General features: G+C 36.1%; 2 protein-coding genes and 1 pseudogene across 3 annotated transcripts in view; 1 reads left to right on the top strand and 2 right to left on the bottom strand.

Annotated features, from left to right (window-relative positions):
- The window catches only part of ADCY3 (adenylate cyclase 3), a 107,791-nt gene extending 106,287 nt beyond the window's left edge, over positions 1-1,504 (bottom strand). For both annotated transcript variants that reach the window (XM_074288369.1, XM_074288370.1), the window contains exon 1: positions 528-1,504. The gene's annotated coding sequence lies outside the window, so the exon portion shown is untranslated. The remainder of the gene's footprint in view (positions 1-527) is intronic.
- Positions 1,505-36,057: 34,553 nt separating this feature from the next.
- Positions 36,058-91,158, bottom strand: DNAJC27 (DnaJ heat shock protein family (Hsp40) member C27). Its single transcript, XM_074288355.1, has 7 exons — positions 90,857-91,158; positions 79,566-79,648; positions 71,564-71,633; positions 66,619-66,783; positions 47,631-47,753; positions 42,953-43,113; positions 36,058-37,565 (listed from the first exon to the last, which is right to left on the bottom strand). Exons 1-7 carry the CDS (start codon positions 90,941-90,943, stop codon positions 37,433-37,435), a joined length of 822 nt encoding a protein of 273 aa, XP_074144456.1. The 5' UTR covers positions 90,944-91,158; the 3' UTR covers positions 36,058-37,432.
- On the top strand, positions 57,831-58,737 carry LOC141555314 (carboxypeptidase N catalytic chain-like; annotated as a pseudogene).
- Positions 91,159-144,179: the final 53,021 nt, after the last annotated feature.

Below are 144,179 nucleotides of genomic sequence, written 5' to 3'. Positions count from 1 at the left end.
CTGCAGAAACAAACCTTACCCACCCACACCCTTTCAGTCACACACACAGTCTCCCCTCCCTGTCTCTTCCACAGGCCTGGCAACCTCTCTCTCCACTAGCATTTCAATTCCTCTGGCCTTCAATTCAGTTAATCCATCTTAAGTGCCTAGTCTTTGTAAAGCACTGGGTATCTTTCTCTCTCTTTAAAGCTCTGCCCCTCTTTCCTTTACCTATTAAATTCACTCCAGGCCCAAACCTTAAGGATTTGAAATAAAATGTGTTTGGTGGGAAGGAGGTGAAGGGAAAAGGAGAGAAACAAGGCACCCCCTGAGAATCCCACCTTCTCCTTCTGCCCCTTGTGCCTCCTCCCAGCCCGGACTGGGAGTGAGAGGGCATAGCTACACACCCCTTTACAGCCTGCCCAGGTCAGCTCTCTGTCTCTGTCTGATTTTCCCTGCTGATCTCTAAGCCTCTCCTCCCCAGCAGGACGAGGAAGAAGGTGGGCCCTTCCACCCACCTCCTTCTGGGGTTTCTTTCCTCTATTTACCTGTGAGAGGTGAGGGGAAGAGCCCCCACAGCTCAATTCCCCACGCTGTCTCCCGTCAGGGTTGCAGGATCTGCAGGGCTGAGGGAGGAAAGCCGGGGGTCCCTAGAGCTCGGGGAGACCGCTTATCCGTACACTCCTCCGCGCCGGGCAGCCGCCTCCATCCCCGCCGGCAGCGCACCGGAGCTAGGCAGCAGATCCCACCCTACAGAGCTCGGCTGCTGGGCTCTGGCTGGAAGGAGGTCGGGACTGTCCCTCAGCATCCAGATGCGCCCAGCCGCAGGAGGAAGGAGGAAGAAGGAGGCGGTAACGGCGAAGGAGGAGGATGGAAAATCCAGGGGAAGCAGCCAAGCGCGGCAGCCGCCGCTGTCTCGCAGCGCTCGCGGGGCTGTTCGCCGGCGCTGGAGGGGAGCTCTGCCCTCCCGGAGCTGGCTTCTCACGGCGCTGGCACAGCCGCCCGGGCTCCTCCACTGCCGGACCCTGCCCGCCCGCCCGCCGCCCGCCTTCCCTCTCTAGCGGGCGCTGCGGGGCTTCCCCAGCGAGGGGCTCAGCCGGGGGCCTCCTTCCGCGGAGAGGCGTAGGAAACGCAGCCGGAGACCCGGAGGGCCGGCTAGCATCCTCGGCGGCCGCCCCCAGCCCCGGCCGGCTGGCCGCTCCCAAGCTCCCCCTGGCTCCCGAGGCAGCGGCCCCTCGCTCTTCCTGCTCCTCTCCGCGCCGCCGCTCCCGCCCCCGCACGCCTGCGGGGAGCCACCCGCATCCAGCGCCGGCGGAGACGGGGAGAGCCTCGGAGCTCGGCGCCTGGCGTGCCGGGCCCCCGGAACAACAGACAGAGTCCGGCCCCTGCTCCCCGCTCTCCCCACCCTGCTGGGGTTGTTTTCTTTCCTTTCTTTCCTCCTTCTCTCTTTCTTTCCCCTCCCTGACAGTGGTTCTTCCGTCCCTCCTCTTTTCCTTCCAAAGCTAGGAGATAGTCCCTGGGAGACTGCCGGGAGGAGGTTCTCCAGGGGCCAGGGGAGGAGCCAGTCCCCTCCCTCCTAAGAGCAAGCCACAGAGTTTGGGGCAGAGAGAAGAGAATCCGCAGACCTGGGGACCCTGGTAAGCTTGACATAAGTGGAGATGAAAGAGGAGCAAAAAGGGGGAAAGAAGAAAAGGGGAGGAGGAAGAGAAGAGCAATAAAGAAGAGGCAAGAACGAATAGGAGGAAAAAAAGAGGGAAAAAATACCAGAGAAGAAAAAAAGAGTAGGAGCGAAGAGAAAAGAATGAGAAAGAGAAGAGGAAAAGAATGTGAAGAAGAAAAAAAGAGGAAGAGCTCATACCCCAATCATGAAAACTATCTACATTATTAACATTTCCCACAAGGGGTCATCCAACCCGTTTGAAGCCCTTCAGCGACAAGAAACTTATTTCCCCTTCCTGAAAACTCGCTCTAGTTAATAATCAATAACTATTTAGTAATGGTTTAATAGACGCAAGACTCTAGGAATACAAATACAAGTAGAAAAGAATCCCTCTTCTCAAAAGTTTGTATTTTAATGGGAAAAAGATATATAAAAGGAAAGGTTGTGTTTTGATTTGGGGAGGTAGGGTGATCCCCCCCCTTTTCTGCGGAGTGGGAATCTGTCTTTATACTTCAATTCAATTCAATTCATCAAATGCCAGGTAGATACTGAAGATACTAAGACAGAAAACTAAACAGTACCTGCCCTCAAAAAAGATTAAATTCTATTGAGGAAAACTGCTCTTTCCTCCTGGTCCTATCCTCCGGATTCTCTACCTAAGCACATCTATCCCTATTTCCCATGACAATACGTTCAGTATCAATGATTTCCATCAAAACCATTTCCTGATCCTCTAGATGAAACATCTCCAGTTGTATCTACTGACCCCCCAAGGTCTCCAGTTCTCAGACTGATCACCTTCTGTATTCATATCCACCTTGCCAGCTAGTTGTTTTAGAGGAGATTTAATTTCTCTGCTCTTAGTCACCAACTTTCCCTAGTAGTCCCTTTTTTTCTGAACTTTTAACCCCTCCCCCACTTCTGAACTCAAAGGAGAAGGAGGAAGAAGGGAGAGAGGAGGATGTGAAGGCAGAGAGAAGGCTCCGTTAGGTCCTACCAAACTAGAAAGGTTTCATTCAGTTAGAATACTAGCATGAGACTAGTTGGAGAATGAACCTCCCTACATATCACAGACCCTCAAATGGATTAAGTCCATCTTGTCCTATCTATAGCTGAACAAGACATGGATGACCACCCAGCCTTTTACTTGAACATCTCTTTTTTATTTTTGATAGTATTTTATTTTTCCAAATACATATAAAGATTAATTTCAACATTCATTTTTGCAAGACATTTTTCTCCTTTCTTCCCCCAAGCCCAAGACATCAAGTAATCTGATACAGGTTAAATACATGCAATTCTTTTAAACATATTTCTACCTTTGTTCTGTTGTGCAAGAAAAATCAGACCAAAAGGGGGAAAATATGAGAAAGAAAAAACAAAAAAGTGATAATACTCTGCTTTGATTCACATTCAGTTTCCATAGTTCTTTCTCTGGATTCAAATGACATTTTCCATCCCAAGTGTATTGGAATTGTCTTGAATCACAGCACTATTGAGAAGAGCCAAGTCCATTATAGTTGATCATTACATAATCTTGTTGTTACTGTGTATAGTATCCTTTTGGTTCTGTTCACTTCACTCAGTATCAGTTAGTTTTCTGGGCTTTTCTGAAATTACCTTGCTCATCATTCTTATAGAATAATAACATTCTGTTGCACTCTTGTACCATAAATTATTCAGTCATTCCCCAACAAGTACTAAATTTCCAGTTGAAAATTTCTTGTGAATGGAATTCCACAACCCTACATATTTGGATACTTAGTAACTATTAGGAAATTTTCCCTGATATCAAGTTTAAATTTATTTCTGTAACTTTTACCTTTCACTCCTAGTTCTGCTCTCTGGGGCCAAGCAGATTAGTCTATTTGATAGCTTCTCAGAACTATCCCATTCCTCCCCATACCTATTCCACTCCTAGGCTAACCATCCATCCTCATCGGTGATCTTGAGCTTTGTCACTTTCCTGATTGCCCTTCATTGGTCATGTACCAACTTATCCATGTCCTTCCTAAAATGTAATACCTAGAACTAGATCCAATGTAGCCTGAGCAGGTCGGAGTACAATTGAATTAGGACTTCCTTAGTCTGCTTCCACCTATATGGCTCAATGTATTGGACCTGGAATCAGAAAGATCTCAGATATCCACTAGCTATGTGACACTGGGAAGGTCACTTAACCCGTTTTCCTTAATCTACTGGAGAAGGAAATGGCCAACCACGGCAGTATTTTTGCCAAGAAAATCCCATTCAGGTTCACAAACAGTGAAATCAGACCTAAATGAACTCCAATTCAGTCTTAAATGGTCCCACAACTCCCTTATCTTGCGAAATTGATTATCTGAACCCAAGTTCAAGATCTTACTTTTATACCTATCAAATTCCATCTTACCTGACTTGGCCCAATGTCTTAGTCTATCATGTATCCTGACTTTTTCATTCCTCCTAGCTAAGTCTCTGATAAAATTCAACAAGAGAGCCAGGGTGAGATCCTCATTGCACTCCCCTGGAGATTTCCTTCAAACTGACAGTGAACCATAAATAACTATTCTTTGGATCCTGGCATTCAACCACTACCAAATTGTCCAAAATAAATGACATAATGATAAGATCTTGGTAAATTATATCTATGGTATGCCATTTATCTATCAATCTAGTAATTCTGATAATAAAGAAATGCCTTGTTCTTGCTAAAGCCATACATATCTACTTGCGATCACTGTTTTCCTTTTTTAGCTATTTACCAACCATTCCTTTGCTGGCATTTAGTTGTTGGTAATAGCTTCCATGGATCTCCTGAGTCCCAGTCATCTGGCACTATCCCCTCAGAATATTTATCCTACTAGGATTAGGAAAAAAATCACAGAAGAAACCAGAGAGCCATGTGTTCACACACACATAGTAGTAACCAGGCAGGAGGCAGGACAAGTGTCCCTCCCCCAACCAGCCGCTTACAACTCTTACCTCACTTGTCAGGAAGGAAAAACACCAAATGGGCAAGGGAAAGGAATGTCCATCCTTTTGCATGACAAACTCAGTTCCCACCCCATGCTTCCCCAGTCGTTAATACTTCCATCTATTGACAGTTAAAAGGCTTTTCATTACACAGTACAAATTCCTAAATCATCATAATTAAGACTTACATCCAAAATTCCTACATGTTGGATTGGCAGCAGAAAGAGAATGCCTTCAAATGTTACGAGGACCGGACCTTCATTAGCCAGTGATATACCCTACTCCCTCTCCCCATTACAAGCATATTCAAGAATTTTCCTAGGAATGGAAGTCAATATATATAGTTTTAGTTTTCCTTCCTTATTTGAAAATCAGAACATTTTCCCCTTCCATTTCTGAAGGACCTCTTCTTTTGCTTATAGTTTTCCATACTGACAATGGACAGTAATCACATCTGCTAGTTTGGCTTTTGTTTTATTCTGTTTTTAATTTCAGTATTTTGGGTTTTAATTTAGTGAAGTCTTGTGACTTGAACTTGTCAAGAACAACTAAGTATTTTCTCACTAGCTTCCTTTTTATCTTATATATAACTTTCTTATTAGATCTCTGAAACTCAATTTGTTCAAAACTTGAACTTAAGTCTTTCCCTAAAATACTCCTTTTTTTTTTTTGGTTGTTGTTAAAACAATACGGGAAGAATTTTATGAATGGATACAGTGAGATCCAACAGAGACAGAAGAATAATTTATACCATTACATCAATATCATAAAGAGAAATAAGTTTAAAAACTTATATAAGCTGATAAAAAATGAAATTAGTAGAATCCGGAGAAAAAAATATTTACAATAAAAGCATTATAAAATATTCCTCTTCTCTTCCTAACTTCCCTGTTACTATCAAGGGTACCACTATACTTCCAGGCACTCAGGCTGGAAACCTACATGTTGTCTTTGACTCCTCACTCTCTCAACCCCATATCCGACAATTGTCAAGTTCTGTTGTTTCTACCTTCACAATATCTCTTGTATATGTCCCTTCTCTCTTCAGACACTGCTAGTATCCTGAAACATGTTCACCTCATCTGGAGACTATTATAATAGTCTAATAAATGGTTTCTCTACCTCAAATCTCCTCCTTCCAGTGCATTTTCCACTCAGTTGTCAAACTGATCTTTTCAAAGTCCAGGTCTGACCATATCACCCCATATTCATTAAATTCCACTGGCTCTCTCTTACCTCCAGGATCAAATATAAAATCCTCTATTTGAAATTTAATAATTTAATTTTATAATTTCATAACCTGGCCTCTTCCTACCTTTCTAATCTTCTTACACTTTCTTCTCCTCTAAATCCCCTCACCAACATACTCTGTGATCTAACAACACAGCCCTCATTGCTGCTGCTTGAACAAGACACTCATCTTCCAAATCTGGGCATTTTTCAACTAGGTGAGGCTGGCAGAGAAAATTGATGGAACTACTCCCTGAGGGGAGCAGGGAAGGGCACTAATAGGGATCAACCTCTGTGGAAGTTATCCAGTCAGAAATCCAAGTTATGTCACACTCTTGAGGTTAAATTTCCCCTATAAATCTGCCCAAGGTTCATGCCATCTTTGCTAAATCTCTTTGAGTTATGCTAACCTCAGCACTCTACTTCATGGTATCATTCCCCATCTTCTTCCTCACACCACAATGTGCCTCTCGTCTCATTCCCCAGCTACTCCACATCTCTATTCTTTCTCCTTCTGGTAACTAATTCTTTAGGGTGCTAAACTCCTCTATAGATTTAACCTGTCAATTAAGGACATACTCTGGCTTTATGGAGTAAATTCTTTTTCCTGCTTAATTATGAGTTCCACTAAGGAACTTGTCTTTTCCATTGATAATTATTTAAAAAAAAAAAACCCTTTTTTTTTTTTTTTTTGCTAAATTATATGCTCTCCCAACTCTATTTCCTATTTACCATTTATGGTGTCTATTATATCTCTTCATTTTGTCTATAACTTCCTCTCCTAAATAAACCTACCTTTTGCCAAAGAGAATAGCCATTGTGAGTTCTTCACATGACCTAACTCCACCATTTGGTACCTATATCCAATTCCCTATTTGGTGCTGAACTCCAAATACATTATTTGAAACTAGAAATTGCTTTCCTATATCACATCAATTTTCACTAGTTATACCCCGTACCTGGGATGTTGTCCTTCCTCCTGGTTTTCTTCAAATCTCATCTAAAGTCCCACCTTTTCTAAAAAGCCTTTATCAAGCCTCCTTGATTTTAATGTCTTCCTTCTGAGATGATCTCCAATTTATCCTCCATGTTTTGTTTATGTATTGCTGTTTGAAAGTTATCTCCTACATTAGACTGTCAACTCCAAGAGAACAGGGACTGATTGGGGGGATTAGGGGTGGGGTTACCTTTCTTATATTTCCAGCATTTAATATGTGCTCAGCACATACTAGATGATTAATAAATCCTCATTTAATATAGACAAGACCTTCCTCCAACATGTCCCAACCTTTCATATCCAACTTTATTCCCCACTATTCCTCAATAGATATCTTCCACTTACCAGACTATTGTTTTCCTACCACTGCTTAGCCCTGTAACATTGCTTCCTCTTCTCCCTCTCTCTCCCCATCTAATCTGGGTTGTTCTTTCTCATCTCCTCTGACTATTCTAATTAAATTTATATTTCAAGGTTCCATTCCTCTATTTCCTGGGCAAGTTCTTCCTCTGTCATGAAGTCTTCTCTGATAATTTTGGCCTATGCTAATCTCAAGACTGGAAACTAGATGTAGCCTCCACCAATGTTCCCTCTAAACTTGGATAGGGATGACATGGCTTGAGAAAGTTATAAAATTAGAATACTGGTGAAAAGAAGTAGTAACAGAAAATTTCCCTGGAGAAAAGAGGAAGGACAAGAAGTAATTGGAAATATTTTGATGGTAAATGAGTGTCTATCCATCAATTAACAAATATTTATTAAACACATACTATTTGCCATGTACAAAAGTAAACATTGGGATTATAAAGACAAAACAGTCTCAGCTTTCAAGGACCTCACACACACACATATGATATAAATTATGTGCAAATGCAAATTCATGAAATATTTATTAAGTCCTTACTATGTACTAGTTATACACAATACAAAGAGTTTTATTATTACACAGATCTTGACTTAAAATGTTTACAGTCTACTTAGATGTGAAGATGGATAGAATAAGATACAACATATATACAACATAAAATATATATACTATACGTATATATATATATATATATATATATATATATATATATATATATATATATATATACACATACATACAACAAATAATATAATTCAAAGTATAGTATAATGGGGACAAAGAAGAGATCCTGATGCTTTCAGATACCAACCACAATATGAATATACACATTGGCTCCATTCTCCAAGTTTTTAGAATGAAATACTTTAGTGGAAGTTGCCACTAAAATTATTATTATTCAGGAGAGTTGCTGCTTTCCTATATCCCATGATTGATACCCTGAAGATCTTAAAGAAGCAATGTCTAATTTATTCTATGTATTTGTTTGATTTTTCTAATGTCTACTTTGTAAATAAGAAGTAACTGATAGTAATGAACTTTTTCTCTCACTAGAGCGACATAGACAATCTGTTGCCACAACTTGTCATTTCTACCTTTACACTTGAGCAACCTGACTCAAATCACTTCAAATGAGCAAATAAGAAAGCATATATAAAGTATTTTCAATATTTTAGCTGTTATAATTTTCCTTAAGGCATGGAAGCCACGTCACCTGTCACTGTCTTTATTCACTCAGCACCTTTATCAAGGGCTACTATGTACAAAGCATTGTATGATGTATTGCATATATTTCCCTGAAATTAAATGATTTGCTAATGGATCAGTCAAGATTTTTAATTGTCCTAAGTTGCCTCAAAGATAACATATCTAAATGTTCACAAAATCATAAATTTAAAACTAAAAGGAACCCTCTTACTGAGTTTATTCAGTATACAGATAAGGAAACTGAGGATTTGCTTTATGAAGAGATTCAGAAACACACAAAGCCCTCAACTTATTAGATTCCTCCCTAGAAAGTAAACACTCTTTGTGGGGCTGCCAGAGAAGGAATCCATTTGTCATGCTCCTGCATGGACTTCATAAAGCAAATCCTTTGCATCTTATACATTATCTGTGGGGGTGAAATAAAAAAAAACATCTTGTACCTGATCTCTCTGCTTTTGCATGAGCTGAAGACCCTGTTCCTCACATGTACTTTACCATGAACATTTTCAGAGGATCCCATGAAATACATTAGGTAAGAGGAATACATTAGAACTGAGGAAAGAAACTGACCCTTTTATGGTCAGGTCCTCAGAATTGGCCCCAATTTATGGGAGCCCAGAGTTCTTAGAGGGGGACCCTGGTCCATAGGTTATAGTTACTCTGAGATAGGGAGGGATTCCCCAATTCTGAAAAGCATCTGGGAAATAGTCATATCTCGCCTCTATGACAGAGTTGGTATTGGAGAGCTACTGTAACTGCAGGTCATACCTTCTCATCATGTGCCTACTCTGGATCTGAGAGTACAAATAGTGGAATGACTATTTCTAACTCCTCTTGCTATGACAGACTGCCATCACTACCTTGAATTACGTGCTTCCTCCTCAAACTCCCAGGCCTCCTTCATTTGTCTCCTAATTTATTACTGCCTCATTGCATCAGACAAAGCACAGTGCTGTTTCTGTCCCTTCATTTGCCCAAAGGGGCCTCTCTGCGAAGGCATGGAAATGAGAGATGGAATGTCAAGTTTAAAGAACTTTAAAGCCTGGTTTGTTTGAAATGTAGAAGTCATGTAAGAATTGGGTAAAATAAATCTAGAAAGGTAAGTGGGAGCCAAATTTTGGGTTTTTATGTGATCCTAGAGGCAATCATCTGGAGCCCTGGATAATTTTTAAATGATTTTTTTATATTTTACACTTTTATTTCACTCACATTTCTCACTCTATCCCTCCTACCCTCCTCCCAGAGAGCTATCTTTTTCATCATAAAGAATTTCAAAAGATGAAAAAAAAATCTTTAAAACTAACCAAATATCAAAAACATCTGATATTATACACAGTATTCCATATCTATACAGACTTCTTCAAAGAAGCCAGGAGAGATGCCTTCTATATGTCTTCTTTGGAGACAAGCTTTATCCTTATAATTTTTCAGCATTCTGTTTTGATTGTTATTGTTTTTTCCATTACATTGTTATAATTACTGTAGACAGTGTTTTTCTGGTTCTTATTTCCTGTATTTATTATATTCATTGTTTCTTATAGGACAGTAATATTCTTTGTATTTATTTATCACAATTTGTTTAACCATTTCCCATTTGAAAGACATTTTTATTTCCAATTCTTTTGCTACTACAAAAGTATAGTATAGTTACAATATATGGGACTTTTTTTTTCTAATCTCTGGCCACTTTATTATAAACCAGTATACCTAAAAGTGAAATCTCTAGGTCAGAGACTGTGGACATTTTTGTCATTTTCTTTAAATAATTTCATATTGCTTTTCAGAGTTAGAGCCATTTATAGCTCAACCAACAATGTATTAGTGTGCCCATCTTTCCATAGCACCTCCAACATTGACTATTCCCATCTTTTGTCATCTTTGCCAATTTATTGGGAAGTAGAACCACTGAGTTGTTTTGATTTTCATTACAGTCAACTAGTATTTATTAAGCACCTACTATGTGCCAGACATTGTACTAAGAACAAAGAACACAAAGGTAAAAACCACACTCTTCTGTCAAGAAGTTCATAGTCTAATGAGAAAAACGACTTGCAAACAACTATGTACCAACATATACAGGATAAATTGGAAAGTCTCAGAGGGAGGACACTAAGATTAAGAAGGACTAAGAAAGGCTTCTTGCAGAATGCAAGGGTTTTAACTGAAACTTGAAGAAAACTAGGAAAGCAAAGAGATGGAAAAGAAGAGGGATAGCATTACAGGTTTGGAATTAGACAGTGGAAAGATGAAGTGTCTTAATTGAGGAATAGCAAGGAGGTCAGAGTCACTGGATTGCAGAATATGAACAGAAGAGTCAGGTATAAGAAGATTAAAATTTAAAAGGATTCAGGTTAAGAAGGGCTTTAAAAGCCAAACAAGATTTTCTATTTGATCCTGATAGCAAAAGGGAGCCACTAGAGTTTTTTCAGTAGTGGGGAGGACAGTGTGACACAGTCAGATCTATTTAATAATCAATTTTTACAGCTAAATGGAGGATGAACTGGAGTGGGGAGACACCTGAGGCAAAAAGATCCACCATCTGGCTACTACAATAGTCTAAGAATGAGACAATGAAAGTGTGTTCCAGGGTGGTGACAGATGAGAGAAGGGGGCATATACAAGGGATGTTATAAAGATAGAAATGACAAGATTTGACAAGCCATTGGATATGGATGGGGAGGAGGCAGAGAGAATGAGGATGACAAGTAGGTTACAAACCTGGATGATTGAAATAATGGTAATTTGGAGCACGCTTTTATAGCAATCATTTGCCATTCTTCTTTAAAGAGCAGTTGTTTTTTTGTTTTGTTTTTTGTTGTTGTTGTTGTTGTTGTTGTTTGTTTTCCCCTATCATATCCATTGTCCCTAAAGATGTTAGAACAATGTTGTAGAAATTATGAACAAATTTATTTTTTATGGAGGTTTGGCAAAGATACCATAGGTATGTTGGAGTGAGGAGTAAAAAAGACCACGAACTATTAAGGAAAATGCAAATGCTGAGTAATACTGATGGCTCTCAGGGAATGCAAAGTTTCCAAAAGTACTGGGATCTCCTTGGGGAAGCAACACCATAGAAATGCACACAACAAGCTCCTTGGTTATCTATTGGGGATAGGAAGAGGTTGAGAATTTGAATAACACAAGGTAACATGAAGAGATCAAGAACACAGGAAGAAGATATTTAAACTGGGATTAACTATCTCTCAGACCAGAGGGAAATTAGTTCTCTCTGTATTTGGAGAGAAGTTGAGATATAGCATACAAGATCATATGTGAAAATGTATTTTGTTGTTCAGTTTTCAGTTGTTTTCAACTCTTCCTGAACCCATTTGAGATTTTCTTGGCAGAGATAGTGGAGTGGTCTGCCATTTCCTTCTCCAACTCATTTTATAGATGAGGAAACTGAGGCAAACAGGGTTAAATGATGTACATATATTAATTATAATGTATTAAGTATATACTGATGTGTTTAATTTATATACCAATTATAATATCATAAACAAGGTCTTATATTCTTATAATTTAAAGCTGGAAAGGACTTTAGAGAATATTGAGTTCATCCCCCTTCATTTTACAGGTAAAGAATGGAGGTTCAGGGTCACACAGATAGTAGTTATTACGCAGTAAGATATGAACCCAGGAATTTGTCTTAAAAGTTCATATTCTATCCACTATGTTGTGGTGCTTCTTGTAGCAAACTGGATGAAGAGAGAAACTAGTATAGGAATCAGGTGGCAGTGTACAGGTAAATGTTTAACTATTGGCTCTCTTGGGAGGATAACGTATATGGGACACATTTTAAAATCAAATTATATTATTAACATCTTCTCCATAATTTTCTTAAATCTAAATGATCAACAAAACAATACAGGTCTTTTCCCTGATCTATAGTGTGTGCCGATTTCCAAGATACAAATGGGCACAATGAAAAATTTTAAACCAGCTCTTGGGCACCATTTTAGCTGGTCCCCAGAACACTCAAAAACCAAGATCATAATAGTTAATATCTCATATTTATTAAGTTCTTTAAGATTTGCAAACTTCTTTGTCTATATTATCTCATGTTATCTTCATAGAAACTTGTGAGAAAGATGCAATTATTACTCCAATTTTGCAAAAGAAAAAACTGGAAAGGGAAATGATTCACTAAGGTCAGTGAGTATCTGAGGATTTGAACTAAGGTTTACCCGATTCCCAGGCTGGCATAATCCATTGCACCGCCTAGCTGACTCAGATCATTATCATTCACTAGGCCAGAAGGAAATTGAAATCATTAGAAATCATTGAATCTAACTCCTTTACTTTATAGATGAGGGGTTTCAAAGAATGAGGTCATTTTTCCAAGGTCATTGACTCAGAATTTTACAATGGAAGAGAATTATGGCTGAAGTTCTTAACCTTGCTTTTGTCATGGATCCCCTGATCCATATGAGGTCATAGTCATGTAAGTCTCTCCAGGCCTTTCTGAAATCATGATAGTTTCTTATAGAACAATAATATTCCATAATATTCATATACCACAATTTGTTCAGCCATTCTCCACCTGATGGGCATCCACCCAGTAGAAAAATGTGTTTAAATTCATAAAATAAAATGCATAGAATTACAAAGGAAACCAATTATATTAAAATTAGGTATCAAAATATTAAAAAAAAAAAAGTCAATGGACCCCATGTTAAGAGCCCTTGATTATGGCAAGCTTCTCACATTGCAAATGACAAAGCTGGAAGAGAGAACCTACTCTCTGGTTGACAGGAGTCAGAATCCAAAAAGAACTTGTTAGAGTGGACAGAGCACCTAAGTTGGGTTCAAACCCTACCTTGTAGACATTGACTGTCACTTAACCTTTCTTCATCAAATGTAATAAAAGCTGAATTGAACTATGGGGTCCATTTCAGGGTACATATATTCAAAGCTCCTCTGGAAATTTCTTCAGACACTCAGGACATGGTGACTCAGCACCTAGGGGTGATGAATTTCCTGGCGGCTTCTTAGTCATGTGGTAGCGTAGTCCTGAAAAGGCTTGTCATTTTGGTATGATTCAGAAAAACCTTGAGGGCTTTCTTGGGCCTCCCCCACCCTGTAATATTGGCAGGGGGTATAGAGGGGCAGCAAACCAGTTAAGTGGAAAGGCAGCTTCTGGCTGTCTTGCTTTGACTCTCTAGATATCATCATATAACACTCCCAGGGAGACTCCCAGGCAGAGAGGTTGGAGATGAGATGACCTTTTCCTAGCAAGGTACCATGGCAACTGTTCTTACCTGGAAGTTAGAATAAGAAGACTCCATTAGGCAAGCTTACACCTGGGCCCCTAGCTGTCTTTTCTGATTGGTGTTTCCTTTCTTAAGTAAGGGGCAAAGCATCACACTTGAGGTGGATACATCCAGGTATTGTAGACAATTTTGTGAGTTTAAGGTCTAGAGTTCCTGTGTCCACTGAATAAAGCTGACTGGCAGCCAAGGAAGTTTATATGTTTATATTGGCAGACTATAGCGGCTTGGTTTCTTTTTGTAGGCAGTTACCTTCTCCAATGAAGAAACTCCCTTGGCTGCCTATATATATATTCCCCTTTCATTAGAAGCTAAGCTCCCCAGAACTGGACCTCATTTGACTAGATAGTGGGTCCAGAGAGAAGGACTCCTTAGAAGAGAAGAGATGAACCAAGATCCTTAGACCTTGCAACAGTTCCTTTTTGCTTCATGTAAAAAGATGGGATTGGTGACAGAAAAGGAAAATGACAACTGCTGGAGGGAATGGGAAAATTGGGACAGTAAAGCACTATTAGTGGAAATGTGAATTGTTCCAACCAATCTGGAGAGCAATTTGGAACTATTCTCAAAGGGCTATAAAATTGTACATACCTTTGGCCCAGTCATACCTCTACTAGGTCTGTATTGCAAAGAAATAAACAAAAAAGGGGAGAAGGGATATATTTTTTAAAAATATATTTACAGCACCATCAGTTAGGGAATGGCTGTAGTATATGATTGAAATGGAATATTATTCAGCTATAAAAAATGATGAGCAAGTGAATTTCAGAAAAACCAAAAAGATTTATATGAACTAGTGAAAAGTGAAGTGAGCAGAATCAGGAGAACATTGTACACAATAACAGCAATATTGTGCAATGATCAACTGTGAATGACTTAGCTATTTTCAGCAATATGATGATCTAAGACAATCCCAAAGGACTCATGATGAAAAATGCTATCTATCTCCAGAGTAAGAACTGATATAGTCTGAAAGCAGATTGAAACATGCTATTTCTTACTTTCTTTATTAACTTTATTTGGGGTGAGGTTGAGTTTTCTTCTATAAAATGACTAATAGAAATGTTTTGTAAGATTTCATATGTATAACACATATCAGATTGCTTAATGTTTCATGAGTTCCTCATTCCTTATTCTCATGAATAAGGGAGAGAGAGAGAGAAGGAATTTGGAACTCAAAAATTTTAAAAATTGAATGTTGAAAATTGTTATTACATATAATTTTAAAAGTGGGGTTGAACTTGATTGTTTCTATAGTCCCTTCCAAGAAGAGTAACAGCAAAGAAGAAATTTAATAGATTAAATGTAAAATCCTATACTTTGGTTTTTAAAAAATCAATTTCTTAAGTACAAGACTGGAAAAATTTGTCTAAGCAATTAATTCCTATGGGAAAAAAAAGAATTAGGGTTTTTAGTGGATCACAAATTCAATATGACAGCTAAAAAAAGCTAATGAGACTTTAGGCTTTATTAAGTGAGACATAGTATCAGCTATATGGGAGGTAATAGTTTCAATGTACTCTGTCCCCATTAGAATTTATCTCGGATATCTTGTGTTCAGTTCTGGACACCATATTTTGGGAAGAATGTTAAGTTGGATTATCATCTGAAAAAGGTGACTAGCATGATAATAAGTATCAAGTCTATGTCACAAGAGGAGCTATTAAAGAGGCTAGGTATGTTTGGTCTAGAGAAGAAGAAACTTGGGAGTTGTGGGATAGGGTGTTAATGATAGCTATATTAAAGTGTTCAAGGGGCTTTCATGTGATATCTATTGGCAGGTAGGAGATCCCAAGAAGTGAACCTAGCTTAGTCTTCAGGTAAAGAAAGATTTCCTAATTATTAGAGGTTTTCAAAAGAGGAATGAATCAACCTTTTTGGGAACTGGAGGCTTCCCTCTTATTGGAAGTCTTCAAGAAGGGACACAATGACCACTTGTTGGGTATATTATGGTGGTGATTCTTTGGATGAATGGGTTGAATTGTCTTTCATTTTCAAAGAGGAGCAGTGACATCCTGGGGTGGCCTTGACTTTTGCATGAATTGGATTTAATTAAGACAAAGTTGCATAAAATCATCATTAATTGAGCCTCTCTTCTTCTCAATGTGTCCAGTGCAATCTGGAGCATAGTTTCAGAGTCTGATGTCTCCTCATTTGAAATCCAACATAGTGGGTTTGTGAAACAATTGCTGCTGTACTTGACATCCAAAAGTGACAGAGACACTGTTAGCAGAGATATCAGAATTAAAAGGTTTTTGTTTTTGTTTTTTTGCACATGGGTCTCCATTAAAGATAGCCCAGCTAGCTCATTTGGTAGAGCATGAGACTCTTAATCTCAGGGTCGTGGGTTCAGGTGCTCATTGGGCGCCAAATTGTTGTCTCTCAGTTGTAGTCCTTCTCTGGGAGATCTCTTTTCTGTAAAATCTTTTCCTCTGTGAGCAGGTTTCTTGGGAAGCTTCTGGAGCCTCCAGCCAGAGCGAAGGTCCTGGCTCTGAATCTCCTCCAGCTCTTGTCCTTCCCCAATCCAGACTGCTCATCCAGGCCCAATGTTGTCTTCTTTTATTCTCCCAGAGAATAGGCCTGTGAGAACTCAGGGGCTTGTAGGAACTCCTTCAACCAATGAACTTGCTCCCTTTAAAGGTTGTGTAAACTCCTTTTCAGAACTCCTTTTTAAAGGTGTAAACTCCTTTAAATGTAAGGTGTAAGGTGTAAAGGTGTAAAGGTGTAAGCTCCTTTTCAGAAGTCTAAAGGTGTAAACTCCTAAAGGTGTGAACTCTGAGCTAGAGAATTGTTCAGACGAGCTGAGTTCTCACCTTGTAATCCTAACAATCAGTGGCTGCAGGGATGCTTTCTAAGTCTCAGATTTATGATTCACCTCCAGGTACACTGCTCTCTGATGAAACAGGTTTAGATTGTGGTTGTTTTTTCTAGTATGAAGAACCAACTTTGACAAGATTCATTTGGGAGTCTTTAGAAATAGAGAATAATGTATGAAGAGGGTAGAGATATGAGAGAGTTGAACACATCAGGTTAGATAAAGAACAAGAACTGGAGCAATGGGAATAGGCCCAGAGCTAAGACCATGCAAGCAAATGGTGTTTCTCCACAGCAAGCAATACATGGGACTTTGGATATTATTCACCTTGGAGCCAAGATGGCAGAGAATAGACAGGACATTGCCTGAACTCTCTCCAGCTTCCCTCAGAATCAACACTAGATCAAGCTTCTGAATGTATTTTGGAGTGACAGAGCCCACAAACATTCAGAGTGTAATAATTTTCCAGCTTAAGATATCTTGGAAGGACTTCAGGAAAGGTCTGTCTCATTGAGCAGAGGGGAGCTTGGTCCAGTGCAGGGAGGCAGGTGCAGGAAGACCTGGTCTGAGAATCTAGTGGGAGGCTCTTGGCCAAAATACAGCAGCATTGACTATTCTGATCTGGATCAATGAGACATCCAACACAACTACAGCAGGCAAATTGTGAGCCCCCCAAACTCTCCAAAGCCCAGCATAACAGGCAGGACTTGGCCAGACTCATCCAGTGAAGTGGGGAAGCCGGCAGCAAACCCAGCCCAGTAATGTCAGTGTCAGACTCCTATTCCACTGCAAAAGTGCTTGGGGCAATTTCCCCTGAGCCACAGAAACAGACCTCAACTTTTAAAAATGAGTAAAAAAAAAAGCAAAAAGAGCCCCAGTGAAAGCTACTATGGAGACAGGGAAGATCAGAACACAAACCCAGAAGTCAGCAAAGGTAAAATGCCTTTAGGTGAAGTCTTAAAGGGGATTATGAACTGGTCTCCAGCTCAAAAGGCTCTCTTGGAAGAGTTCAAAAAGGATCTTAAAAGAGAGAAGAAAAGGGGGGGGGGAATGAAAGCTATGCAGGAGAATTATGAAAGTTTGAGGAAAAGAGCCAACAGTTTGGAAAGGGAAGACTGAAGAAAAAAATTCCCTAAAAAATAAATTGGGTAAAATAGAAAAAAGGAAGTCATTCACCTCATTTCCTATAGTCTTATTTTGAATAGGCAACATGGTGTGGTGAAAAGAACACTGGGTTCAAACCCTAGCCCATCTCTTATTACCTGTGTGACCTGGGACAAATCAATTAATTTGGGGGAAAAAGTGACCTCATCTTTTTCATAAGAGGTTGGACTAAATGGGTTCTCAGATGTCTCCTTGCTCCTAAGATCCTATGATTAAAAGCACATCCAAAAACTCTTCCGGGTTTAGCATTCTATGTTTCTAAGATTCTACTGTTAGGGAGAGTCAGACTCCATTCAAAGTGTCAACTCATGGATTGAAGATGGACTTCAGGGAAGTATCTAGAGGCATCTCAGAGAATTTCCCTAATACTGAACTTTAAAAAAAATTTAACAATTTTGTCAATAACTTAGATCAAGACACACTGTGCTACGTGCTTTACAGGAAGAATCATTTGATTCTCACAACAGCCCTGAAAGGGCACCATAATTATTACCCCATTTTACAGTTGAAGAAACTGATGCAAACTAATGTTAATTCTGGGCCCAGAATCACACAGTTACTGTCTGGGATTCAATTTGAATGGAGGTCTTCCTGACTCTAGGTCCAGCGTTCTGACACTATGGCACTATAATGGTATGCTTCTTGTTTAGTGGGAATGAATTGACTTGCCATCAGTTAATAAAAAAAAGCTCTGGGGCTTTTAGTTAGCAATGTTTTAAGGTGATTCAACAATAAGTCGGAGATGCTTTTGTAATTAATGTTAGGTCACATTAATTGAATTCAAGAATTGGTCCAATAGCACCTCACACGATGCTTTGCACATAGAAATTACTTGTTGAGTTAATTATCTTCCTTGTTCAAAACACTGTGCTAGAAACTGAGTGATATAAAGCTGGATAAACCATGTGAAATGTCATGTTTCATTTCCACACAGGTAAGACCCATGTTTCTGGGTTAGTTAATCAATGTGCCATGCCCCAATAAAACCCCAGGTGGCGCCCTAGGTTTGAATTACCAGCTCAGGGAACTATGTAGGCATGAGAAGGACCTAGCTACTAAAATCCTAACTCTCTCTTCTGCATATGCATTGGATGGGGGACCTGCCTGAGTGTCACATCCCTTTTAGTGCCCGAGCCCAGGTTTCTACCTAGTCTCAGTGAAACCCGAATTCCAACTCCCAGTCTGGGTCCAGTGTTTCCCAGGAATGACCCCAACATTATTTATTGGTGGACGACTGACCCCTAAGTCTTTGGTCTAAAAGTAAAAGCCGGGGAGCAGTCTTTGTGCTTCTCACCATCTGGCCGAACACGGAGCAAACACCATTCACTGTATTCGTGGGCTGTTCAATGTCCTTCTAGTCTGTCCGTGCTCTGAATTCAAGTTACCCAACATTTATTAAGCACTTACTATGTGCCAAGCATTGGGGATACAAGAAAAGGCAAAAGACAATCTTTTGCCTCATAGGAGCTCACAATCCAATGGGGAAGTGGGGTGTGTGGGGACACAACACGCAAACAACTATGTAGAAGCAAGAGATATAGAAAATACGTTGGAGAAAATCAATAGAGAGAAGATATAAGCATTAAGAGGAATCAGGGAAGGCTTCTTGCAGAAAGTGGGATTTGAGTTAGGACTTGAAGGAAACCATGGAAGGCAGTGGAAATAATAAAGGAGGGTCCTAGTTATGGGGATCAGTCTGAAAATGCAACCACGAGATAAAAGTTCATACAGGAAGTCAGAGGACCCAGAACTTGCTGCTTCTTGTAGATCGGGCATCTTCCTCATCAAGCACAGTGCTTCTCTTTTCCAATATCCCCTTCCTAATGGGACTTTTAGACAATGTAAGGATTCTATGTCAATCCCCTGTGACTATTTTATTCTATATGGCTCATTCTTTTAGAATCCTCAATTAGAAATTTCTTTGACTATATTTGTTATAAGGGTTTTGTTTTTCTTTCTTTTAAGTAAGGGAGTGGAAGAAAAGCAAAATAGATTTTTTTGTTAATTGAAAAAACAAAGTTAATTTTTAAAAGATGTAGTGTTTTCTCCATTTAATGGGTTGGGTTGTTGATTGAGATCTTAGACTTCATGTATGGGTAGCTACTTTCAATAAGCATCCAGGTTATTGTATTTTCCTATTTCTTTTTCTCTCCCATCTTGACTACCACTTTCTGCTGCTATTGCACGCCATCATTTCTTCTTTCTTACTGCCTAGTTCAAAGCCCGGTTCTGTCTCCCCCAGGGGGAGTGCAGCTATAGAGTGAGAGAGCATTGTGGTGTTTAGTTCTGGGAGCCACATTTTAGGAGGAATATTGATAAGATGGAAACTATTTGGAGGATGGATACCAGAATTGGGGAGGAGGTGGGGAAAGGGGAGAGAGGCCAAGGGACTCAAAACAATGTGATTTGACAATCAATTAAAAGAGCTAAGAATACCTAGCCTGAAAACAAGAAATTAAAAGATGTAATTGCTGTATTCAACAACTTGAAGAGCTGTCATATAGGAACAAACAGACAGTGATATTCCAGAAGACTAAAGTAAAATCAATGCTTAGAAGTTACAAGAAGGCACATTTCAGCTCAAAAATAAAAATAATAATTTTTTGCAAGTAGAATCATACCAAAAATCAAAAGGTCTACTTTAGGAACAAATAAGTTCAGAGATGCTGATGTGGGTCTTGTACGGGATGGGAGTTTAGATTAGGTGGTTGAACCACGGATTGAATCACAAAATTTAGAGCTAGAAGGGACTTATAGAATCCATTCATTTTAACCAGTGAAACCATGGTAAAGCTATGAATTATTGGTCCAGCTATTTTGGAAAGCAATTTGCAACCATGCCTATAAAGCTAGCAAACTGTGAATACCCTTTGACTCTGCTATACCACTACTGGGCTTCTACTCCAAAAGAAATCAAAGAAGAGGAAAAGGATGTTTATACAAAAATATTTATACTACTCTTCTCATAGCAGCCACACGTTGGAAACTAAGGGGGTGGCATTTTCCATTCTAAGTCTATTGGAATTGTCTTGGATCACTGCATTGCCAAGAAAAGCCAAGTCCATCATAGATCATTTTGATTCCATTTTTTAAGATCTTGTTTTCTCTTTTCAGTGACTCTCCTTCCTAATAGTACTTTATCCTCATAGCAATGTAGTTATGACGACAAATTAAGCATGTCTGACAACACATTTCTCATCCTGAATCCTTGTACCGAGAGAGACATGCTTCACTGTCAATCACCTAAAGTCAAGATTGGTCCCTCCCATTCTTTTCCATTCTCTTTTTCTCTCCACATTCTAAAACTCCAGCTAGCTCTTAGATTCTAGGATTCTAGTTCAGGCGCATTCCCCAGCACAGCCAGTTGGGAAAAATATCTCTCTAATGTTTGATGGGGCAATAATAAGCATCAACAAGATTGACCGGCCTGTGGGGGACTATCTAAAGGTCCCATAGTCTCCATAGTAACCCTAGCTTACAGGTACCAACTATAGCGAATAAACATAGTTTATTTTTATTTAATATAATATAATAAAAAGTTATTATTTGTACTTGATCTATAGGGAAGTTAAGGAGATTTTTAATTGAGCATTTTAGTCTGTAAAGAGATTTCCTCAGCTGAGGATAAATAGAGAAAAGATCTAAAAGCCATCACTAGTTATGGTAGTCCTATCTTTGGATGTTTTGCTGTTTGTTATGTTAGTATTACAGAAAGGTCTAACCCCTAATTACCAACATAATAAAGCCTCTTGGGAAAATAAAATGGAAACCAAATTTTTATGCTTGTATTTACCAGTTAAAATCGGAGGAAAAATGCCAATGCTACCTGAACCTTGCTCCTGCAGGAGGAGCTAGTACACCACTATAGCCTGGGATGGAATCCAGCTGGGCAGAACTGTGAGCTGGCCTTAGGCTTCGATTTAACCAGCTCCGGGCAGATCCGAGATCACTGACAGGTCAGGGAATGGACTAATGTAACTATCCCACTCAAAGAGAAGTTCCAAGGAAATCAAAGAATTATTCATACATTTTTTTCCCCAGAAGTCTATTTAAAAAATGGAAATAGGAATGTTTGTTTCTCGTTCCAACAAATAGTAATGCATGTTTCCATTCAATTCAATTGCATTTTACATCTAAAAGGGGGAAGTATCAAGCAGCAGCACAGGATGAAGCCACAGAAGAGGGGTGGGATTGCACTAAATGAGCTTGACTACAGTGACCGGGAGGGTGGGGTGGGAGACAATTGCTTTGGATTTTGGGTGGTGTTACAGTAGCCAGAAACCAAGTGAGACAATTAATGTTAAGTGCTTTGCAACCTTAAATCACTACATAAATGTCACATAGAATTATAATTATATAAACACACATGTATATGTGAATGCACATATGTTTGTGCACATGCATATATACGTGTGTATTACATATGTACATGTGTGTATGTATATATCTCCCCTAAAGTCTTGAATCAGTCTCTGCTCTTTCACCAATTTGCCATACCCTTTAATCCATGCTATTAATTTGCTTAATGTAATTATTATACCTACCCTTTCTTGTCTTGTCTTGTCCTGATAACTACCTTATCCTTTTGGAGTCTGCTTCTTCAGATTTGACTCCCTGATCCTCCTTAATCCTCTTAATAGTCTTCTTGATTTTCCTTGATCCTATTTTTATTTCCCTTTTTTCCTTTTCTATTTTCTTTCATTTATTCATTCATCTATCTATTCACTAATTTATTTGATTCTACTTCTCTTTCAATCCATTAATAGAATCTGAACCAGTATTTAGGCCTAGAGAATGTTCCCTTTCAAAATTTCTCTTAAACTATGCTTTATGTCTTCTCTGAAAAGTGCACTCCAGCCCTACTTCCTTAAGCCAAATCCCTCTAAGTCACTTATATGGTTTTCTTTTTTTTCCTTATTCAGCATAAACCCTCTCTTCTACTTCTCCCACAGAACCTGGAACTGATATTGAGGAGAGAGGGGGAAGGAGTAGCAACCATATTTTATGGATGGCAGAGTAGTGTAATTGTAGAGCAAGGCCTTAAAGGAAGCAGCTTTGTGTGTTAACTGTTGAGACCCAATGTTTACACACCATACCAATTGCCCTTCCTTTGGGGGTGGAATCTGTGTCCCTTAGGAGCTCTGTATGTACTTCTGGCTCACGTGGTATGCTAGCCAAGAGCTAGAGAATGGCTGCAGTTTAGAGAGTGTGAGAGGATAAGGTGTTGATAAATAAGAGCAATCAAAGAGTAAGTTATGGCCAAAGTTATGATCCAGAGTTCAGAGTTCAGAGACCCAATACATTATCTCTAGATACTAGCTTTTTTCACCTATAAAAAAAGAAACTAGATCATCTTCAAGGAAAAATATCCTAAAAATTCTGTCTGAAAATGGAATTCGCGCTTGGGCAATAGAAGGTTCTGTCTGACTGAAGGGTCAAGGAAAAGTTAGGTGATCATTTGTTGGTAATGTTTTAGGAAGGATTCTCCTTCAGGTATGGGTTAGATGTGACTGGACCCTCCATGTTTATCTTGTTACCTTGGGCTGGTAAATCCTGGAGATGTCTTGGGATCTTATAAGACATATTTTTGTCAGTTTTTAAAACAGCCTAACTTGTAATTTTTGGATGCCATCTATTTATTTTGTTCTCCAGTTTCAACATCTAAAATTTACACAGTATCTAGATCACCATTATAAGTCTGGGCATGGTTTGGAAGAGAATTGACATTATAAAGAAGGAGTTTAAGGTGTAAATGAGGTTTTAAGCTAGTTTTACATATGCTATGCCAAGATCTTTATATAAGGTAAAACTTCCTTTAAATGAATGAATAAGGGAACAACAAAAATGATTAAATAAATTAGTCATATTTAAATTACCAAGCTCTGGACAAATTTATGAGTGGGAGTTTATAAACAAAAATCCCTAAGGGAAAGGGGGAAGAGAATTTTTCCCTCTTTTTCCTTTCACTGCCCCCATCTCATTACTTTGAAGGGGAGTTTATGGACCAGTAGGAAACACAGTTATCTAGCAGACAGCAGAAACACAGTTTGTAAAAAGAAGTGAATAAAGGGTCAGTCATTTGGCAGAGGAAGCAGCTTCAAGAAGTGTGATCCCCTTGGCAGCAGAGTCAGTCTTTGGAGAGAAGCAAGCCCTGGGAACCTAGCCGAGCAACTCTGTAGCAGAGATTTTGTATTCACAGTGACATGTGTGGTCTGTAGAAAAAGACCTTGCAGACACAGTAGTACCAGATGCTGTGAGCTGGATTTGGAACAATTCTATAGGAGTGCTTCCTTTCATTGTGCATTTGATTCCATTCTTCACATGAAGCATATGCTGTTTGTGGAAGAATGTAGCCCAAGTTTATGAGGACATTCAAATGTGCAAGTGACTTCTACCAATTCATGACTTTCATTGAAGCATCATTAGCAAATCTGTATTATTCAATATTATGTTACTATGTTTTATAAGATTATTGTTGAACAGATCTTTGCTGGATGTCCACATAATAACCAACTTTTCCTTAGCAATTGAGGACCAGCCTTGATACTGATTTTTAGATACTGGCATGAAAATAAGCAGCAGATACCCATTCTTCTTGCAGAAATGAGGGTATAGAAGGGTAGGGAAGGAGAACTATTTGTAATCTTGAGACAAAATTTGAAAATAGTGTTTCTTATGTGTTAGTAACCACAGGGGATTCTGGGTCTTTACTACAACTCAAAAAAAGAATAGACATATCATGGCATAGAGGATAGATGTTTAGCCTTACAGAGGGAATATGATGGAGTAGATAAGAGTCTAATTTTAGAAACAATAAGACCAAGATTGAACTCCTTTCTCTCACATACAGTAGGTATCAGGTCACTTTACTTTTCAGAGTTGCATGCTGCTCTCTTGATTTTGTTAGGTGAGTTGCAGATGCTGTATAGGTGGAAAGAGTTTCTAGGCTTTGAAGTCCATATGATATAGTGCAGCCCTTAGGAATAACTTCAAGGATAATTTGGCGTTGCAAACAAAGTAGTTAAAAATGATGTATTTCGTACTTTAGGTTATCATGCCCCAGTTTATATGACCAGGATGCTGGGCCCACAGATATTGTTGGCTGTCAGATAATAGCCTGTTGGTCAATGATAATAGGGTTTCTGAGACTAATAAGCAACAGTAACGAGGTGCTCAAAGTTAACGCAGGTGCAGAACAAAATTGAGTGCCCACCATTTGATCTAGTGATATTTCAGGCCTAAAAACACACTTCTGGATGGCTCTCCATGCCATGAACTCTGCCCAGGGAATAATGGATGCTACACCTACATACAAAATCAAAACCAGACCACTCCTCAACTCTACCTCTAAGCCATAAAATTAGCATATCAGTGATATTTAGTACCTGGTTTCTTTAACTTATCCCTATAAATTTACTTTCTTGTTCCTAGTACTTTGCTAACTTCTTTTAGAATTTAGCCTGCTTTGACATTATAATTGTAATAAACCTTGAGTTGGAAATGGGTCTGAGCCTGCAAATTCTTTTGAGACACGTTGTGTCTCACTTTGTTTGGAACTCCAACATTTTGGGGATCCCCCTTGAGCCCTAACACCTACACTGATTAATTCTCCCCAATACCTAATTTTTATTGGGTTCTCTGTTGTACATCCCACTTTCAATTCCCCTCCCTTTTTGGGCTATCTCCCACATGGCTGTCCATTTGACCTGTCCCTTATCCAAGCTCTCAGTGATTTGTACAAAGCAGATTGTTAATGTCTTCTGCATTAAGATCTGTTGGGCATGTGGTCTTGGATATTGTTACAAATCCTATTACATTTTACTCTGATGGGGGCTATGATCTCATGGATGTGGGTTTGTCTTGTCATGAGGCAATTCAAAATCTATGCCCTTACATCCTTTCGTAAATTCTCTCTCCCCCACCCAGGCAATTGGGGTTCAGTAACTTGCCCAGGGTCATATAGCTAGAAAGTGTTAAGTGTCTGAGACCAAATTTGAACTCAGGTCTTCCTGACTTCAGGGCTGGTGCTCTTGTAAATTCTTAATCGAGAAGTCTCCCTCTTATGCTGGGGAAGCTTCCTTGGAGCTTTTGGCATTGTATGGACATCACTGGTACACCAAGCTATGAGTTATCCAACATTCTCACCTGATGGGCCTTCATTCCTCATGAATCTTCCGATGAGAACCTTATTGTTGTCCATAAGTAAATGAGGAAAAAAAGTATACTCATTAAGCATTTTTCTTGAGGATGACTTGCTACTTTAATTCTTCAAGAATTGAAGTACTCTATACTGTAGCGAGCTGTCGTCTCCAGAAGCTGCTGGATCGCTCTCTGGGAAGAGATCTGCTGTGTCTACTCAAATCTCTCAGACAGATTCTTCTTCCTGTAACGAACCGTTGTCTCCAGGCAGTTGCTGTTAACTCTTGTCCAAAGAAGTGACTTCCCTTCCTGCAGAGAGTCCCGTCAAGCCTGATGCAATTCAGAGTCCTTCTTCTTCAATCCTGGCTCTGAATCTCCTCCAGCTCTTATCCTTCTCCAGGCCGATCTGCTGTCTGCGCCCATTGCTGTCTCTTTTTATCCTCCCAGAGAATGGGCGTGGGATAATGCAAGGGCTTCTGGGAAGAACCACCCCAGCCAATGAGCTTGCCCCCTCTATCAAGTCAACCTGAGTTCTCACCTTGTAATTGTCCAGAAAACCTGAATTCTCACCTTGTCACTGTCCAGACAACCTCAGTTCTCACTTAGTAATCCTAACATCTCCCCCTTTCTTTTGATTTAGAACATAGGACAGTCATGACCTTGAAACATAAATCCATCAATATGGGAAGTATTACAGATAATTACATAAATGACCTTGAAACATAAATCCATCAATATGGGAAGTATTACAGATAATTACATAAATTACATAAGCATATAGTAACATAACGCATGCTAGAAGTATATAACATAATCAAATAATCATAAATTGAAAATTTATAAATGTCCATAAGTCCATTGTCCATTAGTCTCATCTTGTGTGAGGAAGTCCAATGATTCCTGCTGGTTTTTAAAGTTCTTTAACAGTCTTCTTATTATCCATGCTCTTTCAGTGTCAGATGTTTCTTAGATCTTCTCCTTTATTTTGAGGTCTTTCTCTTTTTCTGTCTCTCTCTGATGGATAAGGCGAATATGACTCGTTGGCACCCATCTGATTCCTTCTCCTGCTGAAGAAATACAAGCAAACCCTCTCTCCCAGGCAGTTAACCTATCTAATTTCCTTCTATTTACCACTTTCTAAATCTCTTCTCATCATCTGACAATTACATTGGAGTTGTTTGCACTGGGCACAGCCCTGTTGGTTTAAAAGGCCTGTATTCTCCCCAAGTGTAATCCATTTTTGCAATCTGATTGCCTTTTGACTGACTTATCAGGTAATCTCTTTCTGCCATGTGATTGCTTCTCTGCTGATTGATTAAATCAGAGTCCTGGCCTTCTAAAGGTTCTTTGGGTGTAACATCAGCTGCCATCATGCCCCAAGTCTTTTTTGCCTGGGGCCCTGGACCTGGGCCCCTCATCCCATTTCCCTGAATTATTCTACATTCTGATGCCCAATGGAGTCCTCTGTTGCATTTTGGACATGGGGTTTTAGGTCTTCTTTCATCCTGTCTTCTCACTGTATCTCCATACCTACACTGAGCTCTTAGATGTCCAATTTTTCCACATTGAAAACATCGCCGAGTTTCTCTAGAAGTCCCTTGCCAGGAGGGACCCTGCCTTTCCACATTCATCATTGTCCCGGTGTAAAAAGCATTTGTTCCCACTGTAGCACAGCGTCTTATGATCTCCTCTAAAGGAGCATCTTTGTCTAATCCCCATATAATTCTTTTGCAAATCTCGTTGGCATTTTCCTTAGCCAGATGTCTGGTCATTATTTCTGTAGCTGAATTTTCTCCAATAGTTCTTTTGACAGCAGTTTGCAAACGTCCCACAAAATCTGCAAAAGGTTCATTGGGACCTTGCTGTATTTTAGTGAAAGCCTCTCCACGATCTTTCTGTCCAGGAAGGACACCCCAAGCTTTTATTGCAGCCTTAGCAATTTGTTCATATATTGTCATGGTATAATGAATCTGTTCCGAATTCTCTCCATACTGACCTTCACCAGCTAAGTGCTCAAAAGTGAATTGTGTGTTAACTCCTATTTCCAAATTGCATCTGACTTGAATTTTACATAATTCATGAAATTCCGCAAGCCATAATAAATTTTCTCCAGGTTCCAGACATGTCCTTGCTATGGATTTCCAATCATTCGGGGTTAGGACTTCATAAGACAAACCATCTAGTAACATTTTAACATAAGCTGATGTAGCCCCATAAAGGGTACAACCTTTTTTCAAATCCTTAATTTTATTCAAATCTAAAGGTGCATATCTTCTCCTTTTTTTTACCTACAGAGTCAGTATTTTCAATCACAGGATATGCATGTATAAAATCACTTATATCCTGTCCTTCTCTCTTAGCTTTAACCAATGCTTTTTCTAATCTTGTCATAGGCTTAGGCTGCTTCACAGGCAATTCTGTTTGTGTTTCTGCCTCTTCCTCTCCTCCTTCTTGCTCCACCCATGAAGGGTTAATTGAGGGAGGAGATGGGAGGTGCTCCTGTTGCTCAGAATTGTACTTAACTTCATTGTTATCTGATTCATCCTTTTCACCTAGTTTAGTTGACACTTCCCCATTTTGCTCCTTCATCTCTTCCTTTAGAATAACATTGTTTAAAGCCAATTGGATTACATTGTATATATGAATTGTATCTTTGGAAATTGAGTTTGGCCTGGAATTGTAGTGTTCACCTAATTGCTTTCCTACTAATTCCCATTCATCTGGATCCAATTCTTCTTCCAGAGAAAAAGAAGGACATATAACTTTCACAGTTCTTAAAAGTTCAGTAATCTCCTCTAAAATTATAATCAATCCTTGGCTTTTCATAACCTTGATGATGCTCTCTAAACATTTTCCTTGAACAGAAGGTGTTTGCCCCATTTCAGCTATAAGAGATTCCTGGTTTAGTCCTTAACAAGTTCCTTATTTATCTATTAGCACACTCACTTAATCTTTAACAAAGTTTCCTCGTTACTCACGGTTCTGGGTCAGAGAGACTGAGATCTGGATGGGAGGCTTTTCCACTGGAATCAGGACCGTATCTGTCCCTGTTCGGGCGCCAAATTGCGAAGGTCTGGTCTAGCTCCTCTTGTCAGGATAAGCAAAAGTCCTTGCCCCACGTTGGGCGCCAATTGTAGCGAGCTGTCGTCTCCAGAAGCTGCTGGATCGCTCTCTGGGAAGAGATCTGCTGTGTCTACTCAAATCTCTCAGACAGATTCTTCTTCCTGTAACGAACCGTTGTCTCCAGGCAGTTGCTGTTAACTCTTGTCCAAAGAAGTGACTTCCCTTCCTGCAGAGAGTCCCGTCAAGCCTGATGCAATTCAGAGTCCTTCTTCTTCAATCCTGGCTCTGAATCTCCTCCAGCTCTTATCCTTCTCCAGGCCGATCTGCTGTCTGCGCCCATTGCTGTCTCTTTTTATCCTCCCAGAGAATGGGCGTGGGATAATGCAAGGGCTTCTGGGAAGAACCACCCCAGCCAATGAGCTTGCCCCCTCTATCAAGTCAACCTGAGTTCTCACCTTGTAATTGTCCAGAAAACCTGAATTCTCACCTTGTCACTGTCCAGACAACCTCAGTTCTCACTTAGTAATCCTAACACTATACTGTGTGCACAAACTTAAAACATAAATGGCATTTTTAAAGAGCAAAGATTGGTGTCCCATTTCCCAAAGTTGTTTTCCTCCTCCTATTCAATTCTGGGTCCAATTTGTTATCCATCTGCAGTATCTCTATGGATTGACAACTAACCACAAAGAACATGGATAAAAATCACCTTTTAGTCAATTGCTTTTTTCCCCCATGTGGTTGGTGAGATCAAACCTTTTTGAATAATCTTAGATGATTCTGTTGTATTCTGAGGCTTAAACCAATCAACACAATGTTATCTACTAATGGGAGTATCTGAGGATTTTACCATCTAGAAAATTTCTCTTTAACTTATACTTTGCCCTAGATATAATATATGACAAAGGCAAATAAATACCTTTGGTAAGAATATCTTGTTTTATCAGGTTGCCCACTATCACCATTATATAATATTGTATTAGAAATGCTAGCTTTGGCAATAAGAATTGAGAAAGAGATTAAAGGAATTAGAGTAGGTAATGAGGAAACCAAATTATCACTCTTTGCTGATGATATGATGGTATACGTAGAGAACCCCAAAGATTCTACTAAAAAGCTATTAGAAATAATCCACTCCTTTAGTAAAGTTGCAGGATACAAAATAAACCCACATAAGTCATCAGCATTCTTATTTATCACTAACAAAATCCAACAATGAGAGTTACAAAGAGAAATTCCATTTAAAGTAACTTCCGATAGTATAAAATATTTAGGAATCTATCTGCCAACGGAAAATCAGGAACTAGCAAAACACAAAACACTTTCCACACAAATAAAGTCAGATCTAACCAATTGGAAAAATATTAAATGCTCTCGGATTGGGCAAGCAAATATAATAAAGATGACAATACTACCTAAACTAATTTATTTATTTAATGCTATATCAATCAGACTCCCCCAAAAAACTATTTTAATGACCTAGAAAAAATAGCAACAAAGTTCATATAGAAAAACAAAAGGTCAAGAATTTCAAGGAAACTAATGGGAAAAAAATCAAATTAAGGTGGCCTAGCTGTACCAGATCTAAAATTATATTATAAAGCAGCAGTCACCAAAACATTTGGTATTGGCTAAGAAATAGACTAGAACTAGATGATCAGTGGAATAGGCTAGGTTCAAAGGACAAAATAGTCAATAACTTTAATAATCTAGTGTTTGACATATCCAAAGACCCCAGGTTTTGGGATAAGAACTCACTTTTGACAAAAACTGCTGGGAAAATTGGAAATTAGTATGGCAAAAACTAGGAATTAACCCACACTTAACACCGTACACTAAGATAAGGTCAAAATGGGTTCATGACCTAGGCATAAAGAATGAGATTATAAATAAATTAGAAGGACATAGTTTATCCCTCGGACCTATGGAAGAGGAAGGAATTTATGTCCAAAGAAGAACTAGAGATCATTATTGATCACAAAGTAGAAAACTTTGATTATATCAAATTGAAAAGTTTTTGTACAGATGCAGATAAGATTAGAAGGGAAACAATAAACTGGAAAACATTTTTACAGTCAAAGATTCTGATAAAGGCCTCATTTCCAAAATACATAGAGAATTGACTCTAATTTATAAGAAATCAAGCCATTCTTCAATTGATAAATGGTCAAAGGATATGAACAATTCCTTAGACGAAGAAATTGAAACTATTTCTAGCCATATGAAAAGATGCTGCAAGTCATTATTAATCAGACTGGCTAGAATGATAGGGATAATGCAGAATGCTGGAGGGGATGTGGGAAAACTGGGACACCAATTCATTGTTGGTGGAATTGTAAATACATCCAGCCATTCTGGAGAGCAATCTGGAACTATGCTCAAAAAGTTATCAAACTGTGCATACCCTTTGACCCAGCAGTGTTATTACTGGGCTTATATCCCAAAGAGATCTTAAAGAAGGGCAAGCGACCCACATGTGCAAGAATGTTTGTGGCAGCCCTCTTTGTAGTGGCCAGAAACTGGAAACTGAATGGATGCCCATCAATTGGAGAATGGCTGAATAAATTGTGGCATATGAATATTATGGAATATTATTGTTCTGTAAGAAATAATCAGCAGGATGAATACAAAGAGGCTTGGAGAGACTTACATGAACTGATGTTGAATGAAATGAGCAGAACCAGGAGATCATTATATACTTCAACAACAATACTATATGATGATCAATTCTCTTCAACCATGAGATGAACCAAATCAGTTCCAATAGAACTGAACCAGCTACGCCCAGTGAAAGAACTCTGGGAGATGAGTATGAACCACTACATAGAATTTCCAATCCCTCTATTTTTGTCCGTCTGCATTTTTTTATTTCCTTCATAGGTTAATGGTACACTATTTCAAAGTCTGATTATTTTTGTACAGCAAAATAATTGTATGGACATGTATACATATATTGTATTATATATAACTTATACTTTAACATATTTAACATGTATTGGTCAACCTGGTGGGGGGAAGGAGGGGAAAAATTGGAACAAAAGGTTTTTCAAGAGTCAATGCTGAAAAATTATCTATGCATATATTTTATAAATAAAAAGCTATAAAAAAGAATATCTTGTTTTATTATTTGCTTGATATTTTTTATTTTATTTTATTTTTTATTTTTATTTTATTTTATAATTATAACATTTTTTTTGACATTACGTATGCATGGGTAATTTTTTACAACATTATCCCTTGCACTTACTTCTATTCAGATTTTTTCCCTTCCTCCCCCAACCCCCTTCCCCAGATGGCAAGCAGTCTTATATATGTTAAATATATTACAGTATATTCTAGATACAATATATGTGTGTAGAACCGAATTTTTTGTTGCACAGGAAGAATTGGATTCAGAAGGTAAAAATAACAGTTTACATTCATTTCCCAGTGTTCCTTTTCTGGATGTAGCTGGTTCTGTCCATCATTAATCAATTGGAATTGGTTTAGCTCTTCTCTATGTTGAAGAAATCCACTTCCATCAGCATACATCCTCGTACAGTATCATTGTTGAAGTGTATAATGATCTTCTGGTTCTGCTTGTTTCACTCAGCATACTTGCTTGATATTAACACTCATAAGGTCACATGTTCATAAACCTTAAATTTTAAAAATTAAATTTATTTGCTTTAGTCAACAAGTAGGGTTGGCTGAATTTTTCAGTTAATAAGTTAAATGATTTCTCTGGCTAAATAAATCAAAGAGCAGTAACTTATTAAGGGTCTATAGTGTGCCTGGTATTATGCCAAGTGCCTGGGATAAAAGAAGAGAAAAAAAAATCTGTTTTCTCTAGAACTTTACATTCTAATACAGGAGACATGTATATATATATACAGAATAAATACAAAACTATATGTTAGATACAAAGTAACTAAGGAGAACACTAATATTACCAAGAATAAGGATGATCCTGCATTAATTCAAGAATCTATTCCTCTGAACTTTCATTCAGATGTGTACAAGGGTGCCAACAAATTTTTTCCATGTTATATCTTTTTAAGCTTTAATATTTTATCAGCCATAAATCTTCACTCTAATAACCAAAGCATCAATCTCATTGTCCGAGTATTTGGAAAGAAGACTCATAAATACAAACTTCATATTCTTTAAGGCAACTTCAGGCATATAAAACAAGACTAATGAGATAAAATAGTATTTTTTCTAAATTTTGCACAGATAGAAAATAAAAAGCTTCAAAACCCATGAAAAATAAGCATTTGAAAATAAAGCTTTATTAGAAATGTAGCATTAAAGTAATCTAAATAAGCAGTTTATAAAATTATAAGCCTCAAGTTGTCTCCTAAATTACTAAAACATAAAGTTTAGGGAATTAATATATTTCTTAAAATATCACAAACCAAAACATCAATTCCTATAGGTTAAAAATAGAAATTTGGAAAGCAAAAAACCTCCAATGTATTTAAGAAGTGATAGGTAAATGAATTTTATATAAATATATAATCTTTAGGGTTGCTGCTGTGGTTTTTTTTTTTTAAATAGCTGAATCCCTTAAATTTAATGGATTAAGTGTATAACTGTAATTAATTCCCTTTGCTTATCATGGATTATACTAACCTAAGGTACACAGGTTTCTCCACAATGTTTTTGTGACTCATGATGTCATAAAAAGCTATGATGGCTATTATTAAAATAAACTCATTCCATAAACTGAATTTTGAATCCTTCTTTCCTCTTTTATTTGAAAGTTTAGATCTTTAAGTTTTCTGAATACTGACTTTCCACTGCTTTTGTAATAAACTTCCAAGTTCCCCATAGTCTTCTCTTTGTGCAGGTACCAGTTAACTAGATTATTTTACTCTGTATGTTCAATATAATCTGGACAACATATCCAACTTAAGAAAACCAATAAAAAACTGCACCTTTTGATAAGCTCAAAGCACTTTAATAAGTTTAGAATAACATAATGGAGCTGATCATTCAACAACCATTTATTAGGAAACTAACAGGTGCAAAGCAGTGATGATTATTCTCCCATCTTACAGGTGCAAAAATTGAAGCATCTTTTTTTTTTTCTTTTGTCCAAGGACATACAAGTATAACTGGTAAGTGTTGTAGTCGATGATTTAACCCATTGTATATTTTACTAGATGACACTGCATTATATACAAATGTAGAATACAGACAAAACTAGTGTGTTTGAATTTTGGCTTTACTTTATAAAAATACATAACATAAAGGCAAGTAACAGTCTCATTCAAGACATAAACACTTATTAAATTAAACATTTTTAGTCATTTCAACAAAAAAGAAAAATAGGTATACTCAACCTAAAGATTTGAAATAAGGTTATGTATGACATTCACATTTCAAGAGGGAACAATACCAGAAGGGTGTCATCACAGAAAATGTTATGACTTATTGGAACATGTCCATTTTCCAAAAGAAATAATTTTTATCAATATGGCCTTTATTTGCATGGCTTGAAATTGCAGTTTGGTTTGCTGGAAACAATATGATTCATGAAACATCAGAAACATGACTTCTTTTCATATCTAAAGTGAGCATCTCTAAATTGTTTCAAAACATTACATTTCTATAACCTATAAAATTAAAAAAAAAAAGTTCTATGACCTATGCTTTCAAATTCCTCTATTTTTCCTTTTCAGAAAACTGGTAATGAAAGGCATCTTGCTGGATCCTATCTGGCTGAAAGTTCAACATATGATATATATATATTCTGCTTGACAAGTTTGACAATGGTACTAAAATTGAAAAAATAGAATTACAGTCTGAATAGTGAATCAAAAAGAATGTAAATGTTAAGGTATTTAGGTATGTTGTTAGATTAATGCTTGAGCTTTGTAAACAACTGCTAAAATGTCATATCTTAAGGAATTATTTGTTTTCCAATTAAGAATGGCATTAAACTATTATTTTTATCCTTATTCTCTATGAAAGACATTAAGTCCTCTGAAAGAAACCCAACTGGCTCAAGAACTCTTACAAGATTGAACTAATGTATGCATATTTTCAGCAGGAGGTTGTTAGAGTTATACTTTGAGGTCTGCAGGTTTTCTTAACAGAAATCTGGCTTAACAGCCAGTACTTGCCAAACTATAATTTCCTAGTAAAACATGCTCTCTTGTACCTTCAAATCCTGTTCAAGGACCATAATAGTAACTCCCAGGATCCTGAGCTTAAAAACTAAACAAAACAAAAACTTCTCTAAAACATAAAGGGCCTAGAATCTTAGTATGTAGCAGCTATATTTCTGAAGTTGCTAATTCTGGAAATCATAGACTTAAAAGACCTATGGATCAAGACTGAGCTTTAAATCTTAATGAATCATATTTGCATTAAAAAGATAACAGCTGAGATGCTCACTGGAATTCTATTTGCCATATTAACCATTCATGCACTGAAGCTGGGCTAAAGCAACCCACCTATTATGGTATCAAAAATGGGTAGTAATTTTACTCTTTATATTGTGCCAAAGAATTCAGGATGCTCTATGTACATGGCAATTGGCAAATGATGGTACGAGAAGACTCCCTTATTCAGCTGATCTTTTTACAAATTCCAACACTATATTTATTTAAATATGATAAAGACACATAAAGCACATGCCAGGCCCATAAGAACTCTAATTTGGCTAAGGACTTGTTATACAAGTATATACTATGTAGGCAACCAATCTATGTAGTTCAGTGATCTGAGGCTAGCTATAGAGCCAAAGGAAAACCTCACACAAGAAAATTTATTAAAGTTATTTAAAAAGTGCTGAGACTCTCAAACTGGGACCAAGGACCCTGTAATAAATCCTAGTTACCTGAAAACATATCCAATCATATCAGACCCATAATTAAGAGGAGGGGAGCAAAAATAATCTTTAAAGCATCACTAAATAATGACAGCAGAGATTGGGAGTGATGCTTTGGATTAACTAAAACCAGAGCAAAATGTAGCCTGATTCTAGCAGCATGAAAATATGGCAGCTTTAAGACAGATAATACCACTAGGTTCTAAAAACTTGGTCTGTCTTTCCTTGTAGATTGTAAAGTAAATTCTTGCCAAGTCTAAAGGTCCAACTCTTCAAGCTTTTTGTACAATAAATGTATCTACAGACCTCAAAGGCCCAGTTAAACCATTTTTTTTTTAGCAGCCAAAGAATATGAGGCATACTCATAAAGTAGTCAGATGTCTTACATAAAATTACATTTGAAGATTTTTATTACTTTGTAGTCATGAGACTTTTGTGTGATGAGAAGGGATGCTATGGTGGTGAACATGATGGTATTTCTCTAGAGAAAATTAATGTTTATTGTTTTTGAATAAATATTGCTATATAAAAACTTGGCAGTCCAAGAAAAAAAGTATCAGAAAACACTTTCCTCTTCTCTTCCAACAGGACACAGAATCTTTTTTCCATTACCATCCCGACATTCCCTACCAGATCTTTCAGACTGGTTAAATTAGTTTGGGTAGCATGTCTAAACTAGAGGATGGAGAATATATTAATTAAAAGTATAGGGAAGAGAGAGAGAGAATGAGGGTGGTAGGTAAAGAGGAAATCTGTCTTGGGAAGAGGAGGGGAGTGGTAGAGGGAGAATCATTTCCATTTCCACCCATTTGTGAAGAGAAAACTTTCAGGCTCAGTAGGGTGTTTCTCCCAAAGGGTCAGAGGATATGCACTGGGCAAGGCTGGTCTCTCCTATCTAGAGATATGCTGCTACAAGAATTTATATCCAATGCTCCAGCACTGACACCAAACCTTACTCTATGTGCATGTCCTCCTATTATCTCTGGCCCTTAGCTTGATCTCTGAACAGCCAATCCCATGATTCTCTCTATTTGTATTAACTAACATTGATCAAAAAATGACAGCAATGGAAGAAGTAGCCATTAGCATTCCCAGACTTCAACCTGTCCTGGGAGACTAGGATTTACTCTCCTGGTGTAAGATACTGAACTATATCCTTCTGGAGATACTGTTGAGTGATGCTCATGAGAAGGAACTTAATTTAGAGCAATTCAGCCCATTTCACTGAAGTCAAAGAGATATATGGAATTAATTCTAAAATGGTGATTAAAATACCACTCCAAATTCCTAAACATTCTCCTTTTATTTTGAGAGTAAAAACAAAGAAATTCTTTCATGATGTCATATTATGGGAGAATGTTCTATTCCCTGCTTTCATTCTTGATTTATCACTCAAGTGATGAACCAAAGTAAAATATAATTGAGAGGTGATTCTCACCCCATGGAAGCCATATGCCCTCACCTGAATAAAGTATCTATGAAATGATACTACCACCATGTTTATAAATAAAGAGAAGAGAGTTATCAGACTGTAAAAATGGGCAAATAAAAAATGAATGATATGAATCACAGCTCTTCACAACTGAAAACAATAGCACTTTTTTTTCCCTTCAAAAATTTCCAAAAAATAGTGATAAGAATCTGAAATTGTGTATACACAAATGGACAGAGCAACAATCCTGGGTGAGGTCTCAATTCTTTTTCTTTCTGGGAAATAGAATTATCTAGTGGAGATAAATACTTGTCTGTTTCCTGCTGCATTTTAGGTTATTTGATATTTTTTAGGAGGGCTGTCCGGGCATTCACAACAGCCTTGAAAGCATCTTCACTGCCTGGAGCCATACACTTGTCAGGATGGAGAAGTACTGCAAGTTTCCGATAAGCTTTGTTCACCTCATCCCTAAAGAAAAAGACAATAGTTATTTGTTATTAACATGGTGAGCTTTTAACCATTTTATTTTGACTTCTAATAATATTTCTTTCAGTTATGTTATTTAATTTAAATAATTGAAATTATGTAATTTAAGTGAAAATAATTGAAAAGACAAAAATAGGCAACACATAGTAACACAAAAATAAGTTTATATTAATTGTGATGCAGAGCAAGGCAGAATAGGATAGCGGAAATAACAAAGAACTAGGAGTAAGAAGATTTTTGTTTAAGACCTGGATTGTCCACAAACTCTCTTTGTGATTCTGAGAGATATACTTAATCTTCTAGAGCATTAGTTCACTTGTATAAAAAAAAAAAATAAGAAGTAGTATTTCTAGAAGTATATGATTAAATAATTAGAGTGGGAGTTGATCAGGAAAGGCTTCATGGAACAGGTTTCTGATGGATTAGCAAAATGAGGATTTTGCATTTCACTTGAGTTAACAGCAAGTACAAATGTACAGAGGCCAAAATGAATAGAATGTAGGCTAGGTCCTACAAGTCTGTTGGAAGCAATGAGAAGTAATGTTGCTCTGCAGAGACATAACTAGGGGTGGGCAAAGTAGACTGCAACCCATGGTACAACATGCCGGATTGCATAGTGAGAAACTTTTCTGAAAAGGATTTTGTACAACTAAGCACATTTCTAATGCCTGACTTTATTCTCTATACAGAGGTTGTTTGTGGGAGATTAAGCCACATGCTGCAGAGAAGGCCTGAATCCAGAGTCTGATGACTGCAACTGCAAGATGAAGACAGAGTAGATACTGCTCTGAACTACCTGGGCCCATAGGGAACGAAGGATTCTAGCAACAACCATCAAACCACTAAGGATGTAAAGACAGAGTGGACCAGACAAATGCAGCATTCTCTGCATTATGGTAACTGACCTAATTTCTACTAGCTTCTTAGATTTTGATGATCTGGAGACATATTGATACTAACATGGTCTAGTCTTTTGGTTCTCACTTCCTCTTCCCCCAACTCAGAACCTCCTTCATCTGCCCTTCTCTCATGCTGGTGTTCTCCTAATTGTCAGTACATTTTCACAGTGCAGTCTAGTAGAGAGCATCATATTAGACTGAGAAAACTTAAGATTCAGATTCCACTTTTTCCATTTGTTAGCTGGGCATGACCATAAGCAAGTCACTTAATCTCTGAGTCTTGGTTTCCCCCTCTGTAAAATGGGGATAATCATCTCACACAAAGTACAGTTATGAGAAAAGTACAACACAAAGGAGAGCTCCTACAGGAGAGCACCAGTGCACCCCGGAGTCTTCTCTTTGTCAGCAGGACAAACAGGACTGAACAGGTCCTAGGTTCAGTTCAAGGTGTCCAAGGCCCTCCCTGACCAGGGACTCTCTACAGTCTCAGTCACAGTGGCCTTAGGCATATCGTGCACAATGAGATAGACTGTGGCTGCCTTATTGAAAATATCTCATTGCTGAACAATGTGTATGGGTAAAAGTTTCTTTCAGGAACTGAGATTTCTGACATTCTACTAAGAATGAAAATTGCTCACCAGATGATATGCAAAACAAGTTAATGTATATAAAGTGTTTGTCACACTTTAAAGTACTATATAAATGCTAGATATTATTGCTTTTATTATTATTATGTGCCATCTCTGGTAAGGACAAGGACTCTCCTTCCATTCCCTAAGTTGGAACTTGAGATAGAACACATGATCTGTTAAATTAGTTCTTGAAATTCTTGGCTATGCTCTTATGTAATGAATGAATTAGTCCAGGCAGATGTGCGTACCAATAAATGTATCTACACTTATTTAATAATATCTGACATCAGGTTCTACATTGTCACGACAAAGCTGGGGTAAAGAATATACTTAAAGGTACCAAGGCCAGCATAGCTTTGTTATATGGAAATTATCCTGGTAGGGAGTGACGCATGGACTAATCTACATGCCATTATAACTTTTTCTATAGCCCTAGAAACTAATATCATCATCTGTTTCATAGTCTATTTATTTTTGATTGCTGATTTTGAACCAGATACACAGTTATTAAGAGTCTGAGCTTTGGTGAACTCTGGAAACTTCTGCCAACTTTATGGACTTGCTCTTGGTCCAGAGATCTGAACAAATCCACTGTTTTAAAATGATCAATGGACACCCACTACAATTTGGACCTGTGACCCAGAAGACTAAATAGCTCTATTTAGTTCTAAATAGAAACCACTTTCAGGTCAGCCTAAATATAACCCATCAATATCATTTACAGTAGCACTCAGAATCAACTGGCTGAGAAAGGAAACTCAGAAGTCAGATGAATAAGAAGACATAAGACAAAGGTGTCATGGAAGCCAAGGGAGGAAAAAATATCCAGGAGCAGGAAGTGGTTAATAGCGTCAAATGTAGCAATAAACCTAGCCTAGGAAAAAAAATTAACTGCTAATAAATTGTTGTGTGGGTGTGTAGAGATACTTGCGATTAAATAGCAGGGTTGGAAGCCAGATAGGAAATATGAGGAGATGGGATTAAGAGTATAAAATAGAAGAATCTCCTTGGCAAGAGAAGGTTCACCTCTTCAGAGACTACAGCAAAATAGATGGAAGCACTATGTAGAGAGATGCTGATATTTAGTGTCAGGAAGAAAATGGAGCTCAATTTTCTCAGTAAGTAAATGGTAAAGTCTAGCTAAGAATACCAGGATAAGGGTAATAGAGAGCATGAGACTGAAGAGGAGAACTAAAATAGCTACTTCAAGGAGGACATTCATATAAAATAAGAATAGTGTAGAAAAAAGAATTGCCGTGTGGCATTTGAGACCGGATAACCTAATTCTGTGGCACTTTGTGACATTTTCCAAAGACAATGAGTATTACACAAGTCAACAATGAGAAGCAGTTAGTGAAGACAACCCAGAGTTCAGTTTAAGTAAGGCATAAGTAGCATAAGGACAAGGGAATAAGAGATTTAAGGGTAGAAGCCTCTGAATAATTGAATTAATCAACTACAGGGTCAAGTACTTGAAAGGAGTAAAAGTCAGATTAATAGGAGACCAGGACAAAGTGAAAGAGCAAGAGGTCAAGGTGACAATGAAGATTAGGTTTAGGCAGAATAAGTTAAAAATAGCGATGAAAGGATAGGAAGCTATAACTAGAAATACAAATTTCAGACTTCAAGATTGTGGAGGCAGTTCTAGGGGAAAGTGAAATTTATGATATGATCATTCCTGTGGAAGGCTAAGGTAAAGAGAAGATATGACATGAAAGTTGAGGAAGCAGATGAACTAGGAAGTCAAAAGTTATGAGAAAACACCAACATACATGTATACTGAAGTGTCCACATTTGAGGGAAAAGATTGGGCATAGAAGAAGGCTATTACCAAGGAAATAAAGAATGGAGAATGGCCTGAAGATTGGTAAATCACAGGATCATAAATTTAGAATAAAAAAGAACCTAACAGGCCATTTAGTCCAACCTCTTCATTTTCTATCTCTGGAAAAAGAGGTCTGGCAAGATTAATTAACATGCCCAAGGTCACATAAGTAGTATATAGCAGAGGTAGGACAGAACACAGGCTCTCTGACTCTAGGATAAACACTTTTTGGAGTACATAGCACAGTACCTGGCACAAAGTAGGCATTTAACAAATGCTAGTTGGCTGACTGCTACAAAAACTTAGATAGAATGAAGGAGAGCTTGCTGAAAAAAAGGGAGTTTCCGACTTGGGAGGTACTGATCCTGAATCACGGGGATATAGGCAAGGGTAGAGGAGAATTTTCTCTGCAGAAGTTGGATGAAATACTAGACAAATCTATAATTATGGGATTTCCACTTCTAGGGTCTTATGATGACAGGAATAGGGAAATGGGAAAGAGAAATAATGTCCATCTGTTCCTTCTACAAACACCAAGAAATAAGATAATGGACCTGCAGATAAACTGGGTTAGACAGCTGGATCAGTAATAACTAGAGATAGAAATCTCAGAGACCTAAATGAATTCACATTTGACACTAATTCCTTCATCCCATTGCCCAATGGCCTGCATAGGCCTGATCTCTGAGTCCTGGTCCTGGTAGTTAGTCCTGGTTTGGTAGTGAGAAGTCTGGTGTCTGGACATTTGACTATTTATAGAGAATTACAGCTAAGCAAAGAGAAGTGAGTAATACCTACACATGTAATAGCAGGTTTTGTGACAAGAAGGCCCTCAAAGACAGGTAGGAGAATTAAAAGGGCAATGTCATAAAACCAAGAGAGTATCCAGAAAGAAAGTGAAATCAACAGTGACAAATGTTGCACAGAGACCATGAAGATAAGAACTGAGAAAAAGCCAAAAGAATTGGTAATTAAGATAGTAATAGTAACTTTGGAGAGAAATTTCTGCTGAGTAATGAGATCAAAAATTAGATGACAAGAAAATGAAAAGAGAAGAAATGAAGGCAAAGAGCACAGACATGCCATAAGGAGATGAACTGATAGAACTAAGGAGGTTTTGCCTGGAAGATTTAGGAGTCAAGAGAATATTGCTATTCTAGTATCTTAAAAACCACCATGAAGAAGAGTAATATTTTTCTTCTCAGCTCTGGAGGCCAGAACTAGTAACAAAGGCTCTAAGTTGCAGAAGGAAGATGTAATTAATATTGATGTAAAAAACAAAACAAAATAAAACAAAATCCTTCAAGGCAGCTTGGTGGGACAGTGGATAGAGTACTGGGACTTCAGTTGAGGAGACTGGATTCTTGAGTTTAAATCTGACCTCAACACTGAGTAGCTGTATGATCATGAGCAAGCCATTTACCCTGGTTTGCCCCAGTCTCTTCATCTGTAAAATGAGCTGGAGTGAAAAATGGCAGACTACTCCAATATCATTGCCAAGAAAAGCCCAAATGGGGTCACAATGAGTCAGATATGACTGACCAACTGAGTAACAACAAAGAAAAATTTCTTCATTATGAACAGCTGGAATCAGCTTCTCAATTGAAATATGAACCAGAAGCTGGACAACCACATGTAGGGAAATGATGGTTAGATATGGATTGGACTAGATGGCCTCTCATATCCCTTCTAACTTAAATCTTGTGCTTAATATCTAATTAGGATTCTCCTATAAATCTGACTGATAACTAATACTGAGGCACTCACTATGACAGACTGAATAGAGAGCAAACCTCAGAGAAAGAAAGAACTGGGCTCAAATTTCACTTCTGCTGATCTGTGTGAACCCAGGGAGCAAATCGCAGACTGAAGCTTAGGTAACTCTTTAAGACTCTAAGCTGAAGAATCTTAGTCTGCACTGGTAGAATTTCCTACACCAATGAAATCACTAGTTCATTAAAACCCATCTACTGAACTGACCAGGAGTCCTAGGACTCCTTAAAATACTTTTACCTTGTGGCTCCAGGTTTGACTCCCAACATATCCCAGCTATCTTTGCTGTTTCGAATCCTGCGAATGTTATCAGCTTGTTCTTTGGTGAAACTTATGCTGATATTTGTTACAGGACGTTTCCCTCCATTTTCACAAAAATCAACTATGGCAGAATAAAACATCTGTAAACAAAGCATTATAGAAGTGATTTTAGGAACAGTGGATTTGGCACTAATTTATTATGCCAATGAGACTTGTTAAAATTTATCTTTATCTTTATAAGTTACAAATGAAGGTGCTAAAGGTATTAAATAAGTATCCAGTTTAACCAGCAGAAAAAGGTGCTTTAGATCTCGTCCCCAACTTTTCTGCCAATATCATCGTCCCCTTTCCTCTTCCTCTGCTATTCCCAAGAGGAGAGGTTCAGGGCCTCTGCTTCCTCCTGACCCTTAGACTCATTTTTCTCTTCTAAATGGTTGTGGGCCTAGCTCTTCTGCCTCTGTTGCTTCTTCATTCACGAAGAGGACCAGTGACATCACAGGGTGACATCTTGCCTAGTACATGAATTCGATTAAAGGGACGTAGAGCTGTGCAAAGTCATCAGTCTCCCTCTCCCCTCTATAGTCATGGAAGTCCAGTGGCAAGACAAAAAGTCAGGATGACTGGCAATGGCTTGGGATCAGTGGCCTGGCTCTTCTGGACCTCCCGTGACATCCCCAATATCACTAATCAGAATACTTGGATGAGCAGGGAGTCACCAACAATGAATGAAAAAGTATTGAAATACTTGCTATATGAAAAATACTGTGTTAGCATGTAAAAATGTATGGGACTGCCTGTCATCGGGGGAAGGGAGTGGAGGGAGGGGGAGGATAATTTGGAAAAATGAATGCAAGGGATAATATTGTAAAAAAAAAAATTACTCATGCATATATACTGTGGGAAAAAATTCTAAATAAAAAAAATAAAATATTAAAAAAATAAAATAAAAAATTAAAAAAAAATACTGTTAGGTACTGGGGATACAAACAGAAAAATAGTCTAACCCCCCCCCACCTTTGTCCCCAATGAGCTCACACTCTAATGGAGAGAAAACAACAATGCAGGAGTTTGCAGGTGTAAGTCAAATAAAAGACCCAGATGTTCTTGGGATATAGTAGCAGTGTGGATGCTAATGCTTTGTTTTTGTATCATATTCTTTAATAAAACATGTCAGTTTCTAACACTGAACCATTTCACAGAACCTAGAACTTTAACACTAAGAACTTTCTTTTCTGGATCTTCAATAACTGTGGTTGCTGAGGAAGCACAACTGCAGAAAGACTTAGTTGCTAGGCTACTTCCTCATAAGGGCTATATATCTCAAAAGGATGACTACTGGGGTAATCCAGAAGCTGGTTCAATAGCACAGAGGGAGAGGGGAAATTGGATTTTCCTTTTAGGCTTATTTCCTTGTCATTAAAAATTAGCAGGCAGTTGGCAGAGGTGATAGCAGGCTCCTTCTCCATAGGAGTTGTTCCCACCCAGAGGACTGCTATGGTAGCCAGGCTGGAAAAAGATCTGGTAGTCAGGAGGGTGCTGCTGTTCCCAGGACTCTTGGGCCCACCTGCCTCTCACTGATTGTTAGTTGGCAGCTAGTATAGGTAGTGGTAGGAGTAGCATGCCCCTTTTTCACAGTGGCTAATGCTCTGAAAGTTTTTGGTGGTCAGGCTAGAAGCACAGCTCCTAGTTTGTGGGGCACTCATATTTCTGGGGCTCTTAGATTTGTTTGTCTGCTACTAGTTATTGATTAGCATTTAATATTGGGAGTAGTTGGGCCCTTCTCTACAGAGGCTGCTTTCCTATGTGCTGGATTTAATGGCAAGATTAGAAGGAGAGCTGGTATTATGGAAAATATTGATGTTCCCAAAGCTCTTAAGCTTGCCTGCCCTTCTATGGCAATTGATTGGCAGTTGATATACGTGGAGACAGGCAAGGTATTTCCTTTTTCCACAGGGATTACTTCTTGGATGATGACTATGGCAGTCATACTAAAGGAGAGCCAGTGGTCTGAAAGGTACTGCTATTCTTTGTACTTTTAGGTTTTTTTGTTTGTCCACAGCAGTTGGCTGGTAGTTGGTGTACATGTGGAAGAGGTGGCAGGCCCCTTTCTCCATAGGAACTGCTCCCCTGAGTAGTAAATGTGGAAATCAGTTGAAAGTAGAGTCAGTGGGTCTGGAGGGTTGAGAAGTGGGACTGTGACACCTTCTTCCTTCTTACTTTTTAAAATTATTTACTTTGAAATTTTTAATCTTTTTTTGTGCATAATCAGAAGAATTTTTGTGGTTTGACCAAAGACTGACCAAGCAAATTAATTTAGATGGCAATATGTTTTACATGGTTTATAGTAATTCTGAATAAAATTTCTCTCTTCCTGCTGGGTTTTATTGATGATATATGGAAAGGCTAATGATTTGCATGGCTTATTTTTCCTTTTTAAAAAAATTTTTTTCTTCTTCTTTTTATCCGATACATCAAATAACAAATAAATTTAACATATTTTCATATAAAAAGAACAGAAAAAGGTTTGTACATGAAATTGAGCATTTCCATAAAGTTTGTTCTCCTCTTTAAAAGTATATGACAAATTAAATGTGTTATTTCAGAAAAACTACAATGCTTATGTCTTTCTCCAAATTTCCATCTATTTTGTTCCAAGTTTAAAAAAAAAATTCAACAACTCCTTTCTTTTTTCAACATCATTATTACTCATTCACTTCCCAAATTCCCTCTACAATTAAAAAAAAAAACAAATCCAACCCTTTTCTAGTGACAAAAAGACTGGCAAACAAAACTAATTTATATGTTACCCATATTTGAAAATGTTTAACTAATACTGTGTCTGATTTCTATCACCTCTCTGTTAGGAAAGATGCTTTATCATCAATCCTCTAATCAGAATTTTTAAATCTTTTGATTTCTTTATAATCATATAGTGACTAAAATTTTTTTGGTCACTTCACTATATCAATTCATATATGTCTTTTGAGATTCGTATGCCTCTTTCCCTATAGTCATTTTTATGACATAATAATACTCTATTACATTCATATGCCACAATTAGTTCAGCCATTTATCAGTAATGCTCTCCTTTACAAAAACAAAAACAAAAACAAAAACAAAAACAAAAACAAAAAAAATCAAACATCTCATGAGTGGCTTTGAAAACAGCCCTATTTTTAGGGATGCTAACAATCTAAAAAAACTAAACTAAACAATGTCTTAATGTACCACAAAAATAATTTGATTACTTCCTTTTCTCAACAATATTTCTGAGATTTTTCTCATTTCTCATGAGATTTTTATCAGTTTCTAGGAATTTTTTTCTATCATAAGTACAAAAGTTATATTGTTACAGAAGAGTTATAGGAGGTTCTAGGACCATATTAATAGTGTGAATTTGAACCACTGAACTTCAAAACATCAATAGTCAATTCAAGTGGGTTATTTCCTGTTAATGCTGGGTTTCAAAGTTGTTCGATAAGAATATTGACTGTGAAGTCCTTTTACAGCCCAGCTAATTTGGAATAATCTTACTATGATATATGGTAGGACTTTTAAAGACACAAACTAGACAATATTAATTGATATTCATTTAGTTACCAACCTATTAAGAATCACTCACTCAAAAGAACAGGTTGACACAAGTAAACCTTCAGTAAATCATTGATGGCTCTGAAAGATATATATCATGGATGCATTTTCATTCCTACACTTTGAGGCTATGATTCTGGATCTAATTGAGTTCTATGTAGACAATTTTTTTTTCTTGTTCAGACTGAAAGGGACTCAGAATTGTACTGTTCAGTCACAGAATTTGACAAAGCTCTGTCATCACAGGAATCAGATGTTGGAATTGTTCCATGAGGGGACAGTGGGTACCAGTAGGTATTTAATTTAGCTAGCTCAAGCTAGATTGCCTACTTTTGTGCCCAACTTAATCCACTACTCTCCTTACATTCCTCCTACAAATTAAGGTTTATGATGGTGTGGGGAGGAGCTCAACCCTTTGAAGAAACATACTTCAAGAAGTATGTTTTGAAGAAATAGGACAAAACTTTCAGGGACCCATATCTCATTATCTCTCTTAAAATACCTATGGATTCACATCCAAATAGTACCTACACTCTCTATCTCTATTTCTCCTGCCCCCTTTCTCAGTTTATTCATTGTATACTATCCTTTCACTCTTCCTCTGACTTGTACCACTAATTATTCTAAGTACAACATTAATTTTTCATCATCTCTACATACTCATACTTTGTTCTCAACAGCACACTTGGTAACAACCTCCCAGGGATCAGTATTAGAAATTGTCCTTACTAATCTTTTATAACTCAGGAGTGAAGAGGATTATCAATAGTTATTGATAAGGTCTCACCCCTTCTTAATTTTTCAGTAAATTGCTAATGTCCAGTTAGGGGTCAAAGGAAGACGTTTAGAAAATTCTTGTCTTATTTCATGATCTATAATAAGTAGACTGAAAGACAAGTAAATAGAAAGAAATTTCCCAACTATCATGAAGAGGCCTATTTTTTAGGAACAATGAATGACTCACTCATTCTCTTAATAAATGTATTTTCTTTTGCTTTGCTGGTTTCTTAGAATTAAAACTAAAACATGACATAGTCCTGGAATAATCCTTCTATGACTACATTACCTGGAACATCTCATTGATTCCTTCTCCAGTTTGTGCCGAAGTCTCAAAATAAAGGAACCCTTTGCTTTCAGCCCAAAGACGTCCTTCACTTTCATCTACACAGCGATGCTTGGTACAATCAATCTTAAATGAGAAAAGAGAAAGTTGTATGTAATAATTTTTGTAGAGTGGATTAGCCAAATATTTCATTTAAAATAGGCACCAGTAAAGTTAAGTGATGTTCCAAAATGTTATTAGCAGGAATGAAGGAAGAAAGAGGAGTAGAGAAAAATAAAAACAAAAAGGTAATAATGACAGAAAGGAGGAAAGAAAATAAGAAAAAAAAAAGAGAGAAACAAATTCATTGAGTACAGAGAATTGAACTGCTTCAAAAGCCACTCAATCATTAATGTTCTAGTTTACCTACTCTATGCAAGAATCAACATCAGGAGTTAAATTACAGAATAATTGTATAATATATATGAAAAAGAAGAAAAACTAATTATAATTATTGAATCATAATAAAATCAATGATATTAAGAATGATTACAAATACTTTGTTCTTCTTGCTGAGTTTTTTAGCTGATACATAATTAACTTTCTAACTGAACATTTAAATGGAGTGATCTGTGTCTCCTGGGATTTTACAGCCTACTGTGCTGTAAATGGGACACAAAACACATTGCCTATCAATGGATCTCAATGATTAATTTATTCAATTGTGGAACCATAACAAAACACACCAAAGACAGTTAACATACTATTATGGAAGATTTCCTTTGTGCTTTCTGGTACAACTCATGTAGAAATAAACACATGTTTGACCATGCTGATCTTCAAAAATAACAAGAAGAATAACATTTTTGTAACACTTCAAAGTTTGCAAGAGAACAACTAGATGGCTCAGTGGATAAAGCAAGAGGCCTGAAGTCAGGAGGATTCATCTTCCTGAGTTCAAATCCAGTCCCTAACACTTCCTATCTGTGTGACCATGGACAAGTCACTTAACCCTGTTGGCCTCAGTTCCTCATCTGAAGGAAATAACAAGCCATTCCAGTGTCTTTGCCAAGAAAACTTTAAATAGGATCATGAAGATTTGGATATGACAAACAAATGAACAACAATAAGGTTTGCAGTGCATTTTATATTTGTTTTCTCATTGTAACTTCACAACAACCTTAGGTACTCTAGGCATTATTATTGTCATTTTGCAAATGAAGAAACCAAACCATGCTTCTGAGGGGTTAAACAACTTGTTTACAATCACACCGGTAATAAGTGACAAGATCTGAAGACAGATCTTCTTGACTTCAAGTTCAATGTTCTTTCCACTATGCCATACAACTTGAATATTACAAACCTGAGGGCAACGTCAGTTTTAATACAAGGCTGCAAGTCTGTCCTTCAAAAGCAACACCACCTTTCCTTGGGTCACATTTTGTATTTGCACTTTTGTCCACTGTAATGGAAAAGCTAGGAAAAGTAAGTCAAGTCAATACTATGGCAAAAAAAAAAGTTAAATTGCTTGCAGATAAGCTGTGCTGGACTATCATTATGGGGTATGGTGGCAGCAGGTAAGAGGGGATTTGGGGATAATATAATGGAGTTTTGTGGCAATTTGGATTGCTTACAGAAAGCTTCTAAGTCCCAGGTGAGAAATGCTCCATATGAGGGTTCCTTGACTCTGACTGCATGGTTATCTGGCAAACAAATTCTCAAGAAAATAGGGAAGGCCTCAGAAAGTGATGTCAAGAGTGTAGCTGCTATTGAACTTTTAACAATATCACTGCTACTTCTCTCATGTATGTTAAGCTACATAAAAGTCCACTCATTATTACTGTGTTGTTGCTCTTGTGCTTGTCTGAAAGAAGTGAAATCTATCATGATTTTCTAAATCTCTTTCAACTATTAATCTGAACCAAATAAGTTTTACTTTAGTTTTTTAAAATTTATTTTATTAAAAAAACAGAAAAGGAAAATAACACAAAACAAAACAAAACATTTGTCATGTATCCAGTAGAACATCAGGAAGGATTCAAAATATATAACAATTTCCACTTCAAGAAAGTACATATAATAGTAGAAGAAATTGTATTTGCATGTGTCCATCTTTTCATATAGCTTCCTTGTAGGTTGCTCTTTTTTTTTTCCTCTGCTGAGCACTTTTTAAACTTTATTCCCATTGAATCTTTAAGTTTGACTTTGTCTAAGATCAGTGATTACTAGCTGTACTTTTTTTCCTTAATAATTTCTATTTCTGATCCTTGTTGTAGTGTTTGTATATATCTCCTTTCCAAGACTGAATGTAAACAGCAATTGTTTATGCTTTGGCCAGAAACCCTGAGGGACTTCCCCTGCCAAATTTTCATATTTGGACTAAGTGGACTCAATTGCTACCTACCTAACCTTAATCACTGCATGGGGGCAGCCTCAGGCAAACTGAGACTTAGCTGCAAGCAGGACCATCTCCAGTCATGCTGATCTCTATCTGGCCACTGAACCCAGAAGACTCTGGAGGGGAAAGTAGCAGGTGACTTTGCACAGCCCTCCTTCACTTAAATTCAATTCACTTATGTCATGACATCACCTCCCAGATGCCTCTTCCAGAATGAAGAGCAAACAACAACAATCCCTGCTAATTCTTCTGCTTTAATTCTGCTCCTTAATTTGCCTTGCTGCTACTTAACCTTCCCCCACCCAGGAATCCCTCCTTTGTCTTCTTCCCCCACCTTCTGCTTTTCTCCCTCCTACCTCACCCCTTTTCAAGGGTGCTATACCTTTCATGGTATATATATATAGTATTGTCTATTTAATCCATTCCAGAACTATGAACCTTCCTCCCCCCTCTAATGCCTCTACTTGTCCTCCACACCTCATTTGTATAACACAATTACTATTTTTATCTTTTTCTAGATAGTTTTGCTTTTTTGAGTCTCTGTCCCAATCTTTCTTCTGAACTTCCCAAGTGCTGATATCAATCTTAAACATATGGTAACATTTATGTGTAACAAACATAAACACTTTGTCCATGTTAAGTTCCTTGAAACTGATCTTTGGGGGCAGCGAGGTGGCACTGAAATGGACAAAAGACTGGTCCCCTCATCCCTGGGTCAAGGGGCCTCAGACTTATAGGAAAATGTTGCTTAAACTAAATTAAGGGAAATGTTTGCTCAATTATGTACAGACAGAATGCTTGCCTAACAACGTCAGACATCCTGTAAGCCCCGTATTTTTCCCCTTGTTAAGCAAAAGGTCGAGTCACTGTAACTACAAGACTGTACCAAGGAGTGGCAAACATGCTTAAAAGTCTATCTCGCTGGAGGCTCGGGGCTGATCTCTACTAGCCTTTCTAGTGGGGCCAGTTGCCAGCCAGCTAATAAATGATGCTTGAAATTGAATAACCTGGTCCGAGCTGTCTATCTCGTGTCAGTCTGTTTCATTTGGAGTCCCACTGAGATAGCCTTTGGCTTGCCTTCTGTCAGATCCAAAAACACTGCTTTCTGCCTAGGGGTGGCCACCGGGATTGATGTTCCCCTGCCCCAGACGAGTCTGGAATGGTGTAGGTTGATTCTACCTAAGTCCAAAATTCTAATTTGGTCAATAGCATCCTGAAGGACCCCTGCAGCTGCCTGACTATCCTGTAGCCGTCTGTCTGGTCTGGTGAGTGTTCCTGTATCTCTAGCAAGTGGCTAAGCTGGATCCAGCGTTAACGCCCTTGCTGACCTCCACAGGACGCTGTGGGACGGTCCTGACTGGTTCTCTCCAGTGGTTGGTTGTCTCCCTTGTGTTGCGTGTCTGTCTCATTGGTCTGTATTTTGCTTTAGTTCTTTCTGGTGGCCAGGGAGCCTCTCGAAGCAAACTAGTCTGTATGTGTTAAATGTTTGTTTAATGTTGCAATGACAGTCTGTGTGATTTGTCTGTTTTGTTAATTTAAGAGCTCTATTAAGTTTTAAGAACAATGATTAAGAAATCTGGGAATTGGTTATTTGAAAATTTGCTTGTGATTCTAAACTTTTTAACCTGATGTACTCATTGGTAAGCAAAAGAAAAAACTGGCTGAAGAGTTTTCAGAGCTTGCTGGAGTAAAGGGCAATAAAACCTTATCTAAAGCTCAGGCAGGAGAAAAACATTTGATTAGGAACTTTGGGATGATTCTGAAAATTGTGGGAAATAATTTTGCTATTGCCTTTGCATGCTAGATTTGTTTATTATGAGTATAAGATCTTGGGATTTGTTTGAATATTGATATCTTTATTATTAAAGAAGAAGGGAAAGAGCAATATAATTCAAGCTCTGCCTGGAAAGATAAGAGAGATGCTAATTGTGGTCAAACACTCGGGCAGGGAAAAAAAAAAAGTTTGGTTTGAAGTTATGTTTTATTTAGCTATTCACTATATTGTGAATCTTAAAAATTTTGAAGAGAACTGGAAAGAAGAATGCAGGTGATTTATGAAGGATTGATTTGTAGGAACAATTAAAGGTTTGCATGATTTTAGGAAGTAAGAGAAAGGTTATTGGCAACAGAAAGAAGAGGTGAGGGAGAGAGCTTCAAAAGATTCAACTCACCCCCCCACCCACCCACCCACCCACTGCTTCCAGCTACTTTAGCAGTGGAATGTCTAGTTAAGAAAGTTGTTGGAGATTGTTTAAGTATGTGTAGCATGAAAGAAGGAGAAAGCTGGGAAACTGGTAGACTTGGGAAGAAACTTGATATTGGGAGAAAGTGAATAAACTGATGGGCTAAATTTTGAGAAGGATTCCCATGTAAGAAATTGAGTGGGGAACTTGAGGAAATTTTTGTCCAGGGGTGCAAGAGTGGGGGAAGGAAGAGCTCCTCCTCTCACCCCTCTCACCTCCTCCTGCCCCCCCCCCCCTTTTTAAAGCTAGTTACTGCCAGTGCAGCAAACTGATTTAAAGGGACAGGCTTACTTTTAGGTTAATTGACTGAATATCTGTTTCTTGATATATAATGGTTTTCTTGTTTGAGGAATATGGTCATAAATGTAATCCATACTTTGGTAGGATTATTTCTAAAAGTTTAATTGCTATTTTTAAGAATCTTTCAGATTCTCTTATGTAGTATGTGGACATTCTGTATAAGTTTTAAATTGATTGTATTGGGTCATCCTGAGGTTATTTAAAGGGCCTCTGAAAATAATAGTTTTTTTCTTTGTGCTTTTGAAAATATTTGTTATGGACAATATGCAATTTGGGACTTTTTTTCTATGTATTGGGTATCTTAAAAATAAACTGATTTGTATGTATAATGTTCACTTATGAAACATCTACTTGGATATGATAATTGTTTAAGTTGTGAACTTATTGGAACAAATTTCTTACTGTTACACTATAAGGTTATGGTAGATCTCTCTTTAGGATTTATCTGAAATTTGATTAATGGAATTTATTATTGGAGGTAAAATTTTCTTGGGCTTATAATTAATTAGTTAATGCTATTTGGGAGCTTTAAGGCTCCACCTTCTGACAGTTAGTGGGGCAATTGATTGGAATAAAACTGGGTTAAAGCTATTTTATCCTGTATGTGCTGAAGGTTGAGTTTTGATTGCTTATGTTATGTTATAGTTATGTTCTTGCAATTTTTCCTCTTGTAACTGATCTCTATGATCAGAGCAATGATCAATGAGAAACTGTTAATGCAATTCAATTATGTCATACCTTGCTATTTTCAGTTTGATTATATGTTATCATTATATCCTAAATGCTTAGGCAAATAAGTATTTAGTCTGGTCATCTGTCTGTAATTGGGTATTTGTATGTGTATGTGTGTGTTTTTAAGATTTCTAAATGATGAAAGGACAATTAACAGTGGTCTGTGAGACCTTACTGCTATTGAGATTTGAGACTACAGCTGTTTGCCTGTCCTGTGAAGCAAACTCATCTCTTCACATAGGAAGCTGCTGGCTCTTCACATACTCATCTTTTCACATAGGAAGCTGCTGGCTCTTCACATTTTGCAGCAGTCTGGTGGACCAGTCTTTCTATTTCAGGCTCTTCTAACTTTTATTTGTTATTGTTTCAAATCACGGAAATTGACTTGCTTCTGGGAACTTGATCAGCTTTGATTGTCAGCATGGCACACCCAACCTCTTCATGGACTGAGAGCCACCAACCATCTTTGCCAGGTCACAGTTTGACTGAGAAGCTTTGTTCCCTCATACCTGATGGACTGATATGGGGGACTTTGGGAATGATTGATGAATAACTGTTAAACCTTCATGGGTCATCTATTACTATGTGTTTAAGATTTGGGATGGGATTTGTTAAACTGTGTTACTATTGCTGTTATGTTTGAGGGATTTTTAGGAAATGCTACTGTCCTAGTCTGTTATGTATAGGGATTTTGATTCACTCTTGGGATTTATATGTGGAATGGTCATTTGATAATTCCTTTCCAAGAGGAAAAAAAGGGAGGAAGAGATAGAATATTGGAGAAATTGGTGTATTTTTCTCAAAATACCTGAAAGAATGGGAACCCCTAGCTCCTATTCACTTTGCCTTAGGCACTGCTGCCCTACCCTATCTCACTAGTTCAGATTGAATTTCGAAGGTTTTTTTGTTTGTTTGTTTTTTCTTACAATCCTTTTTTTTTTTTTTTTTTTTTTTTTTTCATTTTTATTATGCTTTGGCTTTGGAACTCTTTATTCTGTTAGAATTTCCCTGGCATACTTGGGATTATTTTGTTTAGAAACAACCAAAAATCAGACACCTGTCTTGGGACTGGCAGTTTCTCTGATCTGTTTTTCCAGTCCTGTAACTCCAGTTCCTTAATTAGTATTTCAGCAATCTCAAAGGACCTTGTAGTTTGATATCAGGCATCTAAAAGTTTGGGGTTCGCCTGCCTTGATGGTCTAAGTGTGCATAATCTGCTCTGCAATTTGATCCTTTTTGCAACCCTTTCTTTTCCTCTGGGCAGGGACAGGTGAAGCTACTCTAAGCCTCACCTTCTCCCATGGAGAGGGTTGCCCCTCTGAAAGGGCCTTGAGCCCTTGAGCCCTGCTGCTCTATAAGCAGAGGCTAAGTTAAATACACAAGTGACTGCAGACCACCTAACTCACAGTGAACTGTCCATCTCAAACTGGATTCTCTGGCTGAGATGGTGCCCCAACTACAGAGGACCTGACATGCCTGCAACAGGGAGCCTTTGTACAGCTGTTAACTCTGGGGTTATCAGGGACAGACTTGTCCTTGCATTTTTTTCTCTAGTTTTATTTTGGTTTATTTGCTTCACATAGGATTCAGAAGAAAGAGAGTGTGGAATGTTGTGCCACAGTCCTCTTCAATTGTCCTGACTTAGTTTCCCTAATTGGTTCTGCCTCAGTTTCCTTAATTGTTCTGCCTCGATCCCCTTAGTTGCAAAACTTCCCCTCTGGTTCATTGAAGACTGAGGGCCACTTGCTCTAAGGTTATAAATTATTAACGTAAGGGAAGTTCAGACTTCTTAGCTCCTATCAGAATGTCCAGTGTCTCCCACCACACTGTCAGAACCAGATGATAGTCTGTTCCCACTCTCAATGTTCTAATCCTAGCCCTGCCTTGGTCTACCCCTGTAGCTGACCATGTGTGTCCTGTCCAGTCAATCAAACTCTCCGATTAATAGAATGTTAGGAGCTCTCTGACCTCTATCTTGCCTTAGTTTCTCTGGCCTTACATTTGCTTTCTTAGCTCCCAGGTAGACAAATCAGTGGACTCCCTAGCAGAAGTTGTATTGCAGAACCGCTGTGGATTAGATGGATTAGATTTGCTGTTCATGAAGCAGGGCGGACTGTGTATGTGCTAGGAGAATTTTGTTGCTTCTATGCAAATTGGTCAGGTATCATTAGGAAGTTGCTCGCCTCCTTGAGTGATTGGATGACTGGGAGGCTTCAATATCCTAGTATCAGTCACTCTATAACTGGTCCCCCTGGCTGACCACCCTCCTTTCAGGATTGCATATGACTTATTCCTTGTTGGCCTCAGATGAGTCACATTTTATGAACATAAAAAGGGGAGAGTGAAATGGACAAAAAACTGGCCCCTTCATCCCTGGGTCACTCAGGCTTATAGGAAAATGTTGCTTAAATTAAATTAAGAGAAATGTTTGCTCAATTATGTTCAGACAGAATGCTTGCCTAACAACGTCAGACATCCTGTAAGCCCCGTATTTTTCCCCTTGTAAGCAGAAGATCGAGTCACTGTAACCACAAGACTGTACCAAGGAGTGGCAAACATGCTTAAAAGTCTATCTCACTGGAGGCTCGGGGCTGATCTCTACTAGCCTGTCTAATGGGGCCAGTCACCGGTCAGCTAATAAATGATGCTTTAAATTGAATAATCTGGTCCAAGCTGTCTATCTCATGTCAGTCTATTTCAGCACAGTAGATAGAACATCAGCCCTGAAGTCAGGGGAATCTGAGTTTAAATCTGGCCTCAGACACTTAACACTTCCTAGCTGTGTGACCCTAGGCAAGTCACTTAATCCCAATTGACTCAGCAAAAAAAAGAAAAAGAAAAGAAACTGACCTTTGATAGTGGCTCTTATACATTTTCTGCTGAATTTGGATTTGATTGAAAGAAAGTCCTGAAAATCTTCAAGTTCACTGAATATTCTTTTTTTTTTCCATTCAATATTATGGATAATTTTGGCCACAGGCCTAATTCTTTTGATTGCTGATATATATGATTCCAGGACCTGTGGTCTTTTATCGTGGCTCTTGTAGCTCTAGCATATTTGAATTATTTTTTCCTTGTTTCTTGCAAAATTTTCTCTTAGATTTTGGGGTTTCAAAGTTTACCAATAATATTCCTGTGTGTTTTCCACCTCTTTGAGGTGATAATGGGTAGATTTTTCCTATTTCTACTTTGTCCTCTTGTTCTATAAGTCCAGGACAATTTTCTTGGATTATTTCTTGCATTATTATGTCAAGGTTCTTTTTAAGGTCACAGCTTTAAGGTAGTCCAATTATTCTTATATTTTTTTCTTCTTGATCTTTTCTTCAGATCTGTTGTTTTTCTGATATTTTTTCATTCTTCATATTTTGTTTTGTTATTTCTTGGTTTCTTTTAGCTTTACTGGCTTTCCTTTGCCCAATTCTAATTTTCAAAGAATTATTTTCTTTAAGATTTTGTGTCCCCTTTTCTAGTTGGTTAGCTTTTCCCCCCATAATCTTCTTGTTTGGCTTGGTTTTTAGTTTTATGTTTTTTTAGTTTTTCCTCAATGTCTTTCATTTGACTTTTAAATTCTTTTTTGAATTCTTTTATAAATTCTCTCTGGGCAGGGAACCATTTAATGTTACTCTTTGGGGTAGAAGCCTTTTTCTTACATCAGTGTCTCCTCTGAAGATGAACCCTGGTCTTCCCTATTCCCATTGCTCCTATGGTTGGGTTCTTTCTATTTTGGCAGATTTTTTTTTTTCTAATGAGAAGTATTAGTGTAAGTACCTCTACTAGTAGAAAGGACAGATGTGCCTCTAGATTCACTTCAGCTCTCCCCTCTGACCTGGAATCCCAAATCAAAAATTGTCCTTCCTGCCAGTGCTGGCCTCACTGTCTTGGCAGTTATTGGGTGTGCTGGCCCCTTCCTGCCTAGGATCTCATCTCTGCAGCATAACTGGGCTGGTGTTCTTAATCAGCAGAGGTTCACTCAGTCTTCCTGAGCTCCACAAGCAGGCAGGCTAAGCTCCTGCAGAGCTAGCCTGGAGGTATTTGCACTTTACACAAGTTAATCTCTGGCCTAGGGTTATCCTAAAGTCTTTTTGGGTTGTACCTGGAGGACCCCTATTCTATCCTAAGTCTTTTGGATTTTTCACCAGACTATATTCATCCTGAGGAACAAATTTGTTCTGTTTGTGAGGGAAATCTGGAGATCTTGAAATTTACTGAGCTACTCCACCATCTTTCTAGAATCCTCCTCTATTTTAGTTTTTAAACTATTAATTCTTATATCTCCTAAATGCTTATAGATCAAAATATTGTCTTAAGGATTTTCAGTTTCTTTCTTTCCATTTTCCCCTCTGTTCTTGCATGAGTTCTTGGTGCCAAAATTTAAGTATGATGGAAACATGCATGAAAATGAGGTGCTGGGGAGAGAGCTGTTGCTTCAACTTTGCGAGTTTCTGTGTGAAGAGTACCTCCAGAGGAATAAATCCATTGTCTGGCTGATCCAAAACATGAGAATTCACATTCTGCCTTTCGTGAATCCTGATGGTTATGAAATAGTTATACATCAAGGCCCAGACACCAATGGGTATCTTAATGGCCAGACCAAGCCAATGGAATAGATATTAACTGAAACTTTCCAGATCTTAACCGCTACTTGTACTACAATGAGAAGAGAGTGTGGGGAGGGGAGAAGGAAGACAGAGGGGGAGAAGGCCAACCATCACATACCCCTTCCAAAAAGCTGGAAAAATCAATTGGAATCAGAGACTGAGGTTGCTATACAGTAGATGGAATCCATCAACTTTGTTATTTCTGCCAATATTCATGGAGGTACAATTAGAGGCGATGATTCATTTGACAATTCTTGTTTGCATCGGTTTGTCATATTGCCACTCTCACTCCAGATGATAAACTTTTCAGAAAAAGCTGGTTAAAAGCTATTCTTATGCACATGGATGGATGCGTCTAGGTTGAAACTGTGGAGATTACTTTCTTGAGTTTCACCTGTATTCTGTCAGCAAGGGAATGCAAGACTTCAATAACCTCCATATCAACTGCTTTGATATTATTTTGTAATTGAATTGCAATAAGTTTGTGTTCCAGAAGGAACAGAAAAGAGAGTGGCTTGGCAACCAGAAGGCACTGATTAGTTTCCTGAAAGAAGTTCACCATGGCATCAAGGGAATGATATTTGTTGAAAATAATGGCATTGCAGAAGCAGTGATTTCTATTAATGAGATTGCTCATGAAGTCACTTCAGGTAAACAAAGTAATTACTTCCAGCTGCTACTACCAGGTATTTATGTTGTCACTGCCACAGCATCTTGGCACAGGTCACAGACAATGACTGTGAATGACACTTGGATCTACAGACGCAAAGCAGGTTAACTTTCAACTCAGGAAAGTCACCACTAAAGAATTCACTGAGCAAAAAGCCCCTGTCAAGGCTTCCCATGGCAAAACCTCCTAAAGAAGATAGCATTCTGAGAAACTGGCAAAGAGGCACAGAGAGGCAGTCCTTGATCTTGTAGCAGGGTTCAGCTAACTTCTGCCTTAGAAGTAGAGCCACCCAGACTAATACAAGAAAAGAGGCCAAGAGGTATACTTGATGAGAGTCTATTATTATGCCTGATATTAAATAAGATGAAGCTATCTATTTTGTTACCTGTGAGGAATTTAAATACAAAACTAATTTAGAAGAAAATATATTTTCATTTGTCTTTTGATTTTATATCACTTAAAATTTCCCCATGATTTTCTCTTTCTTTTTTCAGTGAGTCATACCATATTACAATATTTTCTAAAATGCAGCAAAAGTGATTAAAACATTAAGCAAAGTATGTGCCTGTGGACTTTAGGGATAGGTATTTGCTCCTATTTCTCCTTTTGTCATTGTCAAGCTCTCCAAAACTGACTGTTTTTATCTTTTATCATCTTTGCTAATAAGCTGGATTTGAGGTGTAGCCTTACAATTGTTTCTGCATTTATTTTATTATTAGATATTTAGACCATTTTTAATATGGTTGTTAATAATTTGTAATTCTTCTTTTGAGAACTTTATATCCTTTAATTATTTATTTATTAAAGATAGCTTTTGATTGACTATATTTCTATTAGTTGTCTCTATGTAGGATAACAAACCATTATCTGAGAAATTTGAAAATAAAATTTTCCTCCATTTAATGTTTTCCCTTTTGATTCCAAATCCATTTGTTTGTATAGTTTTCATGTAACCAAAATTATTTATTTTATCTTTTATATTTTCTTCTCTCTTTTGGTTAAAAATTAATTTCCTATTCAGAGCAGAAAAAGTATATAATCTACTTCTCTCCTAATTTTTTTAATGGTATGAAAAAGTTAATATTTAAATTGTATCTCTACTTGTTATAGAATATATTTAAAATGTTGACCTAAATCTAATTTTGCCAGACTGCTCTCCAGTTTTCCTAGTAGTTATCAAATAGAATGTTCTTAAGTAATTTATTTTAATTTTAATAGCTTTTTATTTTCCCAAATACATGAAAAGATAGTTTTCAACATTCACCATTGCAAAATATTGTGCTTCAAATTTTTCTCCCTCCCACTCTCCCACAAAGACAACAAGAAATTCAATATAAGTTAAATATGGGCAATTCTTCCAAACATTTCCATATTTGTCATGCTGCACAATAAAAATCAGATCAAAAAGGGAAAGATAAAAAAAGAAAAAAACAAGAAGTAAACTAACAACAACAACAAAAGTGAAAATACTATGCTTTGATCTACATTCAGTATCCATAATTCTCTCTCTGGATGCGGATGGCTCTTTTCATTCCAAGTCTATTCGAATTGCCTTGAATTATTGTTGAAAAGAGCCAAGTCCATCACAGTTGATCATCACATAATCTTGTTGCTATGTTCAATGTATTCTTGGTTCTACTCACTTCACTTAGAATCAGTTCATGCAGATCTTTACAGGCTTTTCTGAAATAGTCTGCTCATCATTTCTTATAGAATAATATTCCATTGCATTCATATACCATAATCATTCAACCATTCCCAATTGGTGAGCCTCCACTCGATTTTTAGTTCCTTGCCACTATAAAAAGAGCTGCTATAAACATTTTTATATATGTGGGTCCTTTTCCCTTTTTTATGATCTCTTTTGGATACATCCCCCATAGAGACCCTGAAGGATCAAAGGATATACACAGTTTGACAGCCCTTTGGGTGTGATTCCAAATTGTTCTCTAGAATGTTTAGATCAATTCACAACTCCACCAACAATGTATTACTGTTACAGTTTTCCCACATCCTCTCCAACATTTATCATAATCTTTTCCTATAATTTTAGCCAATCTAAATCATATGAAATGGTACCTCAGAATTGTCTTAATTTGCATTTCTCTAATCATTAGTGATTTTAGAGCACCTTTTCATATGACTAGAAATGGTTTCAATTTCTTCATCTGAAAATTGTTCATATCCATTGACCATTTATCAATTGGAGAATGGCTTGTATTCTTATAAATTTGAGTCAGCTCTATATATTTTAGAAATGAGCCCTTTATCAGAAACAATGGATGTAAAAATTTTTTCCCCAGCTTTTTGCTTCCCTTATAATCTTGGCTGCACTGATTTTATTTGTACAAAAAACTTTTAATCAAAATTATTCATTTTGCATTTCATAATGTGTTCTAGTTCTTCTTTGGCCTAAATTCCTCCCTTCTCCACAGATCTGAGAGGTAAACTATCCCTTGTTCTCGTAATTTGCTTATAGTATCACCTTTTATGTCTAAATTATGAACCCATTTTGACCTTATCTTAGTATAGGATGTTAGAGTTAGAATGCATAATTTCTGTCATACTGTTTTCCAGAATTCCAAAATTCCCAGGAATTTTTGTCAAATAATGAATTCTTATCCCAGAAGCTAGAGTAAAAGAGCCTATTCCACTGATCCACTACTTTATTTCTTAGACAGTACCAAATGGTTTTGATGACCACTGCTTTATAACATAGTCTTAGGTCTGCTATGTCTAGGACACCTCCCTTTGCATTTTTTAATTAATTCCCTAGACATTCTTTACCTTTTGTTCTTCTAGATTAATTTTATTTATTATTTTTCCTACCTCTAAGTAATTTCTTGGCAGTTTGATTGGTATGGAATTGAATAAATAGATTAATTTAGGCAGAATTGACATTTTTATTATATTAGTTTAGCCTACTCATCAGCACTTAATATTCTTCCAGTTATTTAGATCTAATTTTGTTTATGTGAAAAGTGTTTTGTAACTGTGTTCAAATAATTCCTGCCTTTATCTTGGCAGGTAGATTCCCAAATATTTTATATTATCTACAGGTTTTTTTTTTTTTTTTTTTTTTTTTTTGAGGCTGGGGTTAAGTGACTTGCCCAGGGTCACACAGCTAGGAAGTGTTAAGTGTCTGAGATCAGATTTGAACTCCGGTCCTCCTGAATTCAAGGCTGGTGCTCTATCCACTGCACCACCTAGCTGCCCCATCTACATTTATTTTTAATGGGATTTCTCTCTCTCTTGTGGTTGTACTTTCTTGGTAACATATAGATGATTTATTAAGCTTATTTTATAAGCTGCAACTTTTGCTAAAGTTGATAATTGCTTCAATTAGTTTTTTAGTTGACTGTCTAAGTATACCATCATATCATCTGCAAAGTGATAATTTTGTTTACTCATTACTTACTCTATAATTAATTTTTTTTCTTCTCTTATTGCTAAAACTAACATTTCTAGTACAATATTGAATAATACTGATGATAATGAGCAATTTTGTTTCACCCTTGATCTTACTGGAAATGCTTCTAGTTTATCCCTGCTACATATAATGCTTGCAGATGGTGTTAGATAGATGTTATTGATCATTTTAAAGAAAACTCTTTATTCCTGTGCTTTCTAATGTGTTTATTTGGAATAGACATTGTATTTTGTCAAATGCCTTTTCTGCCTCGAGATCATATGATTTCTGTTAGTTTGGTTATCAATATGCTATGGCCAATTATGCAGATAGTTTTCCTGATATTGAACTAGCCCTGCATTCCTGGTATAAATCCTACTTGGTCATAACATAACATCCTGGAGATAAGTTGCTATAATCTCTTTGCTAAGGTCTATAATTTTCTTTCTCTGTTTTGGCCCTCTTTGGTGTAGCTATCAGCACTATATCTGTGTCATAAAAGGAATTTGGTAGAATTTCTTCTTCCTCTATTTTTCCAAATAATTTATATAGTACTGGAATTAATTATTCTTTAAATGTTTGGCAGAATTCACTTGTGAATCCATCTGACTCTGGAGATTTTTTCTTTGGAAATTCATTAATGGCTTTTTCCTAAAATGTTAAGTAATTTATTTCCTCATCTTTAATCTGAACACCTATATTTTTATAAGAATTCATCCATTTCACTTAGATTATCAGATTTATTGTCATACAATTGGGCAAAATAGCTCCTAATTATTGTTTTGATTTCCTCTTCATTGATGGTAACTTCAACCTTTTCATTTTTGATACTGGTAAGTTGGTTTTCTTTTTCCTTTTTCTAATCAAATTAACCAAAGGTTTAACTAGTTTTATTTATTAGTTCAATAGTTTTCTTAGTTTCAATTGTATTAATTTCTTTTGATTTTCAGAATTTCTAATTTGGCATTTAATTAATGGTTTTTAATTGATTATTTTTCTAGATTTTTTAGTTGCATGCCCAATTTATTCATCTTCTGCATGTAAGCATCTAGTGATATAAAATTTCCCCAAAGAACTGCTTTGGCTGTGTTGCATAAATTTTGATATGATGTTTATTATTATCAGTTGTTTTTATGATTTGATGTTTGACCCACTCATTTTTTAAGATTAGAATATTTAGTTTCCAATTACTTTTTGATCTATTTTTTTCTATGGATCTTTATTACATGTAATTTTTATTGCAGTATAATCTGAAAAGGATGCATTTACTATTTCTGCCTTTCTGCATTTGACTGTGAGGTTTTTATGCCCTTATACATGGTCAATTTTTGTATAGATGCCATGTGCCACTGAGAAAAAGATATATTCCTTTCTATTCCCATTCAATTTTCTCCAAAGGTCTATCATACCTAACTTTTCTAAAGTTCGATTTTCCACCTTAACTTCTTTCTTGTTCATTTTGTGGTTAGATTTATCTAGTTCTGAAAGGAGGTTGAGATACCCTACTAGTATAGTTTCACTGTCTATTTCTTCTTCCAACTCACTTAACTTCTCCTTTAACAATGTGGATACTATACCACTTGGTGAACATGTTTAATAAATAGTGATATTTCTTCATTATCTATGATACTCTTTAGCAAGATGTAGTTTCCTTCCTTATTTTTTTTAAATTAAATCTATTTTTGCTTTTACTTGATTTGAGATCAGGATTGCTACCCCTACTTTTTTTTTTTTTTTTTTTTTTTTTAACTGCAACTGAAGCATAATAGATTCTGCTCCTACATTTTACCTTTATTCTCTGCTTCAAATGTGTTTCTTTTAAACAACATATTGTGGGATTCTGGCTTTTAATCCGGTCTGCAATTGACTTATGGGATAGTTCATCCCATTCACATTCTGTATTATCTACCATCGTTTTTTGTAAGGGGCCTTTAAATGGGTGCCACAGCGCATCTGGAGATTGAGGCCCGGAAGTAATTTCTGTGGATATTAGGACTGCCCTTGGGCGGGATCCTGGCCATATTGAGATAGCTTCGTAATGGGTGACTCTCTCGCTGATTGGCTGTGTGTGTGACCTCACAGGCCCTATATAAGCCCACTGCAGGCAGCAGGCGGCCTCTTTAACCTGGCCTTCTTCACCTTGGCTTCCTAGCCTGGGTGGCCAAGCCAAGATGGATAGCCAAAAGAGGTAAGGGTTTTGGTAGTGAACACATGGGTCTTCTGACCAGGTGTTCACTCGGGAACCAACAAGTCAGGGCATCAGTTAGGGCATTATGTGAGTAGGTATAATAAAGGCTTTTAAGATTACACGTGGTTGTTCTTGAGTGCGCTACCAGTTATTAAGCTAGTAATTGTAACTGCCAGGAGAGCACGTTACAGTTTTTTCCCAAGTTATACTTTTCTTTCTCCTTATACCCTTTTCGTCTCCACCAGTGTATTGTTTATGACCACCAGCTCCCTCAATCCATTCTCCCTTTCTTATCCCTTTCCCCTTCAACTTCTGCCCTCCCTTCTATTAGCCTCCCCCTTTTCCTTTTCCTTTTCTCCTCTTATTACCCCTACTTACTACTTACTTACCAAAGGGTGAGACAAATTTCTATATTAAACTAAGTGTACATGCTATTCCCTTTTTGAGCCAAATCTGATAAGATTATGGTTCAAATAATCCCTCTCCTTTCTTTTCCTGAACTATCATAGGTCTTTTGTGCTTCTTCATGGTACAATTTATCCATTTTACCACCCCTTTCTTTTTCTCTTAATACAATCTCTTTTCCAAACCTAATTTCTTTTTTTTTAAACACATTAAAGTCAATTTATAACTACATCCTCTAAATATTAGGTAATTTGTTTTTAAGTTTATTGAATACTATTATAGAGTTTTATTATTTCTAATTTTTCCTAAGTATTATTATACCTTTTACCCAATGTCAAGTTATTTTTGAATATTGCTACTTTATAAGACAGTTTAAGGTCTAAAATTTTTATTGTCATGGCACTGATAACGTTTTTATTACTTCACTTAATAAACAAAATATGTTTTCCCCAAATGGATGTTACTTTGTTATCTAGCGCTATAAAGTAGCTTTCTTGGTAATCTTATTAGTATGAATTAACCCTGAAATTAACTTTGGTAGTACTGTGCATGTTTTTGATTTTAATGTAATTATATTGCTTTGCTGTTTTACCATCATGGTGTAAATCCAAAATTGTCACAGCAAATAACTCCTTAACACAACTACTATATTCTGATAGAATTTTATTTAAAAGTTTTGAATCAAAATTCATTAATGTTATTGGTCTATAGTCCTCTTGTGCTTTTTCTTTCCCTGGTTTTGGTATCAGGTCTTTGTTTATTTCACAAATAGTTTGGTTAGAATGCTTTTTTATTAAAATTTGGAAAAGAGTATTATAATGGCATTGAATATTATAATGGCTTATAGAACTTTTCCTTAAACCTATCTAGACCAGAAATTTTTTTTTTAATTTATGTAGTTCCTTTTGCATCTAGTTCTCTTTCCTTTTCTGAGATTAGATTAAGATTTCTATTTTATGGGGTTTTTTTTGGTCCTATTGTTTTATATTTTCCAACAGTAATTCTCCTACTTCTTTTCTGTATTCAATGCTGTTATATAATTGTGCATAGTAGGTTCTGATAATTCTTTTTTTCCCCTCTTGGTTTAACTGTGATTTTACTTTGTTCATTTTCTATTTAGTTAATTTGGGTTTTTTGCTCTTATGTAAGTCAGAATAAAGAAGGGACCCCTAAACTCTAAAACTCCTTGAAGGAGAAAAATCTCCTTCAACTCTGCCTCAGTGAGGGACCCTGATGGAGGGAAACAAGACAAACAGTTTCATTCTGTTATCTAGGTGGGCTTGGTTCAGTTCAAATTCCAGCTCAAGCTGAAACCCAGCTAGTAGATGAGCCAACTTGGGACTCCACCCATGAGTCCCTTTCAGCTTGTAGCCAGCCAAAGCTCCTATTATAAAAGAGCCAATCTAAAATCCTCTCTTTGCAGAGATTCTAAACATGCCAAACTACAAGTTAACATTATATTACATTAAATTGTATTTTAATTTGTTAACCTTTTCCAATTACATTTTAATTTGGTTCCAAGTCTCCCGGAAAATATTCAAGGCATATGCTACCCTGAGGATACAATTTTGACAATGCCCTAGAAGATGTGAGAGTTCACACACTTCCCTTAAACTACTGTTTCAGCAACTTTTAGTTAAGAAGATATGCTCAAATTCATATTCCATATTCATATTCTAGCCCTGGTCTCTGAGGCTCGCTCCAACTAGAGATTCTGTGGCTTTCAATGATATGGGGGAATGATCAGTCCTCATTATGCTATCCCAAGCACTAAGATTTGCAAGAATCATTTTATAAAAGTTAACAACTCTCCTCCAATGTTTATTAAGTAGTGTGTGCAGTATTTGGCACTTGATTTCTCAGTATCCTTCTTTCCTTCTCAGTATCACTGTTAACAATATTCCCCTCCTATTCAGAATGCTGGCAAATTCCTTAAAATGTTGCCAAATCTCTGGTAAAATATATTACTGATATAAATTGTTTTTCTCCAATGGGTTATCAAAACTGAAAGCCATAACCTCAAAATATTATATCTAACCCTTTGATATGTTCAATATCAATGTAATTACCTTATTGGCGCAGACTGTAAATATAATATTGTCCATGTTTCCATGAGGTCCAAGCTCTTGCTTCATTTCTGCCAGCCAGCTATCAAGAGCCTCAAAAGAATCCTTCTGGCTAACATCATAAACCAAGATAACACCCTGTGTGTCCTTGTAAAACTCATTTCGAACCTATAAAAAGGTAAAGACATATATTTAGGTTTCCAATCTGTTCTAAAATTTTTCATAGATTTTGCACATATAAAAGCAATGAAATCAGAATAACAAGAAGAGATATACAACAGGAAAAACATCTTTTTTAAAAATTTCAAAATCCAAAAACTATGAATAAATTATAGCCAAGTTACTTTCATCTAAGAAATGTATCATGTTTCATGAATAACTAAAATGAATATATACAAGAAATGAAACATGGCACTAGAGTAACCAATGGTTTCACTGTTTAGCTCTACAGGAATACATTGGTGGAAGACAAATTGAGAAAAGCAAAAGAAGATTAGTAAGTCCAGATACAGAAGAAAGAAACAGCCTAGAGGACAATAGATACAATGGCTATAAAGATGCAAATGAAAACAATACTAAAGTTTAGATTAAATGCAACTAGTCTTGGTTTCAGATAATCAACTAACCTGGTTTTGGGGGGGTGGGTGGTATAAAAGGCAGCAATAAAATTTTTTTAAGAAAAAAATTAATAGCATTATCAGTAAGTTAAGTGAGACATCATATAGTGGATATAGTGCCCACCTCAAAAGCAGGATAACTTTGGCTCAAAATCCTACCTCTGACAGCATATTAGCTGTGTAACCCTGCTTAATAAATCCTTCAGTGCTCTTGTCAATACTCTAAAACTTAAGTTGAAAAGTTGGTGCTCCAGTTTAGGTAATTCTCTGAAATGGACAAAATACTGGGCCCCATCCCTGGTTCATAAGACCCTAGATTTTCCAAGAAGTGGTTGAAGCCCCAGACTTTCTGAGAAGTGTTTGCCTAACAAAGTCAGGTTAAAGTTGCAAAACATGTTGACATGTTCTGTTGTGTGCTCACTCACATCCTGACATTTCCCCATTGTAAGGGAGAAACTGTGCCAGTGATTTCCGAAATTTGTAACTGTAAGGCTGTACCATGAAGTGGCAAATGCGCTTAAAAGTGTACCTCGCTAAAGTTTTGGGGCTGATTTCTACCAGCCTGTCTAGTGGGGTCAGTCGCTGGCTGATAAATGATGCTTTAAATTCAATAATCTGGTCTGAGCTGTCTATCTTGTGCCAGTCCATTTCATCTCCAAGACTGCAAATTGCAAAGAAGAGGCTGAAGGAATTTTCTCATCCAGGAGTTTTCTACAATACTGAAACCATAGATTCAGTACTTATCTCTATCAGTAAATTTTAGAGAAAGGAAGAGAGGAAAGGGCCTTGATTTAAAAAGTATCATTTGTGCCATTTTGAAGAGAAAAAAAAATGGTGGCACATTATGTAGCAGTAAAGAATTGGAAACAAAGTAGATATTCATTGAATAGAGAATGGATAAACAAGCTATAGTTAACATGAATGTAACATAATATGACTATATCATAAGAAATGACAAATATGAAGAAGAGAAAAGCATGGACTTATAAAAACTGATTCAGTGAAATAATTGGAACCAGAAAAACAAAATATAAAATGATAATATAAAGAAAGAACAAAAACATGGAACTAAAAACTGTAATTACTGATGATTAATTAAGAGCTAAGAAAATGCTGCTTCTCCTGAGTGCTGCCTTCCTTTCTTTGAAAAGACAGAGGACAATGAATATGGCGTATTACATGATGTTTGCTATATTGGCTGATTTTACTGAATTACTTTTCTCCTTTATTTTATTTGTTACAAAGCATGGATCACTGGATAAGAGAGGAAGAAGGGACAGAAGTAGAAATTAAGGTGATGTAAAAACTAAAAAGATCATGTTTCTCTACTTCTGTTACCCCAGGTCCTTAATTAGTATTTCATCTTACTTAAAAGGACCTTGCAATTTGGTATCAGGCCTCTAAAAGTTTGGGGTTTGCTTGCCTTGGTCTAACTGCATAATCTGCTCAGAAATCTAATCCTTTCTGCAGCCCTGTTTGTTCCTCTGGGCAGGGACAGGTGGAGCTACTCCAAGCCTCACCCTTCTCCCCAGGATTGCAATAGGGAGCTTTGTGTATTGCTGATTAACTCTGGGGTTATCAGGGAGAGACTTGTCCTTGCCACAAGTCCTTGCATTGTTCTAGTTTTATTTTGGTTTTTATTTGGTTTATTTGCTTTACACAGGGTTGGTCAAAATTATGGGGCTAAGATCTTCTAGAGGAAGGTAATTCAATGATTTGAATAGTCAGAAGAGAGAGTGGAAAGTTGTGCCACAGTTCTCTTTTAATGTCCTGACCCAGTTTCCCTAATAATTCTATTCAATTACTCTGCCTCAGGTTATAACCATTCCCTCTTAATGTTAGGATAAAGGTCTTATATCTTAGATCTTAGGCTATAATCATTCCCTATAAAAGAATCTTGAGTCTGACATTCACTGCTGGGGATAATCTCCTTCAGCCTTGGGGCCAAACCATGGATCCATTTGGTCCCAGTAAATCTTTCCCTTTTAAATAAATCATGAAATTGTTCTTTAAAAAACAAACAAATAAACAAACAAAACTAATGAAATCATTAAAAACTTAAAAATAAATATTTTTCTTAATATTTTTATGAATATTTACTTTTCTTGCTTTTAATAAGCATTCTTAGGTTACGGTCTCAATAGTGGAATCTTTGATTAAAAGGAAGTGAACAATTTAATAATTTTTCTTATGTAATCCCAAATTCTTTTCCAGAATGACTGAACAAATTCACTATTGCACCAGCAGTGGATTAGCGTGCCTTTCTTCTAATAGCCCCTCCTACAATAAACCTCGTTTTTTTTATCCTTTGCTAATTTTACAGGCATATGCTAAGATCTCACAGATATTTTTAATTTGTATATTTCTAATTATTACTGATTTTGAACAACTTTTAGAAATTTATGCTATTAAATCAGCTTGTTTATATTATTGTTTGTTTATACTATTTGAATTGATAGTATGTATTTTTTTAAAAAACTTGTTCATATCCTTTGATTGCTTGCTTGTCTTAGGAAAACAGCTCCTAATCTTCTAGACATTATAACAGCACAAAACTGAAAACAAAGTGGGTTCTGAAATTATTGAGACTTTATTTTTGTTGTCCCTTTGGATTTCTACTTTGTCTATAGGTCATAAAGGGAATATGGTTTGAATGATAAATAAATAAAATAAATAAAATGGACACCTATACATAGGGGTATGTGCTATATAAATAGAATGGTATAGTATTTTTGCTCCAAAAAATAATCATTAGGAATATGTAGAAATATGAGAAGTACAAACTAAAAAGCAAAATGGTTAGTCAGAAAGATATAGGTTCAAATTCCACTCACTACCCTTATTGATTATATGATCCTAGCTATATGACCCTGAACATCACTTAAACTCTCTTTCAGCTTCTTCATTTATAAAATGAAGATAATACCTTTAGTTCTCACTTTACAGGGTTGTTGTAAAGGCTCAACAGAAATGTATTGCAAAAGCTAAGCAAACTTTATAGCACTATATAAATGCCAGTGGCTATAATTGCCAACTGAGGCAGAGTCAAATAAATAAAATAGTTAGAAAGATTAACAAAACAGCTATAATAAAGAATAGAAGTACTTCCTCTAAAAGATAGCACTGCAATCCAGTCCAGCCCAAATCACCAAATATGTCTCCACTAAATCAAGTCTAGGTAGTTGTATGGTTTATTTGATTTAAATAGTGCCCCTTCTACTCAACTCCATCCTCAGACATTCCTCCTTATCTCCCTTCCCTTGCCCAGCCCAGCCTAACCTAGCCATACTGTACTTTTACTGGTAAATTTTTTTTTTGCACTTCCCTTACTTTTTCCAGATAATATTGTGGTTTATAAGACTCACTATCTTTGCACCTTCGTATTCTTTGAAAGATTTTCACTTGAGGTACTCTGATCTCAATCAACATTAGGTCCCTTCCTTTCCTTCTTCGGGATATTTTTCATTTTAAATAATATTACTTCCATTTATATATATATATATTTTTAAATATCTACATTTCTGGATACATCGCTTACTCCAGAGACAGTGTTCTTCAATGTACCATGAATATGTTCCAAGGAAGGGAGTAAAGGGAAAAGTCATTTTGAGCTCATAAACCTGGAAAATTTGGGTAAGGGAAATCATGAGTGTTGTTTTAATTTCTTGATGAGAGAGAATTCACATAATACTTAGGGCAGAACTCAGGAAAGGTTATTTTAGCACCTGCTATGAAAGGAGTGAAATTTATGATTCATATTACTGGATTCCTAAGATATAGCCAATTATTATTAACCCTATTTCAAGAGATGACATAAAAAACTTGGACAAATAAGTATTTGTAATTAGGTTACTGCTCAGAAGACAAATTGCAAACATAATTTAGGTTTATCTAGTCTACATATATAGTATAGATACTGCTTGTTTCCAAACAAACTTTGATTTTCGCTGGCTATCCTTGATGCCAAGAATGTTCCTTCTCACTTCTGCCTCTTGGCTTCTCTCAAGATTCAAATAAACTGCATATTCTTGAATTATCTGGATTCTTGGAGACAAATAGTCTCATTCAGCTCTGGGACCAAACCATGGATCCATTGGTCCCAGAATATCGTTCAATTATTTATTTACATACTATCTCCTCCATAAGAATATAAGCTCCTTAAGGACAGGGACTATGTTTTTGCCTTAGTATCCTAAGTATCGAGCACAATACCCAGCACATAATAAACATTAATAAATACTTATTGGCTAACTAAAAAATAAAAAAAACAAAGAACAATGACCCATATTAGGGATACTGCATAAAAATCTTCATAAAAATTTTTTTCTTACCTCATAGAAGAATGGATGTCCAGCCATATCAAAGATGTTAACTTTAATTTCTCTGTCTTTGATGTATACTCTGAAATGTCCAAATGGAAATCATTTCAAAAGAGGCCAAAGTTTGTATAGAATATTAATAGGGCTCTTTAAATTTGCATATCATTTGTAGATTTTCTTTTTAAAATTATTTTAATTTTTTTTTTTTTAAGTCTGGACTACCTCTGTATCATATCACCTGAGCTGGAAATGCAAGGGCTACTTGCAATCTTCCTCTGATTGACTCAGGAACTTTGACCAGTAGTCCTCCCTTAGGCAATTTCTCTCCTCTCCCATTCCCAGGTACTAAACAAATGAATACCAAATTTAATGCAGATACCAAATCAGTTTAGCCAGCTACAATTCAGAACTTTAAAACTCAAGAGAGATCTACCAGCTATAACTGGTAGCCTCAGTAACAGAGATTTCAGGTCTGTACCACCATTCCTAGCCATTTACACATTTTCAAAAGACAAAATTATCTTTAAAAGTACTTATTTCTGGATATGGAACATCTTGCACAATATACAAAAAGCAGCTCCAAGTAAGTACATGACTTTGGCATAAAGGATGATGATAAACAAATCAGAGAATCAAGGGAAAAAATTACCTGTAAGAATACGTGGACAGAGGAAGAGTTTATGACCAAATAAGACAAAGACAACATCATAAGAATAAAAGGAACAATTTAGATCACATAAATTTAAAGGTTTTTGCACAAACAAAACCAAACGAAGCTAAAAATGGAAGCAGGTAATTTGGGGAAATTTTTTTCTTGTATCTCTGATAAAGGTTTCATTTTGAAATTGCATGGGAAACTGATTAAAATGTATAAGAATGTAATAAGAGCCATTCCCTGATTGATATGTCAAAAGATATGAATAAGCACTTTTCAGAGGAAGAAATCCAAGCTATCAAAAGCCATATTAAAAAAATGCTCTAAGTCACTAATAATTAAAGAAATGCAAATTAAAATAACTCTATGAGGTTTTGCCTTACATCCATCAGATTGACAAAGCTGACAGAAAGAGAAAATGAGAAGTATAAGAAAGGCCATGAGGGGAAAAGGTAATTAAAGCACTTTTGGTGAAAATGTGAAGTGGCTCAGGGATTTTGGAAAACAATTTGGGAATCATATCCAAGAAGTTATTAAATTGTGCATACCTGTCAATCTAATGAAACCATTTCTCACCCAGATTAGATTTATACTCCAAAAAAGATAAAAGAAACATAGGAAGTGAGCAGAACCAGAACTAGAAGAACAATTTATACAATGACAATGTTATGGTAAAGTTAAACATCTTAGAAAAACTTTAGAACTCTGATCAATGCAATATCCAATGATTATTCCAGTGTTCTTAAGATGAAATATGATACCAACTACCTAAGAAATTTAATGAATTTCTACTAAATTCAGTGCATTTTTGAGATATATTTTTGGACATGGCCAAAGGGGGGAAAATTAATTTTGTTTGACCAAACACAGATATTGTTTTTCTTTCTTTCTCTGTGGCAGGAATGGAGGAAATCAGGAAATGGAAGAGAGAGAAGGTAGATTTCCATCAATTGAAAAAAAATGTTTTTTAAATATACCACATTACATTTCTCTTAAAAAGAAAAACAAATGTTCACTGTTTTTCAAGAAAGCCCAAGAAACATTGTTCTTCATTAAATCTGACAGATAACTATTATATTTTAAATATAATGACATTTAAGATTTATGAAGCATTTGTGATTGTGGAGGTAGACATTGTGCTGAACATATAAAATACATTATAAACCTAAAATATTTTGCCCTTATAAAGTATTCTATATGCAAATAGATATGCTTTTACAAAAGTAACATCAAGACTGAACAATTAGTAAAATCTTTAAGACAAATAATCAGGTAAATAATCTATACTTGTGAATAACATTTAATGAAAATTAAATTTGTTTTTCTAAAGTACCATGTGCTTTTTCTGGGTCTCTGAGTAATTTATTAGCCAAAGAAGTTGTCTCTTAATTGTATCCTCAATAATATTAGTAATAGTGGTATTTAATACCATTAATTTGAAATAATTATGACCACTAACACAACTTAAAATGACCTCGTTAATTCTAAGATTTAAAAAAAGCAACTTCTATTGATGATGTCCCAAATGTTCCTGCCTTCTTCTGACACTGGGATTATGCCATACTCTAGCTCTCTACCTCTCAATCAGAGCAGGGCAAATCAACCAACAAATTGTTTTTTCTTTTCTTTTCTTTCCTTTTTTGAGTGTCTTCCAGGCATCCCATACTTCTGTGAAAGAAAATAAAGATACAAAAGAGGAGGAGGTATTCCTTTTTGGCTACACTGGCAGAAGCAATTAGAGACCAGAATTTATGACAGATTCATGGCTAATGTACATATAATGAGGGCCAGAAGAGATACATATTTGCCTACAGTCTTGCTGATTGGATCAAGAAGGTTTGAAACTGAAAATGCAAGAGAATTGGATGATCTATTGAATGAAATAGAATAAAATTATTAAATAAAGAAAATTACCCATAGATATCCACTAAATCAGATACCAAAGAGACCAATGTGAGAAGAAAATCAGTGGAAAGGTCCAATAATTCACATGAGGTAATAGTCAAGAAGTGCTATAGTTAAATTCATAGCCTCAAATGTCTATACACAAATGCACAAGTAATTGTACTTAATAGGTGAATTAGAAATATTAATGTAAGAAGGTAAGTTCAACCTCATAGTTATTACTGAGGCTTGCTGGAATGTTATTCAGAGCTAAAGTTGAGCTAAAAAAAGATATAGCTTATTCAAAAGGAAATAAATAGCAAAAAGTAACAGTTGAATAGAATTAAATCAGTAAGGTTATTACTATCAGGTAATCCATAAATTTTAGTCAAAATATGATAAAGGATCAAAGGATAGAGAAAAGCAATTCTGAAGTAAGAACATACTAAAAAAGAAGGAATGAGATAAATTTGGGAAAGAGATAACAAACCAAACAAGCAGACATGATAGCAATGAAAAATTATGCAATGCTTTCCATCATTCCAAGATTCTTCCTCAAACAAAAATCTATCTTTTTAAAAAATAAACAGCCCAGATTTACCATTGAATCCCTCCTTCTCATCCTAACAGAGGACCATATCTTACAAAACATTTTTTTAAAGAAAGAAAAGGAAGAGAAAAAATTTTAGTGAAATTTATCAACATATTGAAAATTCAGTTAGTCAAGGAGCATCTATTAAACTCCTACTTATGTGCCAAGCACTGTGTGAAGCACTGAGAATATAAAAAATGCAAAAGGCAATCATAATCCCTGTATTCCAGGAACATACAATCAAATAGGAAGATAACCATCAAATTATTATGTATAAACAAGATATACACAAGAAAAATGTGAAATAATCAAGAGGGCCAAGGTACTAGCATTAAGCGGGCTTGGGAAAGAATTTCCATAGAAAGAGCATGGGGGGGGACAGTCAATGAAAATATGTATAGTTAGTTAATAGAATGTTGCATTTGAGGAACAGCAAGGCTGCCAATGCAACTGGATCACAGAGTATGGGGAGGGGGGGAAAGTATAACATAAGAAGACTGGATAGGTAAGAGAGAGTCAAGTTATGAAGGGCTTTAAAAGTCAAAATAGAAAATTTTATATTTTACTCTGGAAGTGATAGGAGATCACTGAAGTTTACTGAATGAAAAGATATATAGTCAGACCTGCATTTTAGAAATATCAATTTGACAGCTGAGAGGAACTTGAAGTAGGAAAAAGCTTGGGGCAAGGAAAATAATCCTTGTCCATATCAGAGGTCATAAGAGCTTGCACTAGGGTAGTGATGGGATCAGAAAAAGGGGTTACAAAAGTAAAATCACAAGGACTTGGCAACAAATTGAATATGGGAGGGTGAGAGTGAAGAATTGAGGTATATGATATCTAGGCTGAAAAACTGGATAACTGGGATGATGGTGGTGCTCTTGATAGGAAAAGTAGGGAGAAAGAAGGATTTGGGAGGAAAGAAAGGATTCCATTTTGAACATGTCAAATTTAAGATATCTATGGGACACCCATTTTGAGATGTTTACTAGGTAGCTAGAAATGCAAGTTTGGGAGTTAGAAAAGAAGTTAGGGCTAGATAAGCAGATCTATGAATCATCAATATAGAGAAAATAAGTGAATCCAAAAATGAGATACTAAGTGAAAGAACCAAGAGGGAGATAAGAAGGCCCAGGACAGAACCCTGGGGGTAAGGACCTGACTTGGGTTAAGATCCAACAAAGGAGACAGAGAAATGAGATAATTTTGCCATAGAAACTTATAGATGACAGTATGAAGGAAAAGAAGGTTAACTGATGTCAAAAACTGAAGAGAGGTCTAAAAGGATGACTGAGAAGAGGATTTGACCAATTAAGTAATCATTGGTAACTTTGGAGAGAGCAGTTTTCAGCTAAATGATGTCAGGAGCCAAAATGTAAAGCCAACTTGACATCATATTCAATAAACCTCATCTTTTCTTTCTTTTTTTTTTTTTTTTTTTTTTTTGGTTTAGGCAATTGGGGTTAAGTGACTTGCCCAGGGTCACACAACTAGGAAGTATTAAGTGTCTGAGGTCACATTTGAACTCAGGTCCTCTAGACTTTAAGGTTGACTTTAAGGTTAAACCTCATCTTTTTTTAAGTCCCTCAGTGGCTTATGGCCCTTTTCAAGGTTTACCTTAGGTTCCTTTGACTCTTCTGTTTGCATTTCAAAGTTCCTATACAACTCTGGTCTTTGTTTCAGAAATATTTAAAGGTCCTCTATTTGTTAAGGCTACATTTCTCCCTTTAGAATTGTATTCTTGGTGTTAAGTCTCTATCATTTGTTCTTTGAAACATTGTATTCCAAAATTTCCTCTCATTCTCAGCAGAATTTACAATAGTGACTATGGATTTCAGGATATAAAAAAATATTTTTCTGGATTCTTGCACTATTTTTCCTTTGATGTGGCAACTTTAGATTGATAGTTACGAGTTTATCTAGTACTTTAATGTTTACAACGTACTTCACAATATTATCTCATTTGATTCTCACAATAACCCAGAGAGGTAGGTGTCATCACTATCTCCACCTTATAGTTGAGGAAACTGAGGTAAACTGAAGTTAAATGACTTTGCCCAGAATCACACAGCTATTAAGGCTAAATTTGAATTCAGGTCTTCCTGACTCCAGTTCCAGTACTTTAGCTACTGTACTATCTAACTATGAAAATTGAGGCCTTTCCTTTGGGGTTTCAGGAGATGATAGATGCATTTTTTTTTTTTTTTTGTCTTCACTTCGTGTTCTAGTTCTAATAGAATTTGGCAGCTTTCTTTTTTGATTCCTTGAAATACATTAAGAGACACTTTTTTTTTTTTTTTTTTAGTTACAGTTTTCAAGGACTCAAGTGATTCTTAAATTACTTCTTTTTTGACTGGTTTTTCAGGTCCTTTGTTTTTGGTATCAAAGACCTCACCTTTTTCTTTTGTTTTTCTTCATCTTTTGATTTTGTCCAATGTTTTTTGCTATCTCAAAGTCATTGATTTCTTTTTGACCTATTATAGTTTTCAAGGAATTTATTTCTTGGGTAAGGCTGACTACTTTCTCTTATAAGCTATTTATTCTCCTTCCAATTTTAAAAAAAAAATTTATTTCATTAAAAACCAATCTTGCTCAATTTCTTCCACATATTGATATAATACTCAAGGAAAACCCATTTTCCCCTTTATCTCCCTGGAGTTATTGCAGATGTACTCTCTCTTTGGGGTGATTTTTATATTTATAATAGTAGATGTTTTCTTTGATTTCCTTACTTACTCAAGTTTTAGTTCTTGAATTAAGGCTTGGTTCAAGAACCAGGCTCTACTGTATTTCTGAGTGGGATAATTGGCTCTGCTTGGTCTCATCCTGGGTCAGTCCCTTGGATTTCTATGATGATCTCCCCCAAGATTAGTTTCCCACCCACCAGACCTTTAAGTGTCATACTGCTAAATCTTAAGAGTCTTCTCTAACATCTTAAGATACAATATGAGGTACCCTGAGATCCTGGACCAAGGATATCTTTGTCTGAATGCTGCTACCCTATTTATTACTGCTCACTGCCAAGGTTCTTACCCTGGGACTTTCTGACCACTCTGAGACTTTTTGAGTGGATCCTACACTCTTTTGCCTCTGGACACAGAGCTCTGAAGGCTTTACATATGCCATTTCTTGGGTGCACTGGTAGCCTACACTGCCCTGGCACTGGCTTTGCCTGCTTCTCCTTTTCCTATTAACTTACAGCACTAAAGCATGCTATGCCTAAGTACTTCCAAAATAAACATAAAATAAAATATTTGCCTCTCTTACACTATCCTTACACTCATCATCAATGATACCACACAGATGCTCTGCTCCCAAACTACTGGTACAAATGTTGACAAAGCAGAATGTTTCACCACGGCACTATTGGGAGGGTCTATTCATCTCTCTATTTGTCTGCCGGGCACTATTGTACTTTACTGCTTCCTGATGGAAGAAAAATATTTGATAGTTTTTTTGTATCTTGTCTCCTCACATTTGAGGGGCACTCAATTAAAAAAAATTTCTTCCAATCCAGCTCCCTCTTTTCCCAATAAGAAAAATGAAGCCCAGAGAAGTGACCTCATAATTTTAGCTAACCTTTCAATCAAATCCAAGCAAACAATACTTCTAAATCACTGACTGAATGTCAGACACTGTTCTAGACACTGGGGATACAAACTCAAAGAAAGAAACAATGCATCTTTTCAATAGCTTATCTTTTTACTCTAGGGTCAATGCTATCATCCCAAAGAACATTTATTCTACAGGAGACTATCAGATAGGAATCACAAATGATCATAGGAATTATAAACAAATAAGGGGAAAGGATATGTCAAGCTCTATTGGGTCATACCAAATAAAAAATAAAATAAAATATGGATGAAGTACATTGTACTTATAAGTATAGAGTCCATATATGTGTAGTCTAAGGCTCAGGGGAGCTGAGCTTACAGAGGTTGATAACTCAAAAGTAAGCTATCACATGATCAATACTTTTTGGCCACAGCAACTTGTGAAAATCATCTGCTAAGGGACTGCCTGTTATATTTGTGAAAGGAGCACTCAGCTCAATGAAATCAGAAACTTTTAAGTATCAAATAAGAAACAAATAATAAATTTTCTTCTTGACATTTTGGTAATTCCATTTTTTTTTTTTTTGGTTTTTTTTTTTTAAGTAACTGAAGTTAACTGATTTGCCCAGAGTCATATAGTATGTGTTAAGTATCTGAGGCTGAATTTGAACTCGGACCTCCTGACTTAAAGGTTGGTGCTTTATCCATTGTACTATCTAGCTGACTTTGCAATTCAGAAGTATGCACCTGCTGAAAAGATAACATATGGGAATATCTGTGGCTTCTTGAAAAGTTCCATCTGAATCTGCTTTGCTTGACTACAATATACTTTTTATTATAAGGAAGAACTTTTATTTTGGGGCAAAGAGAGTTGAGTAGTGGATTCTTTAACCACTCCATCCCATCCCCCCCAAAAGAAGAAAATATCAGAAAGTATTAATGAGACATTTAAAAATATATAGAGAGAAGCAAGTTTAGAACAAGATATAGGCAAGAAAAGCAGTTTTGATACTCTTGCATTTGATTCAATATACACTTTGAAAAGAAATCGTCCATAATAAAATAAAAATTCAGTTTCACATGCAATTCTCTTTCCATGTTTTAATATGTTGAAATATTTGCATTAAGAGAAATTAAGTTTTTAAAAATGTTCCACCTATAAATTTAAATAGTTCCTATATATTTGGTCTGAGCCTTTAGTACTATTTTCTTCAATTATATTTTATCATGGTTCCTGCTTTGATAATGAATTCTATACTATTAAGTATAAAGAAACAGGATTTCTGATTTTCTATGTAATTTATAATCTAAAAGAAATAGTATACTCACTTTGTGACTCCATAGTCAATTCCTATCGTTGCTAGGTATTTGGACACAAATCTCTTCTCACAATAGCGTTTTATAATACAGCTCTAAAAATAAAATACAAATATGTGATAAATATATATATAGGTACACATATAAAAATAAAAATTAATTGTTATATTCTATTAAAGAAGTTGATATTAAAAGATAACAATAAAAATATTTGAAGCAATCAAGAAATAGAGTGCATATAAGAAGAATGTTAAGAATGTTAAAGAATAACTAAAAAGAGCCTCTTTCTTGAATATTATGGAAAAGACTTTTTCCCTAGAAAACTGGAATGTATAACAAAGAAAAAAAGGATAAATGTCTAGAAAACAAACATCCATAATATAAAGAACTGCAGCGGGATGATAAAGGGATATTTTGTTTATATATAAATGATTAAAAGTTCCTGTAGCACTTAAAATTTTTTTAAATTTGTTACTCTATTTCTCAAAGGATAAAGTTTATGAAATTAAAACAAAGCAACATAAAAATCAATTTAAATTAATTTTAAAAGAGAACAAAATCAATTCAAGGGGGCAGAGAAACAGATTTTTACCAGGCAACTGAGATAAGTTCCTTATAGCAGTTGAGCACTGAAATTACCATTAAGTTTCTAGACAACTAAGGCAGAAAGAGGAGCAAAATGAGCTACACAGTTCTTATTGTTTGATAAAAGAAATCATCAAGTTTGCCTAAAGAGAGAAAACTTTTTCCTACCATTGAACTCTAAGAAAAATTTATCACATAGAAGATAGTGGCTGACAGAATGTAGATAGAATGTCTTCAATTAGTTTTTAGAACAAAACACACCTAAATACTGTTTAAGTGGGCATATCTTATGGTTGCCTTTTATAAAAGACCAATTAAAATATTAAATTTAAATTCAGTGAAAATACATCTTCAGGGAGTTGAGATTATGTAGTTTTAACATATTGTTTCATGGGACAATTAAAAAATTTAGAATGGTTTCTGCCTTCACATCTTTACCATCACCAGAAAATTTTCTACATCACTGATCTCTGAAATTTTCCTAAATTCAATCTGTATTTCTTATCATCTTTCCCTCAGCCTTACTCTTGCTTAAATGTAACATTCATTATCAAAATCCAAACTTTCTAGCTTTCTCTGTTTTCTCAGTCCATTATACCTGTTCTGGATCTACTTTTTTTCCTTTGTAGTCATGGCTCTGTCGTTAACCAGCTCATTATTAATCTCTTTAAGAAAAAAAAAAAAAGGTATCTGTCAAAAGTATTGATTTACTATTAATCTATAGTTTCATGCTGGTCAGAACTAGTGGTCTTATCACCAAATGACCATCTGGGTCATCGTCACCATAGATCCTCTTGTGTCCTGTTCCAAGCAACTGATCACTCAGATCAACAGATACTTCCCCAATCCTTTGGCTAACTCCATCCTGCACTCTGATTAGGAGTTATTTACAGAACCCACCTACAAGATGAAAACCATCTTCTCCCACCTTTTCTTTCTTTCTTTCTTTTTTTTTTTTTTATTAATAGTTTTTATTTACCAGATATATGCATGGGTAATTTTACAACACTGACAATTGTCAAACCTTTTGTTCTAATTTTTCCCCTCCTTCCCCCCCCCCGCCCCCAGATGGCAGGTTGACCAATACATGTTAAATATGTTAAAGTATAAATTAAATACAATATTAGTATACATGTCCAAACAGTTGTTTTGCTGTACAAAAAAGAATTAGACTTTGAAATAGTGTACAGTTAGCCTGTGAAGGAAATCAAAAATGCAGGCGGCAAAAATAGAGGGATTGTTCTCCCAGCTTTTCTAAGATTCAGCTCAGATTTCTTTAACCCCAATCCTTATCCTTTGCTTTCTCTACATCCTACTATGTCTTCTGGAAGCATCATTCTTTCATCAGCTAATTCCTTTTTGCCTTGATTTTTTTCTTCTTATATTCTAACTTCTGATACACATAAAAACCTGTCAGTTTTTCCATATACAAAATGAAGAAAATAATGCTAGTACTACCTATCTCACAAGATTGTTTTGGGGATAAAATATTTTACATATACACATGTAAATATTTTGTAACCTTAAAGAGTTATAGAAACGTAGGTTGTTGTTTTAAACATATTTATTCATTCCAAATAAATAAAAGCGATTTACTGTTTAAAAAGCTTAATTACTAATGTTTTATTAAGCCCTTACATATGTTATTGTTTTTATGAAGTGAACACTCAAAAAAACTTTTACTGACAAAGCTAGAATTGGAAGAGAGAGAAGATACTAAGCTTTATGACAAGGAACAGAAGAGGCAAGGCACTATTTACTAACAGAGTAATTACATGGTAACTTTATATATAAACCACTGTCCCTTAAGAGATTCTCTGGAATAAACCATTCTTCCCTCCCTCTCCCACTAACCAGAAGTCCAAGAGCTTGGACACTTCTGTGGAACAAAATTGAAAAAAATTCTTAAGAATTAAAGTTCATAGAGTGAACTGGTGATAGAGTGTTCTTTCTCTTCAGCCAGGTGGCAGCACTTTGGGAGGGGACTGGATACTAACTGTAATGAATGATTCCAGAAATTGTTATCTGAACTCCTTTTTCTCCCTCCTTTTAAGATTTGAACTTGATGGTTTATCTCTTTGATTTATTTATTTTAGGGTGATTTTGGGGTTTGGAGGAGGTTCTATTTTAGTTTAAATGATTTGTACAATATCTTCTAAGGTGGAATTTGATATATTTTTTCCTGATAAATTAGAAGTATTTGACTAGATTATCTAGATTTGATTTGTTGTTGACTTTTTTTTTTTTTTGCTAAAGACTATTCTTTAAGATTTTATTTCTGATGAATCCAAATGGCAGTAACTAATTTGTTTACTTCAAATTTGTACTTCATATTTTTCAGGAGAAAAATATTGCAAATTGTAAATAGTTAGTTAATACATAACTATCATATTCTGACCTGTGACTATTGGCAATATCAAACAAGGTTGAAAAGAAAAAAAAATAAAGTTTTATTTATTGTTAAACAAAAGGGGGGAGGGGCAGGTAGGTGACACAGTGGATAGAACACCAGCCCTGAATTCAGAAGGAGCTGAGTTCAAATATGGTCTCAGATCCTTAAGACTTGCTATCTATGTGACCCTGGGCAAGTCATTTAACCCCAATTGCCTCAGGAAAAAAAAAAAAAAGAATTAAAGTTCATGGTACTCCCAATTGCTTTATTACAGACAGGCAAATACTGGCAATGGTTTAGGCTACCAAAGCCAGAGACTTTGATGAACACTGTTTTTATTTCTCCTAACCCTTATATTTATCTTAGCATAATGACTTCCAAAAGGGTGCTACAATCAGAAAAGATAACAATTATCAATGACTGTAGCTTTACCTAAGACACAAAAAAAGCTTTCTTTTTCACCACATTAGTCTTGTTAAGTGCTAATATTCACATGCAATGCCTAAGTTTTATGTAATATGAAAGGTGAGGAAGGATGGTGACTCCAAGGTCAATATTTCTACTATGTCATAAGCAACTATGTATGATATAATATACTTCTAGTTTTTCTCTCTTTTCAAACTAAGAAATAAACAAAAACTGAATTTGGAGTCCTTACATTCCTTTTTTGTTTTTTCTTTTCCTCAGTTAAACTTTCTCCTTCAAATCTTTGTCCTGTTCCTATCATCCAATGTCTCCTTTCTACTTAATGGTGCTATGCTATCAAAAAAGGAAAGAACTATTCGTACCGATTCTCCTAAGCTTACCTGCATTCTCAAAGAAACACATAATGCTGGATCTAGAAGGGAACTTAAATGTCATCTTTTCCTGCTACAAAATTAGTGACCATAAGTTACAGTCAAGATAGTGCAGTAAGACAAAGCAATACAGCTCAAATTCCCCAACAACTCCAACAACACTCTAAGAACACCAGACCAAGCAGTAATTGTGAAATTTTAAAAAAAGAAAAGGAAAAAAAACACACCTAAAATAAGTCATCTTTCCAGATCAAGATCACAAATTCAAGTTGCTAAATTGCAAAATTCAACTTTTGGGAAGGTGACCATAGCAAGAACTGCATAATATTGCTCACTAGGATCATGGACTCAGTACCCAGAATTCTGAACTAAACCAATAGCATAGAGATGCCTCCATCCAACTCCACAACTCCCACTTCTAGTTTAGTACCTGAAAGATGAACTTAGCTCCTAGAGCTGATTGTGGGCCCTCTCCAAGACAGCATCACAAGGTTCTCCTAGAAGGGCCAGGTTCACAGACTCAGCCTCTACACCTCCCAACTAAGCCAGCAATGCCTGAATGCTCAGAACAGATTGCTGGAAGAAGGACAAATTTTTTTTTTTTTTTAAAAAAAGAGCTCTTATGAGATCAGGGACACAAACTTGAGAGAATAACTTCAACATACCTAGTAGCAAAAAAAAAAAAAAAAAAAAGACAACTTGGGCATAAATTCAATCAGAATTCCTACAAGAAATGAAATAACAATTCTATTTGTTTTTTAAAGAAGCTAAAAATGATTTTATAAATGAAATTAGAGCACTAGAGTAAATGATTGGAAAAGAAATGAGAGATAATGAAAAAAGAATTGGATGGGAATTAACAGCTTGGCACAAGAAATATAAAGCTTTATCTAAGCAAAAAGAAGAAAGGAAGGGAATCAGAAGCAATTTGATTCAATGACCAAATCATTCCAGAGAACTCATGATGAAACATGCTACCCATGTAATGATACAGAGATTATAAGACTTAGAAATCAGAATTGAGCATAACCAATGGAGGAATTTGTTTTAGTTGCTTATATATGATTACAAAAAGAATTTTGTTTTTCTTTCAGAGTGAGGGGGAAGATGGAAGAGAAGAAAAAAGTAGATTTTCACTGACTGAAACAAATTTAAATTTTTTTTAATCTCAAAAGAAATATGCCAGATTTCTTGGAACTACAGGACAAAGTAAAACTAAAAATAATCCACTGGTCATATCCTAAAATAAACCCCAAAAATAAAACTCCCAGAAAAAGTCACAAGCAAAATCCAAAATTTTCAGGTGAGAGGAAAAATCCTGCAAACATCCAGAATATATTAAGGAATCATTATCAGGATACCACAGGATCCTCACTATAAAAGAGTGGAAACTTACAACCAAGAATAACTTATCCTGAAAAACTGAATATAATCCAACAGGGAAAAATGGATTTTTAATAAAATATTCATTCCAATCATTCATGACGGAAAGACTGGAGGTGATGATATAAGCTATGAACTACAAAGTAAAGAGAAATGTAAAAAAGACAAAGCAATAATAATAACAATTAGTAGGCAATGAGAAAAGACTTTAAAAGAATAAAGTGGTTAAATTATAATTGGGGAGGATGATACAAGAATGCACTAAGAACAGTGATATCATCAAGAATCAGAGTCAAATAAGATAGTGGGTCTAAAAGTGATTTGTTTGTTTTTTTAATAAACTGATGATTTTAAATGAAGAAAGGAAAGGGGGGGATAAAGGGAAGGAAGGGGGAATAGAGGGATAACTTATTAACTCTCATAACTAGGAAGAGGAACAAATAGAAGTTTAAACAATTTACGGGATATGGGAGAGGGAGACATCACTTGAATCTAATTTTGAACTGATGCAGAGCCTAGTAAGCAAAACAAAGATAATTTTATACTATAATGGGATAAAAATGAACAATTTTAAAGAATTTCAATCAGTGTAATGACCAATCACAATTACAGAAGACTGATAATTTAGAATGCTACCTACTTCTTGATAGGGAGGTGATGGAATAGATATACAGAGTAAGACATGAATTTTTGGATGAGATCAATGTGAAAAACACTATTTTCCTATTATGCTTACTTGTTGCAGAGGCATGGAAGTGGACAGAGAAAGGCAAGTATTAATTGAAAAAAAATAGTTTAAAAATTATAATAATGACCAAGATTTGCCTCAAAGAAGAACTATGAGAAAACATCTCCCTTTCTTCTGTGCAGAGGTGGAGACCATGCACACAGAACACTACAGATAATAATAGATTTTAATAGGTTGGTTAATTCTATTTAATTTTTTTCTTTTCTTTTTCCCTTCTTTATTATAAGAGAAGAAAGGAGGTCATATAAAAACAAAAGAAAAGAAATTATTTGGCCCAAGACCATCAATTAACTGAGGCCCAGAGACGCGAAGTGATTTGCTCTTAGTCAAGCAGCTAGTTCCCAACAAAAACTGGGAACAAGATCAAGGTCTCTTTAAAACAAACAAACAAACAAACATTTGTGACTGATCTGTAGGGACGTAGTTTAACTAGTTCAGGATAGTTGTAACAAGCAAAAGACAAAGTCAAAAGAGGTCATCTGTGATTAATGATCTACTTACCAAATCCAATCATTCTTGATTTCTCTGTAGCATTTTGACCAATCTCTGCCACCAGGTAGTCTTTCCTTTATGGGTTTTTATGACCCAGTTCTCTCTTGGTTTCCTTACAGCTCATTTTGAATACTCTTTTTCAGTGTCTTATTAGATTACCTGCCTCAATTCTGGATAAATAGCCCAAGGCTCTAGCTGGGACCACAAAAATTATCAATGCCAATTTTTTTTTAAAGTAGGATTAAATGATTATGTAGAAATGAAACCCCCCCCAAAATGATGAAAAGGCAAAAAAAAAGCACTTTAACACCCTCAAGTCAAGATGCCTGAATGAACTGTATTTCAGCACTGAAACAATCTGCAGACTGAATTGTTGAACCAATGTCTTTGATTGTTGGAAAAACTGCAGAGAAAGCTGCAGGATGGAAAAGAGGCTAATGTCCTAATTTTCAAAAAGGAGAAGTGAATTATTTAAATTACAGTCTGTCAATCTTTATGCACAACCCTGCAAAATTTTTAAATTATTGAAGGTCTGTAAGAACTTGAAAAGAGAGTTGGTGATCATTTTAACTTTAATGTATTCATCAAGAACAAGTCATTAAAGACTAAATTCATCTTTTTTTGACAGGATTATCCCTATTTAGATGAGGAAAATAATATGATATAGTGTATGTAATTTCAGTGAGCAATTTGTCAATCTATTATTAAAAGAATCTTATGGACAAAATAAAAGAGTGAGATGTGGTATGGATACGGTACAGTTTAGATTAGTGTTAAAATTCAAAATTCTGTTACCAAGGATCCAAGGAGTTGTAATAGATTAATGTCAAAGTGGAAGTGGGTCTCTAGTGGGGTATAATAGGGCTCTTTTTGTCAATTTCCTTCGATGGCTTGGAATGAAGGTAAATAAGGAATATTCACAAAATTTACAGATGACAAAGCTATATTACACTTGATTTGTTTGCAATTGAGCTTTTAATCCAAACTCTCAATTTCTTTATACGGGGATTATTTGTAATCTTCGAAGGCTTGAGTATCTGTGGAGGATGTTACAGTCCAACCCTGCTTCTGGTATAGATTGAGCTCTACATGACCTCTGAGATCCCTTTCAATTGTAAAATGTTATGATTTCATGTTTTTATGGTTAAGATGTAATGAGGGAAAATAAGTCCTGAAGGGTGGTGGGAGTAAATTAAAAAGGAATCAAGGGGTTCATTTAGAAATATGAAGAACTGATGGCCAAGGGAGAAGAAAGAAGAGCAGCCTGAGTGAAGTGGGAAGAAAGGGCATTCCGAAGGCAGTGAGCCTTGAGTTCAGAAGGGAAGGGAAAGGGACCCTCAGAGGAAAGGGGAGTAAGAAGGGAGAGGTGCATCTACTTCAAAATTTTGTTAGGACATTCTCTTCCCACTTTTTCTTCCCTCTCTTATACCACTCCTCCCCCTCCCTATTCCAAACAGTTAGTCAGGTCCCCAGTGAGCCTAGCCTAATTCTGTCTGAAGTGTCAAAGAAAGAGGTGGGGGAAGAGGAGAGCCAGCCAAAGTAAAGTGACTAAGGTGAAATTCGCCTGAGGGAAATTTCACAAGGATGGACAAAAATAAAATGTGTACATTAAATTAGACAAGGGCAACTCTGTGTGCAGCCTGATGGAAATTATGCACCACCCAAGTTTCCCCCTGCTTCATCAAAAGGCTTCTGCTATACCAAGCAAAGTTCCTAAGGAAATAAACAGGGAAAAGGCTAATTCCATCAATGATGGACGAGAAAAATTTCTAAGACATAGCAGCAAATCAATCAACAAGCACTTACTAGATGCCTACTATCAGCCAGGCACAGAGCTAGGTGTTATGGATACAAATACAAAAATGAAACCCTGTCTACCTTCAAAATTCTTATGTTCTACTGGAGAGGTACATGTTAAGATAAGTCAAGAAGCATTTATTAAGTGCTGACTATATACCGGGCACTGTCTTAAACTCTAGAGATACCAAAAAATAAGGGGGGGAGGACACACAACAATTCCTGCTCTCAAGGAGTTCATAGTTTGATAGAGGAGATAATACACAAATTGATATGTAGGAATGGGATAAATATGAGATAATCAAGAAAGAAAACACACTAATATTAAGGGGGACCAGAAAGACTTTTTGTAAAAGGTAAAAATTTAGTTGGGACTTGAAGGAAGCCAGAGAAGCCAGGAGAATGACGAGATAGTTAATTCCAGGGATGGGAAACAGCTAGAGAAAATGAAACAAGTTGGGAGATGAATAGTCCTGTTTGAGTAACAGCAAGGAGGCCAGTGTTACTGGGTCACAGAGAATATGGAAGGGAAGAAGATAGAAGAGGAGAGAGAATTCATCTTTCCCTCAAACTTATTCCTCTTATGAGCTCCCCAGTTATCCTCTCAGGAGCCAAGGTTCAAAATCTCAGTGTCATATTCAACTCACACTCAACTCACACATCCAATTAGTGAACAAATTTTGTCAGCTCTTTTAATTCCTCAACATTTCATGTCTATGTCTTCCTTTCCATTTATTCAAACACTACTTTAGCTCAAGTTCTCATTAACTCTAGGCTGGACTGTTACATAAGAACTCAGGTCTCTTCCAACTCCAATCTATCCTCCATAAAGCCACCTAAGTGACTTTCTTAAAGTTCAGGTCTGACTACCACCACTCCACCCAACCTCCAGTGGCCCATATTACCTTTAAAAACAAATATAAGTTCCTGTGATTGGCACTCACAGCTCTTCCCAACCTGGCCATTTCCCACAAACATTAAGTCCTTCCTGAGAAGGTATGAACCTTTTGTTTCAGCCAGAGTGATCTCTTGGTGTCCTCACAGTGGACAAGCCATTTCTGGGCCTTTGCTCTAGCTGTTTCCCATGCCTGAAACTTACTTCTTACTTCTACTTCATATCCCCCTAGTTTCTTTCAAGATTCAACTCATCCAATTCTGCAAGAGGCTTTTCCTGGCCATCCTAGCTTCCCCTCTGTTCTGTATATACTTTATATTGTGTAGCTAACTAGATACTTGCTTTCTTCCCCATTAAAATACAAGCGCTTCAAGGATGGGGACTATTTAATTTTGGTCTCTGTAGAATCTCTGTAGAATAACAACAACAACAACAACACTAATAACAAGCATTTAGATAATGCCTGAAGGTTCACAAACCTTCCTAACAATCTTGGGAGTTAGTGAATGTCTGAGGCTGGATTTGAACTTAAGTCTTCCTGACTCCACCAGCTACCTCAAAGATAAGGCCATGCCCAAATTGCAGCTTTGTCTAATTATTATCTTCAAGGTCTTGGTAAATCACTTCACCCCCTGCATTTCAATTTCTTAATCTGTTAGGATAATTTTTTTTTTAAGTTTCACAAATCCATGACTTTATGTTTTATGTATTTATTTAAAATGAAAACAAAATTAGAAAAAAATTTAAAAGACAGAAAAAGGGGAAAAAAAAAAAGCATTGTCATATCCCCAGCAGAACACCAGAGATTCAAAATATATAACAAAAAATTTCCATTTCAAGAAAGCATATATAACAATAGAAGACAGAGATAACATGTTTTGTATCCCACAGGATGATCTCATAGGATCAAACGAAAGAGCAACACAGAATTATGCAGAGCTTAAAGCATAATGACTTTTATGTTAATAAAAAGGCCCCTGAACTCAAGTCAGATGGCTTGGGTTTAAATCCTGACTATGGATTTAATCACTATTTTAAAATCCCTAGTTTAATAATATATATATATATAATTTTAAATGACTTATTATATAATAATAACCCCTATGGCAGGATTAACTGTCAGGTATGACACCGACTGACTGGAAATATCGGGAGGCTGATTTAGAAGAAAGCACATTCTCATAATCAGAGTAGGTTTAAGATGGAAAGGATGCCCCTCTCACTTATTTTAAAGCAGAGATCACCAGGGATGGTTCCTACATTAGGAAGGAGGGTCCTAAGGTCACAAAAATGGGGCTGGAAGAGACAGGACATCCTTTTCAAGCTCCTGAAACCCAGAGAAGTAATTTGTCCAGAGTCAATAAATGAGGAAGGTGGCATAAGCCCAGGCTTCCTGCCTCCACATTCTAGGGATGCTGCTTCTTTACTTCGGCTGCTCGGTCTCCCTGGTTTCGTTCAAGATTCAATTCAAATGTCATCTTTTTGCATCTTTTTGTCCTCCATCTAATTCTGCAAATACCTCCTAAGTGCCTAGTTATTTGCATATTATCTTCTTCATTAGATCATATTCTCCTTGAGGACCAGGCACACAGTAAGCACTTAATAAATGCTTGCTGGCCGACCTGGTAGGATGACCTCTAAGCTCCCCCCCAAATTTCAGATTCTAACAGTAACTAGCATTTGTAAAAGCTGCTATGTTATCTCCTGGTATTGTGCCTGAGACAGGGAAGCAGGGCTCATCTCAATGACCACTTGTGGGGTGACGTCTTTAGGAGCCGTCAGAAGCATCGCTTCCTTCCCAGATACCCTAAGATGCTATGCTAAGCTGGGGCACCTGTTTTGTCTTTTAGAGGGGCTGTATTTGTGGGACTGCCAGCTTAGGGCAGTTGAAAGAGCTCGGGCTCTCAAGTTCCCAATCTGATTCTGCCATCTACTACCTCTGTGACCTTGGTCAAATAACATTAACCTCTCGAGGGTAAAGTTTCTTTTCTATAAATAGAAGGAAGCTAAACTCGAAGGAATACCCTTAAAGTTCCTCTTCCGCCTTCCCGAGCTTGCCCCCGGCGGGGCAAAACGATGGATAGGCCTAAAGCCTTTGAGTGGCCGCCGCAGTAGCCAATGGAAGCCGTCTCTTCCGCCTAGTCTCGCCCCTCACAGTGCCCCTCCCTCCTCTGCCCCGCCTCGCCCCGCCCCCTCCTGGCGCGCGGTACTCACTTTTCCCACTTCTGCGTTGCCCATGGAGATGACTTTGATGCGCAGGGACCTGCCTGGCTCCTTCCGCTTCGGCAAACCGGCCTCCATTTGGCTTACGGCCGCGGGTCTAACGACCAGGTCGTAGTCGTTTTTTCGCTAAGCTCGCCCGTCTCTCGGGCCTTCGCCGCCCAATCGGGGAGCCGCCGCAGAAGCCGTGGCCGTCACCGTTGCTACCTCAGCAACACGACCCGCCATAGCGGGCCAGGTTGCCAAGCGGCAGGCGCGCCTTGAGCCTTAGGCTCGCGACGAGTCTCGCGAGGACAAACGAGGGGTCGTGACGTCACTTCCTCTCCCCCACCAGTAGTCGCCCTGAGTCCTTGGGGACCGTGAATGCTATTCCGTTCGGGTTCTTTTACACATTGTTCGCGAGAGCTTTAATTTTTCTTCCTTCAGCTTCCCGTGGAGGCTCAGTTATTGCAGGCCGCCCTGGTTAGAGATTGCGATCCCTAGCGCCCCAGTGTCGGCCACGTGCTGAAGGGCCTCAGTAGTGGGACGTGCCCCAGTGGCTCAGCGTTTGGGCCTGTTTCTTCAGCAAGACTAGAGGCTTGGACTATGCACTGCCTTTAACCGCGTCTCCCTGCGTTCTCAACCCTGTCAGCTCACTTTAAACTGTTATCTTTATTAAAAATAAGCTCCTTGGGAACAGGGACTGCCCGGCCTTGCTTTCGCATCACGGAGCTTGGCACTTGGGAAGTCTCTTTAAAAAGTGTCCTGCCCGGCTTTCGAATGGAGTAAAATAGGTTTTGTTACGGGGGTGTTGGGCCCTCAAGATGCTTATAGCAGGGAGTAGCTGTGTTCACCCCCGTTTGGGAATTCTTGATAAAGATACTGGAAAGGACCGCTAGGTGGCGCTATGGATAATCAGGAGGACCCGAGTTCAAATGTGACTCAGACACTAAACACTTCCTAGCTGTGTGACCCTGGGCAAGCCACTTTACCCCAATTACCTCAGCAAAATAAATAAATAAATATACAAATAAATATACTGAAATGGTTTGCCATTTCACCACTACTCCAGCTTCCATTGGGCAATTTTGGGCAATTTTAAGGTATTTAGAAGTGCCCTTCCACTATTCCAAAGCTCCCTGTCGTACTGGACTGGACAGCCGGGTATTTCTTAAGCAATGTAAAAAATAGAAAAAAAGGCAGTGGACTCAAGGTATATATAATTGCTACCTGTTTAACATGTTAAGATTTGCAAATTTTTATTGACTGGCAAAAAACAACATATCACATTCAATCCCCACAACCCAGAAAGGAACTATTATGGATCCCATTTTAAAACTGCAGCAATTGAGTTAAGTGATTGGAGATACATTATGTCCATAACTAGTTTGAGCCAATATAATCAAAATGACTGCCATCTAAAGGAATTGTCGGTGCTGTACCAAACTCCCAAAAGAAGATTTTATGAAAATAGAAAAATAACAAAATGCATGGGAAAGAATAAAAGGTCCAGAATATCAAGGTCTTGAAAGATCCCCAGCTGGTCAAACCACCCCAATTCCTGAATTGAAGTAAGGAGATTTTTCCTTTTCTTAATTGGATCATTTTCTTACTCCCTTCATGGGAGCAGCGCCTCTGATTTGATGGCTCAGCCTTTCCAGGGCTTCTCTTGCACCGTGGGTGTCCGCCTGCCCCCTATGTGGCTCCAAGAAGCTGTAGAGCCAGAGCGGCCACACCCCCGTAAAACCATGTTGGCAGATGAACGAAATCAGATTGAAAGCAACCAATAGGCCTCCAACCCATCAGGAAAGTAGGCCGAGCATGTGAAGACTTTGGGGATAGACAAGGAATGATTAGTTCCAAAGGCCATGATGCAGGCTCTGGGGAGTAATTAAAGCTTGGTCAGACATTGAAGACACTGATCATCCCCTGCATCCTGAGTCATGTTCAATCATCCTGATTTTTGTCTTGCCACTGGATTTCTATGACTGGAAGAGAAGAGGCTTACAATTTGGTGCAACTCTGCCTCAGTTAAATCCAATTCAGAAAGTAGATATCAACTATCATGTCATTGGTCCCCTTCAAAAAAAAAAAAAAAAAAGATAAACAATAACAAAAATCCCTTCAGGGAATGTGGAAGAAAAGGCTACAACCCTTAGGTGGATCAGTCCGGGATCCCAGCCATTTTTCTCGTCACAAATTTCTTCCAGGGAGGAGTTTTCCTGGACTTAACTGTGAGGAGGCCAACAAGGAAGGAAGGAAGCAGGATATCGTTTTGGAACTGATGGCTAAAGACTGATAAGGTTTCTCTTTTATATTAGCCCAACGACTCCAGACTGGTATAATCCCTATCCCAAAATCCATTGGGATGGGGCCTCTCTTTATATTGGTGGAGATGAATGCCTAGTTTTAGGGCAGAATTGGTGAGTGTGGAAGACTCTTTGGGACTCTTCCAACTTCAAATTACTATAGGCTCCCAGCTTCAGGAAGGAAAATGAAAGAGACCAATTCCACATGAAGTTACTGAAAGAAAAGACTAGAAGGACATGAGAAGAATGGGCAATCTATCACATCCCAATCCCAACTTGTTATAGAGACTCTGGGGAACTACCCCTTGGATGAGATCTAGACTTGTCTCTCCTGACTAAGCTGAGTTATCTCCCAGTAGGAGAGCTCCTTCACTCTATTGTCTGATATAGATATTCTCCTATATATACATTCTTTGATTTTTGCTTTGCTACCAATTTGGATAAATAGGTTTTCTTTGCTACTCACCATGTGTGTTCATTGTAGAAGTTGTAATAAGTGGAAAAGGAATTAAGCCTTAGATATAGAACTTGGGGTCTTCCTTACTCCTCCCCAGTAATGACAAAGTGATCATAAGTTAGCTTGAATCTGGTCACATGCTCCAGAATAATAATATTTAAGGGAGCAGATAGACATAATTTTAACTTGATGCTCCTCTCTGTGCAGAGTACTCCTGCTTTCTCTCCTGACAGGAATTAAAATCTCCCTTGGAGAATGGTGGGAGGAGAACGTCTGTTCTACCTTCCTTCTGGTCACACAACACAAAGACAAGCCATTGGAGCCTTCATATTGGGGGTCCTTCAACTTGGATTGTCACCATACAAGTGAAGCATGTTATACTAGATAATTTTCAAATAATTTTTAATTATTTTTTTTTTTAAAGAGAGAAGGGATGAGGGGAAGTGACTTTGTCAGGTTCCACCCCATTCATGTATGCTGCCTCCATCAGTACAGCAAAGACTTTGTAAAGGGTGAGAATTACTTCCTTCTTTTTTTGTCCTTATTATCCCCACTGCCTAGTCTGATGCTTTAGCATATTGTGGGTATTTAATAAATGCCTGTTGATTGATTTGACGTATGCAGAACAGTCCCTTCAGTCAAACAGACTTTCCAGTTCTCAGTTTCTTTATACAAAGTCCTGTACTGCTGTAACCTCTTATCTATTTATTATATTCTATTCTTCCTAGGAATCTTTTAGAAAATAACCATCTGAAAAACTATGTATAAATCTAATACGGCAAGACAACCATAGCTTCTTTCCTCTTGTCCAAGCTTTAGAGCCAAGATTCCATAGTATAGAAGTAGAAAGACTATTACCAGTTCCATAGTAAGGATTTCCGTGTTTTTTTTTTTGAAAGTGCTCTAATTTATAACTACTCTTAAATCAGGAGCTGGAAGAGAGGAAGCCACAAGAAACTATGAAACTGAGAGAATAAAAATGTGCAGAGACAGTTACCAAAAGAAGTAGAACCAGGAGTCAGGCTGTGTTGCTTATTGGGAAAGGAGGATATGGGAACAATGCTATGCTTTCCAACCCCTTCTGATACATCTCTATTGCCCCTACTGACTCCAAGGTGTGAATTCTGTTGTCTTTTTTCATTCTTTCGACTCCCTCATGGGAATCCTATGCTTTTTAACCTGGATGTGAAGAAAGTCTACTTAACTTTTTGCTTTGTCTTCATGGACTCTACACATCTGCTGGTCTGGGTGTACTTACTGGCAATACCCTTGTGAGGCAGCATTTACAGGGAATGGTATTGCTGAGGAAGAAAGATCAAAAACTGAAATGTTTAGCTATTTTGCTGTCAGGGAGCTAGAAACTAAAAGCTTTAAAAAACAAATAAACAAGGGTAGCTAGATGGCACAGTGAATTGAACAACAGCCCTGAAGTCAGGAGGACTCGAGTTCAAATCTGATCTCAGACACTTAACACTTCCTAGCTGTGTGACCCTGGGCAAGTCACTTAACCCCAATTGCCTCAGCAAAAAGTAAAAAACAAAACAAAACAAAACAAAACAAAACAAAACAAAAAAAAAAACAAGAACAAAAACAAAATACAACAAAAAAGATACAACCTTATATTACAGTTTCCTGGGGCACAGAGAGAACTTCTATATCTAGTAACTCATCTTGACAATTACTCAATAGTAGATTAGAGAAGGGGGATCAACCAGAGGTGCCTAATCACCACTTTACTCTTCTACTGTGGGGCACTACAATAAACTGTTGGCTTTTTAGAATTAAAAAAAAATAACCTTCTGAAGCTAATTAGAATAAATAAAATATGAAATATTTAAATACATATAAAATAATAAAAATCTAAATGATCTCAGTGATGTGATTACCCCTAATTATAGTCTTTAGAACTTTTGCTTGTCAGAAGACATTCATAAAATGTTAGAGCTACAGCTGTCTTAGCATTTAGTCCAAACTTCTTATTTTACAGATAAGAAAATGGTTCAAGAGAGGTGGAATGCCAGCTTAATGGCAAAGCTAGTATAGAGTTTGGATCTTCTTGTTAATTATACTAACTTACATTTTGGTTAGCTTTGATAAAAGCTTTTTGATCTAGTTGCAAGCATAATTTGACAAAAAAAAAAAAAGTCAAAATGTAGTTTTAAGGGCATTCTCATCGGGTTGCGGAAACTTTCATAATAAAATTTAACAGTAAGGCTAGGACCAAACCTTTGTGTTTGTGGGACTGATTAAAGCCCATCTAAGCATCTTCAGGGCTTTGCTTTGGGTTAAGTTACACAAACTAATAATTTCAACATAATTTGAGTTTATATACTTTAAAAAAGAAATATGGAGGCTGCTAGATGGCAAGTGGATAGAGTACCAGCCCTGGAGTCAGGAGAACCTGGATTCAAAGTCACTTAACCCTAGTTGCTTTGGGGGAAAAAATATATATACATACATATACATATATATATATATATATACATATATACATATATATACATATATATTAAAGAAAATATATTTCTTTCAAAATTGAAAAGTACATGTATGAATTAAGAATTACTTCTTTACTAGGTCTGTGATTTCATTGGTGTGGGAAACTTCTGGAACGGAAGTCCTTAATAACATTAAAATATCATTTTCGATGTAGAACCTTGAGAATGACCTTATTAGCAGAGAGTTGAGCTTCCCAGATCACATAGTATATTTCAGAAGCAGAGTTGTGGTTTAGAACAAGAAACTGAAAGGTGCCAATGATTAAGCCTTATGAAGCATAAAATCACCTTTCCTTCCTTGAATTATACAAAGAATTATAAAAACTCATCAGGGTCTTTGATAGAACTAACAGTTAAGAGTTTCCCACTAAGTAAAAGGAAGAAGCAGTAACTTCTCTTTCTACCACTAGGTGACTCTCTCCTACAACACATGGGGAAATATGACTTGGTATAAAGTTAGGAAATCTATGGGAAGAGTTACAAAAAGATTTTGGTTTTTGGTAGAGTAATTAGCATTATGTTTCCCATATCCTGGACACTCTTCTCATTCGTCTTGTCATGGAAAATCTCTTCAAAGCAAGTTCGGGGACCAACTCTATCATCAGGCATTCCTAAATACTCTTATTTATCTGTGTATTTGTAATTCTATCCATCTACCCCAAGAAAACAAATTTCTTGAGGACAGGAATTATTTCAGTTCTGTCTTTTTTTAATCTCTAGAACCTAGCAAAGTGCAGGTACTTAAAGGTCCTTACTAAATACTATTGAATTGAATTGTTGAATTCAATTCCCCACTTTTCTAGCATTTTATTACAGGAATGAATATTAGAGACTCTGAGAGTATAGCTAATATTTTACTGAGAGCAGTCCTTGCTCTCACACATATGAAAGCCACCCACCAAAGCTCAATTATGCCTCATTTTCCCCCCATCTTTACATTGGGAAGTAGGAAGTAGAAACATAGGCATATTTCTCTTGTTTTAAGAAAATGGGGAAGCTAGGTGGCACAGTGGATAGAGCACCAGCCTTGAAATCAGGGGCACCTAACACTTCTTAGATGGGTGACCCTGGGTAAGTCACTTAACCCCAATTGCCTCAGAAAAAAAAATAAATAAAAAAAATTAATGGATCATGGAGTAGTATATAATAGGGAGTAGAAACATAGGCATATTTTTCTTGTTTTAAGAAAATAATGGAACACGGAGTGATTGATATATATATTGTTTCAACTCTTCAACCTTTTTTTTTTCTCCATGACTACATGTTCCATCTCAACTGATGCCCTTATTAATTTACTAATAAAGTTGGAAGTGCAAAAAGGTAAGTCATTTGGCCAGCATCAGATGCCTAAGGCTAAGGCACATAGTATGAGAACTATATTGAAGAGGCCTCAGGTGATGAAACTCTTCAGGGAAAATAATACTCTAGCTAGGATTTATAAAATGGTCAATTGTCCTTAGAAAGACTTTGTTATCTCAACAGACACTACCCACGATTTTTAGATGACAATCTCTCCTACACTTTGATTTTGTGCTGCCTTAAAATCAAATAAAATTATTTTATAATTAACTGTGGTTATGTTAATGTATTTTGATTGATCCTCCAGAATATTCTGTACCAACAGATCAAGAAACAAACCAAATCTTAATTTTTTCCATTAGAACAGAATCACAAAATAAATTTAAAAAGCAAAAGCCAGAAGTAGAATTGATTTATGGTTTTCTCATTATTTTATATTATACTTAAACTGGACTCTTTGTTATTCTCTGTATGTGACATCCCATCTCTTGCTTCCATGATTTTGTACAAGTGGTCTCCCATATCTTAAATTTTCTCCTTACTCAATTTTTCTTAGAACCCCTACCTCCTTCCAAAAGTGAGCTTAAAACTCACCTCTTAGAAGAGCTTTATTGATTCCCCCATTAGTCTATGTGTTCCCTATTCTCTATCACATAATCACAAAATTTGAGATTTGGAAGGGGTCTCAGTGACCCAAAATACCTATCAAGTGGTCCTCCAGTCTCTAATTGAAGACTTTCAAAGAGGAAATACCTAGACTTTGTGAAATGTGGTCCATTTCCACTTCTAGACAGTTCTAATTGTTAAGGGAGTTTTCCCCTTGACATTAAGCCTAAATTAATTTCTTTGAAACTTCCACCCATTACCTTTGGTTTTGTCCCTTTGAGGTAAAAAAGAACAAATCTAATCCTTCCTTCAAATATTTGAAGACAATTATCATATTCTTCCCCAAACTTTTTTCCCAGGCTAAACATGCTCAATTTCAATTTATTTAATCTTGGTGGAACACTTCTGAATACTTTCTAGTTTATCAGTTCTCTCAGAAAATGGTACCCAAAACTAAATCTAGATAAATTCTAATGAGGACAAAGGGCAGAGGGAAATTCCAGAAACTTGGCTACTTTTAATGTAGTACAAAATCATATTACCTTTTTCCCTGCCATATCACACTGTTGATTCATATTGAGATTGCAATCTATTGACCTTGCCAGATCTTTTTCAGAACAATTGCTATCCATGCCTCCCCCATTTTAGATTTGTGAAATCGGTTTTTTTATACCTAAGTGCAATACTTACACCTTGTTCTCCAACATATGCTTTTCAATCCGGTGACACTGGAATCCTGGTCATCCACAAACAAGACACTCAATTTCTTAGCTTCAGGAGTTTTTTTCTGGCTATCCACCAAGCCTGGAACACTTTCCTTCCTCTGCTCTATTGGCCCCTCTGACTTACTTATCTCCAGAAAGCCTTCCTTAACCCCTCTTAATTCCAATGCTTTTCCTCTCAAATATTTTTTCTAATTATCCTGCATATAGCTTGCTTTATATATATTTGTTTGCATATGTCCCCCATTCGATTGTAAACTCCTTGAGGTCAGGAACTGTCATTTGCCTTTTTTGTATCCCTAGTGCCCAGTATATATTAAGCATTAAAAAATATTTGGTGATTGGGGGCATCTAAGTGGCACAGTGGATAGAGCACCAGCTCTTTTAGTCAAGAGGACCTGAGTTCAATTCTGATCTCAGACACTTAGCACTTCCTAGCTGTGACCCTGGGCAAGTCACTTAACCCCAATTGAAAAAAAAAAAGTTTGGTGATTGATTCTATTGAATTACATTAAAACACCAGCAATGTCCTTTGAGCCCAGCCATTTAATCAGTTCTAAATCCATATGATAGTATTGCACAATTATTAGATGGAAATAAAGTATGAGATACTTTATGAAAAGCTTTGCTGAAATCCAGACACATCAGTATGTATTTAGTTTGTACATATTTTGTTTTTACTAATAGACATACATAATATTTCCCCCTTAAAGTTACCCAAAGGAGTATTTCATTTTTATCTTTAATTCCCACCACTAGCAGTGCCTGGCAGACAGCAGAAGCATAAGTGAATTGTCCTGAATCTTTTTTGGCTTCCTTGAAACAGAGGAGTAAAGTCTTTCAGCTCCTGAGCTGGAGAGAAAAGGGCCACTGGGACAACATGATGTTTGCAACCCCTTTCACTTCTCCCTTTCTGAGGGCCTCACTGCTGCCCTTGTTCCTCCATCCCCAAAGCTATGATTCTTCTTGCCTCTGAAATGACTGTAGTCATTATCTGCTGCTATTGTTTCTTTTTCCTTAGAGAGAATGTTCATGTTATTTTTTGAGACTCTCCAGCCAACATACCTGGGGGTAATCAACATATTTCTAGCTCTTTTGTTAGCTTCATGGTCCTGCCAAGCTTCATACAAAATGATTTCTAAAAAGTGGTGTAGACTCATTTCCTCCCCACTAATTAGCGTCCCTACTTCGTCCTATCTAAACATGCCCATCACATTCTCTACAGGAAGTCCCTCATGTCTCTCTGTTAGGTTAAGTTAATTCCTCTCAACTCCCATAATGTTCCTTGCACTTTGACATCAATAAGCTACAAGGAGCCACTTGATAATGCTGGATGGAGTAAGAAACCTTGGCCCTGAATTCCTGCCACTTAAGACAAAATCCCAATCCCCTTTACAATACTTTTGTGTTCTTTTTTGGTTGCTCAGTGCATCACATTTTTGTTTTCTTCCTGGTTCTCTGCTATGATCTAGATATCTAGATATCTGAATTATTTTATTAGGTTAACATAGACATAATCTCTTAATTTTCTATGAATGAATTCTAGACATTAGTTGGTTTGTTTGGACTTTTAATATTCTATTACAAAAGTCATAAACAAAACTTAGCAGCCCAATATTCATCCATGCCTAGGGTCAGAAAGGTTTAGTTTAGTCTGATTTTTTTTTTTAATTCTTCAGATTTCCTGATGCTATTGCTGTGATAGTTCCTGGTATCCATGGAAACCGCACAGAAAATGTGGGAATGAAGAGCAAGGAAGAATAAAGCAGACAGCAGCCTAAGGAAAGAGCATCTGTGATTTGTACAGGATGCCTCCCCCTCTCTGTACCTTTAACCAGTTCCTTGCTGCCTCATCCACTCACCTGCATTCTACTTGCCACAAACAACAATGATTCTTTATCCTCTCCCTCACCCATGCCCAAGTTACCTTAACTCAGCAGTTGGAAGTTTGACATAGATACAAAAACAAAAGGGCTTCCTATGAATCTGGGATAGGCCACATTCATATACCTAGAAGTCATTTCTTTATTGAACAGGAAAAATGCTTGTCACAAAATCTATGCTTAAAGTTTATTCACTTGACTCATGGGAAAATCCTCTAGACTCTCCCTGAGCATAATTATTGTTACTTTAGATATAATTTTAACAATCTGGGTGATGTGAGAGTGAGTATATCAGACACAAAGATAATATATGTGCATTTGCGCGTGTGTGTATATATGTATACACATACATATATACACACACATATATACACCTATATATAAATATATGGGTACATATACACACACACACACACACACACACACACACACACACACACACATAGCACACATGAAAGATGAGGATGCATAGTAATACAAATGGAGAGGGCTGTCTTCAAAGTCAGTAAGACCTAACCTCAAGTCTCACCTCTGAAATATTCTAAATGTTTGACTCTGAGCTAGTCACTTACCTTCTCATTGCTCCACACACTCTCTAATCATAAATTGCAGAGCACTTGTTATCTTACATTGTTGAAGGGAACTTCCTCAATAGAAATTTCTTATACTGATAAAATGGCAGATACGGACCAAGAAAATATTATACTAAAAATATTAGAAGCAACAAATCTGAGAATATGCATATTGTGCCTGACTATGTTATGTCTGAGAACCATTCTGAGTCTGTCTGGGCATGAATCTGTTTGAATAGCCATGTGGAAGTCTATGAGTACATCAAAGTGGGTGATAATGGTAAGTGAGAAAGAGAGCTGTGTAAGTTTTAATTTTGTGTGTCTGTTTGTATGCATATTTATTATGTGTGTGGTTGTATGAGGGCATCTGTGAATAAGTTTTCTGTCTTCTTATATGCTGTGATGTAAATGGGTGTGGAATGTGTGAATGTGCCTATGAACTTGTAATGTGTCAGTGTGCATTTCTGTGACTACATGGAATGTGTCAGAGTGTCCATGATAGAATTTGAATTTCTGGATTAGTCTATGCATTTAAAGATATATTTCTTTGTCCAAAAGTCAACTATGTTTTTGTCTTTGGGCCTTCCTGTATCTCATGATTTCCTTACTTCCTCCTACTTTCTTGCATCCAGTTTTCCTTATCCTAAATTCCCTATATACAGCTCTGCTCTCAGCTTGTTGCTATTTCCTGCTGAGACATTCAATTAGTTTCTAAAGGTATCACTTCTATAAGGAATAAGAATTTTTATTCCTTTTAAGGCCAATTTCTCCTAGAAACAAAGGCCTAGGTTTTTTTTAATACCAATATTCTACCAATGTAGCATGTTGGCTAGTCGTTCTTCTCTAAAAAATTATAAATGAGCATTACCCAGAGGATAATGGCAAGATGTGTGGTAGAGGTGAACAGCTGCAACATACAACAAATAAAGATCTGTTATCTTTAACAGAGTAAAGACTGTTGTCAAAGACAACATCAGAAAAGAAGAAAGAGCAAAAGGTAACTGATGTGATAGCCCTGGTCTTTCATTGACCCCTTCATGATGTCCAGAAAATATAAAAATGGCTTCAGTATGTTAGCTGGTGTCTCTATGGTGAACGTCTCTGTGATAAGACATGGACAAAAGTAACTCCTGATAGGCAGGTAAGGATGGGCTAAGAGGTTTATTGTAGAAAGAAACATTCATGAGGATAGAACCATATATGTATTTGAGAGTAAGGGATCCTGGGAGTACAGAAACTTTTAAGACTCCAAGGAATATATCCCTAACAAGATATTTCAAAGGGGAATGGAAAGTCAAGAAAGCCTATTTGCTATTTTCCATATTCTACCATGTAGGTAGTTATCTATTTTGTCAACTTAGAAGGCTTCTATGTGTTATCTGCCTAGGTAAATAAATTCATATAATTTCTCTGTCTTTCTCAGCAACTATGGCCTTCTAGTATATATATATATATATATATATATATATATACATATATATGCATATATATGTGTATATATGTATATATTTACACACATATATCTATAGATGCACATGTGACTCTTTTTACAAACATCCATTGTGATTCTTTAAAAAAGACAGTTTTTATTGCAAGTTGTGCATATGGTAATAAGTAAAAAAAAAACATGCACATACTATGCACTGTTATATGCACTGAGGATACAAAGAAAGCCAAAACCAGGGTCTCTGACATTAAAAAACTTCAAGTCTAATGGGGAAAACAACATACAAGTAATTCTGTACATATAATAGAAAATAATCTCAGAGGGAAGGCTCTGGGGGAACCCAGAAAGGTTTCCTGCAGGATTTGAGCTGAGTCATGAAGGAAGTCAGGGAAGCTAGAAGATGGAGGCCAGGCAGTAAAACATTACAAACCTGGGGCACTGCCAGTGAAAAGGTAGAAGGTTGGGAAATGCAATGTTAGATGTGGAAAATTGATAGTAGGACAGTGTAGTTGGATTGTAGAGTTCTTAGAGGGGTATAGAGAATAAAACACTGGAAAAATAGGAAGAGACCAGATTGTGAAACGTCTTAAATACAAAATAACATTTTATATTTGGTGGGGAAGGGAAAGAAGCCACTGGAGTTTTTTCAACTGGATAATGGACGTGGTCTGAGCTGTCCTTTAGGAAAATCACTTTTGTAAGCCAAGTGGAGAAGATGGATTGGTGTGGGAAGGGACTTGAGGTGAACAGACCAACTAGTTTTGTTGTAACACTCTAGGTATGAGGAGGCAGGGTCTGCACCAAGGAGTGGCTATGTAATAACTACATTTCTGCTTCCTCAAGTCTCTAAGGGAAGCTATCTGACTCTCTGACCTTGGGCACAATGCTTCAAGTTCCAAATTCCAAGGACTGCTACTCTATTATCCTGAGGGCAACAAGGTTAGGAAGAAGCTTAAATTATTTTATGGTCATTGCCTTTGCTGACCCTTATCTAATAGAATCATGGAGTTTTGAAGTGGACCGTAGAAACCATCTGGCCCAATCTTTTCATTTTACAGCTGAGAACACATAGCTAGCTCTCTATCCACAACACCAAATTATCTCTTGTGAACATTAAATAAGAAAAAAGTTTTTTGGTAACTATGAAGTACTACATTGATGCAAGTTTCTATTTTCTGTACCATTCCTTTGGCAACTTAATCATATATCTGACATGAATCTGTCTTTATGGTAGACACTCACATACACAGAACCAAAGAGAAGACTAAAGATATATATACGTATGTATGTATGTATGTATCAGATCTATCACACACTTGGAAGAGAAAAGGTGATAGGGAAACAAGGGTGGCCAAATGAAAAACTGAAAGCTAATGAGGAGGCGTGTTGTCTTTCTTGAGCATGTATCTGACACATGCCTGCAAAGACTCATCAAACCCACTAAGTTCTGCCCACTTCTGCTGATTCATATAGGAGCAAATAATAGATGAAACCTAAGATGTGTCTGTAATGACTTTTTAAGTCCTAGGTGTCTTAAGGGCACAGATGGTATCGTCTCCTCTTTTTTCAATTAGAAGTCCTGACTTTGGAGGAAAAAAGATGAATAAATAGTGCTTCCTAATTCAGATAATAAAGCTGGTCCATGACCCACGAGTTATAGGGGATTTCAACTATCCAGAAATCAGAAGCCTAATGTTTCTGAAAGAAGTTGTTATCTTTCAGTCATTTCAAAATCATGTCTGACTCTTCATGACCCCATTTGGGGTGTTCTTGGCAGAGACATGGAGAAACTGAGGCAAACAGAGACAAGTTTTATGTCAGAATATACAGCTACTAAGTGTTTGAGACCAAACTTGAATTCAGATTTTCTTGACTCCAGGCCTGACACTCTATCTATTGTGCCACTTAGCCATCCCAGCTCAAAAAAGAATAATAAATTCTTGACATCTTATTAGTAATTTTGTTTTTTAAAAGGGAAAGAAATCAATAGAGACCTCCTCTAGATGTGATTATGACTGGCTTTTGATGTGAGACATATCAAAACCATGCCATCTTGGAATTCATAATAGCAAAGGAAATTAATATTGAGCATAGTCAGATTTGTATCCTAGAATTTAGGAAATTAGATTTTAAATGTAGAACAGCTCAAAGGCTGAAAAGTTTGTTGCCGCCCACTTTTACATATAAAAAGGAAAAATGTAGATCAGAAGTGTAGAGAACAATGATCTTTTCCTCTAACCTTAACCTTTCACTTGTTCAGATTAATTTATACTCCAATCAAAAAACATTTTGCAAGTGAAATGAACTCTGTGGGACAGCTTCCATCATACCTTCTTTATCATTTATTTATCAGATTCCTATTAAATAAGGTTTTTTTTTGGGGGGGGGTACACAGGATTTATATAAATTATAATTACAACAATTTTCTAAGTCAGATAGAAATTTGAGGCAGGAACTTTAATTCTACTAGAAGTAGGAAGCAGATCAAAGAAGGATTAAGATGCCTGTGGGCTCTACCTATTTGAATAGTCTATCTTCCAAAACAGTATAGACCCTATCAATTAAGACTTTGGGAACTGACTGATTTCTTTCCCTATAAAAAATAAGATTCACAAAGCTGAAGCCTGTGAAGGCTTTTCTTTCTCACTAAAGTTTAAATTTATATTTACATGATGTGTCTGTTCCTCTTCCCTCCTACTTCTAGATTATTAAAAAAAAAATAACAAAACCAAATCTTCTTCTCTTGGGGATAAGATAGGAGGTTGCCCCTCCTTAGCCTTGTGAGGTGAAAAGACCTTTAGATTTGGAGTTGAAGGACTTGAGTTTAAAACATAGCTTCAGAACTTAGCATCTTTGTAATCTTAGGTAAATCACTGAATCTCTTTTGGTCTTGTTTTCCTCAATTGCAAAATGAGGAATTTCGACCAAATGACCTTGAAAGAACTTCCCATCCCAAATCTACACTTTTCATAAATAGGTAAACAGGATTGTATCCAAAGGAAAACAATTAGGATGGTAAAGGCCTTTAGTTCCTGTTGGATTGATTGAATTGGGTATGATTATCATGGAGGACAAGATAACATAAATGAAAATTGAAAAGAGGCCCATTTAGATTTGATGTCAGAAAAAAAAAAATTCCTAACAACCATTTCTGCTTAAGAATGGAATGGACTACTTTCAAGGTCATGGCCTCTGCCTCCTTGGAAGTTGAAATGATCACTTATCATGTGCATTACTGAATGTCTTACAGACATCTTATATATGTCCAAAACAAAACTCTTTATCTTTCCCCAAAAATCTTCCCTTCTTCCTAAGGTCCCTGTTATTATGGAGGACTTCACTATCTTCCCATTTACCCATATCCAATCTGTTTTCAGGGCCTATTGATTTTACTTTCATAACATCACTCACATACTTAGTTTTCTTTTCCCTAACACTAACTATTACCCTTGTAGAGGCAACAGCTTATTGCTGAGTCTGCTTGCTATATCACCCCCAGTCTATCCTCTCCTCAAATGCCAAGGTGATCTTCCTAAAGTCCAGATAGAACCAAGCTTCCCTCTCATTCCATAAATTGCTCTGATTGGCATTCAGAGCCTTCATGAAAAGCTTCCTGCCGTCTTTCTAGTTTTCTTATCTACTTTTGCCTTTCATACTCAGGGATCAAATGACTTTAGCCTCTCAAATGACTCTGGCCTCCTTGTTCTTTTCAGTTCAAATCACTCCATCTTTCACTTCTGACCATTTTCACTGTCTCTTCCCCATGCCTGAATTTCTCTTTTTCTCTCCTCACCTCTACTTCCTGACTTCTCTTACTTTCTTCAAGATCCTGTTAAAATCTCACCTTTTATAGGAAGCCTTTACCAATCCCCCTTAATTCTTGTGCCTTCCCTATTAATTGTATATCTGTATGTCAATATGTATTGTCTGTATCTTGTATAATTGTTTGCATCTTTTCTTCCCTATTTGATTGTAAGCTTCTTAAAGGCAATGACTGTCTTTTACCTTTCTTTGTATCTCTAGTACTTAGCACGGAGCCTGGCACATTGTAGTCATTTAATAAATGCTTATGGACTAATTGATTGACTAAATGAGAGTGGGGTTCCCATTTGTGTATGGGTTGGGCTATTTACGACCTAACTGACTACATAAGAGTAGGGTTGGACTAACTGGTCCCTGATGTCCCTTCCAATTCTCAAATTCTCTAATTAATTTGATTCTATGATTGTATTATTTACAGGGAAGGGCCAGTAGGTGGCAGTAGTAACAAAAGCCCAATAGAGAAAAAGAACTATATTAATAGGTGGCTGCCAGTAGGGAGCAGGTTGAGTTAAATAACATCATCAAAAAGAATTGGTGGCCCTGTAACATCAGAGGCATGAGCATCTCAAATAACTGGACATGTGTGTTCACTGAATACATGATCTCTATATGTGATCATTCTATGTGTCCACTCTTCCCTGATAATATTTAAGAGACAGTATATTCCAGGTTTATGGAGGGGATGCTCTTTTGCTACTTTTCTTATTATGCTATATCAGTAAATGCCTTTGAACTCATCATGTCTTCTGGCTGACTAGTATCGGTAAAATATCAGAGAGGACTCTTGACTATTATTTTGAATGGAGATAAATAGATTCACAGAGCACCCTGAAGCTAGGGTAGTTTTTCTAGTGGTTTATGTCATAGAGATTTTCCCAGGTGAAACAAAAAAACTGGAGATGGGCTAGATGTGATATCCTCACTAGAAATAAAAAAGTATATAGCCAAAGGTTAATGGGAAACTATCAAAGGCAACATTTGAACTATACAACTTCAGGTAATCTTGACAACAAAGAAAAGAAAGCATTAAAGAAACTCATGAATTCATAGAGAGCGCTTTTATGTGTTCAGATTTTTAAAAGACACATTCAAAAGGGGATATATAATACAAAAGAACAGTAGCTTGCAAGAAGAGTACTACAAAGTTGAAGTTGAAAGCCTAGAATGAGAGGAAAATTCTCAAAATATAGACAAGAAAAGGTTTTTAAGTTAAAATTTGGTACAAGGAAAAGAACAAAGAAATGATAGGCCCACTGTTGACAGATGGCACAATAAAGAATAAAACTATTCTCCTCTAATTTTCCTCTCTAATTAAGCAAGAAATTTCATCTTCAAATAAGGAAGAACAGAAAAATTATACAAAGGAAAATGGAGCCCAAAATAGATGAAGAGATATTAAGAAACTTTTAAATGAGTTAACATCTCTGGGAGCAGACAAATTATATCTTAAGATTTTGAAAGAGCTTTCAGATGTGATTAAACAACAACAACCACCCAGACTGTAATTTTAAAGAAAAAATAGAGAATGTAAAAAGTGCCAAAGGACAAGATTTAAATAAATATTATCCTTATTGTGAAAAGAGATGAAGCAGACACAATAAAGAAATAAGCTAGAAGTCAGTATCTGGCAGAACTAAATTTTCAGGACAAAATATTAACAATGATTGGTGAAATCTTGAAAAAAAGAGTGCAACTATTGTTAGGCATATGCCCCAAGAAGTAAAAAATGAGAAAGGTCCTGTGTTTGTAAAAATATTTATAGCACTTTTTGTAAAAGTAAAGGATTAGAAACAAAGTGAATACTCTGCAAATGAGAAATTGTTAAATATGTAATATATTGCTGTGTGTCATAAGAAACTGAAAAAAGAATTTAGAGAAACATGGGAACTTACCAAAACTGTTCCAGAATAATGTAAATAGAACCAAGAAAACAATATACATAATGACTACAACAATATAAATGGAAAGAACCAAAAAATGATGGTGAAAGCTCTACAGTTATAAAAAATAATTCTTTCCATTTGCCCACATAAGTGTAAAGGAGCAAGAAATGAATGAAGTGGCAGCACGGTCGATATCCAGAGTGTGCCCACCAGAAGTGGCCCACTATCTACAATAAGAAGTGTGTCCAGTGTGGGAATCCAGTCAAAGAAAAGCTATCACGATACGAAAAAAACATCTGAAAAAGCCATCAAAGACATCTAAATTGATAAGAAGTATCCCTTCAAGAGGAAGGACCTTTTTTGAATAAGGATCTTGTGTAACATGGTAACTAAGATGAAAATGCAAAGGGTAAGTGTCACCCATTATGAGTACCTGCATTATATCTGTAAATACAATTGATTCAAGTGCCACAAGAACATGTCACATACTTAACACTCTGTTCCTGAGAATATCTAAATTAGGAGCAGCAGCATAAAGAGTGGTGATAGCCAGCCCTCCAGCAAGATGGTGAAGTTAATTGTGCTATAGTAGGTCACTAAGGTAGCTAAGACCAAGAGGCAGTTTTGAGCCCTTCGTGTGTGTGTGTGTGTGGGGGGGGGGGGGGGGGGGTGTATGGGTGTGGGTGTGGGTGTGGGTGTGGGTGTGTGCGTGCAGGCACGCGAGCACACACTGAGAACCTCAAGTAAAACAAAGATAAGCTAGACATATATCTCCTGCCTTCTATGACCTTATGGCTAATAACACAACATAACTAAGTTCTTATAAGAAAAGCACAAAATTCTATGGGAACACAGAACAGCAAAATCTTAGAGATTTTCTAATACAGTCCTTTCATTTTAGAGTTAAGGTCCAGGGAAGTTAAATGACTGGCTGAAATTAAGTGGAGTGGCAGAACTGGGATTTGAATCCACAACCTCTGATTCTGGAGTTATTTTCTATTTTTGTTTCACTTTATCTCCTAATGATAATTTTTCCCCCTATAAAGGCATAACTGCTTAATTGGCAAGCATATGCAAATTACAATTATGTCACAAATCATGGCAATATCACTTGTGGGAATATTTCTATTCACCTGGGTGCATTCATTTTGTACTTTATCTCTATTAAGATGTCTATTTGAAAATGGATAAGTATGTGAGCAATCACAAACAGCATCGATCAGACAGTTACTTTTCTACCAACAAAGGCCAATGAGAAATTGACAGAGGAATTCCATCAGTTCTAATTTTTAACCAGATTAGAAGCTGTGGTGACAGGTTTAAGAGCATGTTACAAAGGTAAGAGCACTATATTGGAGTCTTGGCTATGACAATCACTCTGATCCTCAGTTTCTTTAACTCTAAAATGAGTTTAGACTAAAGGAATCAAGTCAACAAGTTAAAATCTATGAGAATTTATTAAGCATCCTTCACAGTACCAGGCACTGTGATAAATGCTGAGGATTCAAAGAAAGGCAAAAAACAATTCAGGTTCTCAAGTACCTAACAGTCAAATGAGGGAAACAATGTGTAAACAACCATGTGCAAACAAGATCTATACTTTAGATCCATACAAGACCCATAAATTAGAGATAATCAACATGAAGATTAAAGAGACTTTGTAAAGGCTTCTTGAAATTTAGCTGAGAACCCAAGAGACCAAGATGAGGAGGGAGAGCATTCCAGATGTGAGAGAAAGTGGGAAAAAATGCTCTGACTTGAAATATGGGGATAGTTTTATATGTGGAGCAGCAATGATCCAGTGTTACTGGATCACAGAATGTGTGCAGGGGAGTAAGGTGTAAGGAGATAAAAAGGTAGGAAGGGGTTAAGTTGTGAAGATTTTTGAATGCCAGAGGATTTTATATCTGATTCTGAAGGTGATAGTTTATTGAATGGAATTTATTGAATGGGGGACTTCTAAGGGCATTTCTTGATCAAAATCTATTATTTTATATCTTAGATGAAACACAGAGTTTGGAAATGCCCTGCTCACTCAAATTCACAAATGAATCTATGATTTATCAATGTATATGCTCCTTCCAATAACACATCCAAGTGCTCCTCTTGTCCACTATACTCTGCATCTGCAGTTCTACCTGGTTTCAACTCCAGGGCACAAGATATTTCTCCCAGGTTGCGCTCATCACTTGGAACTAACTCATCATGCAACTAACTCAAGCCTTCACTGAAACCACTTTCCTCAGCCTCCTCTTCCCTCAGACTACAAAGCTAGAGAGTAGAATACCAAATTGCTCCAAATGCCTTCCTTGGAGGGCAGAAACTGGATTTTTGCTCAGTCTGTTCTATATCTGCTTCTTTGCCTGGTTTCAACTCTAGAGAATGAGATAACCCTGCTCCAATCAGGTACCCTTTTCCTTTACATGTAGTCCTTTTATATGTTGTCTTCCCCTCACCTATTAGAGTGTAAGCTCCTTGAGGGCAAGAACTATCTTTCTTTAGTACTTAGCATAGTGCCTGGAGATAGTAAAGCACTTAACAAATGTTTATTAGATTGGATTGAATTGTCTACCTCCTTACAAGGGACCATCCAACATGCCTTCTTTGCTTTATCTTGATATGCTGATGGAGCAGATGGGTAGTCCATCAGTTAACTTTGATCTGGTTACATTACCAAGACATCTTTTTCATTCAAACATTATTATATAATTTACCTTTTCTTCATAGTTGCCTATTATAAGTCACAATTTACTCACATGCATCATTCATTGCTTTATTCCCCTCTAAATACTAAGATACCAAAATGAAGTGAAGAAGAATCTTCTTATAAAGTGTTCTGGCTTGTTTAGAGATAGGAAGGTTATGTTCCTTCATTACACAGAGATCCCCTCTATTATACCTTAAATCATATAATAACTAAAGCCAAATCTTAATATTCATAATTTACATTTCCATGGGGCTTTACCATTTCCACTTCTTCCCTCACAATAATCTGGAGCAGGTAGTGAAAATGTTCCTTCTCTCATTTACAGATGAGGAAATTGGGTGGGCTCAAGGAAAGAAGTAGTATAGAATGTCTGGAGCCTAGTTTGTGAAGAAGAGTGATTATCCAAAGAAAATTGGGGTAAGTGGATAGAAGCCCTTGAATCTCCATAGATTTTTATTCTGAAAGTTGAAGGAGAACCATGGAAAGTTTTTGAACAAAGAATGGAAAGAAAATGTACTTTAGGTAGATGATTTTTGTAGTGGTTAACTAGAGTAGTGACCATGAAAACAGAAGGGAAATGAATGTGGAGATCCAGATATTAGAGAGATAGAATAAAGAGGTCATGGGAACTAATGTGAGAATTAAGGGATGAATATATGTGTATATCTATGTTGATAGTAATGAAATAAAAACAGTTCCTTCTGGCAATTTTTTTTTTTATTAAAAAGACAGCTGGCCAAGCTGAGTACCATCACTACTTTAAGAAGTAATTTTCATCTTTTAAAGCACCAAAGGACATCAGCAAACAGAAGACTTTATGTCTATTAGATCCAAATTTTTCCATAATAGCTGAATCAAAGCATATTATCATAAAATGTATCCTGAAAAAAGATATAAACTTATGTATTACTTAATGGTCACTTAAATTAGATTGGTTTTAACAACTAAAAATCTTTCTAAGCAAGAGAATGTGAAGTTTATGAAAAAAATAAAATAAATGTACTGTTTTATGACAGTTTTAAAATATTTACTTAAGCCAAGATGGTTTTTACTCTATAGGCATATAAATAAACACATGGATGTAGACATGTCCCTGTATTTATATGAGAATATATTTCTATATGACCTATGATCAAGAACTCAAAGTTCTTGGTTTATACAAATGAAATTCAATTTGGGGTACTTATACAAATTCATGCTTCCAACCAGAGCTTTTCCTTAAAATCATTTAATCAAAATTTATTAAATACTTACTCCATACCATACTGTACTAAGCACTAAGATACAAAGAAAGACAAATGACAGGAGCTCACAATCTAATAGGTTACAAAATGAAATGAATAAGAATCTTGCATAATTGCAAACAACTATGGACAAACAAGCTATAGTTAGAATAAACTGGAAATCATAAACAAAGATAAGAAACTAGAATTAAATGAGAGGAGGGGATGAGAAAGGCTTCTAGAATGACATTTTAGTTGGAATCTGAAGGAAACTAGTCTTTTAGTGTCCCACTTTTTGTGACTCAATGGACAGGCTCTTTTGTCCTCTATTGTCACTTGAAGTCTGTCCAAACTCATGTTCATTGCTTCCATGACACTATCTATCCATCTCATCCTCTGCCATTCCCTTCTCCTTTTGCCTTCAATTCTTCTCACCATCAGGGTCTTTTCCAATGTCTTCACAATAGGTTGTCAAAGTATTTAAACTTCAGTTTTAGTATTTGACATTCCACTAAATAGTCTGAGTTAATTTCTGTAAGTATGGACTGATTTGATATTTTCAGTGTTCAAAGGACTCTAAAAAGTTTTCACCACAATTTAAAAACGACAGTTCTGTGGCACTTAGCTTTATTTATAGTTCAACTCTCATTGCCATGCATTATTACTAAAAAAAATCATACCTTTGACTATATGGACTTTTGTCAGCAAAGCAATATTTCTGCTTCTTAGCATGCTGTCCAGATTTGTCATAGTTTTCCTTCCAAGGGGAAAGTATCTTTTAATTTCATGTCTGCATTTGCCATCTGCAGTGATCTTTGAGCCCAAGAATATAAAATCCAACACTTTTTCCATTTCATCTCCAGGTGATGAACACAACCTGGGAGGAATAAGTTGTGCCCTGGAGTTGAAAAGATCTTAGTGTTGGTTTTTTTTGTTTGTTTGTTTTTAATATTAAGCTTCAAGTCATCTTTTTCACTCTTCTCCCCTCATCAAGAGGCTTCTTAATCCTTCTTCAGTTTCTGCTTGTCAGCTTGATCCTACCTACATATCTGATATTGTTGATATTTCTCCATGCAATCTTAATTCTGGCTTACATTCCAATCTCAATACTAATGATTCTCAAATACACACCCTGTCTATCCTGCCACAACCTTTCTACTGATTCCAATCTCACATTTCTCACTACTTTTCAGATATCTCAAAATAGGTGTCCAGTAACATCTTAAAAATAACATATCCTAAACAGACCTCATTAATTTTTTTCCTATACATTCTCGACTTCCTGCTTTCTCTTTTCTTATAGAGGGCAACACCATCCTCTGAGTCCCTCAGGCTTGAACTCATAGTCATCTTTAACTCCTTATTATCTCCCACTCCCCAATATCTAATTTATTACTAAAGCTATTGATTTCACCTTTGCAACATCTCCCCAATATGCTCTCTTGTCTCCTATGACACTATCACCAATTTAATGCTCTTATTATCTCATGCTTAGACTATTGCAATAGCCTACTGATGGGTCAGCCTGTTTCAAGTCTCTCATTACTCCAACCCATTCTTTATTCAACTACCAGAATTATATTTCTAAATCACAAATCCAATCATATTGTCCCCCTCCCTACTCAATAAACTCCAGTGGCTATTACGTCTATGATCAAATACAAAAACCTCTCTTTCACATTCAAAATCCTTCATAATGTAGTCCCTCCTTCTACCTTTCTAGTTTTCTTATACCTCATTACCTGCTGTGTACTCTCAGACATTCATATTCTGTTTTATGACCAAGACGCTCCATCTGTCTACCCTGAGCATTTTCTCTGGGTGTCTCCCACGCCTGGAATTCTGTCCCTCCTCAACTCTGCCTCCCTTTAAGCTTCCACTAAAATCCTGTCTTTTACAAGTAGCTTAATTCTAGTGCCTTCCCTCTTTTAATTGTTTTCTACTTATCCTGTACATAGCTTATTTTGTATATACCTACTTGTATATTGTCTCCTGTTTGCATGTAAATTCATTGACTGCAGGAACTGTCTTTTGTGTCCTCCATAAGTGCACAGTGCCTGGCACACAGCAGAAGTTTAATAAATTGATTGTTTTAAGGACTTTGAAAGTCAAACATGGATTTTATATTTGATGCTGGAGGTGATAGGGAGCAGCTGCAGTTTATTGATTAGGGTGGTGACCTGATTAGACTTGTGTTACAAATAGTTGCTTTGACAGCTAAGTAGAGGACTAAGAAGGGACTTGTGGCAGGCAGACCCTTCAGCAGGCTGTTGCAATAGTCCAGACATGAGGTGGTAACAGTCTGCAATAGGGTTGGGGCAGAGGAGAGAAGGGGAAGTATATGAGAGATGTCATAAAGGTAAAATAAATAACATATATGATATGGGTGAGGGGAGAAAGTCAAAACATTGCTTCTTGCACAGAATAACCTTTCCATTAAGCATTTGACACTGGCTTTTGCTTTCTTATCTATAAAAATTGCCAGTTACAGTTCAAAAGAACAAGCCTGGATGCATTTAGTACTTTGCTTATTCAGGAGAAATCATGATCCTAGTCCTTAGGAATTTACAATCCACATAATAGAGAGTTTCTTTTCTGTAATGAGCTGTTCTGTAATGAAGGGTTTGGACTAGCTGACCTTGGACGTCCTTTTCTAGCTCTTGAGACTGTGATATAGTAATTTCAATGTAGCCTCTCTTTGCAATACTTGTTGACAATTAATTCTGTCCCACAACAATATTAGCAGCCTGGCCCTTGGAGTTCTGGAGTCTTAGTCCCATTCTAAGCCTTGCTCTATAATGAAGTTATATTAGATGAATAAGCAAGTGACAATGTGGGGAAAAGAAAGAAGGATTTTTTTTAAATTTTATTAAAGCTTTTTATTTTTCAAAACATATGCATGGACAATTCTTCAATATTAGCTCTTGCAAATTCTTGTGTTCCAATTTTCCTCCCCTTCCCCCACCCCCCCCAATGGCAAGTAGTCCATGTATATTAAAAATGATTAGAAATATAAAGTAAATCCAATATATGTATACATATTTATATAATTATCATGCGGTACAAGAAAAAAAAAAGAGAAGCAAAATAAAATGCAAGCAAACAACAACAAAAAGAGTAAAAAGGCTATGTCATGAACCACACTTAGTAGAAGGGAGGAATTTTTAAGGGTGCCATACATAGAAGTACAAACTGATAGTCATGCTAGACTGTAAATTAGGTGATCTCATGCCTCCTTGTAGAGGCATACAATGAAAAGGAATAAATCATGATTTATTGTATATAAACCCTTATTGTTCGCCCATAACATTCCTCCTTTTTTTTTTTTTTTCCTTTTTCTTTCTCTCATTTCTGCACTCACTCTCTCCTTCCTCCTTGCCTCTCATCCTTAGGTATTCTAATTGCATAAGACTATCTATTGTCTCCCTCTCTGTGTCTCTCTGCCTTTCTCTTCCCCCTTTCTTCTTCTTTCTCTTCCTCCTTTTTCTTCTATTTCTCTCACCCACACAGTTTGAGTCACAATGCTGGGTGAGGTTTCCATCTCAATGGCAAGATGCTTAGTCAGAGCTCTCTGAGAACTTCTCCTTGCTCATTAAGTTGCTCCCTGACTTTCCCTGGTTGTTAAGAAAAGTGTATAATCAGTTCTTGCTTCCTGTTGACATCTGGACTTTTGAAGAAAGCTGCTGGGGATTTTTTGGCTCATTTTAGTTTATATCTTTCCTAGGTTAGTGAAAGAGGGGATCCAAGTAAGGCCAAGAACCAGTAGCACTAACAGGCAGCCATAATGAAGGGCAGGGACAGGCAAGGACAGAATAGGGAATAACTAGCAGTGCCAAAACTGTGACTTTAAGAGGTAATGCTATTGTAATGGAAGGAGAAATTTAGAGTGTCAAGTAAAGAAATCAGCAGGTGCAAAGAAGCTCTAGTACTCATAAATAACATTTAGCAGTTTAAGATTTGCAAAGTTCATTTTTTACACCAATAACAAAAGGTAAATAGTTCATTCTTGTAACTGAAGATCATAGATTCAGAGCTGAAAAAAATCTCAAGTGTTATCTTATCCAATCCCTTCAATTTGCAATTGTGGAAACTATGACCCAGAAGAATGACATATTTACCACAGGAAGCTGATGACAGAACTGAGTTTTGGACCAAAGACTAAATAAAAATTTCAAGTTTCTTACTCTTTCCCACTCTCGTGGGGCTTTGCTTTAAATATGAATAAATTATCCCAATATAGACTGGTATTTAAATAAATATTTCAGTAATTACATTAGCTGTTAATTTTTCTGAGAGTGTCACTGCAGCTTTTATGCAGGCACATATTAGATCTGGATTAGCCTGTTTGACCTTTTTTTTTCTTTTTTTTGGGTTGTTGTATTTTTATTTATTTTGATAAATCTTTTTTCTGTCTCCGGAGGTCTTTTTTAAATTAATTTTTTATAATTATAATTTTTTGACAGTATATATGCATGAGTAATTTTTTATTTATATAACATTATCCCTTGTATTCATTTTCCTAAATTTTCCCCTCCCTCCCCTAGATGACAGGCAATCCCATACATTTTACATGTGTTACAGTATAACCTAGATACAATATATGTGTGTAAATCCAATTTTCTTCTTGCATGTTAAGTACTGGATTCCGAAGGTATAAGTAACCTGGGTAGATAGACAGTAGTGCTAACAGTTTACATTCAATTCCCAGTGTTCCTTCTCTGGGTGTAGTTGTTTCTGTCCATCATTGATCAACTGGAAGTGAGTTGGATCTTCTTTATACTGAAGATAACCACTTCCATCAAAATATGTCCTCATACAGTATCATTGTTGAAGTGTATAATGATCTTCTGGTTCTGCTCATTTCACTCAGCATTAGTTGATGTAAGTCTCTCCAAGCCTCTCTGTATTCCTCCTGCTGGTCATTTCTTACAGAGCAATAATATTCCATAACCTTCATATACCATAATTTACCCAACCATTCTCCAATTGATGGACATCCATTCATCTTCCAGTTTCTTGCCACTACAAAAAGAGCTGCCACAAACATTTTGGCACACACAGGTCCCTTTCCCCTCTTTAGTATTTCTTTGGGATATAAGCCCAGTAGTAGCACTGCTAGATCAAAGGGTATGTACAGTTTGATAACTTTTTGGGCATAGTTCCAAATTGCTCTCCAGAATGGCCGGGTTCTTTCACAACTCCACCAACAATGCATCAGTGTCCCAGTTTTCCCACATCCCCTCCAACATTCATCATTATTTGTTCCTTTCATCTTAACCAATCTGACAGGTGTGTAGTGGTATCTCAGAGTTGTCTTAATTTGCATTTCTCTGATCAGTAGTGATTTGGAACACTCTTTCATATGAGTTGATATAGTTTCAATTTCATCATCTGAGAATTGTCTGTTCATATCCTTTGGCCATTTATCAATTGGAGAATGGTTCGATTTCTTATAAATTAGGGTCAGTTCTCTATATATTTTGGAAATGAGACCTTTATCAGAACCTTTAAGTGTAAAAATATTTTCCCAATTTGTTACTTCCCATCTAATATTGTTTGCATTAGTTTTGTTTCTACAGAAACTTTTTAGTTTCATGTAATCAAAATCTTCTATTTTGTGATCAATAATGATCTTTAGTTCTCCTCTGGTCATAAATTCCTTCCTCCTCCACAGGTCTGAGAGGTAGACTATCCTCTGTTCCTCTAATCTATTTATGATCTCATTCTTTATGCCTAAATCATGGACCCATTTTGATCTTATCTTGGTATATGGTGTTAAATGTGGATCCATATCTAATTTCTGCCATACTAATTTCCAGTTTTCCCAACAGTTTTTTTCAAATAATGAATTTTTATCCCAAATGTTGGTATCTTTGGGTTTGTCAAAGATTAGATTGCTATAGATGTATCCTTTTTTGTCCTTTGTACCTAATCTGTTCCACTGATCTACCGGTCTATTTCTTAGCCAATACCAAATGGTTTTGGTGACTGCTGCTATATAATATAGCTTTAGATCAGGTACACCTAGACCACCTTCATCTGACTTTTTTTTTCATTAATTCCCTTGAAATTCTCGACCTTTTATTCTTCCATATGAATTTTGTTGTTATTTTTTCTAGGTCATTAAAATAGTTTCTTGGGAGTCTGATTGGTATAGCACTAAATAAATAGATTAGTTTGGGGAGTATTGTCATCTTTATTATATTTGCAGCCTATCCACAAGCACTGAATATCTTTCCAATTATTTAAATCTGACTTTATTTTTGTGGCAAGTGTTTTGTAATTTTTCTCATATAATTCCTGACTATTCTTTGGTAGATGGATTCCCAAATATTTTATGCTCTCGACATTTGTTTGGAATGGAATTTCTCTTTGTATCTCTTGCTGTTGCATTTTGTTGGTGATGTATAAAAATGCTGAGGATTTATGTGGATTTATTTGGTACCCAGCAACTTTGCTAAAGTTGTAAATTATTTCTAATAACTTTTTCTTAGAATCTCTGGGGTTTTCTAAGTATACCAGAGGTCTTTTTTTAATGAATATTTTTATTCAGTTACATTTTAAAACAATTTTTAACATTTGTTTTTAAAAATCTGAGTTCTAGATTCTCTCCCTTATTTCCATCTCCAACCCCCATTAAGAAAATACATGTGAAGTTATGCAAAACATTTCCATAAGTCATGTTGTAAAAGAAAATATAGCTCTCCCCTCCCTCCAAAAAACAAAAAACAAACAAACAAAAAAAACTTCAAGAAAAATAAAGTTAAAAAAGAGAGAAAGAGAAAGAATATCTTTCTCTGATTGCCTGTCATCTAGGGGAGGGAGTAGAGAGAGGGAGGGGAAAATCTGGAAAAATAAATACAAGGGATAATGTTATAAAAAAATTACTCATGCATATATACTGTCAAAATGTATAATTATAAAATTAATAATAATAAAAAATATCTTTCTCTGCATGTGGATAAGATTTTTCATCACAAGTCCTTCAGAGTAGGATCACTGTATTGCTGAGAATAGCAGTCATTCATAGCTGATCATCTTACAACATTGCTATTACTTTATACATAGTACCTTATTTCTGAGAGCATCTTGCTCATCATTTCCCACAGAACAGTAACATTCCATCATTATCACATACCAAAATTTATTCAGCCATTTCCCTATTTATGGGCATCCCCCAGTTTCCATTTTTTTTTTTTTTTGCCCTGAGAAGAGAGTTGTTATAAATGCATATTGTCCTTTTCCTTTTTTAAAATTACTTTGGAGATGGATACTTAGTATTAGTATTGTTATATCAAAGGATGTCCATGATTTTGTAGCTCTTTAGGCATAGTTTATATATTTTTTATCATTTATTAATTGAATGTGGGAATTTTTTATAAATTTATTTTTATTTTTTTATAAATTTGACTTAGGGGATGTGGGAAAACTAATACATTATTGGTGGAGTTGTGAATTGATCCAACCAATCTGGAGAGCAATTTGGAACTATGTCCAAAATGATCCAGCAGTGTTTCTGCCAGGCTTATATCCAAAGAGATCATAAAGGAGGGAAAGGGACCCACATTTACAAAAATGTTTGTGGCAGCCCTCTTTGTAGTGACAAGAAATTGGAAACACAGTGGATGCCCATGAGTTGAAGAATGGCTGAATAAGTTATAATATATGAATGTTGTTGAATATTATTTTTCTATAAGAAATGATCAGCAAGATGATTTCAGAAAGGCCTGAACTGATGCTGAATAAAATGAGCAGAACCAGGAGATCATTGAGCAGAACCAGGAGATCATTGTACATGGCAACAAGATTATAAGATGTTCAATTTTGATGGACATGACTCTTTTCAACAATGAGATGATTCAGGATAGTCCCAATGATCTTGTGATGAAGAGAGCCATCTACACTCAGAGAGAAGCTTGTGGGAACTGAGTGTGGACCACAACATAGCATTCTCACTCTTTTTGTTGTTGTTTGCTTGCATTTTGTTTTCTTTCTCTTTTTTTCCTTTTTGACCTGATTTTTCTTGTGTAGCAAGATATTGTATAAACATGTACAAACATATATTGGATTTAACATATATTTTAACATGTTTAACATGTATTGAATTACCTGCCATCTAAGGGAGGAGATGAAGAGAAGGGGGGAGGGAAATTTGGAACACAAAAGTTTGGAATCTGCAAAGGTCAATGGCTAAAAACTATCCATGCATATGTTTTGAAAATAAAAAAGCTTTAATTAAAAAAAGAAAAAGATAATGTGAAAAAAATAAAATAAATTTCACTCAGTTCCTTCTGTGTTTGAGAAATGAGACCTTATCAGAGAAACTTGCTTCAAAATTCCTTTTTACAATTACTATTGCTAACTGTATTTCCCCCATTTACTCTATTCCCTGTCCCTCCTCAAAAGTGTTTTGCTACTGACCACTCCTTGCCTCAGTATGTTCTGTCTTCTATCCACCCTCCCCCCTTCCCATATCCCATTCCCCTCCTACTTTTCTGAAGGATAACATAGATTTCTATACCTGTATTGAGTGTATATGTTATTTCCTCTTTGAACCAATTTTAATGAGAGTAAGTACACTCACCACCCTCTCCTCCCTTCTTCTCCTTCACTGTAAAAGTTTCTTGTAAAGAAAAGTTTTGACTCTTTTACGGCAGATAATTTACAGCATTCCACTTCTCCCTTTCTCTTTCTCCCAATACATTCCTCTCTCACCCCTTAATTTAATTTTTTAAAGATATTAACCCTTCATATTCAACTCCCACCTGTGCCCTTTTAAATATATACTCCTTCCAACTGCCATTAGGAGAAAGTTCTAAAAAGTTACAAATATCATCATCTCATGTAGCAATGCAAACAGACAAAATCTTATTAAGTCCCCTTGTGACATCATTTTCCTGATTACCTCCTTATGCTTCTCTTAAGTCCTGTTTTTGAAAATCAAATTTTATATTCAGATGCTATATTTTTCATCACGAATGCTTGAAAACCCTTTATTTCATTGAATTTCTATCTTTTCCCCTAAAGAATTATACTCAGTTTTTCTGGATAGGTGATTCTTCATTGTAATCCTAGTTTTCTTGTTCTCCAGAATATAATATTTCAAGCCCTCCAATTCTTTAATGTAGAAGCTGTTAAATCTTGTGTTATCCTGACTGTGGCTCCACTAAACTTGAATTGTTTCTAGATGTTTGCAATGTTTTCTCCGTGACCTGGGAGTTTCAGGATTTGACTATAATCCTGAGAGTTTTCATTTTAGGATCTCTTTCAGGAGGTGACTGGTGAATTCTTTCAACTTCTATTTTACTCTCTGATTTTAAAATATCAGGATAGTTTCCCTTGATAATTTCTTGAAAGATATGTTCAGCTATTTTTTTGATCATGACTTTCAAGTAAACCAATAATTTTTAAATTATCTCTCCTAGACCTATTTCCAGGTCAATTGTTTTTACAATGAGATATTTCACATTTTTTTCTATTTTTTTTATTCTTTTGGTTTTGCTTTACTGTATTTTGATTTCTCATAAAGTCGTTAGCTTCCATTTGCTCAATTCTAATTTTTAAGGAATTATTTTCCTCAGTGAGCTTTTGAACCTCCTTTTCCACTCGGCCAATTTCATTTTTTAAGGCATTCTTCTCATTAGCTTTTGGTATTTCCTTTTGTACTACTCCCAATTCCATTCCTAATTTTTCCTCTATCTTTCTTACTTGATTTTCAAAATCCTTTATGTGCTCTTCCATGACCTGAGCCCATTTCTTATTTTTCTTGGAGGCTCTGGAGGAAGCTTTACCTTTGTTATCTTCTTCTTAATATGTGATTTAATCTTCCTTGTCACTCTAGTAACTTTCTGTGGTCATAATCTTTTTCTGTTTTCTGCTCATTTTCCTAGCCTATTACTTGGCTTTTAATTCTTTCTTAAGTTAGGGCTCTGTTTCCAGAGGAGAGGGTGCACTATCTCAAGCTTCTGGGGTTTTGTGCAGCTGTTTTCAGAGATCCTTCAAGAGACCTAACCATAAGCATTCTTTTTTTGCTCTGAAACTGTTAGGAGTGTCTCTCACTCCACAGTAGCTGTAAAATCTACTTTTTCTGTTGTTGTTTGCTTACATTTTTGTTTTTCTTCCCAGGTTATTTTTACCTTCTTTCTAAATCTGATTTTTCTTGTGCAACTAGATAACTGTATATATATACACACACATATATATTGTATTTAACATATACTTTAACATGTTTAACATGTATGGAACTGCCTGCCATCTAGAGGAGAGGGTGGAGGGAAGAAGGGGAAAAGTTGGAACAGAAGGTCAATTAATACCCATGAATATGTTTTGTCAATAAAAAATTATAATAATAAAATAAATTAAATTAAATTTTAAAAAATCTAGTGTACTTCAAAGTCTAATTCTTTTTGTACAGAAAAATAACTGTATGGACATGTATACATATATTGTATTTAATTTATACTTTAACATGTATTGGTCAACCTACCATCTTTAAAAATCAAGTGTGCTAATAACAGTCCTTTCTCAGTACTAATAAAGAGATCTATTGTGAGCTAAGGCTTCTTGAAGCAGCCACCACCATTTCCCATTGCCTACTTCTGATGTGCTGATTTTCCAAGATCCTCTTACTTTACTGACACATTTTTCCTAGTGACCTTCCAAATAGTCTTTGATGTCTCTGGGTTGAAAGATCTAGAAATATCCAGTGCTGTTGCTGATTCAAAGGTCCCAGTCTATTCAAGCTTTGCTGGCACTAGGGCTGGGGCTTGACCCAGGGTCAGAGGTTGCTGATGCTTCCTGGAACTGGGCTCCCACCCTGCTACTGCAAACCTTTCCTGCTGATCTTCATTGGCTGAAAAATTGTTCTACTCTGTCTTTTTTGTATGTTCTGACAATGATTTTCTTAGTCATTATTTAAAGGAATTTGGAGTATTTGGGGGAAAGCACAGTTCTTGCCTTTATTCCACCATCTTGGTTCCACGTGATCTAATTCCTTTCCAGTTTGATTCCTTATTTATTATTTTTTAAATTTGTCTACTTGAGTATTTTATTTTTTTCAATTACATGTAAAGATAGTTTTCAGCATTCATTTTAATAAGATTTTGAATTCTAAATTTTTCTCCCTTCCTCCCTACATCCCTCTCCAAGACAACAAGAAATCTGATATAGTTTATACATGTACAATCATGTTAAAATATTTCTATTTTAGTCATTTTATAAAAGAAGAATCAGAACAAAAGGGGAAAATTACAAGAAAGAAATAACAAAAAAAGGTGAAATTAGTATGCTTCAATCTCCATTCAGACTACATAATTTTTCTCTGGATGTGAATAGCATCTTTTGGAATTGAGTCTTTTGGAATTGCTTTGGATCATTGTGTTTCTGAGAAGAGCTAGCTATATCATAGTTGATCATCACACAATATTGCTGTTAGCATATATAATGTTCTACTCACTTCACTCGGCATGAGTTCATATAAGTCTTTTCAGGTTTTTCTGAAATCTAACTGCTCATCATTTCTTATAGTACAATAGTATTCTATTACATTCATATACCATATACCATAACCATTACCCAATTGATGGACATCCCTGCAATGTCCAATTCTTTGCTTCCACAAAAAGAATTATTATAAATATTTTTGTACACGTGTGTCCTTTTTGCTCATTCTCTCTCTCTTTCCTTTTTTTTTATTTTGGCATACAAAATTAGTAATGATATTGCTGAATAAAAGGGTATATATAATATGCACAGCCCTTTGGGCATAGTTCCAAAATGCTCTAAAAAATACTTGAATCAGTTCACAACTCCATCAACAATGTGTTACACTAATGTGTTCCAATTTTCCTACATCTCCAAAATTTATTATTTTCCTTTTTGGTCATCTGAGAGGTATAAGGTGTAAAGTTGATAAATCAACCTCAGAATTGGTTTAATTTGCATTTCTCTACTCAATAGTGATTTAGAGCATTTTTCCAGTATGACTATAAAAAGCTTTAATTTCTTCATTTGAAAATTGCCTCTTTGTTTTCTTTGACTATTTATCAATTGAAGAATGACTTTTATTCTTACAAACTTGACTCAGATCTCTATATATTTGAAAATTTAGATCTTTATCAGAAACACTAGCTATAAAATTATGTCCCATATTTCTGTTTTCCCTCTATTCTTGGTACATTGGTTTTGTTTATGAAAACCTTTTAAATTTAGTGTAATCAAAATTATCCATTTTTGTATTCATAATGTTCTTTGTTTCTTATGTGGCCATAAGTTCTTCCCTTAACTATAGATCTGACAGAAAAGCTATTTCTTGATCTCCTGATTTGTTTATGGCATCATCTTTATGTTTAAATCATGTATCCATTTCAATCTTATCTTAGTATGGTGTGAGATGTTGGTCTATACCTAGTTTTCTCAGAAGTTTTTGTCAAATGGTGAATCTTTATCTGGGAAGCTGGAGTCTTTGGATTTATCAAACAACAGATTACTATAGTCATGTACTACTGCGTTTTCTATAGCTAACCTTTTCCACAGCTCTACCACTTAGTTTCTTAGCCAGTATAAAATAGTTTTGATCGTTGCTACTTTATAATATAGTTTTAGATTGGATAGGGAGTAGGCCATGTTCCTTTTAATTTTTTCCTCAATTCCCTTGACATTCTTGATCTTTTGTTCTTTAAGGTAAATTTTGTTATTTTTTCTAATTCCATAAAATAATTTTTGGTGCTTTAATTGGTATGGATGATTAATTAATTATTTTTAAAAGCCTTGAATTTTTACTTTTATTTTTTCTATTTTTTGTTTTCTTCTATGAATTTTATTTTATTTTAAATAATAACCTTTTATTTTCAAAATATATGCAAAGAAAGCTTTCAAGATTCATCCTTGCAAAACCTTGTGTTCCAAAGTTTTCTCCTTCATCTCCCCTACTCTCTCCTCTACACAGCAAATAATCCAATATATATTAAACATGTACAATTCAAGATGATTAGATAGAATTGTAATTTTTATTATATTGATCATCTATCCATAAGCAATTAATAATATTTTTTCAATTATTTAGATCTGAATTTATTTATGTGAGAATGTTTTGTAATTGTTCATAAAGTTTCTGAGTTTGCCTTGGCAGATAGACTCTCAATTATTTTATATTGTCTACAATTACTTTTGGTGGAATTTCTTTTTTTATCTCTTGCTGGATTTTGTTGGTAACACAAAGAAATGGTGATGATTTATATGAATTTATTTTATATACTGCAACTTTGCTAAAGTTGTTCATTGTTTTAAGTAGTTTTTAGTTGATTATCTAGGATTCTCCATGGATACCATTATATTATCTGCAAAGACTGATAGTTTTGTTTCCTTATTACCTATTCCAATTCATTCAATTTCTTTTTTTCTCATCACTAAAGTTAATATTTCTGATACAATATTGAATAATAGTGGTGATAATGGATATTCTTGTTTCACTCCTGATCTTATTGGAAAAGCTTCTAGCTTATCCTCATTACATAAAATGCTTGCTGATGGTTTTAGATAAATACCACTTATTAAGGAGTTTTAATGGAAACTCCATTTGTTTTTATGCTCTCTAGTGTTTATAATGGGAATTGGATGCTGTATTTTGTTGAAAGCTTTTTCTGTATCTATTGAGGGAGTAATATGATTTCTATTAGTTTAGTATTTGTATGGTCTATTATGCTGATAGTTTTCCTAATTATTGAACCAGCCCTGCATTCCAGGTTTAAATATCACCTGGTCATAGTGTATTATCCTCATGATAAATTGATATGATCTTTTTGCTAATAGGTTATTTAATTTTTTTTGCATCATGTTGTGATATGGGAGCCACTCGCCAGTAACTGCTGGAGGTCTAACTCAGATCTGTAGGATGGATCTCTTCATGTGAGAGGATGATGATGATAAAATGTAGTGTCCTTCTGGAAGTTCCTGTTCAGGATACAAAATGTAGTATCCAAACTACCTCTCTGCAGGATCTCGGGACCAGACTTGATCTTAGTGGAGGAGTGAAGGAGGGAGGAGAACTAGCAGGATGGTCAAGGATGGAGTGTGTGTGTCTTTTCCAGTCCTCTCAGCCTTTAAATACCTCAGTATGCTTACAACATGATGCTCAGACAGGCATAGCCCCAGGAGGAACCTTGGGCTACAAGTACGTTTGAAGTCTTGATGATCAATGCATCCTGCAATTTACATTAATTCGCCCAGCTGTGGAAAGGCTGCCAACACTCTCACTTCTTCCCATTCAATGGAAAACTGATACACCAGTGTAGGTAGAACAGTGGCCCCTAACAAGTGAAAAAATTCAGACCTTATTAGATATAGTACAGGAGCAACTTGACCAAGCACATTTACAACCTTCTCTAAGTCCTTGGAATTCTTCTGTATTTGCTATTTAAAAAAATCTGGGAAATGAAGGATGCTGACTGATTTGAAAAAAGTAAATGAACAGATGGAAACTATGGGAACTCTTCAGCCTGAACTTCCATTTCCTTCTCAATTGCCTAGAGAATGGCCTCTTTGGGTTATAGACATTAAAGACTGTTTCTATTCTATCCCTCTAGATAAGGAGGATATGAAAAGATTTGCCTTTTCAGTGCCCAGTGTTAATTTAGCTGAGCCTTATAAAAGGTTTGAATGGACACACTTTTGCCACAAGGAATGAAAAATAGCCCTACTATGTGTCAAATGTATGTTGCTGTTGCTCTTACTCTTGTAAGAAAAACATTCCAAAAGTTATGTTGTTACATTATATGGATGATATCTTGGAATATGCACCTGAGGAGCTTATGTTAGAAGCATGTCTACAAAAGACCATAGAAACACTAAGGAACTACAATTTGCATATAGCTCCAGAAAAAATTCAAAGGCATGTTCCTTTTCAATATTTAGGATATGAAGTATATCATAAGGTACTTACAGTAAAAAAAGCTTTCTTTAAGAATAGAGAAGTTAAATGACTTTCAGAAATTGATAGGAAATATACAATGGAGTGTCCAATGTTAGGCTTAATTACCTATCAATTACAACCATTATATTACATTTTAAGAGGAGATATTGCTTTAGACTCACCAAGCCAGCTTACAAAAGAAGCTCAAGAGGTTTTGAGAGAAGTTGAACTTACTTTAATCAATGTAGTTGAAAGAGTTACTCAGAAACCCTTGGAAATATCAGTTTTTGCTACAAAAGAGGCACCCACAGCAGTCCTTCATTAAGGAGACAGTGTGATAAGAGTGGGTGAAAGTCCCAGCACAACCAGACCAAAGCTTTACTCCTTACCCAATGCTTGTGGCTAGAATCTTATTAAGGCCATTAAGTGAGCAGTACAATTATCTGGGATAAGACTTGATGATATCCATTTTTTATACCAATGCAGAAATTAATATATGCCGTGAAACCATCCCAGAGTGGCAAATTTTATTGGCCATGGCTCCAAATTTTACACACGGGTCTCCATTAAAGATAACCTAGCTATTACATAATTGGCAATGGATTCTTGAAGAAAATGTTTCTAAGGTTCTTCTTAAAGGACCAACCATCTTTACAGATGTATCCACACATAATATTTGTACTGTATACTCTTGTGACTTAACTATAAAGAGAGTAGTAAGAACTCCTTTTCAGTTCACTCAGCAGAATAAATTGTATGCAATCATGCTAGCTCTTACTTATTATCCAGTTAAGATTTATATCTTGCATGTCCACTCTCATAATGGACTTCCAGGTCCTATTTTTTTATGGAAATTCAAAGGCAGGTAGCTTTCTAACCATGTTAGCCAGAACTCCTTTATTTCAGGCAGCCCAAGAATCTCATTCTAAATATCATCAGGCTGTTTGAGTTTTATGTTTGCAATTTGGGATAACAAAAGAGGAAGCTAGGAGTATAGTAAAAAGCCTGTACAGCTTGCTTTCCTTTCTACACTTCTACACTCCCTCTAGGTAAAAACCTTGTGGTTTGAGACCCAATGAAATTTGGCAAATGGATGTGACCCATTATAAATCTTTAGATTGTCTGTCTTTTATCCACATTGTAGTAGACACCTTTTCAGGATTTACTTTTGCAATACCAGCAGCAAAAGAGACTGTCCAAGTGGTCACTGAATTCCTTATACAAACTTTTGCAATTATAGGTGTGCCACAAGCAATAAAAACAGATAATGGATCTGCATATACTTGTAACATTTTGCACAGTATCAGATTTTACACTCCACCGACATACCTTTTAATCCTCAAGGACAGGCTTACAGAGATATCAAGATGCTCCTCCAAAAACAAAAGAAAGGGGAAGCCACAGGTAACCCTAGAGAACTTTTAAATTTAGCTTTTTATACTATTTTATACTATTAAGTTTTTTATTTTTGATGGAGATGCACAGGCTCTGGCAGATCCCACCAGAAGGACAGTGCCAAGTGTGAACAGCTCCACTATCTTTAGATAATCACCAGGCTACAAAAGACTATAGAAAGACTAAGGAACTACCAATTGCATATAGCTTCAGAAAAAATTCAAAGGCATCTCCAGGTCATGTGGAGAGATCCAGAAAGTGGTGATTGGAAGGGACCAGAGAGATTAACTGCTTAGGGGAGAGGGTTTGCTTGTGTCTCTACAGATGGAGAAGGAATCAGATAGATGCCAACAAGCCATATCAGCCTTGTCCATTGGGAGAGAGACAAAAAAAGAAAAAACCTTGAAACAAAGAAGAAGACTTAGCAAACATCTGGTGGTTCCATTTCTGATTACATGTGCCACTGAAAGAGCATGGCTGTTAACCTAAATGTGTATGGCAATTGACTCATGAACATCAAAAAATGTTAATAAGACTGCTGCAGGACTTCAAAATGTACAGGAATCATTGGATTCTCTGACACATGAAGTGATGGACAATAGATTGGTTTTGAACTACCTCTTGGCTGCTAAGGGAGGTGTATGATTGTTATTTATATACCCTCCTTCTAGGATTTATGGGCATGTTTAATTGCTCATATTGATTCATGTTATTTGTTACATATAACCTGTGTTATATTACTATAAGGTTGTGTAATACCTTCCATGCTGATCGATTTATGAATACCTATTTCAAAGAAAGCAAAAGAAAGTGGAAGATGTAGAGGGCTACAGATAGGAGGAGAATTTTGGCTAAGGTATAAGACCCTTAAGCCTAGAGGAAACCTGCTAATAATATTTGGTTTGGCTGCCCATTTCCCTTTGGTGTTCTCACTTCCCTTCCTGAGAAGTCAGGGAGGGCTTGACAACCTGTATTCTACTTGAAGCAAGGGATACTTACAGCAGGGTGCTTATAGTTAGCACCTCTAGTTGGGACATAATTAGTGTGCTGTAATGACGTAATCATACTGAGGGCTGAGAGGACTGGAAAAGACACACACACTCCATTCTTGACCATCCTCATGACTCTCCTGACTACTTCACCCCTCCACTAAGACTAAGAACTCTGACTGGTCCCAAGATCCTCCAAAGAGCTACTATAGACATTACAGCATCAATAATTCATTAGGGAAATCCTAATATCCATCTATTTCACATAGATTGTCAGATTTGTTGGCATAAAATTGGGCAAATTAGCTACTAATTATTGCTTTAATTTCCTCTTTGTTGGTGGTGATTTTACCTTTTTCATTTTTGATGCTGACAATTTGGTTTTCTTTCTTTTTTTTTTTAACTCAAGTTAACCAAAAGTTATCTATTTTGCTATTTTTCCTCATAAAACCAGCCCTTAGTTTTATTATTAGTTCAATATTATTTATTTATTAGTTCAATAGTAACTTTCAATTTTATTAATGTTGCCTATGATTTTCAGAATTTTTAATTTGTTCTTTTTCTAGCTTTTTCTGCTCTTTCTTTTTTTTCATATAAGAATTTAGCGATATAAAATTTCCCCTAAGTACTGCTTTGGCTACATTACCTAAATTTTGATATGTTGTCTCATTATTGTCGTTCTCTTTGATGAAAATATTGGTTGTTCCTATGATTTGTTGTTTGACCCATTCATTTTTTAAAGGTTAGATTATTTAGTTAGCAATTAATTTTTGGTCTGCCCATGGGCCTTTATTACATTTTAGCATCATGATTAGAAAAATATGCATTTAATATTTCTGCCTTTCTGTATTTCATTGTGAGGATTTTATGCCCTAATACATGCTCAATTTTTGTGGAGATGCTAAATATTGCTGATTAAAGGTATATTCCTTTCTATTTTCATTCAATTTTCTTGAGAAAGTTTCATATCTAACTTTTTAAAAATTTTATTCTCCTTAACTTCTTTCTTGTTTATTTTTGGTTAGATTTATCTGGTTCTAAGAGGTGGAGATTGGGATCCTCCACTAGTGTCGTTTTGCTTTTTATTTCTTTCTATAACTCACTTAAAATCTCCTCAAAGAAGCTGGATGCTATACCATTTGATGTATATATGTTTAGTATTGATATTACTTCGTTGTTTATAGAATCTTTTCCCAAGATGTAGCTTCCTTCCTTATCTGTTTTAGTTAGATCTATTTTTGCTTTTGCCTCAAATTAGGATTGCTACCTCCTGCTTTTTTTTTTTTTAACTTTAGGTGAAGCATAATAGATTCTGCTCCAACCTTTTACTTTTACTCTATGTGTATCTCTCTGCCTCAAATGTGTTTCTTAAAACAACATAATATAGGATTCTGGGTTTTAATCCACTCTTTTATCCACTTCCATTATGGGACAATTTATCCCATTCATATTCACAGTTATGATTACTAAGTGTGGAATTCTTATTCATCTTATTTTCCCCTGTTTATATTTTTCTCTTTCTCTCCTTTCATCCTATTCCTCCTCACCAGTGTTTTGTTTCTGAGCACTTCCTCCTTCAATCTGTCCTCTTATCACTTCTGCCTTCTCCCTTTTCTTTTCCCTTTCTCTTTCTACTTTTCCATAGGATGAGATTAATTTCTTTTTAAGAAAAAAAAATTTTAAAGCTCTTTATTTACAAAACATATACATGAGAAATTTTTCAACATTGACCTTTGCAAGACCTTGTGTTCCAAATTTTTCCCTCCTTTCCCTCCCTTCCTCCCCTAGATGGCAGGTAATCCAATACATGTTAAAATATGTTAAATATATGTTAAATCCAACAAATATACATATTTACACAATTATCTTACTGCAGGAGAAAAATCAGATCAAGAAGGGAAAAAACTCAAGAAAGAAACAAAATGCAAGCAAACACCAACAGAAAGAGTGAAAATGCTATGTTGTTGTCCATATTCAGTTCCCACAATCCTCTCTCTGGGTGTAGATGGTTCTCTTCATCACATGATCATTGGAAATGATCTGAATCATCTCATTGTTGGAAAGAGCCTTGTCCATCAGAATTGATCATCTTATAATATAACAAGATCAAAACACACTCCCCTATTTTTCATCGCTTTTTCTTCTCTACTTTGATTCCGCTACTTTATTACCTGTGAAACCTTGGTTATTTAACTTTTTAAGGCCCTTGTTCCTTATCTATAAAATGGGAGGTTTAGACTACATGGCTCCTAAATTCCCTTCCAATTCTAAATCAATGATTCTCTGATCTTTCTGGTTTGCATGAATATAGCTATCCTTTTTTTTTTTTTTTTTTCTATCTCTTTGGGCTAAGTTAATCACTTTTAGTGCCATATTTCAATCATAATTCATATTTTACAATCTCAGTAGAATTGTTATTGTTATTTTATTATATTGTTGTTGCTTACCTGTACTAGGATCTCTAGTTTCCCCAAGTTGTTTAGATATACTTGGTGCAATTAAGCATTTATTGAGGCCATGGGTTTTTATTGCTGGTTCCTTTCATGGATTTTTGTCTCCTGTGAATTTCTGGCTGTTTCTACATCTATGTTTTCTTCCTGATGTTATAATACTCTCTCTGTCCTTTGGGCTTAGTAGATCTATAAAAGCAGTATTTTCCCTCCCTTTTCTTTAAAGCTGCTTTGATTAGTTTAGCAAGCTACCAGACCAAAACATTTTGCCAGCCTGTGTTGTTATTACATGCCTTAGTCAAGAGTTTATTATGCTTATATTTAAGATATAGATCAGAAATCTAAATCTTGTTTTCATGCAATCAGCTACCTATTAGATCTATCTTTTCTGAAGTTTTGCTTTTAAACAATGGTGATAAAAATATTACTTGTGTCCTTTTAAGGACTTCAGGTTGGGTTTTATTATTGCTCTAGCTTTGTTTTGATTTTGCCAGGAATTAAAAGAGTCTTAGAAATACTTTTGAGGTTTTTTTTTAATATTTTTATGATAGATTATGTTTTATACCATCTATCTGAGATTCCCATATATAGCTCCCTTGTCCCCATCTTTCAAATTAATTACTTTAATAACAAAAAGAATAAGACCTGGGACCAAAGACTAAAAAAGCTACAATTGCATACTATTCCTCATCTTAACCAATTTCTCTCCCCTTCACTCAATCCACTCACTTTCACTACCATTATGATCCAAGATTTACCTGGCTCCCCCCAAAATATCCTAGTATAATGAAAGCATCACAAAGACATACTCTATATACAGTGTTATGGACTACCTGCTCCTTTTCTACAAAGTTCCTTCTATTTGTCTTACAGTACTGACAGACTGGACCACTAAGATGTTCCCTTGTCTCTTCATGCTTTCTCCAGTTTGTGTATTCTAGCCTCTAGGCCTGGAACAAACTTCCTTTGCATATCTGCCAGTTGAAACTCTTATCTTCCTTCAAGGTCCAGCTTAGGTTTCTGTCTTTCATGAAAATTTCCCTGATTCCTGCTTCCTTTTATCACCTCTTACCACCAAATACCACCATTCTTCTGCCTCAGATTTATCATAGCTTCTTTCAAGACTGCTCCTTTGCACTTGTCACATTCTATCTTGTATCATACATTTCTGTATCTCTTCACCACCACTATTAATATTCCTCTATTAATGATTTTTGTCTTCAGAGAAAGACCTGATATCATGTCCTTTTTCAGCTTCAGTCCCTAACACCTAGCATAGGTGCTTAATAGTTGTATGTTCAATTGAATTATGAAATCACAGAAAAGAAAGTGACCTCAGAAATTTATTTCATCCCCCTAGTTACAAGCAGTTTAAATGTAAACCTTCTAATTTAGGTTACTGTTTTCTGACCTCAGTGGCAGCTCTCATGCATTTTAGGTGGTGGCACCTCAGTTCTCCACCAGCCCACATATAGTAGAACCCTAGCTGGGGAACAAGGGAGGAAACCATCAACACCTCCAGCAGTACACTGGTGGGAATGGACCCTGCTATCCCTAAGGTAAGGATGGCCTTCAAATTTAAAGATCCCCAAGAAAGGAGATTCCATATTTCCCTTTGGAAGCCTTTCAGAATTCAACAACTCTATTCTTAGTAAGCTTTTCTGTGTTTCTAATAAACATTTAAATCATATAGAGATGGAAATGAAAGGCTTTTTAGAAGAATAGTCAGACTTAGTGCCTAAATCAGAACATAAGCACCTAGGATTATGGGTTTTAAACTGAGTGATCTTAGAGATCTTCTAACCTAACTTGGCTCATTTTACAAATGAAGAAACTAAGTTCCAAATAGATTTAAAAAAAAAAAAAAAAGGCAGAAGGGGAAGGAGTATTTGTTGAATTTGAGGAATGAGATTTAATTCATTCAACAGATATTCATTAAACACTATGCTAAATGCTGAGGGTTATAAAATTGAATAATAAATAAATAAGGTTCAGTCCCTGATCTCTAAGACTTAATACCTAGAGGGATTAATTCAAGGCTGATGGTTTAAGGCAAGGGTTCTCAAACTAAGGCCCACCAATTTATGGCAAATGGTCTGAGGGGCGGAGACAGAGTGTGAGTTTTTGTTTTTACGATAGTCCAGCCCTCCACCAGTCTGAGGGACAGTGAACTGGCCCCCTATTTTAAAAGTTTGAGGACCACTGGTTTAAGGCATGAAGGTTGAGAGACTGTATCAGTTAGGAGAATCAGAGAACAAGTGTAGGACTTTGGCAGATGAAGCTGTGGAAAGGACATGCTCTGCCAAGAACAGAGAATTGCCCCAGGCTTAGTGGAGTATATTCCAACACTGGGCTACTTAGGATGAATTGATCTCCCAGCCTGCCTCTCTTTTCCTCATCTTTAGATCCATAGATCCACTAGGAGGCATTGAGGAAGAGCCCTGTCAGAGGCTTGGGGTTAACAAACTTAACACACCAGCCATTTATCTTTTACACGATCTGTCTTCTCATCAGTAAAATAAGATTGTGGTGAAGGGCCTCCATGGTCCTTTTCAGCTCTAGATTGGAAGAGAACCAGCGCCCTCATTTTACAGATGTGAGGACTCCAGAGTGCCATCTCCAGAGTGACAGGGGTAGTTAAGCTGACACGGAGCTGAGATTTAAGCTTTTCTACTACATCATATTGCCTCCCTCCATTGTTCCTATTCTTTCCTTTTCTCCCACTTAGCTAAATTGGACATTTTCCTCTTTCCCTTTTTGAATCCATTTTAAACACTAACTTTTTTGGTGTTTGCTATCTTCCAAAAAATGTCACAGTACATTTCAGAGACCTCTGAAGTAGACAATTCCTTTAGGTTTTAAGTTGTTACTTAAGATCATGCCTTACTAGTAATTCATTTATTATTCACTTTATAACCTACAATACTTATTGCAATGCCTAATTAGTAGAGGCTTAATGAATATCAGCCAAATGAATTAACTCTCATTCCTCAAATTCAACAAGATCAAGTCCCAAACTTGCCTACTTTCTCTATTGTTTAAAAAAAAAAAGTATCGGAGCGCAATTTCCTTACCAGCTCAGTAGTCACTTCATTCTGCTGTTGCCTCATTTTATTTTTCCTCTTTACTAGATGCTTATCTTTTCTTATGAGTCTTATCAACACTATAACTTGTGAGTTTATTGATCTTGTGTAATATTTTATTTTGAATTTTGTGATATCTGGTGCCTATTAATGACTTTTGTGGGTAATATTCAGTACTGTTTAGACCCACCATAAAGTCTCAGTATGAAGCTTGATGAGAAATAATGAAGTCAAGATTTTGCGTAGTCCTGACTTTGTCCTTCAAAGTGATAAAAGAAAAAAAAAACAAAAAACCCAAGATGTATTCACTTGATTAATGAGGGGGAAAGACATAAACAAAGGAAGAAAGTGTTAAGACAATTAAATTCTAGAAGCTAAGAATGAGAAATTTGAACTTGCCTGGAAGGCTTTAGGAAGCTAAAAAGGGTTTTGTTGAGTGTAGCACCAGGTTTTCAGTAACAGAGAAATAAGGTGGTCTTTAGCACTACTTGGTCAAGGCTTCTTTTTTGTCAGATTCTTTTTAATTACTCACTGTTGATAAGGACTCATAATCACCCAAGATTTCTTTTTTAGAATTTGATGTGCCTTTTAATGAATTGTTCTTTACTTAAATTATATACATTCTTTTATCCAACTAGGAAAAATGATTCCAATTATTTATTTGCTGTTTCCTTTTGAAAAACATTTGAGGTTATTGAACTATCTTGACCATATTATTATATTACTGCTTCATGGTCCCTATTTCTGTGCTTCTAGAACATGATATTGAAGAGGGAACCCCAAAACTGAAAATCCTTAAAGGAGAAAATCTCCTTCGACTCTGCCTCTGTTAGAGGACTCCACCCCAAGCACAAACAGTTTCGTCTTTGTTATCTGGGTGGGGTCGGCTCAGTCCTGAAACCCATTAAATTCAATTCAAATTCTAGCCCTAGCTGAAATCCAGGGAGGAGCCAACCTAGGAATCCACCCAGGAGCTCCCTTAGGCTTGTAGCCAAAGCCCCTATCATAAAAGAGCCAAACTAAAACCCTCTCTTTGCAGAGGTTCCAAATATGCTAGCCATACCATGCTTGGCACCCCCAAGGAGCTTCTGCCCACTGGAATACTGTTTCCAGTACCCTCTTATCTTTACCCTCACTTATTTCCTTACTTCCAATCCCCATAATAAACCTCTTTTACCAGTCTAGGTTTTTGGGTCTGTAAGTTCCTTTACAGAGAACTGTTTGCGCCACTAGAAGGGAATCCTCAGAACTCCCTACCCTTGCACTGTCACTAGACCTTATTTAACTCCCTGACCACCAGAAATTTCATTTGGGTACCTCAAATCTAAATCTCATCAATATCAATAAGAGCTTTTGTCTCCTGGGATGGGAAATGCCACCTGCATCCAAAGAGAGAACTATGGAGGCTGAATATGGATCAAAACATAGTATTTTCACTTTTTTTTATTTTTGATTTGTCTATTTTTTCTATCTCATGGTTCCCCCCCCCCCTTTTTGGTCTGTTTTTCTTGTACAATATGACAAATATGCAAATACGTATAAAAGGATTGCATATATTTAACCTATATCAGATTGTTTTTGTCTTGGACAGGGAAAAGATGAGAGAGGGAGGGAGAAAAATTTGGAACACAGAGTCTTACAAAAATGAATGTTAAAACTATTTTATATGTTTTTAGAAAAATAAAATACTATTGAGAAGGGAAAAAAAGCTTTTGTCTCAAATCTACTTGACTTTTGGGATAAGTACAATAAAGTGATAGTACCATTAATACTTAAATGTTTTTAACAATAGGTTTCTTAGGGTCATAAGATATCTAGTAGTGTTTTTTGAGGTGTATTAAAGTCAATATTCCTGAGAAGCCTGTGTCATTAAGCTTCTTAATGACAATATAGAACTGAATTTTTATTTGATGAATGACTTACCCTATTTTTACTTCAATTAATTTTAAAACCTTGCCTATCTTATTTTAAAATCAGATAAGAGAATATTACTTTCTCCTTTAAAAAATGTCAACTAAGTTGTTTTTATATCTTTGTGACTCCTAAATGATATTTTTCTATGGATCATTGGTCATCAGTAGAAATAAAATTATTTACTCCAGTACTAATTAATAATCATTTATCGATAATAACACCTGATTACACCTTGAAGTGTAATTTATAAATGAATACCTGGAAGAGTAATCTATAAATGCCAGCAGTTCTATGGAAAACATTGAAAATGATAATCCAAAACTATTTTTCAGCAAATATGAGCAACATTTTTAAAAGAAAAAAATTAAATGTCTAATATATTATAGTTAAAAATTAGATAAAGTAACATGGTATAGTGAAAAGAATGCTTCATTTGCAAAAACTTGGATTTGAATATACTATGACCTTAGGAAAGCTCCATCTTTTCTGAGTTTCAGTTTCCTTCTTTGTAAATGAAGGAATGAGACCATTTCAGCACAATCCAGTGAAGACAGTCTAGCTTCTTTTTGTATGCCCACATAACCATTCTGGATCCCACAATTTCATGTTTATTAAAAATTATAACCATCTTCCCCTTCCTCCAATTCGACAGTCCAGATGTGACTTTTTCAAACAAGTTCAACAAGTTCAATGTGACTTCCATTAGTTGAACTTTATAACAATAGTTCTATTTATCTAAGAAACCAGATATCCACATGGAAACTACTTAGTATCCTAAGTAGTTAATTCTAGGATTTTACTCTGCACCAAGCTGATACAAAATTGCCTTCTCATCACATTAGGAGTTCATGTAGGTATATTCTATAGGTTCTGTTGCATTGACCTCCACAAAGATGAATCCCTTTTAGAAAATGATACCTCAAGTTTTTTTGAGAGCCTTTACTCTTTAGCAGTCTTAAAACTCTGTACCTGCTCATTTCCCCAAAATCTAAAGGAGGGGTCCAGCTATCAGAGATCCTAACCCATGGGGTAAGATCTGCTGCTGAAGTAGCTGAAGTGGTTGTATATTCTTCTACATGTCATATCATCAAGCTGATAAATCTCCAGTTTTGAAGACAGAAATAGCCCATTATACCGATCAGAAACTAACAGGTGCCACTATAACAGATGCCTAGAGATTCAGTCTTTCCTAGATTAAACTAAAATTAAATATCCTACCCAGCAGAGATATTTAGCATCCTAGTATGATTCAGGATGGCTTACATATAAAGGGAGCAGTTTCTCACTGTGAAATTTTCACTCTGAAATTTGTACCTACAAGTGCTATCTTTTCCTAGGCCAGGAAAGAATATTGAACTTCCAGTGATTGAATAATTTCTCTGGCCTCCTCCTCTTTGGTAGATGATCTGTATATTTTCCCTGCTTTTTATGTGTGTGTGTATTTTCGAGTTCCTGCTTTTTAATGAATCCAACATGTACAATTATTCAACATGGTTTCCATGGTGAACTAACTTCTGAGTTAGTCTGGGATTAGAGGGCCTATCTTAGTTCTTCTGTCTCTGTGTCCCATGCTAACACGAGAATAATGAGATCAGTCTTAGAGATTGCGCAAAAAATCTTCTGAGGACTTAATCTTCATTGACTGATATACATGATATACAATAGTTTTGTCTTGAAAATGCATGGTAACCTGTACATATATTTAGATAGTATTATCACATATGAAGAGAATCAAGACCCTCTTAGTAGTAAAGCAAATCAGAAGAGGCTAATGGCAGGCAACGAGACAATTAAATATAGTAGAGTTAAAAGCAGCAAAAAGAGAGCATTTGAAATAGGAATAAATGAAGAGTGGTTTCTAGGTCTCTGTTTGCCACTTCATTCAGTATTACTATTTCAAAATATAAAAATTGGAAGTCTTTCTCATCAGTTTTCATCAAAATAATCCCAGATGTTTGTTCAAATTAAGACTTTCCAACTAGCCTACAGAAATTGGTGATGCAGTTTTCACTTTGACATTGTTGTCCTGCTATCCCCTATAAAATTGTAGCACTTTAAGGTTTGTACTCATTGATACACAACCCTGTGAGGTAAGTACTATCCCAGTACTATCCCCATTTGATAGATGAGGAGACAGATTCAGAGGGATTAAATGGGTTGTCTAGAGTCACATGTAGCAAGTTGAGGCAAGATTCAAATTCACTTCAACAGTCTGCCTCCTCTGCTATGCTACTTCTCAGTAGTATTTGTAATAATTAAATAGATGTTTTTGCTTTTTTCTTCATCAGATGTTTTTGGTAGAGGGCAAGGAGGAAACATTTAAAAATCATTATTCTAAACTTTGCAAGAAGATTGTTTCTAAATTTATTCCCATCCTCCTCACTCAAAACAGCAAGAAACATCAAATCAATAAAGCCTACAAAAAGAAAAGAAACATTTCCCAAAAAGGTAATTCATATAGGAAAAAAAATTTTATATGACTAACTTCCAGGTCCAACTTAACCCAGTGTTCCGACCTGCTCCCCTGGCCCATACTCAGAGCTTCAGGTTACAGGTATACCTGCTATAATATTTCTCCTTGGGCAGTGGTCCAGCCAGATACCCCAATTTCTTAATTGGGGAAAGTCATTGAATTTGGCTAATGCTCATATTGAGAAGAGGGACCAAGCGCAGTGTAAAGCCTGATCTAAGAGTCTGAAATAAAAGGGAGGGATCTTGAGATAAGATGATTAAAAAAAAAAAAAAAATGTACGTAAGTACAGTCAATCAACATACTAGCACACTAAAAAGGAACCAAATAAACTAAAGAAGGCAAGGTAGTAGGGTGATGGGATGGAGAACAATTACAAGAAAAGAAAGGAAAGGGAACTTCTGGCAAGATAGCTGAATAAAAGGTTATATCTAAGCCCTAGTATCCTTCTATAACCTCAAAGTAACAAGTAGTAGATCAAATGGAAAAGAGGAGATAGAAAAGAATTCATTATATAAAGAGCAAACACAGATAAAGAAGCAGTAAAACTGATAAAGAAAAAAATTAGGTACACACTTCTTTTTCTAGCTGGAATTATGGTGGGCATGGGGGAAAAGGTGCTATTCATTCCAGAATTCCTTCTGAAAAGCGTTTGCTAAACTGAAAGAAGTTGTTTCTTTAAAAAGAAAAAAAAACTTCCCCAAACTATGAAAGGTATAAATAAAACTTGTCATAATATATAGTCCAGTATACAAAAGTAAAATTTTCCTGACTAGTATGGGTTGAAAAGAAAGCATCTATTATGAACTTTTCGAATACTAACAAATTAGCTTTTGTGATAGAGAATCAAGAAGAGCAAGGGTATCAGCCTCAAAAGTACTTGAGATATTTTAGCTTTTGAGTATTTACCATATTTTCAGTGACATATTTATCAAACTCATCAAAATTTCAATGAACATTCTTGATGATTGTGGAATCATACAACAAATGTATTACTTAAACCTGAAATCTGTAAATGACTCGTTTGATTAACATATAAGGGAATTGTAGTTCATGTGAACCTTTGTTTCCTCAGTTATTTCAGTCAATCCAGTTATTATACATATTTATGGCAAGATCAAGAAACAGCTTATTGCTCTGTTTGATAATGCCCTTATTGCAAAAATCTCTTGGTACATATGGAAGTATTTGCATGGAGTAATTGATCCATAAAATTGTTGATAAGATTTTAAAATTTCAGCAACTTCCTATTGCCCTTCTCCACATTTTGTAGAAAGTGGAGATGCTTTTAATAAGGAAGACTAAATCAACAGACTTATTCAAAGAGTTAATAAAGATGTAGGTCATGATTGTTTTTCAAATAGTACATTAATAGAAAAAATTCCTGTGCCATAGTTTGAGGTGGGGGAGCAAAAAAAAAAAAGAGCAATCCATATGTAAAGAGACACAGTATGCTGAAAGAGAAAGCAAACAATATAAATGAACAGCATTCTGGACTTCAAAATAGGAAAACCTGGTTTTGAATCCTGTTTCTTTCTTTCTTTCTTTTCTTTTCTTCCTTCCTTCCTTCCTTTCTTTCTCTTCCTTCCTTCCTTCCTTCTTTCTCTTTCTTTCTTTCTTTCTTTTTTTCTTTCTTTCTTTCTTTCTTTCTTTCTTTTTCTTTCTTTCTTTCTTTCTTTCTTTCTTTCTTTCTTTCTTTCTTTCTTTCTTTCTTTCTTTCTTTCTTTCTTTCTTTCTTTCTTTCTTTCTTTCTTTCTTTCTTTCTTTCTTTCTTTCTTTCTTTCTTCCTTCCTTCCTTCCTTCCTTCCTTCCTTCCTTCCTTCCTTCCTTCCTTCCTTCCTTCCTTCCTTCCTTCCTTCCTTCCTTCCTTCCTTCCTTCCTTCCTTCCTTCCTTCCTTCCTTCCTTCCTTCCTTCCTTCCTTCCTTCCTTTCTTTCTTTCTTTCTTTCTACTTATATTCCATATGACCCTGGACAAGTCACTTACAACATCTCTCAAAATAAGTTGTTTCCTCTACAAAATAAAAATAACATATAACTCCTACCAAACAGTTGTGAGGATCAAATGAAATTTTCATAAAATACTTCATAAGCCTTAAAATACTATGTAAATGTTAGATCTTAACTAACTAAATACTACAGAATAAAGGAAAAATATTTTTAAATTCACTATGAAAAGGAAAAGTAAGGCAATAAATTTTGTAGGACCCCAGAAATAATGGAATAAGCTTCCAAAATGGTTCAAAAGAGAAGTAAAATAATTAAAAAAGATTAGAATGAAAATTAAGGTAGAAATCAGCTCTCAGAGAAGATATCAAAAAAAAACAGAGTAGACAATTTAGATGAAAAGATTCGAGAACTACCTTTTAACATACCAAATTATCAGGAGGATACTATAATGTTCATTTTAAAAAGGAAAGCCCAGGAAGAAAAAAGATTTGAAGAGTCAGAGATGAATTTTGACAGAGGTGTGAGCAAATGATAGTAAGAGACTTAAGTTATCCAAACATCAGCTGGAGTTTACAGTCTTCCAAAAATAGATTTATTAATAATTTTTATCTGACTTGAATTAACAAAGAAGTTATATTCTGAATATGATTCTCATCAACAGGGAAGAATTGGTTGATAGGATGGAAATGATGGCAGCATTTCAAGGAAGCTTGACTCCTTTTTCTTAGAATTTATCATAGAGAAAGAGAGGAAAGCTATGTATTGTTAGATTAGATTTTGGCAGCACAAATTGCAAAGAGTCTAGATAAAAAATAAGTAGAATTCCATGGAATAACATTTTATAGGTGAAGTCAGTCCAGGAAGGGATGATAAGATGTCAAGAATGAAATTCTGAAGAATTCCAATGAAAAGAAAATAGGGGAGTGGTCTAAGTAAACATATGGGGATGTACCAAGAACTCAACAATTTAGATTTTGTTAAGATATACACAAAAAATGGAAACAAAGGTTGGTACCAGAGCTAACAACAAATATACAAATTTTGTATTTGTATGGCAAAAGCATAATTTTAAGTTAAGGTTATAATTTAAAATTTAATTTTAATTAAGTTTAAATCAAAAGTTATGCTAGAAATTATAGCATGGCCTATGAAAAGTGTCAGAAATACTAAAAGCTCATAATAAAATGAGGCTGGTAAAAGTTAAGGATAATGAAAAAGAGTTAGGGTTTTTTGTTTTGGTTTGGTTTCCAGTGTATTGGGAACTGAGAATAAACTAATGATGAAGAGATGCTTAATTTAGGTTTTGCTTTCTTTTTTTTTCTGCCAAGGAGAATGATTTTTGGATTGGAAAGGATATAACATTCCCAACTTAGAGTTGATATCAAAAATAAATAAGATCATAGTAAGAGAGCACCTTGGTTCATCACTAAGGGATGGGGATATGAGCATAATAGCTTTCTTTTCAAGTATTTGAAGGACTACAACATGGAAAAGAGATTAGACTTGTTTTGTTTGTTCAAAAAGGAAGAACTAAGAACAATTGGCAAAAATTGCAAAGAAGCAAATATAGATTTGGTATAAGGAAAAATTTTGAAGCAATTAAAGCTTGCTAAAAATGTTATGAGTGGGAACTACAAAAAGAAAATGGCAATTTTTAACTAGAAAATTACAAATGTTGAAAAAGGTATAAAAAATATTGAAAAACATGAGTAGTATAGAAGTCAAAATGAATGATTTTGAGAACAAGTCCACATATCCTCATGATCACAGTTCTAGGGAAAAAATGGAATTTGATTTTTAAAAAGGCTAAACATCAGGAAATCTCTGTTACTCAAATCTCCTATCTCATCAGTTTAGATGTTCCCTCCAATGTTGTACCCTTCAATCTATCTGTTCCTATTCATCCTATGTGATTCTTTTCCATGATTCCACCCCCCCCAAGTTTACTATAGAGAGTTTATTCAGGTATTCACTTCATATTGGAGGCCTTTCTTACTTCTTCCTAATATTGCAAGAGTACTAGTGTAACACTCTGACTGCTCTTGCCATGATACCAACCCATCTTATCTTCCTAATATATAAATTCATTATCTTTTACTCCTATGCTTTAGAGTCCCTTGTTGGTTACATGTTTTAGCCTACTCATGCCCACCATGTGCCTTGCCTCTCCATTGTCCTCTTCAGAAAGAATTTTTTAATTCTTCAGAGAGAGTTAAAATCTGTATCTCATTGCCATATAGCAAATTGTCTCAAGATATTGGGAACAGAGAGCAAAAGATAGTTGGCTAGAATCCACATAACACTAAAAGAAAAAAGCAGCAAGTTTAATAATTGACCAAAAATTGTGATGGTTATGCTTAAGAACTTCATTTATTAAGCAATACTATTGCAAGCATCTAGAAAAAAGCTTGTTCACTACTAATGAGAAACATTCAAATAATTTAAGACAGTTTACTAATTTATGAGAGACAAGAATAAGATTTGGAATATGATAATCTAAAAAGCAAAGATCATCTGTTTGTACTTCAAGGTAACATAAGCTGAATCTAATCATCACTAACAGGAAATGTTAACTTTTAGCAAATAGGAATATATTGAGTTATTTCCTGGAAAAAAAAAAAAAACAGATGTAAGGCAGCATAATTTCTTTTTTATTAAAGTTTTTTATTTTCAAAACATATACATGGATAATTTTTCAACATTGACCCTTGCAAAATCTTGTATTCCACTTTCCTCCCTTGTAAACCTCCCAC

This window comes from Sminthopsis crassicaudata, chromosome 2 (genome assembly GCF_048593235.1).
Source record: "Sminthopsis crassicaudata isolate SCR6 chromosome 2, ASM4859323v1, whole genome shotgun sequence".
Lineage (NCBI taxonomy): Eukaryota > Metazoa > Chordata > Mammalia > Dasyuromorphia > Dasyuridae > Sminthopsis > Sminthopsis crassicaudata.
The sequence above is the reverse complement of the archived record's forward strand: the minus strand, read 5'-3'. Positions and strand labels throughout refer to the sequence as shown.

What these genes read in the sequence shown, in the direction of transcription:
- DNAJC27 (XM_074288355.1), bottom strand. Translation starts at nt 90,943, where the DNA reads ATGGAGGCCGGTTTGCCGAAGCGGAAGGAGCCAGGCAGGTCCCTGCGC. An exon ending in GACATCCATTCTTCTATGAG is followed by an intron (nt 66,784 to 71,563) that starts GTAAGAAAAAAA and finishes ACCTTTTTATAG; the next exon opens with GTTCGAAATGAGTTTTACAA. An exon ending in GTCAAACCTGGAGCCACAAG is followed by an intron (nt 37,566 to 42,952) that starts GTAAAAGTATTT and finishes CTTTTTCTTTAG; the next exon opens with GGATGAGGTGAACAAAGCTT.